The 122,260-nt window shown below is 33.2% G+C and overlaps 3 protein-coding genes across 6 annotated transcripts; 1 reads left to right on the forward strand and 2 right to left on the reverse strand.

The window, feature by feature from the left end:
* The first annotated feature begins 9,815 nt into the window (after positions 1 to 9,815).
* Positions 9,816 to 16,249, forward strand: LOC132728879 (uncharacterized). 2 transcript variants are annotated; one of them, XM_060714575.1, is made up of 4 exons: positions 9,816 to 11,501; positions 11,700 to 11,729; positions 14,211 to 14,504; positions 14,707 to 16,249. In XM_060714575.1, the coding sequence occupies exons 1-4, from the start codon at positions 10,280 to 10,282 to the stop codon at positions 15,036 to 15,038; spliced, it is 1,878 nt and encodes a 625-aa protein (XP_060570558.1). In that variant the 5' UTR covers positions 9,816 to 10,279; the 3' UTR covers positions 15,039 to 16,249. The 2 variants fall into 2 exon arrangements, with proteins under 2 accessions (XP_060570558.1, XP_060570566.1); XM_060714583.1 differs by lacking the exon at positions 11,700 to 11,729.
* A 4,434-nt stretch (positions 16,250 to 20,683) lies between these two features.
* On the reverse strand, positions 20,684 to 64,878 carry LOC132728892 (galactocerebrosidase-like). 3 transcript variants are annotated; one of them, XM_060714594.1, is made up of 19 exons: positions 64,783 to 64,878; positions 60,215 to 60,340; positions 59,463 to 59,531; positions 55,321 to 55,384; positions 53,269 to 53,357; positions 52,381 to 52,545; positions 51,892 to 51,930; positions 46,550 to 46,701; positions 45,186 to 45,303; positions 44,862 to 44,899; positions 43,156 to 43,280; positions 41,376 to 41,515; positions 39,234 to 39,323; positions 33,298 to 33,393; positions 27,519 to 27,663; positions 26,222 to 26,393; positions 25,236 to 25,405; positions 21,688 to 21,767; positions 20,684 to 20,912 (listed from the first exon to the last, which is right to left on the reverse strand). In XM_060714594.1, exons 2-19 carry the CDS (start codon positions 60,335 to 60,337, stop codon positions 20,769 to 20,771), a joined length of 2,019 nt encoding a protein of 672 aa, XP_060570577.1. In that variant the 5' UTR covers positions 60,338 to 60,340; positions 64,783 to 64,878; the 3' UTR covers positions 20,684 to 20,768. The 3 variants fall into 3 exon arrangements, with proteins under 3 accessions (XP_060570577.1, XP_060570595.1, XP_060570586.1); XM_060714612.1 differs by lacking the exon at positions 46,550 to 46,701 and adding an exon at positions 50,501 to 50,643; XM_060714603.1 differs by lacking the exon at positions 46,550 to 46,701 and adding an exon at positions 47,859 to 48,001 and having other exon boundaries at positions 64,783 to 64,877.
* A 17,553-nt stretch (positions 64,879 to 82,431) lies between these two features.
* Positions 82,432 to 83,597, reverse strand: LOC132728852 (sushi, von Willebrand factor type A, EGF and pentraxin domain-containing protein 1-like). The gene has a single exon (XM_060714539.1). It carries the CDS (start codon positions 83,557 to 83,559, stop codon positions 82,432 to 82,434), a length of 1,128 nt encoding a protein of 375 aa, XP_060570522.1. The 5' UTR covers positions 83,560 to 83,597.
* Between the last annotated feature and the right edge of the window lie 38,663 nt (positions 83,598 to 122,260).

Genomic DNA, 122,260 nt, shown 5'->3' on the forward strand with positions numbered 1-122,260 from the left:
TATATCGTAAACATTTGCTCTGTAACCATAACTACCTGTTTTCTCACTGAGTTCCAATTCTCTGTATTTAAGGGTAAGCAACTCATAGCAGTCTATACAGGTATAACAATCATACATTTTATACAGTTTAAGCATAGATCTATATATTGTTGCACATGCCGCATTAATAACTTTTCTATCTTGAGAAAATATTAGAAAAGATAGTTTAACGTCTCCAATTCCGACTAAAAGGACGCAAAGAATAGAGGAATTGATAAAAGATCGACCTTGATTTTCTGTCAGAATGTAAGCCACTTTCATGGTATTTCTGCCATTGGCGGCAGAATTTATAATAAGTATCTGCCTACAATGGCAGCATTTCTCCTTCGACCGGACAAGATTGAACGTCTGTAAAACTTTCAAGAAAAGAGATATTTGGCTTGCGTTACACCAATGGATGAACGTGAAAGCTTCGCTCGGTTATACAACGGAGGTCCTGGTGGGTGTAGCAGTTCAACAAATCGTTACTGGGATATGATACAAAGGAAAGTTTGTAGCAGTTATTTTTAGAGCTGCGATTGAGAACCGCACATTCTAAACAGCATGATTTGTTTTCATCTTCGCTACTTTATTCTTTCATCGGGATAATAAAGAACACTGACGCACTTATATTACAACTATGTATTTTGCAAATCTCCCAGCAAACACAAGACGTCATACTGACGTCAGATTTAAGTCAGGTTCTGACGTCGGATGACGGTCGGAAAAACGGTTGGATTTGAAAGTTTTTTTGACGTAATAATCTGACGTCAGGTAGACGTCAGAATCTAACCATTATTTAACCTTTTTCTGACCAAAATCTGACCATTATGTAACCATTTTCCGACCTCAATCTGACCATTTTCCGACCTAAATCTTACAATTTTCCGACCTCAATCTGACCATTTTCCGACCTAAATTTTAACCCTTTTCTGCCCTAAATCTGATCATTTTCTGACCTTCATCTTATCATTCCCCTAATCCTTTTTGTTTCACCACGTCATAAATATTTTCTGGCTAATCCTGATTTGATCTAATTTAATGTAACTCATTCTATTAAGTAACTTTCCCCCAAATGAAATGTATAACAGAAAACTAAAAGCAAAAATATGTTTCATACTTTTTTAATTTAAGATAAAAGTTGCAATTTTAAGCTGATACATACAATTTTAGTAAATTCTGCAAGGTTAAATAATTTCCTTAAATTAAACAAAATAAAACATAAAATAAGTTAATTACAAAACAAAAAGTATTACAAAAACAATGACATAAATGAAACTAAGAAAACATGTACAAATATTAAAGAACAAAACAATGTATGCACATTTCTATCAAAGTTTGCCTTATCAAATAAAACCATGAAAATATTATAATTTTAAGAAAAGTTAAAAGATTCTGATAATAATGTTCCAAGCAATTAATGACAGATTTTCAGTACTTGAACTATATTTCTACAGCATTTCTAAAACATTTGGTGCCATTTTGCATATTTTGACCTCCTTTGATAATTTTCAGTCATGTATAAATTGCTGCCTTTTAGTTACTTCACAAAGTTATACTTTTAGATATCCATGAGAATTAGCACGAATTTTGAGGTGTGATGCTTTAAGATATGACCTTCTTTCAGCACCCCTCGTCTGTCCGGAGGATATGTAGCGTTTGTAGCGCCCAATAGCGTGTGTGACATCATTTTCACTGAAAAAAAAAGAAATTTATGAAACATGTAAAAATAACAAGCAAAAATGTTTTCATGGTTATCTTAACTTAATGAACAATTTTGCCAACTTTTTATAAGAGAGCTTTAACAAAAATTAAAAGTAAACATAAATACTGAACATTTAAAAAGCCGCTTTTAAACTCCAGTTTAGTATGGATTAAAGTATGTAATAGAATTTACAAAAATCTTACTTTCATATGTTTCTTTTTACATATTCACGTGTTTCCGTCCCTCCGACCTTTGAGAGCATGTCCAACACTTTAACTACCTGAAAAGAAAATTATATTCTAACTTATGTATATATTCTACGTTTGAAATAGAACAGTTACGCAAGTCTTAAATATTTCATAGTTTTAAATTAAAGATTTAATGCCGAAATGTCTGGAACCAAAACGTCTTGCGTTATTTGGGACCGGAACGTTTTGGGTTATTTGGGACCGAAACGTCTTGGTCCGAAATGCTCGAAATCGTACAAATTCATTCTCAATTCTCAGATTTTAACTGACAAAAACATCACAGTTTAAGAAAAATATGAAAACTAAGCATTCTCTTTGGTAGTACTGAAAGGCATATTATAAACTCTTCACAAGCAGAGTTAAAACATGTCAATTTTAAAAAGATTTATTATTAGACATTATCGCGAATTTGTGTGACATTTTACTTCAGCTGTTCAAATAATGATAATTAAATTTAAGAGTGCTTGCGATCATGCAATTATTTATCAAATACAAAGTAAAAATAAATCTAAATAAATTGAACTGACCTTTCTGTTCAAGAAAACCTATAATATTCAATTATCAATGCATCCCGATTCCTGACCGACAGCCAAAACGTAACGCCTACGAATTTGAATTTCCATCCACGTGACTTTAGATTCGAATTAAAGGTTTATTATGTTTTCTTTCCCTTTTCTGTCACTATGATGAAATGTTAAAGCACTATTAAAAACTCGTCATTTTGATACATATAATGTACCACAAATGATAATATTACAACGTTAAATGATTGGAACTTGTAAACAGATCTGTAGCTATAAATAGATTTCATAACAATAACACATGTAACTTGCGTATATACATCGCCACCTTGATGTTGTATTAGGTTGCAGCGCCGCGATCATGGTCTGTATTTATATAAGAACACTTCATTTGTAATCCAAATAACATTTGAAAAAAAGTTTAAATGATTACAACAGCGAATAAGGATTATTTTTTGTTATTTTTTTACCTACCGTCAGGACACCGACCATAACCTGACGTTAGTACGACGTCAAAAAGAAACGTCTATTAGACATCGGTATTTTAACGTCAGATTTACGTCGTATTTTGGTCGCCGACGTCGTGACCAAAATCTAACATTAATCCGACGTTATTTTAACGTCATGTGTTTGCTGGGCTATAAACTAAAAGAGAAATATATTTTAAATACAAATTGAATAACAAATATATACAAATAAACATCATTTTGTTTGTACAATGTAACAATTTATCATCAAAGCTAAATTTACAATTTACTCCTGTACAAGCATGAATTAGTTTAGGACTATTTTACGCCTAGCACCTTGACAGATACGTTTACAACATTTTCTACTTTAATAAAAAAGCAACAAAGCAAAAAACGTCTTATGCATTGCCATTGCTGTTGTTGTTTTCATCGTATTTTCTCGACTTTTCGAAGAATAGAGAGGGCCTATTGTTCTCACCCAAGCGTCAACCCTCGCTTCAGTTTTTGCGTGCAAGTTGAAATCTCCAAAATTACTAAAGGAAAAGTGCTGAAGCTTTGATATAATAATAGCCCTTTCTGAATTGAAACAATTTTATACGAACCAGATCATACACCAGGTCAATAATCTAACGTGGATTTTGATAGAGTTATGGCCCTTTTTGAACTTAGCTTTTGTTTTACTATCAAGCACTGAGAAAAGTCGGGCACACTGTCTGATCGTCAGCTCTTGTTTTATTGATATAAAAAAATCACTTTGACTTCATAAAGAGGTATTGCTTAATGGATGTTTTGCAGGTTAGTAAGTTTAAGGTCAGTGTCTGGTTGAATAACTTTACCATCATTTCGTCTATATAAGTCAAATTCAACCGTGCCTGTTTCAACCATCAGCTACAACTTTTTCATCTAATGCCTTCATTTGTATCTTTCTCTTATTTCAAGACTATAGTATTTTGTGAAGGCAAATGGAACCTTATTTCCCCATTAACGTGAACAAATTTGCTCGGTTGTGAGCTTGAACAATTTAAAGCCTTTAAGAATGCATAAAGACGAAGTAAGATAAAGTCCTATCCCATATAAGCCAAGTTCAAGCAAAAGCCAAAACAAAAACACAGTATTTTTCTTCACAATCCCATATAAAACATTTTCTTTAGAATATGGTCCTAAACTTAACAAATACAGTCAAATGAAATAGCCTCAATTTATCTGTGAAGTATGATATATAATAGTCACGCCCTTGTATGATTTCGGCTTCCTTTAATGAAAAGGCAAAACAAACAAAATGATCTATGTATTCAATATTCCTGACTCTTACTATGTATTATAATGTAATTCATCTTTCTCCAGGTTGCAAAACCGTATCAGCTAGTGAAGCCAGTTCGAAAGATATGATCATATATTTTGGCAGCAACACCTTATTTTTCTTCATGATGCATCATTTGCCTCCAAATAGTAAACATGCCAAAACGTATATAGTAAGTTTCATTCAGAAAATGAATGAATTCAAAATTAATAGGTTACATTTTGAAATAAATAGTATAATCTTTAAGGACATTCAAGGACATTCAAGGGTTTTAGCAATGATTTTGTGCATTCCCCATTTACTTTCATTGCAATATATTACTATATTTCTTCTATACATGCATTTTGGAAGTATCCTTTTTTGAAATTCAAACAATATCTTTTTTTGCAGAAAATATATAGCATCGTACATTTTAAATTAATATGTCAGGCAAGAAAGATCCAAACAAGTTGCCACTACATTACAACCTGACTCCTCCGTTATCTGTGTATGTTCAAAAATGAGGCAAAAAATCCAGTTATTCTAATTTATGATTTTCGAACCGTTTACGTGTTCTTCGATCAAAAACACTTATTCTTGTCAGAAGGTGAGGCTATATTAATGATGACCATTATTCAACTTTGTGGCATGACATGATTATCAAACAAAATTATGAGATGTAAATTTACACTATTATTCAGACGGATGGTTGATGTTTTTAGCTATGAAATAAATTTTAGATAATGGCACAGTGTATCTTAATTCCATAACGGACAGATAGCATTGACGTTATTAATAACCTGGGATTTATAGACTTCTGCTTTGATACTGCAATATTAAGAATAAATTATCGTACTTCGATGTCTGTGTGGCTGAAAATACTTGATAATTATTGGAGCAGGGATAATGTTAAAATTTTATGTATTTAAAAACAGTCAAAAAGGCACTGGAATTTTTCATTATGATTCTTTTGCAAACCAGTATGTCAGAATGTTATAAAAAAAACAACGTAGGTACAATCAGTATGTTACTAAACAACATAGGTACCTTTAGTATGTTAGTAAACAACGTAGGTACCTTCAGTATGTAAGTAAACAACGTAGGTACCTTTAATATGTTACTAAACAACGTAGGTACCTTCATTATGTTAGTAAACAACGTAGGTACATTTAGTATGTTAGTAAACAAGGTATGTACCTTCAGTATGTTAGTAAACAAGGTAGGTACCTTCAGTATGTTAGTAAACAACGTAGGTACCTTCAGTATGTTAGTAAACAGCGTAGGTACCTTCAGTATGTTACTAAACAACGTATGTATTTTCAGTATGTTAGGAAACAACGTATGTACCTTTAGTATGTTAGTAAACAACGTAGGTACCTTTAGTATGTTAGTTAACAACGTAGGTACCTTCAGTATGTTATAAAGGTTAAAATTCATTTGATACATATTCTACATTTTAAGCTACGCAAACAAGGAAAATTTAATCTAATTGGCAGATTTTTTTTAAAAACTGTGAAACAAATTGATGAAAACATTGGGGTGCTGTCCTCTTTTTATTTTGATTTTTGCACCATTAAGCCCATTTTTGTTTACTCTTTTATGTCATTTTCATTTATTCAGCTAGTTTAGAAAGAGTTTATCTATCTGTCTGTGTCTGAAATACAACAAGATGAGATTCCTTTTCCTATGTAAATTGTCAGATTGTCACTTTATGACTCTGACAGTGATGGTTAAAATTAAAAAAAACATACTTGATTGTACCTAAATAAAACATAATATAATATATAAATAGTCAAAACTTTATAAACTTAAATTGATATGTTCCAGTAATACATTCGTTTAAATACCCCCCCCCCTACTGACTGACCATTGCATGTTATATGAGAATTAATATGTATGTTGCACAACGACTTAAATAACGCTTTAAAGCCGCATGCCTCCAGGGGAGCCAAAATATTTAAAGAATATCAAACATGAGAAAAATGTACTGAGATTTCAAGAAAAGTAAAAAGATTCAAGATAAAAACAATAGTTTCCTGCTATTAGCGATAAATGGCAGATTTTGTCATATATTTCACCATACTTCTACTGCGTTACAAGAGCAGAGAGGGCTATTTTGCATATTTAGACATCATTTTGGTAATTAACATGAGTTGTAGGTGCAGTTTGCAATGTGTAAATTATTTTCTTTGTTCACTTCACAATATTTAACTTTTTAATACATTTTCAAAATTTTATGAAAATTAGCAGGAATGTAGAGGTGTGCTCCTTGAAACAAATGTCTTTGCTGTCATTCATTGTATCTACATTCTTTATTACGTAAATGATTTATTGATATATATTTTTAAATTATTTCAAATTAGTATAATCTGCTTTCCCATTTATAATTACATGTATAAGTATTCCCAATTATAATAATCTGTTTTCCAATTTATAAATATCTGTATTCCCAAATACAAAGTTTACCACAAACCCAGAACCTTGTGTGAAACGTTAGTTTCATCTGTTCACATGTATAATTTGACATATTATATAGCATTCATCTTTTCCGTCTTATGTATACTGAATTTTAATAATGTACGACTTAAAGCTATTGAGTTAAATAGTGTAAGACAGACCCCTGATATCAATGGTGATTTAGTGATATAATTTGATTGACATATACACATGTATAGGTGTATCAATGATAGATTATATGATATATATCTGATTGTCTTTTAGTGATATGTCATACATCTGTGACCACCATAAATGTCTGACCTTCTTTGTAATAAATCACTATACTGTTGATAGATTTTTCTTAAAATCAAAATGCTATTTAAATTATTGAAGGGACTCCACGGGGCTTTTTTACATGATCTGAATGGAAATATTTTTTTCGAGATTAATGTTTCATTTGATGTACGTCTATACCAATAACTCATGTGCAAACTTTCAGAGCATTCGCTCTTTTGATTGTAAAAAAGTGCCCCAACTTTGTGAAGTTTTTCTACGCTTTCTTCTCAATTTGGCTAAGAATCGCACAAAAATACGAGTTCTTATTTATCTCTGAGTATATGTCTTCATTATCTTTTGCATAAATTTCTGTTTGAAATGCCCCAGTTTTTAAATGCAGTAAATTGAAATTTTATGTTTTTAGACTTTTGAACCACAGTCGAGTTCCTTAAAACGTTTTCGAATCCTTTTAGAATTTTCATAATACATGTAATAAACATTTCTCCACTAAACAATCGAGCTGATTTGTTCTGTATATTAAATTTTGAATTTTCCTTAACAATGTTGTTAGCCTACACGCACATACAATATACCTGTGTTATTTGCCTACTAGGTCTACCGCTTGCGATCGTATAATCCTAATAGCAAATGAAAACAAAAACGAAATGCTGTTGCGTAAATATTGTCTTTCCGATTTAAGGAGAACGTTACTCTTTGGTAGTGTTTAACTAGCCGCATTCTTTCATTACAAATACTGAAATATCCCTACATATAAAAATACATTTGTTAGACACATCATTTACATTTAGATCAATTCAAAATGTACGCGATCACCCCCCCCCCCCCAAATATTTTCTGATTATCGATTATCGTTCTCATGGAAAACATACACCAGTCACAATTTGCATAAAATGCTGTCTCATTAGTATCAACTAATATTTCATAATTAGTTTATCTAATTAAAAAAAAGATATTCATTTTGAATGAATAGCAAATTCTTATCTTGACCTCTTCACTGTCTGGCATAATGAAATTATTTCATAAAACAATATTGGCATGCTATTAGTCATTGGTCTACTGATAAGCCTTTTAACTATAATTATCCTGCTAAATATGTTGATTGTTTATGTCCAACATTAACACAACGTATTCCTATATAAATGAAAAAAGCTACAATTTTAGAGCCAACAGACTGCCCTGCCTGAATGGATGTGCATACTACCCTGTCTCCATACTGAAGCTATAACCCTGTTATTGTCGCCGCTAGGATTTAAACTTTTCTTTCTTTGTGGGTTTGTCTACTGTAACAGGGGTCATATATTCATTGATCCCGAAGCTAAACTTGTAGCTGGACGATCTTATGCCATTATTTATGTTAATGTCACAGAACTGCAACGCCATTCATTGTGTTTTTGAGTCACCCCCCTGGGGTCATGTCATAACAATGAGGGGGTCGAGACCTTAGTTCGTTTTTGTATAATGCCATTGTGATTCCTTGCCTTCAGTCAGACTGTCAAAATACAGCTGACTGTGGGAACTAGTTTTTTCTACTTATATCCGTATTAGAATATCAAATGTGTCCTCAATGTATAAAATTACATCAGTCAATGTAGAACATCTTGATACAGATTAAGTGTAAAATTATACCCTAGATGTCAAGGGTATATCAGTGATAAATAATGGAATATCAGTGTTTATTTTGATTAAGATATGATATATACAGGTGAATCATAGATAAACAAATATTGATTGATTGCCTGTAAATATTATAAAAACATCCCGCCTTCAAATGGGGTCTTCTGAAGTCATTCAAATACATATTTTGGTGCGTCATTTTTGAAGTTTACAAGCATAAAAATATTTTGACATCCTTTGATTCTTATTTCAAGCATAACTTTATACTTACAAAATATTTGTCCTTTTCTGAATTTAAAAACAACCTTAACACACGGAATATTAATACGATCATGTTTACATTATGACGAGTGAACAATTTTCACTATCAGATACTTTCTCAAAATTAAAAAAAATCCTCTCATATATGCATGTTAATTATGACGTTAAGAAAACCTCGTTAAAATGTTTGATCTTTAATTTCATTGCATAATTGACACATTATCTGGGTTATTACATGATTTACAAACTCTCAGGGTTAATGAATGAATGAATGAATGAATGAATGAATGAATGAATGAATTTATTTATTTATTTATTTATTTATTTATTTATTTATTTATTCCTAAATCATTCTGTTCTTTAAAATGACGAGTGCACTACCAAAATTACATTTTACACCTTTTACAACCAATATTAAGGCGTGTTAATATGGTTGTTAACTTTTCAAAAAGCGCGGGAAAAGATTAAAATACGCGCAAATTGTACTGAATCAAGTTGGAACCTGAACGTTATAGCTACGTCTATCCCATAAAGAGCTGGTACAGTTAAATCGACGTGGTTATCAATAAAGTATGATAAGGGTTTTACATTAACGGACCAATATAACTTGTCAATATCATACCTTTACATTTTAACATTGCAGTGCTAAATTTATATCGAACGCTTAGAGATACCTTTAACAGTATTATTTATGGAAGTATTCGCGCATCTTGTGCTAAGTGTTGTGAAGTTTAAAAGGCGTTTGGTAATTTAATGAGATCAGTAAAGTGTGAAGAACAGTACAGTAAATGAAACTGTTGGGAATTCTAATGTGAAATATTAATACAGCGGGTATATAAGTATGTAGAATTCTACATTATGTGTAATGAAACAGATAAATAAAACATTAACATTTTCGTTCAATAAAATATTTCATATTAAGTGTGAGTAGAAAAGTGAAACAGTCTCGTTAATATTTGTGAAACTGTATGGATTATATGATGTCCTTTTTTCCAGATAACATTCTCTTAATGTTATTCTGTGCTTGGCCGATAAATTGAAGTTTGGAATGTAAATAAAAATCGATCTGATTATTAAGTCTACCGCCGTTAATGTTTACAATCCAAGGTCTTGTTGACAAAGGAGAGAAATAGAATCTTATATCGACTGGTGGAGAAACGTTAAATCTCGTAAAGAAGGATATTTAAACATTTTGAAACATTTACATTGGACTAGTGGTTTGAAGGACACAATTTGTATGCCATTTTTAGAAAAAGAAAAAGTTAATGAGATTATTTTTCAAAAGTTTTGAAATGTGAAAAGAGAATTGGAATTATAATGTGATCAGTAAAAAGAAAAACTAACAAAGTCGAAATAGTTTATGTATGAACTATCGCGTATAGGACATAATTTTAGTTTAGGAGAGGGTATACGATAAAAATATATAAAAAATGAATTTTTCAAAATTTCGACAGACCGGGGAGTTGTCAGATATAACGGTCGTTGTCGACAACACAGAGTTTAAACTACATAAATTTCCGCTATATGCCAAGTCAGACTTCTTCTGTGCTTTGGCTAAAAGTCCGGGAACAGACTGTAACAGGGTGGAATTAAAGGAGTTTCCCGGAGGACCGGAAGCTTTTGGTGTCGTTGCTGACTTTTGTTACAATATGAAAGTGGATTTAACAAAGACAAATGTCGTACATATTAGATGTGCCTCAGAAGTTCTACAAATGACTGGCTCTGGGAACTTGGCTGAAGTCTCGGAAAAGTTTTTACAAGATACAATTACTTCTGCTAAAATGAGTAGATCTACGTCTGCTATTGTGTCATTGTTACTTTCCTGTATAACGGCGTCTGCTGTTGCGGAAAAAGCGGAAATCGTTTCACAATGTAGCGACGCTCTTGTTGATTGTTGGCTGAAACCACCTACTAAGTTCAGTAGCCCTACTTTCTCAAAGAAAGGATCTGACCGTGGTGATGAAAGCATAAGACTTTTATTAGGATTGCCAGTTGCTTGGCTAGTAAAACTATTAGTTCTTGCACGAAATAAAGGTGTCAAACACAACGTGATGGCAGAGGTTGTCACGAAATACGTCATGGCTTTCATCGATAAAAATGACGCTGAAGAAAAAGGGGTCGACCAAAAGAAGGCTGATACAGTCGACTCAAAGCCAGGCCTTAAAGGATCAAGATCCTCTCACCACGATCACGATGTGAAAGAAAGTAAAGCTGGGATAAAGTCGAAGAAAAAGTCTGATACGGGGAAAGTTTTCGATGCCATTTTGTGTGAGTTACCAGAAGAGGCGTTTAGTGAGGAGTGTGTAACAACAGACTGGGTTACAAAAGCTTTGAAATTTGCAACCTTACATGGATGCAAATGTAGAAGAACTCTTGTTAGAGTTGCAGGTGATCGTTTAAATAGTCTGTCAGCAGACGATCTCTGTATTATATCACCATCTGTTTTGAAAGACATTGTGTCAGAATCGTGTAATGGCGATGCCAACCAGGGACAAAAAGCTTGCCAATTAGTCGAAAATTACATGAATGAAATGGCGCGAAAAGGTGTGCTTACAGCAGAGACATACAAGACACTTGTGACTTCCGGTCCACCTGATTGTAGAAAGTCACATGATTCGCTGTATGGTATACTTGAATACGTTCTAACAGCTGGTAAGTTCCATATAAGTAATATATGCAAAATCTTAATATTGAATATTTGAATACGCTTGATTAACTATATAAAAATTTCAATCCTGCAAATATCTAGTAATAAAACACTAACTTTATAGTAAATTGGTCTGTATCCGGTAAAACATACAGTCATTAAGTGTTAGAATCAGTTTACGATGACTTTTCTTTTCATTGTAGGAGAATATTTTATCTTAGTATGGGTGAACGGTATGTACGGTATTCAAAACAACTGTTCAATTTCTTTCTTTTACGCTATAAACAATTTGTTAGATTAGTTTTAACTACCGTGGATTACAGAAAAGTATGTGTGAAAGACACTAAAATATTGAATTTGGTTTGGTCTATTCGTGCAGTTTTCTTCAAAAATGAAAAAACTATTTTCAAACTTTACAACACCTCTTTACTTTGATTAATAAATGTTACAATCGTGTGATAATAGTTTTATTTATAACTCAAAAATGTTAATTCTATATCTCCCTAATATCCTATTATATCTTTGGTTTTATTTTCTCAAAATGTATCTTTTTCCTCCTTTTGTGACATTAAGCCCAGTGTAAAAGCACTGGGCAATACATGTATTTTTTAATCTTTTCGAAGAGGTTTACCTAATCTTGACTTATTAATAACAAAATTATATTATATGTACTAATATTACATGTATACTGTTTTAATCCATGAATTATTTGTAAGCTTTTAATTCCCTTCATTCATAAGATTTAATTTCTTTCCCACGGAAAATACTATCATTAACGCTTTAAATATAATACTGACAAATATAATTTAGCAGAAATAATAATGTATTTTTTAGAAAAGAATATGATTTTTGTTTTGTATATTTTATAAAAATATAAGTCTTCAATAATAACAGACCAAATTAAGCATGTATAAATATGAATATTTCAATCTGTCAATTAAGCAACAGTTAAAGGTGTTTGTAAAGTTAATTATCAGAGTTCACAATTAGATTGCTAATAGTATTACTGCATGTATGCGTGCCGCGGATTTTATCCTATAAAATTTGTCAACAATAAAACAAGTCTTAGTTAAACTTGATTAAAGTAGGTGATTTAAAAAAAAAGGCATTACTGTTATTGAACAATTTAAACGAGTAAAAAGCGGAAGGAGATGTAGTAAAAAGTAAAATCGCCAGAAAGGATCAAAATGCAATGCGTACACGTATACATATTTTAGTTAGAAGCTATTAAAGCCAGCATTGCACAATAACATTAGATTAACATATTCATACCACGTACATTGTTGATGTTGTTTTTTCATTTAGAATTCATGAAATGTCATATTTAAAATACTGTACGTAAAAAAAGAATGGAGCTTCATAATCATAAATACAAAACTAAGATAAAAGGCAAATATCCTGGAACGGTCACAAAATGTAGGCTAATTGAATCTTAATGACATTACACTATTGCGTGTTGACTTGATATATAACATTTATTTTACTAAGGTGACACATTAATCGACTTTGAGAAAAGTCATAGACATGAAAAAAAAATCATTCTTTTTTATTATTCCTATTGGCATTCATATAAGCTCACACGAATTTACAGTTTCGGATCCCCTTCAACATACTTGAAAGTCTCAAATACTGATGAGCCGCGTCACGACAAAACCAACATAATGGGTTTGCGACTAGCATTGATCCAGACCAGCCTGCGCATCCGCACAGTCTGATCAGGATCCATGCTGTTCGCTTTCAAACCCTATTACAAGTAGAGAAATTGATAGCGAACAGCATGGATCCTGATCAGACTGCGCGGATGCGCAGGCTGGTCTGGATCCATGCTGGTCGCAAACGCATTATGTTGGTTTTGTCGTGACACGGCTCATATATACTATACGTAAACAGCTGAATTTGCCGACAAGGGACCGAACATTTTCGACGATCATGATAAATGTACGACCTTAATTACTTCTACAAATAAAAGCCAAGTCACATTCCGCCGACAGCAAGATATGATCTCTTTTATGAAAACACAATAAAACAATAAAATTTGTCGATATCAGCATTAAACCATTTTTATCTTATATCTTGGACGTCTTTCAACGGGATTATTAAATCAAATTCCACACTTGTAACAGACAGGGCCAATAATACATGAATGACATCTGAATAGTGGAATTTGAGACTATGCTACAATATACATAGAACTGTAACAAAAGTTATAACAAAAGTTATTATAATTTTGCTTAAAATCGTGTATAAAGTCCGGATCATAATGAGTTAGCTATTTTATATACAGGTCATTATGATTATAATTATGAACATTTTTAATAGTTTCTGTATCTAATTTTATACTAATAAGACCTATATACCATGGTATACATGTGTATACATCATAACTTTAAGCATGCCAGTCGTTATTTATAGTTTATCATCATTTTAAGTATTTACTGATGCAACTTTTAGGTGCATCTGTATTTGTTTTATTAATGGGCATCTGACAAACAAGTTTTTTTAAATGCTATTTTCAAGCATGCGTAAAACAGATAGATGCTCAACGATAAGTAACTGAGACAAAACTAAAGTATGTTTCTTTTTTTTGCCAGTTGTTTTTTATGATGGTGTTTATGATGATGTTTATGCTAGTATAATTATAATGGTGTTTATGATGATGTTTATGCTAGTATAATTATAATGGTGTTTATGATGGTAATTTTCTTTCCTTACAGAAAAAGATAAACTGAATGAGGATCAACGTACTGAGTTAATGGAGACAGTGAACTTTAACCTCCTGGGAGAAGCCACATTGAAGCGTGCGTTCGATACCCAGGTTGTCCCTGCCACCTTCGTTGCTAAGGGAGCTCTTGCATTATGTGCTAAGTTGAAGACAGAGCTGGAATCTGCCAAGAATACTGTTTGCAGGCAGGAAGATGAACTTCAGCGCTTGCGCAGAACAAAAACTGTAACGCCACAAATGACGTCATCATCATCTCCAAAGAAAGAAGTTGACTCAAGTCATTCTAGTAAGTCGACTCAAGCCATTCTAGTATGTGAAATTCTATCATTTCTCCTTTTTCTTTTCGTATCGACAAATTGCTTTGATAATCATGATACGTGTGCACTTGTAAATAGTTTGTGCGGTTTGAAGTACAGCAAAGTTATGGCACGTATAAAATATTAAGGTAATACATATACTTCATATACTTATTTAATTTTCTATTTAAGGTTTTACAGAATTGCCAGTTCGAGACACTGCCATGAACGGAAATAGCTTAAATACAGACCTGCCAACAGATCTGCTAAGCTCTCATAGCCCTACGCCACCAACGACAGAAGATGTGCTTCTAGCTGCCCGGAACAAACTTGCAACATCCGTCGCTGCGTACAACACATTTCGACCTCTGTCCGCCGACCGTGACAGCGATTATTCCTACGAAGAAGACATGGACTATAAGTATGACAGACATATTCGTTCCTATGACAACGCAAGAAATAAAGCAGGGCGTGGCTCCAGTTTCCGGTCTTCGTATTTGTCCTCCTATCCTCACAGGATATAGAAATATATATAATAATGTACTTACTTTTAGAAAAAAAGAAGCTTAAACGGTTATAGATTTCATTTCATGAGTAAAAAAAAACTGCAGTCTGATCTTAAAATTAGTATAAAAAACAATACTACATCAGTTAAATATTAGAACATATATTGTTACATGTAGTACGTTAAGTTGACAAACTGATTTAATTAAACATATTATCAGTAATACAATATCATGATTTTCATCAAAATTAAATGCACATGTATCGGCATTAAATCATTTAATTTTACCAGTAAAAGTGAATTGCTTAATACAGATGATGGGTATAGTTTATTGTTTAGCCAAGAACTTTCTTACTACTAACTTGTAATCCATAAAAAGCGATCTAGTTTGGTACACTAAACTTTGGATAAGTAATTATTGATAATAGCCGAGCTGTCCCGATTTTATGTTTCATTATTGCACATCTCTTTATGATTTTAGGCTTATTTCTTCGATCCTCTTTGTTTCCTTTACTGATATAGTCAAGTCGTTACTGTTACGCTCACGAATGGCGACATTATAATTGAAACTTTTATAAAAAGACCTGAAATTAATCGCCTTTATTTGATCTCCAGTTGTTAAGATAGATTATAGTCCTGTATGAATTCATGTTATTTCATTAGACTAATATTATTTAAAATACAACCACATTTTCTATATTTAACGATTATTTTATCGTAACATTAGGAAATAACTGTTAAGTTTATGACATTATAATTCTGTGCCCTATAAATTTCGTCATGTATTGATTGACAGACACATCAAGTGAAAATAAACCAAGTTTGATTATAAACCTGCGATATTTATTTAAAATGTTGTGATTTATTGGTATACACAGAAACACCGTTTGTATTTGTGCCCCTTGTAGGTATGGTTGATTGTTATATTATTTAAAGTCGGTTACGTTACGCTTGCTACCAGGGAAGTAACCGCTGCAGGAGTTAATACATTTTAGCTAAATACTATCAATTATCTACACATGTGAAAAAAAACCCGAAACATTTGCTTGATTATTGATCAAATAAAATCATATTATATACAATGTATATATACGGAACGAAATATTGATAAACCTACATTATCAAATTTTTTGGACATTTTAAAGTTTGTTACTAAGTTGTAGTTATTAGTTATGCATTTATAAATTAAATAAACAAAATAAACCAAAGTTAAACATTTTGTGCGCTTTTTGTTTGTGTTTTTCTTCCATAGTTAATGTCTCACTTTACTTCATTCACGGACTGCACAAAGCACTAAAAACTGCACAGATACACATATTGATCAGGCTCTTTACTGTATCACTGACAGTAAATATACCGACCACCGGCTCTTTAATAGAATGGTACTTCACTTCCATTTTCAACGCAGCGACCAAACTGTAAAGTTTGATAAAATTCATGAAGAAACATAAGAAAGAGGAACGCTGGTAATTTATAAATATAGATAATTTTATTACACTATCAGGTATTCCAGCAACATTCTTAACTTATAGCACCTTGTGAGAAAACATTACAACATTACACCAAACTTCAAGTACACTATTTTAAAGCTTCAAACCTACATCTGTGAACTCCTCAGCAATATTAAATACCAAAATCTGACCTTAAGTTCTTGATTACATTACATTGCATCAAATATAAAACCACAAATAAATAAATATTACTTTTATGCAAAGTGCATGTATATCATTTCAAATAGGGCAAGTACAATGTATGTCCTATATACAAAGTCAAGTTATTAACAATAAAAGCCAGATTATGTTATCAGGATGATCCTTTAACATTTTATTTAAAATGTGCCTCCTTCAGCTTAAACAAGAAAAGTGTTAAAGACATACTGTGCTCAAATTTGATATTAGAAAATAGTGATAAATGCTACACAGTATCTTTTTAAACATGAAATAAAAAACATGTTTTAACTTCACACACAGTATATTTGTCATGTTTAAAATTCTACACACAATAGGTGGTCAAAATATGAATATATAGTGTCCTTAAAAAAACTGGCTGTACACAATTTATTCATTATTTTATTCAAATTAGACATATTCAATAAGAATTTCACAGATTTCAATAAATTTATGTGATTAAAATATTTTACTCAAGGATGAACATAGTATAATCTTTAAAACACATATAATTCAACATTTTTCATTTGGTTATATATACTTCAAAATTACACCATTCAGGTAACATAGAGAGTTGGAGACTATAAACATTTTACTCATGACACATCTTCGACCTCGTGACTTGTCTAATTTAATTAGAGGTGGAAGATGCTTTGTATACTGAACATCATTTCAGACTAGGGGCAAGTCCTTCTGTATGCTAGCTGGATAATTCTTTTGACATGAAAGTAATCAGCTTCCCAATTAGAATTAACTCCAACAGGTGTAAAGGGTAATTATAACATAAATTACCTCACCATTCAGGTCTTTCAAATTAATATATGGCATAATGTAATCAAAAATAAAAAAATGGCCAAAGAATAACTTAAAAGTGATTTTAATTTATTACTATGTTACAAGTCGTTTATCACAGTAAAACATTTGGAATGTGATATGTTTGTTAATATAAATCTCCCAGCAATTCACTTCAAATATTCCTACCATTAGATTCTTAAAAACAAGTGTGAAAGTATTTAGTCAAAATGGGACGGGAACAAAAATATGGCACCATCAGGATGTCAATACAGTTTGATACATTCTATCTCACAACAGAATTGGACTGTATTTTATATCAGTTTAAATATGATTTACCAAGTTTTAACCTATATTGAGTTGCATTCTACATCAACAAGGTAAATTCTGCTATTCGTTTCACTCCTGATCAAAAGGTATGACCTACGCCTTTTGACAAATATTACTATAAAGATGCACACTTTCTGAGCATCTATATTTTTACCTTTTAATAGTCATCTTTTATCAAAGGTGTTGCTGTTGGCAGATTTTACACTTAATATCATGCGATGTTTTAATATTGCATTTTTAATGTGAAATGTATTTGCATATAATATATTATATGTGTATGTATTTTATATATACTCATATATATGCTTGTAATATAACAGACTAGAGTATGTAAAATACCTTAAGTCTCTTGTAATTCTACTCAAAGAATGGCTATGTACAAAGTAATTTTTATCACTTATGCTGAAATGTATGTAATTGTGCATAGATAAGACTATAAATAATAAATAATGATCTATATTTAAAGTTTTAAAACTTTGGCACAATTCATATATATCCTTATTAAACAATCACTGTTGGTTTGTTTGTTTATCACAAACATCTTGTCTTATCAATAATTGGTTACTTTAAGAGACAGATTCATACAAAGTTTGACAGAATACACATATGAATTTAGAATAATAAACAGTTACTAACATAAACATTATTAATACTCCCGATTGCTCTAACAACTGCCTCAGCTTCATGAAACATTGCAAAATATATAAGACAAAACTGAAATAAAACAGTTTTAACTAGAGTATATGACTAGATATCGTATCATATGGAATGAGATAATTAAATTATACTGCACAATCCAAGGCACACTTTGGATTACGTAATTTTACCGTTATGAATGAAGTTGTAATGTCAAACACTGTTGTAAATAAACAGTTACTGGTGTAATGATATAACTTTCCATGACAAATTGTTTTATAAAGGTAAAGAGTTTAAAATCTAATGGAATATGGTAATATACATGTATACAAGAAAAAATATCTCACATATGTTTGCAGTTCGATCAGAATATCCGTCCCTCAGGAACACACCCCTGGGTGGGTCCCCTCCGGATGGATATTCCGATCCGAAACAAAACATATTACATATATCATTAATCTCAAACTTTCTGTATGAACTTTTCCAGTTTCTATTTTTTGTAACTGTCTTATCAATTTTGGGAATATAAATGAAAATTTAAAGTAAGTCACCCGAACGTATAGAGCCTGGTCCGACCTCACAGAAGGGCAAGCTGGCCTGGCTCAATACTGGTGGTAAAGATTATATATTTCCAGTTCCGGCAGGTTAAGGGCTAGCGTGTATATGTAAATAACAGGCTGTCCAGCACCTTCTGACAAAATATTAGGGCAAATTTTAGGGCAATTTTTACAAAAATTTAGGGCTTAAATTAGGAATTTTTGGGTAAAGAAAAGAAATTTTAGGGCTAAAATTTGGAATTTCATAACTAAATTATGGCCTCAAAAGACCATGATATGGTCTCAACTTTGCATATTTGACACAAAAGTAACTCACAAATAATGCTCTAGTTCGGTTATAGCAAAGTTGTTACCAGTGTTCCATAGTCACCAGTGAAGAAATGGTTTCACTGGTCAACTGCCTTTAAAAAGAGCTGAAAAACTACATTAAAACATAACTAGAATGAAAACATTTTTAAACTTAAAAGTATCCCGGAACAACCAATATTCAATTAGTTCAATTAGCTATGATTAGCCAATAATAAATGGAAGGGGAAATTATACTTTAGATTTCTTTTAGCTACAAATGCATTTATTATCAACATTTATTCATTTTAAGGTTGGTACATTTTCAACAAGTCTTGATCTTTCTTAACAATTTGACCCACTCAAGTCATTCCCAGGAATATTAAAACTTAAATTCAAACAGCAGGGTATACACCTCTGAAGAATTTGTTCAAGATAAATCAGGCTACTAAAAATTGTAGAAATTTCACCACAGTGTCAGTTTTTTCAATGATTTTCAACAGTTTTTTTCCAGATTTTAAAAAACTTACACTATATGTTATAACATATGTTCAGTACATGTTAATGTGTACAAAAAGGGCAGCTGAAGGTGTCACTTCTTAGTACCCTAATTGGGTAGCAAAATGGTTAAAGCATCCAATCATTACTGCCAGTTTACCTTACCCACTTTATAATTAGCAATGGAAACTTGTCTAGATCTGCCAGCTGGTATCACTTACAAAAGATCTGTTCTACAGTCATCACTTGAAAATAACTTGATTTAAAATTAAGATTTTATTAATAAGGACCCCTACATAAAGTTTGCTGAAATTTAGTGGTTCATCATGTAAATAGTTGCTTTAAATACACCTACGACTGAGGTAAATGGTAAAACTCTGTAGCCAATAAAAATGTAACTTCCTCCGAAATATATTTATCACAATTTTAAACAGGTGACTACTTTGATATAGCCAAAGTAGGACAATTTTCATTGTTCAATTTAAAACAAACAGTTTTTTATTATTTTTCTGATAACATCTGGTAATTAATCAATTATGGCATTTCTGCAGGAGTTGAAGTAAATACAACATGTGACTTTATGCAATTTAGTCAGACATGACTTCAGCTCCACTGTCACTGTGTTCGAATTTAAGTTGTGATTGAAACATGGTTGTTTCGCGATATGTTTATATCAAAAGATAAAAAGAATAGGAATTTAAGTGAAAAAATAGGGCTTTTTTAGGAATTCCCTTTGAATTTTTCATTTTTTTAGGAATTTTAGCCAAACTGAAAAAAATTAGGATTTTTTAGGAATTTTAGGGACGCTGGACAGCCTGAAATAAATGTATATACATTTTCCAATCAAAACCAGAAAAAGATACTAACATCATTAGAAAAAATGACCAATAAAATTACTATAAAATTACATTAAAAATCTATAACAGAAATCTATATATGAATGTATAATAATATGCTACTATGAGACTATAAAGTCAACTAGTATCAAGATTCTGATATCATGATGTAGTCAAAGTCAGCATGTCCGAAACCCGCTGTACCAAATGCTGGAAACCCACTGGCTGGACTATCTGGCATCCTCACACCAAACACCAACTGATCATTAACATAGCCCTCAGCAAAACCATCCTGTAATAGTCAAGTAAAGTCAAATATTTTATTGGCCAAAAAAAAATAATGTTCATAGCCAATTTACCGTGGCGGATATAAAGTAATTACATTACATAAGTATGGTAACTACTACAGAAAATATCAAAATTTCAATATGAGTCAGAATGTAATAATATAGAAACAAATACCTACGTAGATATAAAATTAACCATTTGAGCTTCTCTTATACATAGCACAATAAAAATATACTATACAGTTGTATAAAATGATGTTGTTTTATTTGTTTTTTTAGAAAATTCTAATATAACGTGAACAACATTTAATCATTTAAAGGCCATTATGTTGAAAATACTTTATAACACAAAGCTAAAATTGACTAAAGTTTTCTACCCATCTTACTTGAATAACAGATAAAACATAATTATTATATACAAAATAAAAAAAACAACAACATATTTTTGACATACACATATATCTCACTTCATATTGTACATTTTACAGATAGATTAAAAAGAAAATGTGATGCTTGAAGAATAAAGTGCATGTATGAAAGTTTTAACTACCATATGAAGTCTGACATTTCAATCCCAGTGAGAAGGAATGTGAAAACTGAAATCTGAATATTAAAGTGTAGAGTTGATTTACATAATTTATTACGCAATTTTTCTTAATCAAACACTTTACACTCAGCCTTTCAAATTAGACTTTATCATCACTATTCAAACTCTAAGCTTCACAAACTGGAAGTTACAGTAGACTTTCTTATTAATAATTTAGTGTCTGATAAACTTACCTTCACTTTAAGTCCTAGTTTGTTGTAACCAGTAGGTTTTAAGCTTGGTGCAGGGCCATAACCTAAGAGAGTAGCTCTCCCTACAAAATGAAAAAATATAACATCTTTATGACTTCTGAAAATCAATCATGCTTTGATTGGAGACCTATATTAAGAAATGCTGGACTTATGTGAAATACACATAAAAAGAATATACAAAAGGGCCATAATGGCCCTGAAGTCGCTCACCTGTATATAGGCCCCAAGAGCGGGGCCAGTTTAAACCCCAGGGCTTTTATTTGAACAAACTTGGTAGACACCCATTAGAAGATGTTTCATGCTAAACATCTAAGGTCTAGCTTGTTGAGTTTTTTAAAAGAAGATCTTTTAAGTTTTTACTATACACATATAGTTAAAAGCAATGACACCCCTGGGGCGGGGCCAGTTTTGACCACAAGGCTTTTATTTGAACAAACTTTGTAGACACTCACTAGAAAATGTTTCATGCTTAATATCTAAACTCTAGCTATTTGGGTTTTCTCAAACAAGATTTTGCAAGTTTTTGCTATACACATATAAGAAAAATCAATGACCCCCGGGGCGGGGCCAGTTTTGACCACAGGGCTTTTATTTGAACAAACTTTGTAGACACTCACTAGAAGATATTTCATACTTAATATCTAAACTCTAGCTATTTGGGCTTTTTCAAAGAAGATTTTTTTAAGTTTTTGCTATATACACATAAATAAAATCAATGACCCCGGGGCGGAGCCAATTTTGACCCCAGGGCTTTTATTTGAACAAACTTTGCAGACACTCACTAGAATATATTTCGTACTTAATATCTAAACTCTAGCTATTTGGGTTTTTTTAAAGAAGATTTTTTAAGTTTTTGCTATACACATAAATAAAATCAATGACCCCAGGGGCGGAGCCAATTTTGACCCCAGGGCTTTTATTTGAACAAATTTTGTAGAAGCTCACTAGAAGATGTTTCATGCTTAGTATCTAAACTCTAGCTATTTGGGTTTTTTCAAAGCAGATTTTATAAGTTTTGCTTTACACATATAAGGAAAATCAATGACCCCCAGGACAGGGCCAATTTTGACCCCAGGGCTCTTATTTGAACAAATTTGGTAGACACCCATTAGAACATGTTTCATGCTAAATATCTTAGCTCTAGCTCCTTGGGTTCTTTAAAAGAAGATTTTTTAAGTTTTTACTATATGCATATAGGGAAAATCAATGACCCCCTGGGGCAGGGCCAACTTTGACCCCAGGGCTTTTATTTGAACAAATTTGGTAGACACCCAATAGAAGATGTTTCATGCTAAATATCTTAGCTCTAGCTCTTTGGGTTCTTCAAAAGAAGATTATAAGTTTTTATTATATGCATTTAGGGAAAATCAATGACCCCCGGGGCGGGGCCAATTTTGACCCCAGGGCTTTTATTTGAACAAACTTGATAGACACTCACTAGAAGATGTTTCATGCCAAATATCTAAGCTCTACCTCTTTGGGTTTTTTAAAAGAAGATATTTAAGTTTTTTCTATCGGTTGCCATGGCAACCAGAGTTCTGCATGGAATCAAATTCTTTGAACAATTTTTAAAGGTGACCACCAAAGGAACATTCCTGTGAAGTTTGAATGAAATTGGCTTAGTGGTTTATGAGGAGATGTCATTTAAAGTAAAAGTTTACAGACGGACAGAAGATGGATGGACGGACGCCGGACGAAAAGCGATCAATAAAGCTCACCCAGTCACTTTGTGACAGGTAAGCTAAACAAGAGGGCCATGATGGCCCTGAGGTCGCTCACCTGTATATAGGCCCCCCCACCCCCGGGCCAATTTTTACCCAAGGGCTTTTATTTGTTTATTTGAACAGACTTGGTAGACACCCATAAGAAGATGTTTCATGCTAAACATCTAAGTTCTAGCTCATTGGCTTTTTTAAAAGAAGATTTTTAATGTTTTTACTATACACATATAGTTAAAAGCAATGACACCCCTGGGGCAGGGCCAGTTTTGACCCCCGGGGGTTTATTTTAACAAACTTTGTAGATATTTACTTAAAGATGTTTCATGCTTAATATCTAAACTCTAGCTATTTGAGTTTTTCCAAAGAAGATTTTTAAGTTTTTGCTATACACATATAAGGAAAATCAATCACCCCCCCCCCCCCGGGCGGGGCCAGTTTGGACCCCAGGGCTTTTATTTGAACAAACTTGGTAGACACTCATTAGAAGATGTTTCATGCTAAATATCTTAGCTCTAGCTCTTTGGGTCCTTTAAAAGAAGATTTTTTAAATTTTTACTACATGTACTATATGCATATAGGGAAAATCTATGACGCCCTGGGGCGGGGTCAATTTTGACCCCAGGGCGGTTATTTGAACAAACTTGGTAGACATTCACTAGAAGATGTTTTATGCCAAATATCTAAGCTCTAGCTCTTATGGTTCTTTAAAAGAAGTTTTTTAAGTTTTTACTATACGCATATAGGGAAAATCAATGACCCCAGGGGCGGGGCCAATTTTGACCCCAGGGCTTTTATTTGAACAAACTTGGTAGACATTCACTAGAACATGTTTCATGCCAAATATCTAAGCTCTAGCTCTTACGGTTCTTTAAAAGAAGATTTTTTAAGTTTTTACTATATGCATATAGAGAAAATCAATGACCCCCAGGGGCCGGGCCAATTTTGACCCCAGGGCTTTTATTTGATCAAACTTGGTAGACACCCATTAGAACATGTTTCATGCTAATTATCTTAGCTCTAGCTCTTTGGGTTCTTTAAAAGAAGATTTTTTAAGTTTTTACTATATGCATATAGGGAAAATCAATGACCCCCCCCCCCCCGGGCGGGGCCAATTTTGACCCCAGGGCTTTTATTTGAACAAACTTGGTAGACACTCACTAGAAGATGTTTCATGCCAAATATCTAAGCTCTAGCTCTTATGGTTTTTTAAAAGAAGATATTTAAAGTTTTTTCTTTTGGTTGCCATGGCAACCAGAGTTCTGCATGGAATTAAATTCTTTGAACAATTTTTAAAGGTGACCACCAAAGGAACATTCCTGTGAAGTTTGGATGAAATTGGCTCAGTGGTTTATGAGGAGATGTCATTTAAAGCAAAAGTTTACGGACGGACGACGGACGAAAAGCGATCACAAAAGCTCACCCTGTCACTTTGTGACAGGTGAGCTAAAAAGTATTCAAATTTACATGTTTTGTCTGTTTTACAGTGTATAAAAAGATAATGTACATTTGGCTGTGATATGCTAGCCACCTAAATCTTATATAAATCCATTATCATTGTTGATAGTACTTAATTAAGAAAAATAGTATGCAACATTAACATTATCCATGTGGTTACTAAAGGTGTCTCCTTTCAACCTAGCAGTCATAAGTTTGAGCCCTGCTTGTGTCATGATGTGCATTTCCCCATTACAACACCCATACTGGTTTCTTCCTAGGAGTAATCTTGAAAGAGACTGATATAAGTTGCATCAACTGGTTTCACAGCTAAGCTCTAAACTATGGCATAAAAAGCAAAGTGTCATGACTTACTGGAATCTCCCCAGAATTCATAGGTGGCATTCTTAGGGAAGACATAGAAGAGAAAGCCTTGCCCACCAACAGTATAACAACCACCACTGTTGATTCTCTGTGCTACAAATACACCAGTAGTGGCATTTTCCATATCAATAGAGAATGATGTCTCCACATAGATATTGGTCCTGAAAAAAACATAAAATAAGGAAACTGAATAAATCAAGGTCCAGTGTTAAGAATCTTACATGGTTGTAGGACAACATGCATGTTTCAGGCATTCTAGCATATTTTATGAAGGAAACTGAAAAATCAATAGTTGTTTACTTACCACACACCTGTTACATTTCATTTATTACATGTCGTTTCTTCTAATGAAAGTTAATCCTAGATAACAAAATTTAGCCTAACATGATATATTGGAAATTAAAGACTAACTAACCATGATTTATTGGCAACTGAAATAGGTCAACTTACCATGATGTATTTTTGCCAATTAATGACCAAATTATCATCATATATTGCCAATGAAAGACCAACTTACCATGATGTATTGGTAATTAAAAACCAACTTACCATTAAAAGACCAACTTACCATCACATATTTGCAATTAATGACCAACTTACCATGACACATTGCTAATGAAAGACCAATCTACCATCACATATTTGCAGTTAAAGACTAAGTTTTTGAAATTAAAGACAAATTTTCCATGATAAATTGGCAATTAAAGACCAACTTATCATGATTTACTTTCAGTATGAATCCACCTTTCCATGATATATTGGTAATTAAAGACCAACTTACCATCATATGTTGAGAATTAAAGAGCAACTTATCATGATGCATAGATTATTAAAGACCAACTTACCACATTATATTGCTAAGTAAAGACCAACTTATCATGATGTATAGATAATTAAAGACTAACTTACCACCATGAATTGCCAAGTAAAGACCAACCTATCATGATATATAGGTAATTACATAATTATCTACTTACCATGATATATTTCCAATAAGAGCCAATGTGAAGTTTTCAGTCTCACACCAGTCAACTGGATTTAATATTGCCATCTGACGTAGTACTTTGTTGTTGGTACCGGGTACTGTAATCACTTCAAATGAACCAGACATAGGAGCAACAAAATAAGGCTCTTGGTGTTCAACAACAGCTGTAAAATATCCATTCATCAAAGATGTATTTCATATTCAATCTAATCTTATATCATATATAAATTTAACAACAAGAAACAAATTGGCAACATTTAGACTATATTATTTTACTTTTGATCAACAGGTATGGCTTAAAGTGATAAAATGCTCCATTTTTTCAGTGTATAGCTGAGATAAATTAGCAGTGTTGCATCTAGAATTTCAAAATTATGGGGGATTGTCCCCCACTCAATCGAAAAATGTGGGGGATTTGAAAAAAATTTGGGGGACATACATTTACCTTACAATATGACATACCGAATAGAATTCATTTATTTTACATTCAGGCATTTTTGACAGCTATCATCCGCTCAAAAACGGAAGTAGAAAAAATAAAATATTGACGAATACTACAAAACACACCCGAGATGACTTAGTCGGCTGCTACACGCGATTTAGTACGTATTTTATTCATAACCACGAGTGAAAACAAACATGGCTGAAGCGTTTAAGATACAATGAAGATAAACTGAATTAAGTTGAAAAGATAGTTAGATGTGCGACTTGGCGCAAATCGGGCAATCGCGCGGCCTAGATGCAACACTGAATTAGTTGTGTATTTCAAATAATTGACATTTATAATGGCAATTGAACAATAATTGATAATCACAAATGTTAAGGATGAAATGTAAAAAACGAATTAAATATAAAAAGATTCACTTCTTTTTTTAAATTGAACATTACCAATATTATGTGAAGGATACTTATAGATATTTTTACACATCACAGGTTTCTTGATAACTTGGGTGAATTAAAACCATATGACAAAATGTAAGGTTATATTAATTTTACCTCAGCACTAATTATTTACTTTTAAATGAGCATAATGTCAATTTAAATTTGACACTATCAGAGATACAACTTTTTAACAAAGTTAGCAATATTGCAAGTATTATGAATGACAGATATATTATCTACTGTCAGTATTGGAAAAACCACACAGGGAGCTTCAAACCAAAAGGTTCATCATTAGTGTTACTATATTCTGATAAATCCATCTAAGTCATGAAAACAGTCACATCTAACTTATTTTTAGTACAATACCATGCACAATACTCTATAGAATTTGCTAGGTCATTTCATACCATTAAAATTGTCCATATATGGTAAAGGGAAATCAGTAGGTACGGGAGGATCTGGGTACTCTCCCTTGGCAGCTGTATTAACAGTACTCAATGTAAATATCTGGTTTAAACCAGCTTCAAGTGTGAACATTCCCTCCTCATCTGCCTACACAATACACAAACAAAAAACTGAATATAACTAAATGTATTAACAAAATGTGTCTATCAAAGCATAATAAATGTTTGTTTATTTATTTCAATATAATGTTGTTTTTATTGCTTCTAGGGAATCACCACTTTTCAACAGCTTTTACAATTGATTTTCAACAAATATAAACTCTTTAACTACAACAGTTAACCTATCCCCTTAAAAAAAAATTTTGTGCCCAAAAGACAATTTCTATACACCAATCTATTCAATACATGATGGAAAGCACATTTTCTAAAAATATGTTCTGTGGTACAAAACAGGCTCAGCCAAAAAGTGAAAAACATACATCAGGTCTGGGACTTTAGAGATCCATGCATCTGCTGATATATTATATACTGTAAAATCATTATCATTCGTGGGGCACAAATTTTCGTGGTTTTCGTGGGTAGGTCAATCCACGAATTTAAGATCCGACGAAATTTTATCCCAACAAATACTTTTTACCCTGTTTCTGTCCTATATATTACAAACATGCGTCGGCTCTTTTCTGGTCGATTTTCGTGAAATAAATGTATATACATACTTACATGTCCAGATAATCAGGTAGTGACAGATTAAATCCGTTTGCAATATTTAAGAAACTTGATAAAAAACTCGATTATAATTATGTCCTCAATTTAATGTCACAAATGTCGGTCACATATACACACTTGATCGTTGTTAGAATACTTGACATAATCGAGTAAATATGGGAACCCAGGCAATCCAATTAATTGGCGCTTATAAAACATGTCAGTTTGCTCTTCTTAATTAAAAAAAAGTCTTTGATATTAATGTCTTAAGTACACAAAACGATAAAAAAATACAATCGCTAAAACAGATGAATTGCACTTTCTTTTGTCGTTTTTAAATGATCCAGTTTTACTAGATCCACACATATTTGTGTTATTTACTCAGATTAATTTATATGCATGTAAATCTACACAGTCTCTATGACATTGCGTGTAGTTACTGACAAATATGGTAAGACCAATTCAGGGTGTAAACTTTTTAAACTTGCTGGTTAAAACGTGTTAGGTGTCGTATAAATTATGCGATGTTTACATCGGCGAATTAAAGGGGCAGTGTGTGTAATGGAGGTGCATATCATGTCACATAAATGTGTTAATTGCAGCCAATTATCGGCAGTAACTGTGCTATATTAGAGTTATGCCCAGAGGCAAGGATTAAATTTATTGACAAGCGCTGTGTGACACATAAAGATATGTACATGTTGTAAGTAAAAATGTTCGGCGATTAAGTTAAAGATTACTATGCATTAGGTTACTTAATTTTTTACAAGAAAATGAAAATCCACGAATTTAAGAACCCACGAAAATGCCCATTTTGATAAAACCACGAAATTTCATGCCCACGAATATAAGTGAATTCGCAGTAGTGAATATATAGTGTTTCTGTTGTAGAGAAAAGTCAAATAGATGACAAAGATTGTAAGATTGCCATTAGGTACCATTACCGGATTAAATACATAAAATGATGTTCTAATAAACATCTAAATATGGCATCACATTTTCAGTAAAGATTTATTCATATGATTTTAAAACAACAGAATATTATGTGGTCGATATTCGTGTCTATTATACCTGATTACTTACTGTACCTATCTTTATTATTATTATTTATTAATAAATACGCTCAGGTTACTGGCAGGTCCCAGTCAAAGAATCTGATAAGCAAAAGACTGCCTTTAGTGTTGGACCTCTCGGATTCTATGAGTGCAACAGAATGGCTTTTGGTCTTACCAATGCCCCTGCAACGTTTCAGCGTCTGATGGAGCGTTGTATGGGCGAACTTCACCTTCGTGACTGTTTGATTTATCTTGATGACATTATCATCTTTTCTGATTCTATTGATTCTCATTTCCGTCGCCTTCAGTCTGTCTTTCAACGTCTTGAGATGCACAATCTTAAACTTAAAGGGTCCAAGTGTGAATTCTTTAAGCCGCAAGTCCAGTATTTGGGTCACATTGTTAGTGCTAATGGTGTGAAGACAGATCCTGAGAAGATTGAAGCACTCAAGACATATCCTGTACCTACTTGCCTTAAGGAGTTGCGTAGCTTTTTAGGTTTTTCAGGTTATTACAGGAGGTTCATTAAAGACTACGCACAGATCGCCAAACCTTTGAATGACCTTCTTACTGGTATTCCCACCTGCAAAAGTTCTTCTAAGAAATCTAAAGTTCCTTTCAATTGGGGTCCAGATCAGCAGAATGCCTTTTGTTCTTTGATAGATAAACTTTCTTCTCCTCCAGTCTTAGCTTTTGCTGACTACAATAAACCATTCATTCTTAATGTTGATGCCAGTACTAGCGGTTTGGGAGCGGTTCTTTACCAGGTTGGTGCTGATGGTAAGGAGCATGTTATTTCCTATGCCAGTAGGGGTTTGAGAGCAGGAGAAAGACATTATCCTGCTCACAAACTAGAGTTCTTGGCTCTTAAGTGGTCTGTCTGTGATAAGTTCCATGATTATCTCTATGGTAATTCTGTGGAAGTTAGAACAGACAATAACCCACTTACCTATGTGTTTTCATCTGCCAAGCTTGATGCTACCAGTCACAGGTGGTTATCCTCCTTGTCTGCGTATGACATCAACTTGCGGTACAGAGCTGGTAAAGAGAACATCGACGCCGATACCCTTTCTAGAATTCCTTCAGCTTCTTCTCTTCCTGATTCTAACATTCTCCTTTCAGATGCTGTCAAGGCTCTTTTGTTTTCTCAATCTGAAGGTCCAGGTCAACTTCCAGCCGTAGAATGTATTTCTTTTAACCAAACTGTTCTTTCTCTTAATCCCAGAGACGAGATCGAAGTCGGAAGCAGCCTTAAGTCTATTGATTGGAAGAAGGAGCAGCAAGATGATCCAACACTTTCCCGTTTAGTTCATCTCTTTGAAATTGGTCATAGGTTAACTGAACGCCAAAAGTCACATGAAACGCCCAAGGTTCGATCGTTTCTGAAGGAATGGAGCAACCTTTACTTTAAGGATTCAATTCTTTACCGTAAAGGTACTTCAAATGGTTATCCTGTTACTCAGCTTGTTCTCCCTGAACATATGCTTGATTTAGCTTTCCAGGGTTTGCATGATGAGGCAGGACATCAAGGTTGTACAAGAACGATTTCCTTGTTCCGTTCACGTTTCTTTTGGCCTCAGTTAGAGCAGTATATCGAACACAGGGTTCGAAACTGCCCCAGATGTATCCGGAGAAAGTCATTGGATAAAACGACTGCTAAGTTAAATCCTATTCAGTCGAGTTATCCAATGGAAATTGTCTGTATGGATTTTCTTTCTCTGGAGATGTCTCGGGGTGGTTATGAAAACATCTTGATCATTACTGATCACTTCACTCGTTTTGCTCAGGCTATCCCTGCCAAGAACCAAACTGCACATACTACCGCTAAACTTCTCTTTGAAAATTTTGTTTGTCACTATGGTTTTCCTAGTCGGTTCCATAGTGATCAAGGGCGAAATTTTGAAAGTGAAGTTATCCGGGAGTTGTGCAAGTTGGCCAATATTGACAAGACCAGGACTACTCCGTATCATCCACAGGGAAATGGGATGCCTGAGCGCTTTAACGAAACCCTCTTGAATATGTTGGGGACCCTAGAAGATGACAAAAAGGTCAATTGGAAGTCTCATGTTCCCGCTCTTGTCCATGCCTATAACTCTACTCCCCATTCTTCTACTGGTTATTATCCCCACTTCCTCATGTTTGGTCGCCACCCTAGGCTTGCCATCGATGCGTTTCTTGGCATCGAACCAGACAAATCTCCTGTCAAGGACCATTCTTACGTCTCCGGTCTCCAGAACAGACTAAAATTTGCATATTCTGTTGCACTCCGAGAGGCCAAGAAACAAGGCAAGAAGCATAAACGGTATTATGACCTCCGTGTGAGAGAAGCGGAATTGAAGCCCGGGGATCGAGTACTGGTCCGAAATGTAGGTGTTCGGGGAAAATCCAAACTTGCCGATAGATGGGAAAAAGATGTTTACACCATTCTCAGCCAGCCCACCTCTGGAATTCCCATCTATGAGGTGAAGAAGGAAAACAGCAAGGACAGGTCCAGAGTTTTGCACAGGAACCTTTTACTTCCCTTTATGGGGATGCCTTTGTGCAAAACAACTGAGTCCTTATACAAGCCAGCTTCCTCTGACTTACATTCGGATCAGAACTCGTTCTCCAATCCCTCCTCTGATGTTTCCATTACAGCTCCGTTAGATTCCAATACCTCACTTACATCAAGTTCATCAAATATTTCACAAAGCAATTCTGCCACAATACATGATTCTAACAATTGTATGTCAACTTCTTTTACAGGAACATCAAACAGCAAACAAGATGTCACGTCAACAACTCAAACTTCTTATTCTGTTCCAAATAAAACATCTCATTCTATTACAGGTTCTAAATATGTAATTCCTGCACTGAGAAATCTATCTAAGGACAACAACAACAATTTACAGAGGCAGAAACGTACAAGAAAGAAACCCGGATGGATGCTTAATGATAACTGGAAATTAGATTAATGCTTTTCTTTTGATTTATAGTCTAGGTGTGTTTCAACTTTGAAGTTAGGCGTTGTTCAGTACCTGATGTGTTTCGTTTTATGTTTTAAACCATGTACCATATATTTTACCTTGATAATTTATAAATGTACTTTACAGTACTTTAAAAATAAAGGATTTATTGTTGAGAGTGCACCTCTTCAATGAATTCACAGTTCTACTGATAAATTAAAATTTTGTTTCCGCGTGACATATATTTTTCGCGATTCGCGGCATACGGTATTTTTGTGGAACATGCTTGAGTTTAAGGTATTTTGCCCGGGTATTATATATTTACTCACAGGTTGTAATTGCCTTCAGTATTTAGATTTAGTTATGTAGTACCTAGTAGTTTAGTTACTTTATGGTCTAAGCTTACTACTTGCAATGTCTTGATTCAAGCTCTTCCTCTTTAATATTTTATGAATGTCGGGGCGACATTCCCCAAAGTGGGGAAGTATGTCATGTGGTCGATATTCGTGTTTTTGAATATCGTTTTTATGTATCATTTTGTCCTTGTATTTGTATATATATATCTCTTGTATTTGTCTGTTTACAGTCCGCTATACAATCCATTATCCCATATCATTCCTATATCATTCCATTTCATCATCTTATTATAACAACTAATTTCTCATATTTCATTCTGACATAATTTGCATGCCGGGCCTCAGTTTTTACAAACTTCCCGGAAAATCCACCTCACGCATGCGCACTTTGGTATAAATATTTCTCTTGGTTTGCGCCAGAAATTGTTTATCTTGTTTATTTATTTATCAAGGCGTATGTTTTATGTCCTTACAGGTAATTGTTGTTATTCATTATGTTTCATTATCATGCATATTTCCATTGATCGTTTATGTATTTCGGATCTGTATTTATGCACTTTGGTATAAATATTTCTCTTGGTTTGCGCCAGAAATTGTTTATCTTGTTTATTTATTTATCAAGGCGTATGTTTTATGTCCTTACAGGCATAAACGACCATTCATACATTGAAAAAGGACCATACGACATTGAGTAAAGGTTTTTTTTTTAAATAATAGTTACCTCTATGGGCCCCATATAGTCAAAAAGCACTGTGACATTTTTCTGTGCAGCATTTCCTAGCATACTAAACCAGTAGTGTAATTTTGTTATACTTTTCTGTAAAAATAAACAATGGAAACTAGCATCAATACAAAGAGGTAATAAATAGAGAATATTCAAGTTTTTTTCTCTTTAAATACAGGTTTTATTTTCATGGAGTGGTATGAAATATGATAATTTTTCTCAATTTTTCATTTATAAGTATATAATATAACTGTAAATTTAGCAGAATAGAACATATGTTATTGCAAACAACATACACGGTACATAAATCAAGAACATAAGCTGAAATAAAACAAGAGGGCCAAGATGGCCCTGAATCGCTCACCAGAAACAACTGCTTTTCAGTGTTGGAAATTATCCATTGTCAATATTTTCCCAGAGATCTGCCAAGAATTTGAAAGTACTGGGCCCTGGGCCCACTTGGTCTGAAAATGATGGGCCATTTTTACCAAAGTATGGGCCTTGGGAAAATAAGTAAACATTGACCAAAATAACTGTTAAAAAGTTTGTAGATAATTGAATTTCCCCGGTAATAAAACTTAAATCATATTTTATGACAAGTGGTTCACTTATAATTCAGTACTTTACCAATAATTAAAAATTATGCCTACATGGTAACTTTCTAACTAATATTAATTGCAGGCAAAAATGAAAATATTTTTTAAATGGCTGCTCAAAAATTTGATATGCAAATTTATTCACATAATTGCTGTTTCTTACTTGTAATGTCTTATATTGTGCATTATCCATTTAATTGTTCCTACTTTGCACCAAATGTCCCTTACCACTGTATATTGACGAATTTTATTGCCCCTTGTATGCCTCTGTGTAGACAGCATACATCAAAGACATTTGCCGACAGACCTTTTGATCATGAAAAAAGTCATACACAATGTTTCTCTGATTGGTTAATCACCCTGTCAAACATTCTGATGACGAAATATACATCTTTTTTTACACTTCATCAGCCAAAACTTGCGTGAACTTGAGTGACCTTAGGGTACATACAAACATGTATCAGTGCTATACACTGGGCATGTAAAAAGAACCAAGGGATCTAGATTCAATAAGAGCTAGGGACTTGTTCCCGGATTCACTTGTATCTCATAGTCATAGCTGTTTCTCAATTCAATGTATACAATGTATACCTGCTTAGTGTAATCGTTAAATGGTTTTGAAGCAATAGGCCTAATATGTAGATGAGATCAGGGATTGATAATTCAACTTGCCATCATGTATTTAGAAATTGAGTATGCTTATTGTCTTATCGGATGAGTTTGAAATCAGTGAAGCAGAAGACCGCTGGCATTTATCCACTGGTGGCCATGATTCTTTGGCAATCTCCTGGATTAGACCCCTATGCAGAGATCTGCCAAGAATTTGAAAGTACTGGGCCCTGGGCCCACTTGGTCTGAAAATGATGGGCCATTTTTACCAAAGTATGGGCCTTGGGAAAATAAGTAAACATTGACCAAAATAACTGTTAAAAAGTTTGTAGATAATTGAATTTCCCTGGTAATAAAACTTAAATCATATTTTATGACAAGTGGTTCACTTATAATTCAGTACTTTACCAATAATTAAAAATTATGCCTACATGGTTACTTTCTAACTAATATTAATTGCAGGCAAAAATGAAAATATTTTTTAAATGGCTGCTCAAAAATTTGATATGCAAATTTATTCACATAATTTTGCTGTTTCTTACTTGTAATGTCTTATATTGTGCATTATCCATTTAATTGTTCCTACTTTGCACCAAATGTCCCTTACCACTGTATATTGACGAATTTTATTGCCCCTTGTATGCCTCTGTGTAGACAGCATACATCAAAGACATTTGCCGACAGACCTTTTGATCATGAAAAAAGTCATGCACAATGTTTCTCTGATTGGTTAATCACCCTGTCAAACATTCTGATGACAAAATATACATCTTTTTTTACACTTCATCAGCCAAAACTTGCGTGAACTTGAGTGACCTTAGGGTTGATCAAGTTGAACACCTGTCAGATTATACTGTAACTTACAGCATTTCTTAAAATAGCAACACTTTTTTTTTCAGTTACCGATAATCATTTTAAATATTAAGTAGTTGTATAATTTGTTTGTTTGTTTTATTGGATTAAATTTACGGTAGTAGAAATGAGTATCTGTGTTGGAAAGGGATTATGAGAAGAAATGCGGTAAGTAGATAACATGGACAAAAGCTATAGGTGAATGGATAAACTCAAGAATATGTGTAATTACAGGAGCATGGGTAACATGTTGCTGTTGGTACCAGTTTTGACTGGATGACTAAATAACCCAGCAGACAGTTTTGTTTTCTTATAATCTGGCACAGATTTTAGATGCGCCCATGGCCCTTTGCTGCCGATTTTCCTGCGCCATTCTAATTTTTTTAGCGCCAATGGCGCAAAATCGCGTCCTCGGCAGATCTCTGTTTTCCGATATTTATTTTGAGCCAATCAAATTAATATGAGCAAACTTGATAAAAGACTACCTAATAATGCTACAGACAAAGTTTTGCGATCATCTATCAATTATTTCAGTAGGAAATGATGTTCAAAGGTTTTTCTATTTTTGGCTTTAGTGGCCCCTAAAAGGGGCCAATCAAATTAATATGAGCAAACTTGATAAAAGCGCACCTAAGAATGCTGCAGACAAAGTTTGGTGATCATCCATAAATTAGTTCTGTAGATATAGACGTCAAAAGGTATTTCTGTTTTTACCTTTCGTGGCCCCTAAAAGGGGCCAATTAAATTAATATGATCAAACTTGATAAAAGACTACCCAAGAATGCTAAAGACAAAATTTGGTGATCTTTCATCAATTAGTTCTATAGAAGACTTTAAAAGTTTTTTTTTTTATTTTTAGCTCTAGAGACCCCTAAAAGGGGCCAATCAAATTAATATGAGCAAACTTGATAAAAGACTACCCAAGAATGCTAGAGACAAAGTTTGGTGATCATCCATCAATTAGGTCTATAGAAGAAGAGGTTTAAAGATTTTTCTATTTTTAGCTTTAGCGGCTCCTAAAAGGGGCCAATCATGCTAATATGAGCAAATTTGATAAAAGACTTACCAAGAATGCTACAGACAAAGTTTGGTGATCATCCATCAATTAGGTATCTAGATGTTTAAAGGTATTTCTATTTTTAACTTAAGCGGCCCCTAAAAGGGGCCAATCAAATTAATATGAGCAAACTTGATAAAAGACTACCTAAGAATAATACAGACAAAGTTTGGTGATCATCCATCAATTAGTTCTATAGGGTATTTCTATTTTTACCTTTCGCGGCCCCTAAAAAGGGCCAATTAAATTAATATGATCAAACTTGATAAAAGACTACCCAAGAATGCTACAGACAAAATTTGGTGATCTTTCATCAATTAGTTCTATAGAAGACTTTAAAAAGTTTTTCTATTTTAAGCCCTAGAGACCCCTAAAAGGGTCCAATCAAATTTGATAAAAGACTACCCAAGAATGCTACCGATCATCCATCAATTAGTTCTCTAGATATAGATGTTTAAAGATTTTTCTATTTTTAGCTTTAGCGGCCCCTAAAAGGGGCCAATCAATTTAATATGAGCAAATTTGATAAAAGACTACCCAAGAATGATAGAGACATAGTTTGGTGATCATCCATCCATTGGTTTTGTAGAAGAAGATGTGTAAAGGTTTTTCTATTTTTAGCCCTAGAGATCCCTAAAAGGGGCCAATCAAATTAATATGAGCAAACTTGATAAAAGACTACCCAAGAATGCTACAGGCAAAGTTTGGTGATCATCCATCAATTAGTTCTGTAGTAGAAGATGTTTAAAGGTTTTTCTATTTTTTTAGCTCTGCTGACCCCTAAAAGGGGCCAATTGAAATGACATGAGCAAATTCAAGTGTGACTTTCATAAGGATGCTACAGACCAAATTTGAAGTAAATCTGTCCAGTGGTTTCAGAGAAGAAGACGATTGTTGATGTATGACGACGGACGACGGACGTTGGAGTATCCCCCTTTGATACTAATAGCTCACCCTGAGCCTTCGGCTCTAGTGAGCTAATGAAAATGTTAGTAAACAAGAGCTGTCGGTAGGACAGCAACGCTTGACTATTCTTAGTGCTTGATAGTAAAAGAGCCTTGATAATGTAAAATTTTCTAAGTTAACAAAAGGGTCAAATTTTCCTTCAAATCCATGTTACTGTTATAGGCTATTATGCTCTAAAAGAAAAGTATAAAATTTCAACTTGTTTCAAAGCCAGATGTCAATAGTATAAGAAAATATCTGAGGTGGTATGCAAACTTTAACGTAAATTTTAAGTCTGAAAAGGGGTACAATTCTGTCAAAATGCTTGATACAGTTATCTCCTCCTGTCTACAGGTTGGGGTCATGATGGTGAACAAGTGTGCAATTTTAGTTTCAAAGCCATATGTCAATGGACTTTGAAAATATTTGAGGTATTACAAAAACTTTAACAAGAAGCGCCGCAATGCGACGAAAACCAGGTTTTCAACGACCAAGTTTTGATGTGACAGCAATCAATAGGTCAAAAAGCACTGAAGTTATTGAGTAGAAGCTGAAAATTCTATTGTAAGCAAATGACCTTGAACTTGCTCCCAGATATCTTAGTGGCAATCAAAAGCTGCAACTCAGCAAGTTTGGTGTCAAAAGGTCAAAGCAAACTCAAGTTATAACATGAAAACTAAATACATTAACCTTGATCACAGACACCTGGGTAGCAATCCCAAGCTGCCTCTTGTCAAAGCTACCCATTCATCAAGTTTGGTGTCAATAGGCCAAAGCAAACTCAAGTTATTGAGCAGAAACTGAATTTCTATTTTTAGTAACAGTGACCTTGACCTTGACAACAGACACCTGGGTAGCAATCCCAAGCTGCCTCTTGATATAAGCTATCCATACACCAAGTTAGGTGTCAATAGGCCAAAGCAAAGTCAAGGTCTTGAGCAGAAACTGAATTTCTATTTTTAGTAACAGTGACCTTAAACTTGATCACAGACACCTGGATAGCAATCCCAAGCTGCCTCTTGATATGAGCTATCTATACACCAAGTTTGGTGTCAATAGGCCAAAGCAAACTCAAGGTTATTTAACAGAAACTGAATTTCTATATTTAGTAACAGTGACCTTGACCTTAATCACAGACACCTGGGTAGCAATCCCAAGCTGCCTCTTGATATAAGCTATCCATACACCAAGTTTGGTGTCAATAGGCCAAAGCAAACTCAAGTTATTGAGCGGAAACTGAATTTCTATTTTTAGTAACAGTGACCTTGACCTTGATCACAGACACCAGGGTAGCAATCCCAAGCTGCCTCTTGATATAAGCTATCTATACACCAAGTTTGGTGTCAATAGGTCAAAGCAAACTCAAGTTATTGAGCGGAAACTGAATTTCTATTTTTAGTAACAGTGACCTTGACCTTAATCACAGACACGTGGGTAGCAATCCCAAGCTGCCTCTTGATATAAGCTATCCATACAACAAGTTTGGTGTCAATAGGTCAAAGCAAACTCAAGTTATTGAGCAGAAACTGAATTTCTATTTTTAGTAACACTGACCTTGACCTTGATCACAGACACCTGGCTAGCAATCCCAAGCTGCCTCTTGATATAAGCTACCTACACACCAAGTTTGGTGTCAATAGGCCAAAGCAAACTAAAGTTATTGAGCGGAAACCAAAAGTTGACGCCCGCCCGCCTACCCGCCCGCCGACTTCGGCATTACAATAACCCGGTTTTCGTTGAAAAACTGGTTAACAAAAGTGGTTACGCTGACGCAGATGCTCGGGTGACTACAATAGCTCTACTTATTCTTATCGAATAGTCGAGCTAAAAAGAAAGTTATCATAAATATATATTATTGAATGCATTATACTTACAAAACTGCCTTCCAGATTAAATTTAATAGTTTGATTGACAACAGTGTATTGTGGTAGAGCTTCATGTAGACACTTAGAATCTGCATAATCCTGTAAAATTACCAATATACTAGTATAAGATCAGTTTTCATTAGGGATTACAAACTATTTTATGTCAATGACAAAGCAGGGCTATAAATCTGATATATTTTACTTAAATAAAATAGTTTGATACTGTCGAAATTTGACAGTATATAAATAACATATAGATTTGTGAGTAACAGTTAATATTTCATCCCTAGGGAAATAATGGTACCCTAGGCTAACACCTTGGATAACAGTATTTTTACGAGAGATGATATTTTTATTGTTACTCACAAACCCAAGTGTTATTAATATTATTACCCCAAACAAATACTTCATTGAGACACAGTTTCTTTAGGTTTTTATTATAAGATTTTTACTGTGAAAAAGTACTGTTACCTATGTAACAGTACAGATTTTCAGTCACATGGTACGCTTAAATTAACAGTATGAATAACTCCCAGTGGCCTATGGGAAATTAACATTACAACAAAATGTGAGGGGTATTAAAATTGTATAACAAGATTACAAGAGGCTCAAATTATATGATTCTATTTAACTCATTCAATAGATTTAGTATTAACTCTACACTCATTCAATATTCTCTATGTAAATAGCAGTGGTAAGAGATTTTAACACATTTTTATATTTTTTTAAATACAGTCCAACCCCGTTTATTCAAAGTGCCTGGGACTGAGTATTTACTTCGAATAATCGATGGGTTCGAATAATCGAAATCGGAATATTTTGATAGACGAAAACTACTCCACTTTGACCAATCATAGCAAAACTACCGTTTACAACACACTTACTTCCTGTAATCAATTGAGGAAAATAAATATTAAAGAAAAGATGCGTAAAAATTATTGTATTGACATTGAAGACATAAATACTTGCATTTTATTCTACATGATGTATCGTTTCGCTTCGCGCAAAGCCTTGATAATGGCCGTGTTGTCACTACGGTATTTACAGCTAAACTCTGGTATTTTCGATTAGGAAAAAGGCTCTCATGTAGCGTTACAATTAATGAAAAAAATGTGTTGGATGTTTTGACAAATTTACATATACGGTATGTATGAAAATAATTGCCGTCATCTTCAAGCAATAACAGTAACAAAATCGGACACGGTATAATCTTAATTTAGATAAAATTTGGTGATATTTGTTTAATGATTTTCCTTATTTCATAAACATCTCAATAGCCAGTACATTATACACATGAAATACTTTACACATAAGCAGGGTATTTGAAACAGTGAAGGGAAATCACTTTAATAATTCAATCATTATATATTTCCAATGGAATTGTCACCCTTTTATATATCTTTATCTAATTGACAGGATTCTTTAATATCAGATTGGTGTTTCTGTTAGTTTTATCAATTTTTTTTTCGAGGGAAATTTTGTATAGCTAGATCAGTCGCATGCTTTACATGACTTCATTTCAGCACATTTTATGAATAAACTGCATTAAATTGACTTCATTCCAGTGCATCTTAGAATTAAACTGTGTATCAATGATGACATCATTTTGCCGTTATGAATGTAGTTGTAAATAAATGGGTATAAACCATTTAAAATATGATAGAATATGATAGAATATGGTAGAATATGCAAGAATATATATCCGACATGTGTTTGTGATTCAGATCAAAATATCTATCCTTCGGTACCCGCCCGTGGGCAACCTTGGAACCGATATTCAAATCTGAACATATGACAGATATAATTAATCTTCATTATACCTTTTTTTCAACTTTTTCTTGCTTGGTTGGTTTTTAAGTCATACCAAAATATGATGACTATCCAGTTTTACTGGTTGACAAAATCCTTAGGGTGCACCTCAATGCATTATTTCCGGTGAAAGTCAGCACTTGAGTAGAACCATTGACCTTTCATTAACTAGCTATGAGGTTCCCATAATGAAAGAATCCAAAGGGATTTAAACCCAAGTTAGGAGAAGGAAGTGCTTTGAAGTCAGTGATCTTACCACTCAGCCACGGAGGGCCCCTCTACAAGATGTGAGAAGAGATACATGTATATTGAAATTGTAAAATAATAGCATGCAGTACTTACTATAGTCTCTATAACAATTGTAAGTTGTGTTTTATCAGGACTAGTGAGGGCAACATAGCTTCCTCCACCAACAAGATGACCAACACCTGAATGATGACTCAGATAAATCCATCCTGGCTCCGTAAACTGTGCTGTGTGAGCTGAAAGTAATACATGTACATATAACACATTACTATGAATTAATGTAATTTCGAGGGCATAAAACTTTGTCACAAAGAAGACTTTCATGGGTAATTAAATTCATGGACTGCATATTTTTCCAAACGGTAAAATGTAAATAATGCAATGCAAAATAAGACAAAAATCACAAACAAGAGGGCCATGATGGCCCTGAGGTCGCTCACCTGTATATGGGCCCCCGGAGCGGGGCCAGTTTAAACCCCAGGGCTTTTATTTGAACAAACTTGGAAGACACCCATTATAGAAGATGTTTCATGATGTTAAGTTTTTACTACACACATATAATGAAAAACAATGACCCCCCCCCCCCCCCCCCGGGCAGGGCCAATTTTAACCCAAGGCTTTTTATTTGAACAAACTTGGTAGACACCCATAAGAAGATGTTTCATGCTAAACATCTAAACTCAAGCTCATTGGGTTTTTTGAAAGAAGATTTATTAAGTTTTTATAATACACATATAGTAAAAAACAATGACACCCCTGGGGCCGGGCCAGTTTTGACCCCGGGACTTTTGAACAAACTTTGTAGACACTTACTAAATTACTAAAAGATGTTTCATGCTTAATATCTAAACTCTAGCTATTTGGGTTTTTTCAAAGAAGATTGTTTAAGTTTTTGCTATACACATATAAGGGAAATCAATGACCCCCGGGCAGGGCCAATTTTGACCCCAGGGCTTTTATTTGAACAAACTTTGTAGACACTCACTAGAATATGTTTCATGCTAAATATCTAAACTCTAGCTATTTGGGTTTTTTTAAAGAAGATTGTTTAAGTTTTTGCTATACACATATAAGGAAAATCAAGGACCCCCGGGGCGGGGCCAATTTTGACCCCAGGGCTTTTATTTGAACAAACTTGGCAGACACCCATAAGAACATGTTTCATGATAAATATCTTAGCTCCATCTCTTTGAGTTCTTTAAAAGAAAATTTTTAAGTTTTTACTATATGCATATAGGAAAAATCAATGACCCCCTGGGCCAGTGGGACGGGGCCAATTTTGACCCCAGGGCTTTTATTTGAAAAACTTGGTAGACACTCACTAGAAGATGTTTCATCCAAAATATTTAAGCTCTAGCTCTTTGGGTTTTTTTAAAAGTTTTTCTCTCTGTTGCCACGGCAACCAGAGTTCTGCAAGGAATTAAATTCTTTGAACAATTTTTAAAGGTGACCACCAAAGGAACATTCCTGTGAAGTTTGGATGAAATTGGCTTAGTGGTTTATGAGTAGATGTCATTTAAAGTAAAAGTTTACGGACAGATGACGGCCGGACGCCGGACGAAAAGCGATCACAAAAGCTCACCCTGTCAGTTTGTGACAGGTGAGCTAAAAATAGTTCCCAACGAATAACAGATTTTACAGTACTACAGATAAAACTTGTTGAAAGACAAGAACATTAAATCAACAAGGGTAATACACACTTAAGTGTCAAAAGTCACTTATGTATTTCAACCTATTGTGAATTATCATTGTTTACTTTAAACTTTAGGCTTCAAAGCAACCAATCAAATGTAAGCATTTATAGTCTTCATTTTATTATTGTAATAAAAATATTGCTATATTTTTTTGTTGTCATATAAGTAAGAAATGTTGTTACCGGTCATCCAAATGGTAGAATCAACACTGTAATGTCCACTCCATGGACTGTTAGCAGTCATCAGACCACATCTCTGATAAGGCATACCCTCATAGTATGCTGCTATCAAGTTCCAAGATATTGTACTGAAATATTATACTTATAATATAATCTTGTGTTAGTTTTTACTAATTTATTTTAGTTAATGTTGGAAGCTGTAAGCTTATTGAAACACTCTTGAATCTGTTCGTACTAAGCAATGAGTGTAAAGTTTCTTGCTCAAGGAAACAACAGCTTGCCCCGGCCAGGATTTGAACACAAATGGCCAGCAATCCTTAGATTAACTAGTCCTTCTGGTTAACTTCTAGGCCAAGCTGCTGTTTAAAGTGACATTAAGCACATCTCGGTGTAAATGGTGAGTGTACAGATTAAAGAAAAAAAATATCCATTTTGCCATAATTATTTTTTAAATTTAGTTTTGTATTTTACTACACAGATATCATTAGAAACTCAGGTGACTTATAAATAATAATTCTAGAGACATCCTTCAAAATATATCAGTAGTGTTCAGTTTTTTAAAGAATATAGCAGCCTTGTTTTACTCTTATTGTAGGTAAATTTTATATTTTATCTTAAACATTCTTAATAATCAATTATTGGTCAATCAGCATTATGGTGGTCAACTTTTTATTCTGGTCTTTCGGGATCATTGATGCCAGCACTATTAAGTGTTGAGAATTGAGTACCGCTCAAGCCGGTGCTAAAGGGCATGAGGGATGTTGCACTTTACATTATCCCTCATGTACAGACTCAATCAAATTGAGTCTGCAATTCTCTTGTAATTTTGTCGTGATTAATGCTTCCGAGGGATCACTTTGTTTCCAGACTTTATTAAAATATTTTACTAATTCAACACAATTTGACAGCAATAAAAAGGAGCATAATGTCACTTTAACAAATTGTCCTTTTCTTGTGGTAATTCTCGAGTTTACAAAGACTAACTTATTTGAACAATTATTTAACCCATTAATTAATATAGAAGTGTTCTGAGGGTCAGTCACCAACCCCCCCCCCTTTTGTGGCATCAAATAGTGAAAATAAAATGCCCTTTTTAGACCCAAACACTGGTTTTCCTTTGAGAAATGGTGTTAAAAAAACTGATTACTTTTTTGGCACCATCCCTTATCAAATAGATACATCAAGGGGGTGCCAGAGGGGGAATGTGCCCCCTTCTGTTTGGGGGTTTGAAGGGGGGCAGCAGACCCCCTCATCTCCAAGAAAACTTTGGGCTTGTGAGAGGCTAAAAAGGCCTCAGGTTGACGTTAATGTAACATGTAACCAATGCTGAAAAGCCTTTAACTCTATCCATTGAGAAGTTGCAGCACTTTGAAATCAGTTTTGATAGAAAAATCAACGCAACATTGTGATTTTTGGCAATTTTGAAATGTCCCTTGTTGCCATGGTAACAGCACATTTGCAATTGAGCATGCTGTTACAAAGGCTCTGGTCCAGTCAACATTTGTGCCAAGTTTGAACAGTATTGAAGCCTTTGTTTATAGTTTCATAGCAATTTGAACTTGTAACAGGAGGCTATTCAAAGAAAACAGCCATTTTTCACAATATGCTAATACAGTAATGGGTTAAACATTAAAATCATAGTGTAGATATATAACAAAATTATCTATTTTCTGATTTGAAAAGACATGCCAAATAACACAAAAACATACCTTGTCATCAGTCCATTCACATAGTTCTGATTCAAAATCTAAAAATAGAAGTGATTTATGCATTTAACATTTCAGTTTTGTTACAGCCGAAGTATATACATGCATATAATATATCATGGTAATACAAACTAATATGGTAAATGAAAATACAAGCACTTTTTAACAGTTGGTTTTGCAATGACCCTTCATATAAGTCTATTTTTGTGATTATAATTTTTGTTAAGTTATATTTTTTTCTATCATTAAAATTATTTTAAATTATTTGAAATAAATACAGCAATACTGGGCTTGTTTATGCTATTTACATAAGAAAGCCAAACATACCCGAGCCCAGCACCTTGCTCCATGTACATCATTAAATGTACTATAGTCCTCTGATGCCCACAGTTGTTTGCCCCACATTATAGACCCCAGATTACTCTGGGTACTTGAATAATGAACACTAAAATGAAGAAAAATTGTATTCTTTTACAAGCAATGTATATCATGGAATTATGATAAAAGTATTAATTTTAAATTTAATTTATTAAATTATTATTCCACTTAGGTGGTAAAAAAAGCCTAAATATATAAAATTACAAATTCTTACATTGAAGCCCTTAAAGTGGAAAATTTGTGAAATACACTCAGAATTAAATTGAATATCAAATATTTTGTGCGATTAAAATTTTGTGCATTTCAACATTTTTTGGTCATTTTGCACCAAAAAAAATGTTTATTCTGAAAAAAAAAATGATATGCATAGAGAATATTTACCAACAAGATTTAAACAGAACATCTTCAAACCTTTTGTTCTCTAGTGGGACCAATGGACTGTTCAACTATTACAAATACCTTGGTACCAATTATATTTTACTGGTGTACGAAAAAATACTTTATATGAATGGTCAACTGATGCAAAGTGGACTGGTGAATGGTTAAATATAACAGGAAAAGAATTTTACAATGCACACTGTATAAAAGAGGACATAGTTATATACTACTGTATAAGCAGTTAAGTCAGCGATGTGGAAATATCGGCAAATTAAGCAAATTGACGGAAATCGCTAAAATTTCCTCTAGCGTAAATATCAACCAACCTGTAATTAAATTCTACACATGCATGATTCGCTAATATTTCATCACGCGAAATTTCTGGAATTTTTAATCTGCTAACTTTTCAACATGCAGGAATATCCACTTATACAGTATTTTAATGGTTTATACTGGTAAAAGTTTAATCGGTCATATAATATAGTGGAAGAAGATGCAGTGTGGATATAAGGTAATTGAATAAATACAAAGATGGTGCATAAGCTACATGCCTCTCTACAATAAAACAGGTATAGTATATCAATTTAAAATGTTTATATCTAGCTGTTATTGTTATACTTTCTTCATAGCCTCAAAGATTTAAATGTCAAAAGACATTTTCCCAAAAATTACTCAAACACTATTTTGTGGTCTTTTTTGCGTATAATAGAAACAGCTTGGATTAGCTACTCTGAAAATAGTTCTCTAACTTTTCTCCTATTTGCATATATTTTTCAAGTTTTGAGACAATGAAGGTCCTTATATTATCCTAAACTAAATCTTCAACTTTAAATGTTTTAAATTATGACACTTACAATTGAAACCCTATGTATTTTGCACTATTATGGTATCAAAGCACAGGAGAGCTAAGGGATATAAAATAAGATTGACCGAACCCATAATAATCTACAGCAGATGATAAGAGTGGATCCAGACCCATGTCTCGTACAAGATTGCTTTGTTTAGATGCATAGTCTGCTCCAAAATCATCAGCAGCTACTATCTTAATATGCTGCATACCATTAGAATCTAAGGACGCTCTTAGCATCTAAAATTAACCAAAATTGCATGCATTAATTCTTTAAAAAAAAAAAATTCCTCTTCGCATTGAAATTTGTGAACTGACAATTAATGCCTGTTCATCCATTTTCCTGTACTGAAGTCATTTTACATTAAGAAAATGGCAGCAATTATAACCTGTACAAAATAGGTCTGCATCATTTGTATTTATACAAATTAAGCCAGATCAAAGTAACTGCACTCCCAACACAGCCAAAGAGTAAGCTTGAGATATATGTAGAAGAAAAACTGGAAATACTAAAAGGTAGCACTATTTTGCCTTTAACAATTTGTTATAACATGAACGAGCTTCTTTACTAATTCTTGCATGACATGTACCTTAAAATATTCAAAAGCTATAAAGCCATGATATTACAAAATAATATTTCCTGAAGTTGCTCTCCAATTTTATTTATAAAATCTATTTTCACTTACATCCCTTGACAATTTTTGTGCTTTAACTTGTGCAATAAAGTGCAATAAAATCATGCTTGACTGTTTGTGCTTCAATTTTCATCTTTGATGATGATCCGTAACTTTAATCAAGTCTTAATTAAGATTTAACCAAGGAAGCATTGTACAAAACTTATTGATGATTTAAAGATTGGTACATTAGATAACGCTACATTAATATTGAGTAGCTCCAGTAAAATGTTCAACTAGAAACTAACTCTTGATGAGTAACAACTATGGATAAATTAATAAAGATTTCTTAACATGCTATTCAAAAGACTTTCTTATGCATGCAGTGTTCAAAGCAATCGCCCACCTTCTTCATGCTCAAAATTTCTATCTTGTCTTATAAAGGCTAAAATTAAGTTGCTTGCTCATGCAGATAGTTGCTTAATGAAAGATAAGGTATAAAGGTACATGCAACAGTATCATGCAAAGTTTCTTATTACTAGTATTATTATTATCTTGTTTTAGTTTTCAATTTGTAATCAAGTCTCATTTTGTAAACATTTTGTACAAAAAAAATATATCCTTCATTCAAAAATCCAATCAAGTCATTTCTGAATTTATTTGAAATCAGTACAGAAGTGGATCAACCAGTCAGTTTAATATATGTTAGACTGGTTTATATAACTAGCTTTCAAGGCATATCTCTAAATTTTACAGCAGGAGAAGGGAAGTAACCAAGCTTACCCAAAGAAATTAATGGCAGAGGAGAGTTCTTGATCTAGTAACATGTCTCGTGCAAGATTAGTTTCAAATTCAGCTTGGAAATCATCAGCTGCCACAATTTGAATATGTTCAAAACTGTTCTTGTCTAAAGCTTTCCGTAACATCTACATTAAAAAACAAAGAAAATCAATGGAAGACCAAATGGTCTAATTAAGGGGCTCACCAATAATTCAGTCATGAAAATTATCATTGAAATGTACCAGCAAGTCAGGCTAGAAACTAAGAAATTTTAACTGTAAGCTTAGAGTTTTTTTCCCTGAAAATCAATCTGCTAGTTTTTTTTGCTGTAGGGTTAGTGCTTATTTCTACCTCTGCAATATGCTGCTTGAACGTTGAATTTCTTAAGCAATTAAATTTGCAATTTATAGTCAAAATTTCATTTTTTAGCTTGCAGGTTAACATATGGTAAAACAATCAGGAGAGATAAGTACCCAAAATACTGAAAACAAACATGTACAAAGAAAGTGTACAGTTTATTTTTAATTTTAGACAGTTTACATGACTAAAATAAATCTAATTTTAAAACTAGAAATGTGTCATCACGCCACAGATGCCCCAGCATGCAGCCAAAATTTCAGATGTTATAATATTTAGTGCCAAATTTGTTTGCACAGATTATTTTTTTTCATTTTAAGTTCAAAGCCCTTAAAACAATTCAATATTTACACAAACCATTTTTATACAAAGTTCAAGGCACTGAAACTATTCAGTGTTAACCTATTGTAAATTGCATATTGCATATTTGTAGCCAAAATAATGGCTACATACATTTCAACAAAAGTATGAGTGCTGAAACTGAAAATTCTAAATTTTTCCAACACTCAAGAGAGATAACTTTGTCCAAAATCATTGAACCATGACCAAATTCAAACTTGAACTGCTTATTCCTAAGATATATCTATATGTCAAATTTGAGTTGAATGTGTACAACCATTGGGGAGATAATGAACGGAAACTTAAAATTTCTGATTTTTTCAAAGTTCAAGAGGGATAACTCTGTCAGCTATCATTAAACCATGACCAATTTCGAAATTGACCAATGCATCCTTATGACATATCCATATCTTTAATTTGAGTTGAATATGTACAACTGTTGGGGTGATAATGTCAATGGGAACTGAAAATTTCCTCTTTTTTTTTCAAAGTTAAAGGGGCATTACTCTGCCAAAAATCATCAAACCATGACCAAATTCTAACTTGACCTGTATTTTCTCGTGACATATGTGTAATACCCTAGAGGAGATAATGAACAGAAACTGAAAATTTCATATTATTTTCTAAGTGAAAGTGAAATAATTCTGCCAAAAATCATCAAAACACGACCAAATTCAAACTTGACCTGCACATTCTTTTGACATATCCATATGTCAAATTTGAGTTGAATGTGTAACACTGTTGGGGAGATCATGTACAGAAACAGAAAATTTCATATTATTTTCAAAAAGAAAGGGGCATTACTCTGCAAAAAATCATCAAACCATGACCAAATTCTAACTTGACCTGTATTTTCTCATGACATATCCATATGTCAAATTTGAGTTGAATTTGTGCAACCGTTAATAAGATAATGAACAGAAACTGATGATGACGGAATGACAGAATGACGGAACAGGGTAACACTATAATTGCCCCAGCCATTATATGGCGGGGGCATAAAAGTATTCTAGAAAATTTACTTTTGAAACTTAGTTACATCTTTTTCCCTTTCTTTTCTGTACAAAACTTGCATAAAAATATTACTATTTGTATGCCATTGAAAATATGGTTTGAATAATTTCTTGATTAACACAGACAAATCATGATCACATATCAAATGGACTTTAAATGTACATCCATATGAACTTGGTAAATTAGGAAAAGAAGTATAATAACAACATTTTCCACTTTTTTGTTTCAGGTACATCAGATACCGAATAAGCTGGCTATACACTAAATATTCAAAGATTACGTAATTGAAGGTACTAGAAAGCTGATTCATGTTTAACAAAATCGCTCCCTTAATACAGTTTTGAGATTTCCCACAATTTAGTTTCAAAATAATTAGTTTAGTTTAATTCAAAAGAAATCTTGAAGGATATTTGAAGCAATTTCATTTCCTGAAACTTACATGAGTAGTGTACTCATATAAAGAAACAATTGACTCTTATTGTAGTTTTTGTTTCGTTTTATGGCCAACCAACAGTTTGGTCATATGTAGCCGAAAGCAGAAAAACAGGAAAGACAAATTTGGCTAACGTCTTGTGTTACAACCTTAAAGCAACACCAGGGGTCAAGACCAGCTGACATAGTGGAGCTAAGAAATGCATAGACTCCAGTAATTTGAACTCATTTAGTCATCGAGGGTTAAAAAGTTGCCGCAATTCTGATGCCTCCATAAAGGCTACAGGGGGCTGATATTCCAATAGGGCTGGATGAAACTACCTCTAGATTGAAAGGCAGACAGCAAAACTTCTATGCCCCCTCTCACAAAAAAATAAATGTTCCATATGGAAATCTGAGAGGCATGTACAGGGTAAGTTTTTGGGGAATTGGTAAATGGAGTATGATAGGCGAAGACAGGATTTAATTATAGAGCAAATGTTGTCTACACACTTTACGCTTACCCAAACACATCAACAGCTGATGATAACTCGGGATCTATTAACATTTCCTCCGCAAGATTGGTCTCAAATTCAGCTTCATAGTCGTCAGCTGCGACAATTTGTGTAAACACAAAACCAGCCTTGTCTAAAGCTTGACGTAACATCTACATGTGAGAATAATATTGCTACCAGACTTATAGCCATACACTTTAAAATGCTCTATATCAAATATAATTATTTGACAACATTTCTCCCTGTCATGATTGAAGGTCAACAGAAAGTGATATTGACCGTGTCAGTCGTGATATTGATATAAAAAACTGTCTATCTAAGAAACCAATCGCTAATGGATTTACAATTGGGGTACTAGCCAACCAATCAAAAACAATGTTACATATCACAGCCACCCTGTTTAAATAACAGATTCAAACAGCATTTTCTGTCAAAAATAAATTAATAGATGCAGCACTTAAATTCTTCAAGCAGAGATCTAATAATGAAGAAAATAAAAAAACAATTTTTATTTGAGCAATGAGTGTAATGTTCCTTGCTCAAGGAAACAACAGTTTTCCCCTAACACGGTTTGAAACCATGTGGCTTAAGCGATCATTAGATTACTAGTCCAGGGTACTGACCACTCCAATAAGAACAAGAAGTGCTTCTGTAGTATAAACGCTCACCTGGTAATCAGCAATGTGTATACATATAAGACTATCAGCAATTTTACTGTAATGACCACCTAGATCATATTTTGTGCAATATGACCCTGTTTTTATCTTACAAGAATGCAAGAAAGTATAATATGTAAAATATAAATGCTTATCAAATACTCAAAAAAAGAAGGAGTAAAAATGACCTATTACTCAAGTACAGTTCTGATGACAGTGTTTCCTACTAGTGTTTGAGACTTGGGTTTAAAAACATGGGTTAAAACAGAACCCAGAGCCTTCTTGATATTTTGATTTCAGATCAAGATATGAATATACAACAAAATTCTTCAAATTTCCAGGGGATACATTAAACATATTTTGGGCTGAATAACATCCTATCTGTTTGGTGGGGGGGGGGGAGTAGTTGGGAGAACTTTATGACCTTGACTTCCAGACATTAGAACAGCATACACATGCTGTATCTTACAATCAGAATAAGATTGACCTTGACCTATAAAACTATAATGATATACCACTGATATTAAATCAGCTTCAAGATTAATATCCCCTGAATAGCATTTTCAAATCATTCCACAATGCTGTTATGCAAACACAATAACAATAATAGTCAATTAGTAAATTCTTCAGGAAAATTGAAAAACTTCAAATTTTGCAACCAAACTGTTAATAGACTTTTGAACTTTTTAGAAAGTAAGAATTGTGATCAAGTTTAAAAAAGTTTTTAAAAAGTCTTATATCTACCTTTAAATATGTTGTATTGTAGTTTTGTTCATTCCATTCCTGAAATAAAAATACTGTCAGTCATGCTTGATTACTACAACTATTTTATTTAAATTTAACTGCTGGCATAACAAATATAATGAAGAATGCATAAATATTAACTAAATCCTATATAAAGGCAAGATTATTTTAAAACTATAGCATCTATATAGAATATATAAGAAAGGAATCAATGTTGATCCAACAACAAATACATTGTTGGTGTGTTACATCACTTGCAATATAATTTAAAATACAGTTACCAGTTAAAATATATTTACTTTCTTTATATCATATTATGAACATGCAAAGTATTTCCTCTAAAGTATCAGATCATGAAATTTACAAAGCTTAAATTCATAAATTTGTCAAAGAATTTATATAAAAAAACTTCGACCGAATTCTGTTGTTAATGTAGGTGTTGTCAACACACTGACCCAACAACTAAAATATTTTTTTCTAAATTCTTACCCCAATATAATCTATATCAAGATTATGATACTGCTTAGCTCCCTTGATCCATTTAATGATGTATTCCACTGTTCTCTCAGGGTAGGTGTATGGTGAATTTGTACCGTTACCAACCCAGCCAGAAAACACCCATGGTAACCCATACAGTTTTATCTTTGGATTTCTCTATAAACAATACAAACCATGGCTTCAATCATTCTATATAGGTTATTCTATTCTGCTACAAGCTTTAAACTTTATCAGGCAGAAAAAAACTACAGGTTATAATAAAACTTTTACTGATAAGGTACATAATTATATTTAAAAATAATCTGTGAAAATTACAATCAACAATGCTGTACCATTACTTCAAAAGGCTTTGCCACTAGCATAAAGTCATTCCAAGCTGCAAAATGTCTTTACTTTAGGCTCAGACAAACTACCCTTACACCATTGTGATATCCCTAAAAGTTGGGATGTACTGTTTCAAATACTAAGCTAAACATACCTATTGAGATAATTCAGCAAAAGGTTCACATGCAGCTTGTATATAATACTGCATGTTTGTAACGTCATTTTTCATTGGATAATCATGATGTTAATATAGTTAAATATACACAGCTTCAGTAAATTTATGAAGAAACCTAACTTTTTTCTCTAACGAAGGAAGTTTGCTGTATTATAAATAAGTTATAAATATTCCTGACAGGTTATATGACCATAATATAAACAGGTGTTTGCAATATAACCCTCGCATAGTGGTTTGGGTTATATTAACAGTTTATATAATGCCATAAAATCTGTCAAAAAATCTTTATATTTAATAATATACACAGGTTTTGTCTGCATTTACTTAAAAAAGTTACAATGAAATTTTCCTCTTTAAAAAAAACAAACTTAGTCAAATACCTTTTTAGCTTCTTTCATCATCCACCATTCATAACCTCTATCATAATTCTCATCACCATCATGATATATATGAGTAGCTTCACTACCAACTGTAAAACATGAACTGTATACTACACCATACATTTTAAACCTAATGAACCATACACTTCACCATACATTCTATTAAACATTAACTATTTATTCTAACACAACCCACATTTTTCCCTACTGAACATATAAGAACCGTAAGTGTGAGTAAATATGCAATAAAATCACTGGTGACGATGTATATTTAGACAAAACTGTTAAAAATGCAATGTACTAAAAATAAGTAACTATGCACAATTTAGACAGATAGGTTACGGCAGCATTTATTTGTTGATCATGTGAGAATCAAAATAGTATATCCCAAGCAGTGATTATTTTGAGTGTCATTCAATGTGCAGCATTTTATCACACATGCTAAACCCTCATGATATTATTACTCGCATCCTAATTCCAAACAATAATTTGCAATAAAATCACTGTTGGGGATACATGTATATTATTTTTTAAGTATACATATACCATAAATTCTATAAAAAGAGGGCTATGATGGCCCTGAAACTGCTCACCTGTATTTAGGCCCCCGGGGCAGGGCCAATTTTAACCCTGGGGCTTTTATTTGAATAAACTTGGTAGACACAAATTTGAAGATGTTTCATGATAGATATCTAAGATCTAGTTTTAAGAAGATTTTTAAAGTTTTTACTATACACATATAGGGAAAAACAATGACCTCCCCCCCCTCTGGGAGGGGCCAATTTTGTCTCCAGGGCTTTTATTTGAACAAACTTGGTAGACACTCATTAGAAGATAATTCATGCTTAATATCTAAACCTTAGCTCTTTGGGTTTTTTAAGAGAAGATTTTTTAAGTTTTTACTATATACATATAAGGAAAATCAATGATCCCCGGGGCGGGGCCAATTTTAACCCCAGGGCCCTTATTTGAACAAAAATGGTAGACACCCATTGGAAGATGTTTCATGCTTAATATCTTAGCTCTAAAGGTTTTTTAAAAGAAGATTTTTAGGTTTTTACAAACACATAAAAACAATGACCCCCTTGGGTGGGGCCAATTTTGACCCCAGGGCTTTTATTTCAACTTAGTAGACACCCACTAGAAGATGTTTTATGCTTAATAGCTAAGCTCTAGCTATTTGGGTTTTTTAAGAGAAGATTTTTCAAGTTTTTACTATGTACAAATAAGGAAAATCAATGACCACCCGGGCGGGGCCAATTTTGACCCCTGGGCATTTATTTGAACAAACTTGGTAGACACTGACTAGATGATGTTTCATGCCAAATATTTAAGCTCTAGCTCTTACGGTTTTCTAAAAGAAGATATTTTAAGTTTTTTCTTTCCGTTACCATGGCAACCAGAGTTCAGCTTGGAATTAAATTCTTTGAACAATTTTTAAAGTTGACTACCAAAGGAACATTCCTGTGAAGTTTGGATGAATTGGCTTAGTGGTGTATGAGGAAATGTCATTTAGAGTAAAAGTTTACGGGCGAACGCCAGACGGACGCTGGACGAAAAGTGATCACAAAAGCTCACCATGTCACTTTGTGAAAGGTGAGCTAAAAATTGAACTATACATGTATATCTTAATTAAGCTCATTACTAAAATTAACTACAATTACATAAACAGTACACCATACATTTTATATCACATGAACTATACAGTACACCATACACTATATCACATGAACTATACAGTACACCATACACTATATCACATGAACTATACAGTACATCATATAATTTATATCACATGTCATGAAGTATATAATGCAATATACACTTTATATCAAATGAACTAGATTGTCCAATATACATTCTATAATTAATGAACCATTATTGTTGATGAACTTTAATAATAAATTTATACATACAAAATTTTCGAGAAGTAAAATTATCTTATTTCTGTACTAACCAAAGTTCCAAATTATACACTTAGAAAAATTTGCTTTACAACCAAAACTGGCAAAATGTGAGGGTAATTTTTTATAATGACAGTTGTAACCTTACCTCCACTCATTGATCCACCCCCTATCTCAACTTTCAAAATATGAAGAGATGCTCCAAAATTAGGCTGAAACAAAAAACACAAATCCAAATACACAAATAACATGAGAACTGCAAAGGCGGGATAATATACCCTCAAATGTAAATTTGTTCTAGTAATAAAAAAAAATCTTTCAATTTATGGAAGAGATGCAATCAAGAAACTTTACTAAAGATATTCATCTTGATTATACTTATGGTACTAGTAAATGACCTCAAGGTGGAGGCATGTTTTACCCTAAGTGCATGATTTATAAAACTTTTATAGAGGTCTACTAGGCAGTGCTATGTGCCAAATATGGAAAATCCTGGCATAGTAGTTATCCATAAAAAGGTAAGATGTGCATATAAAACTTCCTATAGAAGTCTTTATAAATAAAGTGACCTCCAGGATGACCCAAATATTGACCCAAGGGGCATGATTTATATCAAATATGTAGAGTTCAACAAGGCAATGCTATATGACAAATATTCAAGATCTAGGCATTCTGGTTCACAATATAAGACTTAACTGTGCTTTCTTATACAAGGCTATATCAACCAAGTGACCACCAGGGTGGGCTAATATTGACACAAGAGGAATGATCAATACCAATTTTGTAGAGGCCAACAAGGCAATGCAACATGACAATATCAAAGCTCTAGGCATTTTTTTTAGCTTCACAAAATGTGACTTCTCCTATACAAGACTATATGAATTAAGTAATCCTCGGGGCGGAGCCAATTTAGATCCCAGGAATCCTGAACCTGTGTTCTGAGCATTGTCGTATTATAAGTAATATTTCTTCCAAATAGTTCTAAATTCTTTTTATTGGTTCAAAAGATACAGAGCTTGCACAGTATTCAATAGACAGAAAGATTTACCAAAATCATTGTTTTTTATATCTGAGCCTGCTGGATTTGGTCATAAGGGCCATAACTCAAACAAGAGCCGGTTGAACCGGGTGATGCTCCCCGAATAGGTTTTGGACACAGGAAGGTATGTTTCTTGTGTCAGAGTTATGTCACAGACAAAGTTCAAAGTGTAAAAACAACCCAAATATTGTGCACGACACAATGTCTCAATATGGTGATCATTTTTGTGAAATAGTTGTAAAATCTGACTTCAAATAACGAAGTTATGCGCCTGACATTATTTTGCTGCAAGGTCATGCTGTGACCTTGACCTTCAAGGTAGTGACCCAAATGTTGCATGTGACACGTCGATTCAATATGGTGATCATCTCTGTTAAATAGATGTTAAATCCGACTTCCAGTAACAAAGTTATGGGCCGGACACGATTTTGCTGCAAGGTCCTACTTGACCTTCAAAGTAGCGACCCAATTGTTGGGGGCGACACAATGTCTCATTGTGGTGATCATTTCTGTGAAACAGTTGTAAAATCCGACTTTAAATAATGAAGCTATGTGCCGGACACGATTTTGCTGCAAGGTCATGCTGTGACCTTGACCTTCAAGGTAGCGAGCCAAATGTTGCGCACGACACGCCATTTTAATATGGTGATCATTTCTGTGAAATAGTTTAAAAATCTGACTTCAAATAAGGAAGTTATGGGCCGGACACGATTTTGCTGCAAGGTCATGCTGTGACCTTGACCTTCAAGGTAGCGACTTAAATGTTGTGCATGACACGTCATCTTAATATGATGATCATTTCTGTGAAATACTTTTTAAATCCAACTTCAACTAGCAAAGTTATGGGCCGGACACGATTTTGCTGCAAGGTCATGCTGTGACCTTGACCTTCAAGGAAGCAACCCACATGTTGCGCACGACAAATCGTCTCAATATGGTGATCATTTCTGTGAAATATTTTTTAAATCCAACTTCAAATAACAAAGTTATGGACCGGACACAATTTTGCTGCAAGGTCATGCTGTGACCTTGACCTTCAAGAAAGCGACCCAAATGTTGCGCGCGACACGTCGTCTCAATATGGTGATCATTTCTGTGCAATATTTTTAAAATCCAACTTCAAATAACAAAGATATGGACCGGACACAATTTTGCTGCAAGGTCATGCTGTGACCTTGACCTTCAAGGTAGCGATCCAAATGTTGCGCGCGACACGTCGTCTCAATATGGTGATCATTTCTGTGAAATAATTTTAAAATTCGACTTCAAATAATGAAGTTATGGACCGGACACGATTTTGCTGCAAGGTCATGCTGTGACCTTGACCTTCAAGGTAGCGACCCAAATGTTGCGCGCGACACGTCGTCTCAATATGGTGATTATTTCTGTGAAATATTTTTAAAATCCGACTTCAAATAACAAAGTTATGGGCCGGACACGAATTCGGTACGTACGGACGGACAACCCGACGACTATATGCTCCCCCGACCTTCAAGGTAGCGACTTAAATGTTGTGCATGACACGTCATATTAATATGATGATCATTTCTGTGAAATACTTTTTAAATCCAACTTCAACTAGCGAAGTTATGGGCTGGACACGATTTTGCTGCAAGGTCATGCTGTGACTGACCTTCAAGGAAGCCACCCACATGTTGTGCACGACAAATCCTCTCAATATGGTGATCATTTCTGTGGAATATTTTTTAAATCCGACTTCAAATAACAAAGTTATGGACCGGACACGATTTTGCTGCAAGGTCATGCTGTGACCTTGACCTTCAAGGTAGCGACCCAAATGTTGCACGCGACACATCGTCTCAATATGGTGATCATTTCTGTGGAATATTTTTTAAATCCGACTTCAAATAACAAAGTTATGGACCGGACACGATTTTGCTGCAAGGTCATGCTGTGACCTTGACCTTCAAGGTAGTGACCCAAATGTTGCGCAAGACACGTCATTTCAATATGGTGATCATTTCTGTGAAATAGTTGTAAAATCCGATTTCAAATAACGAAGTTATGGACCGGACACGATTTTGCTGCAAGGTCATGCTGTGACCTTGACCTTCAAGGTAGCGACCCAAATGTCGCGCTCAATATGGTGATCATTTCTGTGAAATATTTTTAAAATCCAACTTCAAATAACAAAGTTATGGACCGGACACGATTTTGCTGCAAGGTCATGCTGTGACCTTGACCTTCAAGGTAGCGACCCAAATGTTGCGCGCGACACGTCGTCTCAATATGGTGATCATTTCTGTGAAATATTTTTAAAATCCAACTTCAAATAATGAAGTTATGGACCGGACACGATTTTGCTGCAAGGTCATGCTGTGACCTTGACCTTCAAGGTAGCGACCCAAATGTTGCGCGCGACACGTCGTCTCAATATGGTGATCATTTCTGTGAAATAATTTTAAAATCCAACTTCAAATAACAAAGTTATTGGCCGGACACGAATTTGGTATGTACGTACGGACAGACGGACGGACAGACGGACGGACGGACAACCCGACGACTATATGCTCCCCCGAAATTTTTCGGGGAGCATAAAAATAAGAAATGCAGAGTATCGATTCTTGTGCACTGCACTTCTTCTTAATGAGATCTATCATCCTATGAAATTTCAAGTCTATGGCTTTTATACATTAGGAGAAATGGCCCGGACAAAAATAAAGTATGAAAATTAAAAAGGGCAATAACTCAAAAATTAGGAAGTGCTGAGTACCTGTTCTTGTGCACTGCACTTCTTCTTAATAAGAAATATCATCCTATGAAGTTTCAAGTCCATGGCTTTTATACATTAGGAGAAATGGCCCGGACAAAAAATAAAGTATGAAAATTGACAAAGGGCAATAACTCAAAAATTAGGAAGTGCAGAGTACCGGTTCTTGTGCACTGTACTTCTTCTTAATGAGATCTATCATCATATGAAGTTTCAAGTCCATAGCTTTTTTAGTTGAAGAGAAATGCCCGGACAAAATTAAAGTATGAATATTAACAAAGGGCAATAACTCAAAAATTAAGACCTGCAGCGTACCGGTCCTTGTGCACTGCACTTCGGGTTATTGAAAGAAGCAAGCATACCAAGTTTGAAGTCAATCAGACTTATAGTGACTGAGTTATGCTCCGGACAAGCTTTAGGGGATGCAGACACCGACGCGGACGACAAAAGTAACCCCTATATGTCGCCTTTTCAAGGCGACACAAAAACCCTGGCTTTCAAAACAACTAGAAAAACTTACCTTAAAGAGGTAGTCTAAAATTTGATTCCTGAGATCTTCTGGATATCCTGGTAACAGTTTTGATGTTGCCTGTAATACAATAAGGTACAAATGAATTTATGTGAGTGTTTCAGTACATTAAATTAAAGTGACATGGTTAGAGATAACGTACAATGAATAAACAAAAAAACATAATTTTTCGTCCAAGGCATTTATAAATAATTCAAAAGATTGAAACCATAATCAAAGTTACAAAAAAATCATTTATACCGTTTTTTAACTTCAATTTTTATAAGAAGTAACTTCCAAATCAGTTTTCCAAAAACCCTTTCTATTAAAAAAGCTATGTAAATAATTAGCTGCACATACAAATGTTTATTTATGTTTGCACATTCAATTGCATTCACAAGTGCAGTGCTCCTTTCATGATTAACTGTTAGAATTTCTATACTTTTAACCAGAACTTACTGCACTTTCCACGTATTTTTGCTAAATCTCAAATTAACAAATTTGCATATAACTTGATATTTTTAGCTGAAACTTAAAACTGTTCTTTCCTATTTATAAATTTACAAACTGGTAACTAATTGTCACTCTGTCATTTGGATGCAAATATCTTAGTTTGTAAGTTGAATTTTTGGAAACAAACCTTATTTCACTCTAAATGAAACTAACCATAAAACAACTTGATTTTTTTATAAAACACCTACATAAAGCAGCAACATATAAATAATGTTAATTTGGAAGCTTTAAGACAAATCACTATGACTTACCCCTCCACCACTGAGGCCTCCAAGACCATCAAATCTTCTCCCCAAACCATTAGAATCATCAAATGTATACTGGCCTATTGAACAGCTCACAAAACAACAACAGATTATAGCTAACACCCTCATCCTCTGTAAAATAAAATATACAAAATTTTATATTATACAAAAGTCTTACATAATGCACCTTTCCAGTGTGTTTAATGCATATTGGCAGACTGGTTAATACAAAAGGACATTTAATGCCAGTTTTGTTTGTAATACTGTGTGTGACATAAGTTGGTAAGTTGCCCTAGCAATGAATAGAAAAGGCAGGGCTTTTTTTTCACTTCTAAAAAACTGAAGAGGTTTATTGTATAGTAACTGTTACTGTAGTTTATTAAAAAAAAAACAGAAGAGGGTCATCATGGCCCAAGGTAACTTACTTAAGAACCACTGATAACAAGAGTGTGAGTTTGGCACAAAATAGGACCATCAGCATTATGGTTCAGAACATTTATAATAAAATCCCACAATTCATGATGACTACATGATCAATACGCGCATCAAACTGAAGCCATTCATATATTATTTTTGTAGAGAGCCAACTAAAGATAATATTCCTGTGAAGTTTGGTCAAAAATCTACCATATGGTTCAGGCAGGAGATGTTTAAATATTTTGTTGATAACAATGCATGGAAAACATCATAAAAGCTCACCAGTCTGAGCACTGTGAGTATATATAAATTATGCAGAGTAAAAAGCTAAATTATATTGTATCAAGTTGAATTACAGGGATTTTTTTTGGCTTATTTTATAGCCGTTATTCGGTCATATTCCCAATTAAAAATAGTATATTATTTTCCCAATCCACAGTAAAAAAATTCCCAATTGAAAGTTACAAAATAAAAATATTGAATAAAAATTCTAAAATCTTTGAAAGTTTAAGGGCTCCTTCACTGTAATAGTGCTTAAATGTTTGTAGATGCCATCCTAGACAGTATTTGTTTGCATCCATTAAATAATTGTAAAATTTCAGTCATGCATTTTTTCCCAATTTTTAACAAAACACCGCTGAAATTCCCAATACCATGGGTATGGGTCATGTTCCCAAAATCCTTAAAAAAATCCCTGAATTATTTGTATACCTATAAATTGTAATATGTCAGAAAATATAAAATTAATCATCATTAAATATCAAAATATTTTTCATAAAATAATAAATACCACTTTATGGCAGCATATTTCACTTACATGACTACATTAACAATTAATTGACTGCATGAAATGTAAAGCCTACCAGTATGCTAATAACAAGAGGGCCATGATGGCCCTGAAGTCGCTCACCTGTATATAGGCCCCCAGAGCGGGGCCAGTTTAAACCCCAGGGCTTTTATTTGAACAAACTTGGTAGACACCCATTAGAAGATATTTCATGCTTAACATCTAAGGTCTAGCTGGTCAAGTTTTTTTCTTTACACATATAGTTAAAAACAATGACACACCTGGGGCAGGGCCAGTTTTGACCCAAGGGCTTTTATTTGAACAATCTTTGTAGACACTTACTAGACAAGAGCGATCAGTAATCACATGTATCGCCTCATGATGGCCAATTTCATGTTGGGACAAATTTTGTGACAGACGGACAGACAGACAGACAGTGCACAACTAGACTTGGTACTGATCATTCCTGTAAAGTTTGGATAAAATTGCACCAGTAGTTTATGAGGAGTAGTCCGGACAAGTTTTTGCATATCTGGCAACACACAGAAAAAAACACCTTTTTATCAAAGGGCCAAAACTCGGCCAAAAATCATTCAACCGGAAAACCCGTGCCATATGCGCAAGGACTTGAGCTACAGATCAATCCTGTAAAGTTTCATTGAAATTGCATTAGTGGTATAAGAGAAGTAGTCCGGACAAACTTTAAAATTAAAAATTATTAAAGGGCCATAACTCTGACAAAAATCATTGAACCGGAAAATGCTGACAATATGCACAACTAGACTTGGTACTGATCATTCCTGTAAAGTTTGGATGAAATTGCACCAGTAGTTTATGAGGAGTAGTCCGGACAAGTTTTGTGACGGACGGACAGACGGACAGACAGACGACGGAGAAGTGATCCCTATATGTCGCCACTACTCCTTAGAGGCGACAAAAAAATGTTTCATGCTTAATATCTAAACTCTAGCTATTCGGGTTTTTTCAAAGAAGACTTTTAAGTTTTTGCTATACACATCTAAGGAAAATCAATGTCAGCCTAGGCGGGGCAAATTTTGACCCCAGGGCTTTTATTTGAACAAACTTGGTAGACATCCATTAGAACATGTTTCATGCCAAATATCTAAGCTCTAGCTCTTTGGGTTTTTTGAAGAAGATTTTTTAAGTTTTTACTATATGCATATAGGGAAAATCAATGACCCCCTGGGGCGGGGCCCATTTTGACCTCAGGGCTTTTATTTGAACAATCTTGGTAGACACTCATTAGAAGATGTTTCATGCTTAATATCTTAGCTCTAACTCTTTGGGTTCTTTAAAAGAATTTTTTTTTAAGTTTTTACTATATGCATATAGGGAAAATCAAAGACCCCCTGGGGCAGGGCCAATTTTGACCCCAGGGCTTTTATTTGAACAAACTTGGTAGACACCAATTAGAACATGTTTCATGCCAAATATCTAAGCTCTAGCTCTTTGGGTTTTTTAGAAGTTTTTAAGTTTTTACTATATGCATATAGGGAAAATCAATGAACCCCTGGAGTGGGGCCAATTTTGACCCCAGGACTTTTATTTGAACAATCTTGGTAGACACTTATTAGAAGATGTTTCATGCCAAATTTCTTAGCTCTAGCTCTTTGGGTTCTTTAAAAGAAGATTTTTTTTAAGTTTTTACTATATGCATATAGGGAAAATCAATGACCCCCTGGGGCGGGGCCAATTTTGACCCCAGGGCTTTTATTTGAACAAACTTGGTAGACACCCATTAGAAGATGTTTCATGCTAAATATCTTAGCTCTAGCTTTTTTGGTTGTTTAAAAGAAGATTTTTTAAAGTTTTTACTATATGCATATAGGGAAAATGAATGACCCCCGGGGCGGGGCCAATTTTGACCCCAGGGCTTTTATTTGAACAAACTTGGTAGACACCGATTAGAACATGTTTCATGCTAAATATCTTAGCTCTCACTCTTTGGGTTCTTTAAAAGAATTTTTTTAAAGTTTTTACTATATGCATATAGGGAAAATCAATGACCCCCTGGGGCGGGGCCAATTTTGACCCCAGGGCTTTTATTTGAACAAACTTGGTAGACATCAACTAGAACATGTTTCATGCCAAATATCTAAGCTCTAGCTCTTTGGGTTCTTTAAAAGAAGATTTTTAAGTTTTTACTATATGCATCTCGGGAAAATCAATGACCCCCTGGGGCGGGCCAATTTTGACCCCAGGGCTTCAATTTGAACAATCTTGGTAGACACTCATTAGAAGATGTTTCATGCTTAATATCTTAGCTCTAGCTCTTTGGGTTCTTTAAAAGAAGATTTTTTAAAGTTTTTACTGTATGCATATAGGGAAAATCAATGACCCCCTGGGGCAGGGCCAATTTTGACCCCAGGGATTTTATTTGAACAATCTTGGTAGACACTCACTAGAAGATGTTTCATGCCAAATATCTAAGCTCTAGCTCTTTGGGTTTTTTAGAAGAAGATGTTTAAAGTTTTTTCTTTTGGATGCCATGGCAACCAGAGTTCTGCATGGAATGGAATTCTTTGAACAACTTTGTTAAGGCTTCACACAAGGAACATCCCTGTGAAGTTTCATTATGATCTGCCTTATGGTTTCAGAGGAGATGTCGTTTGAAAAGTGTGAACAGACAACTGACGACGGACGACGTACGACGGACGAAAGACGACGGACGAAGAGTGATCCTAATAGCTCACCCTGAGCATATGCTCAGGTGAGCTAAAAACATGTAAAAGGAATGTACACAATGCCATTATTAATCTGAATGTTAAATAGTGAGGGCAGGTCAAATAACTTATACAGTATTGCTTGCTTTTAAAGACACTAGTCAAGGCAGCATGGCCCTGTGGTTAAACTGTCGGAAAATCTAACGATTGCGTGTGTTCAAACAGCGTCAGAGACGAGCTGTTGTGAAGTTTTTGACCAAAAGAAATTTCTTTGAGCAAGAAACTTTACACTCATTACTCTGAGTACTGGTTGGTTCCAGGGACAGATTGGAGAGACTGAGTGTAAGCTTTAATCTTCCTGCACAAACTAAAACAAGTTCTGTGTAAACCAATGACAATAGATTATAGCAAAACACACATACATAATCATCCTTGGTACCCAATTTTTTTTCACTGACCAAGTTTTAATGAATCCTGTTATACCTGATTGCTGTCAATAGACACATCATTGTTATTAACTGACCTCCCATAACTGATATATTATACCAACCAGTCCTGATGAGTGTTATTCAATCACATTGCTTCAACATGATGCAGTATTGTACTTAATCAAGTAAAAAAAAAATGTTATCTTTTTAACCTATATTTTATTAAATAGCCTCTACATAAATTTAATTAAATTTTACCAGTAAATTTATAATCCTTCCTGATAGATGGTAAATGTAATTATTTTGATAATATTTCGAACATGTGACATGTATTTATTTCACATGACAGTATGGCAAGATGTTCTATTCGAGCCGCGTCACGACAAAACCAACATAATGGATTTGCGACCAGCATGGATCCAGACCAGCCTGCGCATCTGCGCAGTATGATCAGGATCCATGCTGTTGGCTTACAAACCCTATAACAAGCAGAGAAACTGATAGCGAACAGCATGGATCCTGATCAGACTGCGCGGATGCGCAGGCTGGTCTGGATCCATGCTGGTCGCAAATCCATTATGTTGGTTTTGTCGTGACGCGGCTCATTTATAAACACTTCAAATATTTGGAGAGAGACAGATCTGTTTGTTTCCTGTCACCTGCTCAGTAAAACTTTCACAACTTTATCCTACAAATTAATTTAAACTAAATAATCAGTATATCTTAAGTATCAATATATATATATAAGGGAGAATGAAATGATAAGTCTGCTAGCTTAAGGATAATTAATTTTACTATAAGAAATCATGAGGACAATAAAGAAATAAACTGTTTGATTTGGCCTAACCTTTTCTTATCAGCAGTATGGTTTATACAACTAAATCTAGACAAATAAGATAATGTAACCTAGTGGCAAACTTGGGTCAAAAATTAATGATCAATACATAATCACTTAAATGTTTTTTGGTTGGATTTTATGGCACACCAACACAGTATAGGTCATATGGCGATTTTCATGGAGGAAGACCCGAGACATTTGCTCTTCCATGCATTATTAAATTCAGGCACCTGAGTAAAGAACCACCATTCTGCAAGCTATTGCTTCATACACTTTATTGTTTTTTGGTTCATTTTTTTTTCATATTTTTGTTGTTGCTGATGATGATTTTGTTTGGTTTTAATTTGAATTTTAAATCACATAAACTGATTGTTAGTTCATATGGTGACTTTTTAGTGTTTTGTATGATTGAAAGACTATAAACTTCTGGTAACCTTGCATACATTTTTTCAGGCATTATATTTATAGCATGCACTGAAAATGACCACCTTACCCCCAATATAAGCTAGCTTGATAGTTTTCTAACAAAAACAAGAATAAAGTCCCATTTAGGCCTTGAACCCACAGTGACAAGAGGTCAGAGATTTGAAGTCATCTACCTAAGCCTTTAAGCTGTTTGATTTGACTTGGTTTGAATTTGAAACAGTCTATGCAAAGTTTAAAGGATCCAAAAACTTCTAAAGGTCAGTATCAGCTAGGAGCTTAGCAAGACGGCACAGATTATCAGGCTGGCCTGGTTCTGTACTGGGTACGAAGGTTTTTCACTTTCAGTCCCAGCAAGTTCAGGTTTAAATACTTGACCTTTAAACTAAACTTGTAATGCCCGCTTCACATCACACCATAATGCTTACCAAAGTATCCATGATGAGATTGTTCACCCAGGTCATGAGAAACCCCCTATGACTTGCATGCCAGCATTTCTATTTGCCAGGAATGGTAGCAGACTTCAGATAACGTGTGTCCTTGCACAAGTCATGTGTCTGTGGGAAAAACCCTTAGAGAATTGCAGCAGAGTTGTGCCCATACAGACTTCAAGGTCAGTGCAACTTGGACTATACATGGACTTTTTCAAGTTACAGATGTCCAGGAGTGGTTTAGAGGATGTCTTAGTCAGAACTGATTATTTTACTTGTTATGTTATGGCTATTTCCTGTTCAGAGGGCAACTACCAATTGGCATGCACCTTATATGAGCAATTTATCATCCATTACTCAGAGTAGCTGCTACATTCCATCATGGGGTCATGATCGCAGATTTACTTTAAGGTTTCAATTATATCGCTAACCATAAGAAATTCAAGGATGAATTGCAATACAGTGGGGATTTGTATATATCACAGTTCTGAACTGTTCACTATATATGAGAGAAGATGAGTAAGCAGACAGATAGCTCAGTCAGTTTAGCAGCTGAACAGTATTCTAAGTGTCCTGGGTTCCAGTCTCGGTCAGGCAGCACATTTTTCTTACCCTTTGACATGTGTGTAAGTTGGATGCAGGCCTCGTACATCTATCTTTCTGTTTAGGAAAAACCTAGTCACAAATTTCATGAAACACCTCAAGATCATTGCGCTCTCAGTGACACGTGAAATTTGTGAATTTCCTACACAGGAAGACACTGTACTTAGTAGATATCTTTTACATAATACTGCTAATTTGTATAATTTCACAAATAAAAGAAGTTTCCTGTTTTATTTATTGATTTTTTAAGATTCTTGACAGGTTACTATTATTATGGCCCTATAATACATGTATAAACGGTTGTTTTCAATAAGCAGGGTTATATAAAATTTATGTTAGTAAGGCCTATATATATCCAGTCAGTACTTGTATATTAAACCTATAATAATGCAACTTTTTACTGACATCAAGTTTATAAGAAACCCAGCTTTCAAAGAAGCGCCAGAAAAAGGCACACTTACAAAATTAAGATGACATCATATGTTTCACTACTATGCTTATGCTTCACAATAAAAAGCCATCATACTGGTTTAACTTTTCACTATTCATTTGAAATAAGTATATTTGAAAGGAGAAATATAGCACAAAATATACAAGAGCTGTCCGTAAGACAGCGCGCTCGACTTTTTTATTGCTTGCCAATAAAAAAAGTTTTTGCAGTAAAAGGCAATACAAGAATCTCTGTATTTTTAAAGTGAACAATGGCCATGAGCATTAAGATATTTAGTGAAGAATTATTTTACTGAATTGTGTGATACCCTTGAACACTGCAGGTTCAGTGGATAGGAATGAATTTTTTTAGATTTTTTAAGTTTTTTAGTGCTTGCCTATAATACAAAACATTGACAGTTAAGGGCCATAATTCAAATAAAATCTTTGACAGAATTACCTTCTCCTGGACATGTTTGGGAATCATGATTGTAAACAAGTATTCCAACTTTCAAATTAATATCTCAAACAGTTCAGTCAAAAAGTGGACTGGTACTAAAAACTTAACCAAGATTCTAAGTCGATAAAAGGCCTTAATTTTTAAAACAAATCCTTGACAGAGTTACCTTCTCTTGCGTACAGATGGGGGTAATGATGTGAAATAGCATTAAAAGTTTCAAAGCAATATCTCAAAGGGTTAAGGCAATAAGTGGATTTTACCCATATTCAATGTATTTTCTAAGTCAAAAAGGGGCATAATTCTGTCAAAAACCTTGACAGAGTTATGTCCTCTTGTCTGTTGATGAAGGTCGTGATGGTAAACAAGTATGGTCAGTTTCAAAGCAATACCTCCAATGGTTTTGAAATAAAGTGAGGTGGTACAAAAAACTTAACCAAGCTCAATACACTTTCTAAGTCAAAAAAGGGCCATAATTCTGTCAAAAACCTTGACAGAGTTATGTACTCTTGTCTGTAGATGGAGGTTATGATGGTGAACAAGTATGGTAAGTTTCAAAGCCATACTTGTAATACTTCTGAAATAAAGTGGGGTGGTACGAAAAACTTAACCAAGGTGTGACGCCGACGCCGACGCCGGGGCGAGTAGGATAGCTCCCCTTTTCATAGAAAAGTCGAGCTAAAAATGCAATAATAAATTTTATGCACACACACACATTGATAACAGTCTACATTATGTTCATTATTTTAAGTGTATGCTTCAGTTCTAAAAGGTATATACATGTATGGCATAGTATACAAAGTATTTAACCCTTTCACTGCCATAGGGACGGCTTATGCCGTCCCTGTTATTTTCGGCGTATTTGCCATATGGACGGCTTTAGCTGTTTCTATAATAATAATAATAATAATAAATTAATAATAATAATAATAAAAATAATAAAAAATATAAAGAAAATTATCACATCGACAATAATTATCATTATACTAACAGATTTGGAAACATATATAATTATTATAATACTAATAACAAAAAATTATAATTATATTAATTAATAATGTAGTGATTTCTTAGAAAGCCCTCTGGCAAATAGGTGATCAATTAAACAATAACCCTCTGGCAGCAAAAGGGTTAAGCCAAAATCAGAATTTGAGACATTTATTTGCATTATTATATGATATATATTATAATACTCTCCTAATTCTACATTAGTATTAAATCTATAAAGTCAAAATTGCATGCTATAGATTGCAGCACGCCTGAGCACAGACACATTTTTTTTTAGAATTCTGCTGGGTAATCAGGGGCATAACCGTATTGCCCAGGTTGTCTCTCAGCCTGCATGGACAAGCAGAAATTTTCAATGAATAATACCATTATGGACATGTAAAGAAATACTCCACATAAAAATGGAAAAGTGAGTCAAAGCCTTGGACTGTTTGATTTGTTAGTTTACAACTTTCTATAATATTTGTTTTATTCTGAACTGGAATGGGAACTTCATCCAGATCAATATGATGCATTTAAATAAAAGTAAAATAATACTGTTAACTAATCAGTTTGTTCAAATGTAATTGTTTCTTCTTTTGTTCCATATCCTTTGTTGCGTTCTGACACTATAGAAGTTATACACCCAGCAGTAACAGGCTTCTAATGAAACTGACTGATTTATGTTCTAGAATTTCTATTATTTTACTGTTTTAGAATTTTGAAATATTGTTCAACTCATTATAAATTCATATTTGTGTAAAATAAATGGTTTCAGTGTCTCATCCATATTGATTGTGCAAATGTATTTTACTTTCCTACCCTTGTATTGTAAACCAATCATGTTTAACATTGTAAATAATAAAATAGCAGTTTGCATGAACTGAACAAAGCTGAAACATAATCTTGTATCTTGTATAACATTAACCATTTTAATTTACTGTTAGGTCAGCATTAAATATTTAACAGACATTATAAGCAACAGTTCCGCAATATTATGCCTAATGGCAAATTTACAAGAAGGTATCATGATCAACAAGGGTGATATTGTCACAAAATACGCCCATCATAAAAGCTTTATATAGGTGACGATGTGGCTGATACGAAGTGTGGCAAGCAAGTTGGACCCTATACATATTTTCGTATTTTTATCTGAAATTTCACCTCTATGTGTGACCTTGGCTGCAGGGACGGGAGTTTTATTGCCGACACTGACAGCCTCACAATGGTTCATTGTGGTGAACATTTCTATGAAGTTTCATTATAATCCCCTATGCGTGTAGGAGATACATGTATGCTTAAGACAAAATTGGTCAGGCATATAAAAATGTGTCTTAAAGATAGATAGCAAATTCTCTGTTGTAATAAGCTCAAATGATAATTTTTTGTTGAATGTAAAAGAAAATTACCTAGTCTAATTTTTGGGGGGTAAAAAGGTAATACATTACATATTAGTGATATTTAAAAGAATTGAACAAAATCAATCAAAACAAATTTGCAAGAGTTAATAGGCAGAAAAAAATCAAACTCGACCAGTTTTGATATTACAAACTTGCATACCAGATATAAATGCATGCATTGAAGTCCTTCCACAAGACCTGTCCGTGGGCAGTGCTGTATCGTAAATAAAGCAACACAGAAAAAGGGGCATAATTCTGCAAACATACTTAGCAGGCTAACTGGCCTTTGATAGTAAACAAATATTTTATGTTTGAAGTGAATACCTTTTGACAGTTTTTAAGCAAAAAGAAAATATTTAAAGTTTAAAAAGGAAAAAAATTTAAGCAACAAGGAAAACATTGTCGCAAAATATGCTTGTAATAAAAGCTTTTGATGGACATGTGGGTATTATAGATATGCATTGCAATTAGCACAAAGTTTGACCTTAACCTGTGAACTGAATTATGAATGAAGCAATACATGGTGATGAACATTTCTATAAAGTATCATAAGAATTCTTCTATGAATGTAGGAGATATGCTCCAGACAAATCCAGATGTTACAAAATGGCATGTTTTTGCCCCTTAAAACCTTTAAGTCCCGGGGCCCTTTAAATTTTTGGAAACCTTACCCCCTTTCTTCCCCACAAGGTTTAAACCCATCGGTCCCCAAAGCAAATTGAATCCCTTTTTTGAAATGCAAAAATTTTTTGTTTTTGGAAAAGCATTTTTTGAATGACCTCTAATTTGTGACCTTGACTTTTAAAGGGTTAGAAAAAACCTGGTTCATGCGGGGTAAAAACAGTTTTCTCATAGAATTTTTTAAAACTTTTCTTTTTGAATTTTTCAAAAAAAATTTTTCTCCATATGTGGGGAACATATGCGTTGGCCCCAAAAATCAAATTTAATTTCCCTTTCCTTTTGAGTGACCCTGACCTTGCTTTAAAAAATGAAATTGACCTAAATTACAAGTGCCCCACAGATTTTTTTTCCTGATAATGACCATTTGTTTTAAAATTTCTATCAATAAAAAATGGATTTAAAAAGGGCCCCCGATAAAAATTTTTCCAAATTTTATTTAAACTTTGCCCCTTTTTAATATGCCCCCTTGACCTTAGCAGTGGGGAACCTGAATCTTGTGCCGACACTCCCCCTTTTAAAGGGGGAAAAACATTTGGGGAAAAAGTAATATTGGAATCCCCCCTAGGGGAAATAGGGAAAATTTTTTAAAAAAGCATTTTTTAATTTAAAACCCTCATGTGGGGACCGGGGCCTTTTGACCTTGAAAAACCTTTTAAAAGTCCGCCCCCACAGCTTCCCCATAGTGTAAAACCATTTTATAAGTTTCAAAAATCCCTTAAAAAAATTTTAGGGACTTTTGCTCTAAACCCAAAAATTGTGGACCCCAAACCCACCCACCGAAAGGCCGGGGGCGTTCCTAATAATAAAAACCCGTTCGGGGGGGACTTTTGTATAAAAAGCTTCCAGGGTAATTCTCAGTGTAAAAAAATTAAAGGATTTGAATTTTAATGGGGTGGGGGCTACCAGTTTGGAAAAATTCACTGGCCCAAAAAGGACATTTTTTTGGGCAGGATTCTTTTGGGTTAAAAAACATTTTTATTTCCCCTCTAAAATACATTTAAGCCTCGGGTTTTTTGGGGGTTTGGAAAACTGTAAAAAAGTTTGGAAAGCCGGGGAAAAATTTTGGCCCGGGGCTATAGGACTACTGCTAATTTCGAACACTGTAATCTGCCAATTAGAAATGCATTTCAAATTTGATAGTTATTCTTTGAAAGTTTTCGAGGTTTAAAGTGAATATCTTTGATATTTTTGAGAAATGTACCTTACCAAAAAAGTTAACCAAGAAATTCAAAGTGAAAAAATGGGGAATAAGTGTGATATTTTTTTTAAATAATATTACCTCATATTTACAACTGCACTTCAATTTAAAAATTGAGGAAGTATTAATTCCTTTACACCGTGTAAAACCAGTAACGCCAGAATGTGAAAATAATGCGAGACTCATGCAATAAGTAAATGCAAAATTTGTGCAATAAATGGCAGATATCTGACAGGATTTCCAATATATTTTTTATTTAACCGAACTAAAAAAAGGATAAGCCACATATGGCTGCCAAGACATTACTCTCTATCCATCATCAAGATTAATTCCAAAAAAAATGCTTACTTTTCAAGATTATTCGTAAAAAGAAAAAGCTTTTCTCATCATAATAATTCTTTTATCAGTTTTAAGATAATCATTTCTACAGTCAGTAATGCTTATATAACGACAAAACGGTGTTTCAAACCTTTTTTACAAAAATTTTAAAAGGTTCCAGGTCCAAAACCTTTAAAAAAGGTACGAAAAAGGGAAAAATGTCAAAAATCATTTAAGAGTTTTTTAAAAGAAATGCCCAAGATTTCAAAAAAAAAAAAAGGGTCTATTTTTTATATAAGTAATTTCCATGTTTAATGAAATTAAAACATTTATTCTTTTCCCAAAAGTTTTTTTTACAAGGGGCCCTTTTTTTTATATATTTTTTTAAATTTTTACTTTTACCCCTTTTTTTTCCCCATTTTTTACCGGGCTTCCCGTTTTTTAGAAAATTTAAAAAAACCCAAAAAGGGAACAAAATTTTTCCGTTTTTCCCGGTATCGGGAATATTTTTCTTTTCCGGAAGTAGAGGTTTGGGAAATTCAAAGGTCTAAAACCCGGGTTAGGGGAATTAGACCAAACCCTTTGTAGTCTAGAAAGTGTTCTTTAAAAATTTTTTAAAAAAGGGGCTCAATTTAATTTTCATTTTCTAGTTAGATTGGTTTAGTTTAAAAGGGGTATTTATTGCATGTTTTGTAGTTGTTTGTTATATGAAAGACCCTTTAAAAAATTTGGGTTTTTTTTGTATTCTCCAGGAAAATCATTTGTTGGTGAAGGATTAAAGGGTGTACTAACCCCCCCAGCGTCAGGATTTTAAAAGGGGTGTGACTAAAAAAAAAGGGAAATTTGGGGGGAAACCCCACTAAATACCGTTTTTCCCCGGGATATACCCGGGAAAAAAGGGGCTTAATTATAAAAACCCAAAAAACCCTTTTTTTTTAAAACCAACGGACTTTTAAATTTAACAGGTTTTAAATTTATTTTTTTTCACACCAATTTAAGTACAAAAATCCAAAAGGAAAAAAAAGTAAAAATTCGGCGAAAAAAAAACGATATTTGTTCTATTTTGTGATCATGAATTTCTGCAAGCGTCTAGAGGTACTGCTCCCCAATGCCTGTATTGAGCTAAATCCTTTTTTAAAAAAGTGGTGAAAATTTAAACAAAGTGTTACATACAGAATGAAGATTTCTGAAAAAAGTAGATTGGCTAACCATTATATTTTGGGCCTCATATGGACTTTGATAGTGGTTAATGTTTAAAAGTTGAAGACAGTATTATAATTCATCAAGAACAGTGGAATCCAGAATTAAGCCTCAAATTTTGCCTGATTTAACTATAGAACAAATAGTAAGAAAAATTCACCGGGGGCCCGCGTCCAAAAAAAGGTTCAATCGCATCGTGTCACACTCCGAATAAAGGATTTTTTTATTTTTATGTAATCCCTTGAGTATGGGGGGGGGGGGGCGGAGGGGCAATAGGTCGAAATAAATCAAATTACAAATAAATTTAAAAGGGGGGGAACAAAACCCGTTTTTTCATGGGTGGAAAAAATCATTTAAAAACCCGCCAAAATTTTAAACAGGTTTTATGTTTCACATTTTTATTATGGGTCTTTAAAAGGGTACAACACTATTTTCGACAAACCCTAATTAAATTTTTTAATTTTATTTTGTAAATGGGATTAAAAAAGTAAACAGCTTTAAAAAGTTTTTAAGGGGACCCAAAACACTTCTAAGTGTCCCCAAAAGGGTTTAAAAAAATTTTTAGTATACATTTCATGTTTTTAAAATTTCAAAAAATTTCCCAATTTCAGATAATAAAAAAAATTAAGATTTTTTACATATCGTATACAGTATGGGAAAAATTTTTCCTATGAAAATTATTTAGCTAAAAAACCCGACAAAGTATATAAAAAAAAAAGGGAAAAATGCAAGGGGGCTATCACCCTTTTCAAAAAAAAGTAACACCCTTTGCATTTCATAGGCAATAATTAAAAAAACGTGCAGGGAAACTAAAAAATATATAAAATATTTAATATTTAAAGCAATTTCCCAAAAAATTTCAAAAAACTTTGGTAAAAACCCCTACAAGGGGAAAAAAAGTTTAAAAAAACCCCCCCCGTGTTTCACAAAAAACTACAAACGACATATTGGGTTTCTTACCCCTTTTGGGGCCTGTTTCCCGGGGGGCCCCCCCCTCCCCAAATTTTTTTTTGGAAATTTTAAAATTTCTTCTTTCTGATTTTCAAATAGTTAGGGAGGCTGTTTTTCCCCACCCGGGGCAGGGCCCCAAAAAGATTTTTTGTCCATACCGGGGGTTTCGTTTCTGGGAGGGACTTCTTTGTTTTTATGGGTCATTAACCCCCAGTTTTAAAAAAGGGGTTATTAAAACTTTGAAGTTTTTTTTAAAATACATGGGGATTTAGGGTGAAAATATTGTGTGAGGGATTTTAAAAATCTGTTTAAAAATTTGGGCATCTTTTAAATCTCTATTTAAAAAAAAAACGTTTTTATTTTTCCCCGACCCCTTCAAAATGGGGAAAAATAGGTGGTTGAAAAAATCTGTTAACAAACCCTTTTGACTCGGGAAAAAGCATTTCAAGTTTCTAAAAAACGCTTTTTTATTTTTTTAAATTTTTTATCAAGGGGGAAAAATCTCAAAAATATGAATTTTACTTTTCTTACAAAAATTCTTTTTTTTTCCCTTTTATTTCCCGGGGCTACATTTTTTTTTCTCAAATATCTTTTTGTATTCGTTTGTTTTTTTGCTATATTTTTGGGCAATTATTGTTTTCATGTTTTCTTAGTTTATTGAAAATATAAAAAATTTTATAAAAATCAAAACAAAAATTTTTCAATTTTAAAATTTATTAAATAGAAAAGATATACAACCAACTTTTTTTTTTAATAAAATCATTTTTTACAAGGACACTGCGACACAGCCGTAGTGGACAGCTTTACTTAGTGCTTGGGCAAACAAAATAGAATATGCGCGCTTTATTTCCACTTTTATTCCAGAATTATACCATACAGCATACAGCGTATAGCGTTAGGAGTATCGTAAAGCGGTCATTTATGCTTTAAATAAAAAACATTCAAAAAATATTAGCAATATACATACTTACACCATTAAGAATTATAATAGAAAAGTATTGTGGGAATCACACTGTAAGTAATGTTAACAAACAGAAATACAGATTATCAAATATAACTATGATACAGTTCATTTATCTTAACATGAAAAATAAATGTATTTACCTTAACAATAATAAATATAATTATTTTAGAAAATAATTAGTTTAACAATAATTTTTCCGTACCAAGGTAAATAAAACAAAAATAAACTTACTGTAAATTGAAATATACAAGATTGTTTTTTATCCATTCCGAAATCTAAACTTAAACTGCGCCTCGGGAAGGCGGAAAATCTTGTTTTATTTCATTTTCTATATTTGGAGATCAATAATTACTAGGGAACGCTAAGTACTGACACTAAACTAACACTGTGCTGGACAGTTGGCATGCTTTATTGGATCAAAACAAAGTAAATTGGTTTCTGATAAGTAAAATCACCAAACAACATTCGGAGTCTGGAACAAATGAAAATACCTTAAACCGGTGAAGTGAAATAAAAATTACATTATAAAACATAATATATAATCCGTTCAATAAAAAAAAACGCTTTTCTTAAGCTTTCAACGTTAAGTTTTCATTTTTTTATATTCTTTTTATTATTATAAAACATAGTAAGATTCAGCAAATGATATTGAACATTAATTATGAAAAAATAAGGTATGTATTTGTTTTTAATTTCCTAAGCTTGTCTAACTTTTAATGAAGTTGGCTTATACGGGATATTGATTTATTTAGTTTTGTCTATAAGCATACTTAAAGGCCTTAAATCGTCCATCCTCATATTATCCGGTAGCTTCAAGTTGATACACTTTAAAATACAAAAACAACAACAAAAACAAAAACATGTACTCTTGGTTGGTTGGTTGTTTTGAGATGTTTTCATCATTAGAGTAAATTACATGTTAAAACAAGTGATAAACAAGGCTGACGGAGAATCATGTTAAAGAACAATGTACTGTTCAAAACTCATGATCCCTTGTCAGTCTTTATATCCATTTTGGGACATTGTTTTCACTTTTAAAAGTACTAAGTATGTAAAGTATGTTTTTGTTCTAATTTCTATTGAAATATACTAACAATCTCCAAAGCATTTTAAGATACAATATAAAATGATTTACAAGACAATAAAAAGAGATATAAAACATGAAAACATCATTTTTTAAAATCTTTTTTTTTAATTAATTAACCCAGAGGACCGGAGAACACCAGATAACGTTCCCGATTATGAAATCAGTTCTTATTATGTTTTATACTAGATTTTTTCCTTTATATAAACTCCCTTGTAAGGTTTTATGTCAATTTTATGCTTATTAAAATATATGTTATGTTTAAAAAAAATAACAAAAACAACACTTTACACCACACAATCTGTATGACAATAAATTGTATGTATACAATTTTATGTTGAATAGAATATATATATTATGTTTGAAAAAATAACAACAACAACAAAAACATACACATCTATGACTATAAATTGTATTATACAATTTTATGTTGAATAAAATATATGTTATGTTATTAACGTTTCAAAATCGAAAGTATTAAGAAATACTATGTCACAAATATATATTTTTACTGCTTTGTTCTGTAAATTCGTTTTCACATATTTTTTCTGTTTTACATTATATCGAATGAACTCATTTCATAACCGTGTAACTGCATTGTATTATAATTATAAAAATATTTTAACAGGACATTAATTTCAATAACCATAAAACAAAAAGCAATATAACTAATTGATTATAATTCTCCACACCCCATGAAATTACACTCAATAAGAAATATGTACAGACATTCACGTTTATGTATTTACAACACATCATGCCTTAAGAACAAGTACATTTTTCGTGTTAGGTCAGTCATGAGCTTTATAATACTCAAATAAGCCGCGTCGGGACAAAACCAACGTAATGCGTTTACGACCAGCATGGATCCAGACCAGCCTGCTCATCCGCGCAATCTGATCAGGGCTATCAGTTTCTCTACTTGTTATAGGGTTTGTAAACGAACAGCATGGATCCTGATCAGACTGCGCGGATGCGCAGACTGGTCTGGATCTATGCTGGTCGCAAACCCATTACGTTAGTTTTGTCGTGACGCGGCTCAAATATTGGCTTAAGAACATATTACACGTCCACCCCCAGAAGAAAAAAAGCACTGAATAAAATAATTGTTTGTCATAAAAGCAAAAATTAAAAAATAAAATAAAATAACGAAATCATAATATTATATTGACTTTCATACACAATATTAAATGAATGTTACTTTATCAATTGCCAAAAAGAAACAGAATCAAAATATGGCTCAGGGAATTTGTAAATTAGTAACTTTTTGAAAACTATAACGGGGCGCCGAGAAAAAAAAAGCTTTTGAGAAACAAAAATCATTTCTAAGGCATAACGGGCCTTTAACGTTCAGAAAACTATTATTGATGGTTTACAACTCCAGACAAGAATGAGTATTATAAAGGAATGTAAGGCATGATAATTCTTACTTCCTTGTATTTTTGCAATGTCTAGGGTCTAAATACGTATAATTAGATACAATGATTACAACCTGGATATGTTCTACATATGTTTTGGTCTGATATACCATTTTTTTACTCTGGTGCACTTTCGAAATTCCAGCCTTTTGCGATACTAAACTTTATGTTTGGTTATGGATGATGTCTAATATTGAATGGTATCATTTCTTTGATTTTTTTGACTGATTAAAAAAATTGACTTAATTGACAACTTAGTGCTTAACAAATTAAATGTGACTATAGCCAGTGTTTTAACTATTCTTTAATATGTCGCAAGCAAAAATATTTTAGAAATAGTCTTTCTAACTTGTAAAAATAATTTATTGCTAACGAAAAAGAATGTTCGCATTGTTTATTTGTTGTTTATTTATTTATGTGCTATGAAAACAGAGCGGGATACTTTAATGGATTTGTAACTTAAAACTTTTTTTATGAAATAAACAAAGTACCCTCCACCTATTTAACTACGAACTATTTTTATGACAATAACAATAACAGTTCTATAACTACTATAACTCATGAACAAGCATGCACTACTATCATGAAACTATATCATGAGTTAAATATTAAAATTTTACTATGTTATTTTAGATTCACTCAGAATTAGTCGATGTTTTGCGACATCTTGCAGTAGGATAGTTTGTATCTCTTGATAGCATAAATAAATGCAGTGGGATTGTTTACAATTTTTAAAAAGAAAGATGACTATTCCGAAGTACCAGTAAATGCATAATTATGTGCAAGTAACGCCATACAAATACAAGTATAGACTGTTACAAACAATCAATCAAACATGCAAGAGCAAACGACAAACATCTGTGCAGTAATGAAATCAGCTTACATATATTGATTAACCTCAAAAACTTAAGATTTTACATTATACATGTCAAAACATACATATTTTAAAGAATATCTTATTAACAAAAAATTAATCTTGCGAAGTTGCGATAGGCTATTCAATAATCAATATATAAGAAATAAACATATGCCTAAATTTGATGTCCTTTTAAATATCTTCATACGATAGATTTATATATCACATTTTCAAAATGAATTTTGCTCATTATCTGAAAATGAAACATGTGAAGAGTTTAGGAATCGAAGATCCTTAATACGACAAGAGGAAATAACAAGATAATCAACTTAAAGTTACACCTGACATATCTATGTTCGATAAGTATCAGGAAAACTTTCATAAAATATTTATTTAACTGATTTCTTTGTATTTAATAACAGTAAAAAAACCTACTCACTATCGCGATTATATTTATAATTTGACGTTTGTTCTACAGAACCACGGCTTTAATTGAAATTACGGCCATCGTTTATGTATCAAATTCTGTATATTAAACATCGAACAGCGTTCTTCTTATATGGACATGTATATATCTTTGTATTTTTTATTTGCTATAAATATTGTATAATGTTCCAGGCAATGAAATTGGAAATTGGATATCATTCTTTAAATATAGATGAAGAAGAAGCTTTATTATGCAATACATCATATATACATCATCCATAAGCATTACATCAATAAAAACATACGATCTATCAATTCATAATACATGGTGAGATGGCAAATTATTGTATATACATATACGCACAAGTATAAAATTTCTTCAAATAAACAGGCATTATGATAATACGAGGGGCGTTCAATATATTCGTAGACTAATGTCCTCATTTTTTCCATTTCAGGAACAATTTTAATTAAAATTGGATCAATTGATAGCGTTGTTATTCCTGTTCAAAACAATGAGCATTCAAATTGAATGAAAGTCATTTTCATAGCCATGGTAACGCGCCAGCGCCCCAGTCCAAATTCTTGTTTTGAGTTATTATTAAGCGTGAAAATATACTACTTTTTTTAATAAGATAAACACTTTTTAAACACTGGAAAAGTAAATATGGCGTTTGGACGCCGTTTCCTGAAAATATGACGTTATTTGGACGTTGTAGTTTGAATAAACAATATTTTCGCTGTCAGACCACCAACAGAATTGACGTCAGAAATGATGTCACAAGAAAAGCTGGAAACCAGGGCAATTATAAAATTGTGCACGGATTTTGTGAAAACACCGACTGACATGCAAACAGTCGAGGGAAGACATCTGTTAGCCGTGCGTTGTTTTTTAATGACATAAACGTTTCTCTGAAGGACGAGAATTTATTCAGCAAGACACAAGTTTTAATGAATAATTGTCATGTACTTGAAAAAAATATCAATACTTTGAGGTGGAGCTTTTTGTCTTCAGTCAGATGGCGGTTTTTTTTTTAAAGTTTTTACAGAAAATCAACATGTTTTTTCTTTTCGCCCCCACCAAGATTAATTTTTAAGACTAATGTTTTATAAAATGACACTTTCTGATTTATATATACTAATTTTGGTGGTAATAACAACATGTTTGAGTAAGAAATGACACTTTTACCTACCATAAAGGTAAAACAAAACTAGAAAAGTTCCAAAATACTAGGGATGATAAAAAATTATAAATATTTTTTTTATTTACATGCATGGAAAGTTGGTCTTAAAATTTGAAGATAAGTCAGTTAAACTGTATAGATTAGGAAAATAATATGCAAAATCAAGTTTGAAATGATGTCCATTAGAGGTGTACTACCTTAAGGAAGCGTTAGAATTTGATCGCCGTGTAACATTTATAGGAAGTTATCTTGAGTATAGGCACCGTACATTATAGTTGAAGATGCGAAAGGTAAAATTTATATCTGTACATAAATTAATGTCTTTGTATTACAGAGAAACGATTAAAATTGTAATAAACGGCTGGTTGGCTTATAAAAAGATAAAGTTTTATGTACCCAAAATTAAAAAAAAATAATGTATTTAATTTCCTGTTTTTTTTTCTAGATTTTTTGTTTTATTTTAATACGATTATTTTATTATATTGCAGTTTTTAAAACAATTACAATAATCAAAATATGTTGTTTTACACTCCCGAATTATAAATTGTAATATTTTGATTTTTCAGTAGGATTTAATTATATATTTTTAATATTTTCTTTCCATTAAAATAAATAATAAACAAATTATCAAAATGCATCTGCAATAGTGGTACGAAAACATACTTAATCAATATAATAGCCCAGGTGCCTCCAAAATATTTTCAGATATATGATTTCCTTAATTCTAGAAAAATCTAGATATTCAATAACAAAGTGAAATTCATCTTCTAGCTCGTGACAGCTAAGGCATATTCTATATTCACTTGACGACCCGATCTACCAGTCTCGACAGCTATCCTATGCGATGACAATCTTAAACGTATTATTGTTACTTTTTTATGACTGATAAGTAGTTACTGAATCTGTAATCAAATACATGTTTATAAAATATAGCCCGATTTGATTCATTTATAGATATACATAGTTATCCTAAAATAAGACGTTGTTCAACAATACTAAGAAAAGCTTTTTTATTCCCACACCCCCTGCAAAAGCCGAACATGAGTACAACCTAATTTTGATAGTAAAAGTGTCACCATGATAAAGACACAATGTATCCTTAGAGGATTCTGATCTGTATTATTTTGCAGACAATTATACACTTGTTTGATCTATTTAGCAGAATTAGACTACACATTTTCAACCAGAATTTTATGATATTACAATATTAAACTATTTCTCAGCTGTATTCCCATGTTTCAGCGTCAACAAATCATTTTGTGTTGAATTTTTTACGCCAAGTTATCTTTTACAAAAACCTAAATGTGTGCGTTCTACCATTTAGCCTTTATATACCCCGTACATATAATATGTTTAACATGTTTTATGTTATTCTTCTCGAATTATTTCAGCGACAACACTAGCTTGTAGAGAGTTTCTACTTCCGACACTTGAAGATCGTTCAGCACGACATTATAGTCATGTTTCTCCTTCCATTTGACATTTTTCCAGTTTCAAGAATTATGTTTAATCAGCCTTATGATCTGTTTCGTTTTAAGAGTGGTCTTAGGACTGCTTGTTTGTGATTTGTAGGCTTCATAACTTCTGATTCATTTATCTTTTGCCCATTGTTCTCACAGTGAAGGTTCATTAAAGGAACCCAACTGCGGATGCGCCTAAATTCGCCATTTCATTTTTCAATGTACACTGAGTTTACTTAAGCCGGAAGCTTGCATTTCACACTTATAAGATTTTCTTCTTTATTTCATTTTGTTATGATTGAAAACCATCAACGTTTAATATAGTGAGAATTTTCAATACACTTATAAATGAATTTGACTTAAAAACAGTGTCTTCAAATGTTTATAAACATAAAGTTGTTATGGCGACAAGGAGATTAGAAAGTTATTGTCCCCTCAATAAGTGATTTTAATCTAATAAAGACAACTTCTATATAAATTTGCCTTTCAATTAATTAAATTCCAAATTGTTATTAAAGAAGTACATACAGTATACCTGGTACATCTGTATACGTATGCAGGAAAATGCACAGTATCTTATACTGCCTTTTGTTAAAGCTTTACTTGCAGTTACGTTGATAGTATGTCCATGCAAGTCCGTCTATATATGAAATGACTTCATGGCCTGTCAATTTCTGGATATAGCAGACTATTTGATATGGACAAAGCAAACCCATGTAACAATAATCAAATGAATTACACTGTGGATCGGACAGACATAGGTTTTGACAGTCATTTACCGAAATGGATTTGACAATTTTAGAATCGTGATCCTGTGCTATTATGTGTCTGTATATCTGAAAGTTGTCGGCATAGCCATTTTGACAAGAAGCTAATGTTACACATTGATACATACTGTAGCTATAGCTTAGATATGGCGGGCATAGAGGTATACAAGAGGTTGAAATTGGTGACCAAACTCCAAACTCACAAGAGCGTACAGGTCTACCAATAGCATATTGCCCATGCATGCATTTGTATGTTACGTTTGAGCCCTGCATTATATACAAGTCTTGTAAAATACTCCAGTTTGATTGTGTAAGATATGTTGTTCCCTCTGGTGTTGTAAGGTATGCGTTATCAATTTCAAAGTTTGTCAGCTCATCTGGGACAGAGCAAAGTAGTAAACATTTTGTTTTATTTCGATAATTCCACTCTCCTGTTTCGTTACATGTAATTGTTTTAATACCAATCAACGTGTAACCAGTATTACACTCAAAACTTATCCTTGACCCGACATCGTTCATATTTCCAAAAATCCTTCCCTTATTTAGCCAAGGCTTATCTCTACATTCTTCTACTTGGCAACGAAACGTTGCTCCTTCTTCAACGCATGTCCCATTGTCCTTGCACGGATTATCGCTACAGGGACTGTTTCTTCTTGATTGCCAGCCATTTCTGTCAACATAGACCCATCCAGCAGCTTTTGTAAGTTCAACTGAAACATTTTCAGATATGGAATTCAGTTCACAAAGTTTTTTCAAGCGGCTATAATTTACAGAAGCACACACATCCTTTGCTTGACAGGTTTGCACGCAAGATTCGAGTGATAAATTTATAATTGTCCTAAAACTATATCCAGTAAGTTTTCTAGATGGCCGTATTTTGCCAACATGGATTGCAAAACCGAATTCAAAAAGTAAGCAAAATGCATAAACTGAAAATTTTAAAGCACGATTGAAAGCCATCTTTGTTATATATTACGAAATCCTCGAAGATTGTGTTATCTTCCGCTGAAAATCAAACAGTAAAATGAAACAAAATGCAAAACAACTAAACAAATATTGCGTTGTCATGTGCGTTTAATATCATGTGAATAATTTAGCAGTAACTATGACAGCAGTCAACATACAGGTTTCCGCCGTTATAAAACTATATTTTATTTAATAAAATATAACATTGCATGAGTTTGACGTTATATATGTATTTAAATTCTACGGCGCATAGCATCAACATTACAGAGGCAAGTTAATCGCTGTTCTATTAGATTTAAAAACCTTGATTAATTTCTGGTAACAATAATATTAATTAATTTTCCCATAGAATTACACCATGAGCCTGCTTCAAAATGATAAAGATGTGATTTTTTAGAAGGATGAAATGTCTGACAAATAAAAATGACAATATTTTATACAGTATAGGGGTAGCCAACTATAAGTATTTTTTATTTATTTTTTTTTTGGGCCAAAGGCCATATAAAACCAGTTTAACAGCCTTTAAAATTAATAGGGAAGAATTGAATATAAGAAGAATTTTCATTGGTCATTGAAAAATTATAAAATGAAATCTTGGATTTTCATCTGCGTTCGGAAAGAAACTATAAAGGATAGTGTTTGCTATTTTAAAATATTGTTTTAAGGATAACTTAAATGTGTGATTTTCCTACACAAAAAGACACTGTACTCAGTGATATCCTATACATAATACTGTTCATTTGTATAAGGTTGCTATTTCTTGGATAATCGTGATGTTTATGAGAACTACCATTTTCTACATACACGGCAGCTGTCAATTATAAATTTATTTCTTTTCCCCCAAATAAATGAAGTTTGTTGTTTTATATATTAATTTTTAAGATTCTTGACAGGTTGCTAGCATTATGGCCCTATAAATTCACGGTTCCTTTCAATAAGCAGGGTTGTGCAAATTTATGTCAGCAAGGCTATATACTTTCATATATCCAATCAGTGCTTATAATTATCAAAATTTATAATAATGCAACTTTTTACCAAAAACCAAGTTTATAAGGATCCCAGCTTTCAAAGAAGTGGAGGAAAAGCTGCACTTACATAAGATGACATCAGATGTTCAGCTACTTATAGAATTTACGCCGCAGAATAAAAATCCATTCAATTATATAGCCATCATTCTGGTTTAAGTTTTAAATTTTTTTAAATAAGATATTTGAATCGAGAAACATGGCACCATTAAAGTACAAAACACAAAAATAAAGTTTATGCACACACACTGATAACCTTCTACAATGTACATTTTTATTTGTGTGTGCTTCAGTCTAAAAAGTATATACCGCCTCCGTGGGCGAGGGGTTAGAGTCGATGGCTTCTAATCCAGTTACCTCTCTGGCGTGGGTTCGATCCCCGGGAGATGCTTTGGTAGTTTAGCACGGAGAAAGGTAGTCTAGTTCTGGTGTAACTCTCCATGGACGATGGTTAGGAAACTACCCACCTATATGACTGAAATACTGTTGGCAAAAGCCGTAAAATGAAACAAACAAAAAACAAAACAAAAATAAACAGTATATACATGTATGGCATAGTATTATTATAATCTATATTATAATTCTCTCCTACTGTCCTAGGATGATAACTTGAGCCTTTGTTTACATAACAAAGACCAATAACAATGCGAAAAATAGGTTAGGCAGATCAATGCCACAACCTATAAAATTGAAAATAAAACTACATGTTATCATATGTCTTGTTAGCGCAGTAAGTAGAGCAAACGTGTCAGTAATGTGTTTTACCCGTACATGCAGAAGTTCGACTACTGGTAAGACACATTTTTTTACCTCAGAACAATCAATTGATCAGAAAACAAGTTTGACCGGTTTTTTCATATACATACATGAATATGAGATCGAATATTTTATTACACTGCGATCAAAAAAAAATACAAAAAGAAAATAGAATGGAAATAAAAAAATAAATATATACAATAAAATATATATTATAAGAAGAAAAGGAAAACAAAAAATAATAAATAATAATGATAAAAAACAGAGTAAGAAGAAAAAACTGTGGTTATAAAATGGCACTAAGTAGGGTTCGAACCTATGAGTACAAAACACTAAAAGTTACAATTTCTTCGATCTACCGGCAAAGCCATAGCGGTAATACACAAACGATTCTGTAAGAATAATGCTATATAGTATAATGTAAGTGTTCACTTTTACGATATCGGATAATGATTCAGATAACCCCGTTTTTGGACTTTCCCATGTACCGTTAAGACCAAATTATCATCCTAGGACAGTAATTCTACAAGGATTAAATCTATTAAGATTTAGTCAAAATATTTATATTATAGATACGTACGTGTAGGCAGATGTTTTATATGTGGTATTACAAAATTGCACAGCCTGAGGGTTTATATGAACCTATTTGATTTGTATGTTATTCAACTTTCTAAATAGTTATTCAACTTTCTATAGATCTTTATTCTGAACTGGAATGGCAACTTCATCCAGGTCAAAATGTGGTGCATTCAAATAAAAGTAAAATGATATGGTTGACTTATCAATTTGTTCAAGCAGTCACACGCTCGTTTTGTTTACAATTTTGAAATATTGTTTGACTCATCATAAATTTATATTTATGTAAAATTGTTAACCAGTAATGTTTAACAATGTAAATAATAGAACATGTCATGTCAATTGAACAAAGCTGAAACAGCCTGTGATTAACTATGTTATTTTACTGTTAGGTCAGTATTAAATATTTAAAACATTTTATTCAGCAAGAGTTCCGCAATATACACCTGATTGCAAATTTACAAAAATGTATCATGGACAAAAATTTGATCTTAAAGATAGATAGCAAATTCACTGTTGTAAATTGCTCAGATAATGATTTATTTTATTAAATGTAAAAGAACAACAGCTGTCACGCGAGTGACAAATGCCCCCCCCCCCGAAAAGGTTTCTAAAGCATACAATATTATGAAAAGAAAAAGAGATTGAAAGAACTACATGAATAATTTATTGGTATTGTTCTTTTGAAATGAAGTGCTTAACACCTTGGCACAAGGGCGGACTTTTATGTGGTAGACTTTAATGCCAAGTTATTTTAAAATCCTTCAATGCATGATAATATTACAGTTTGGAAACTAATATGTACCTTCAAACTCTTCTTATAAGCATAAGAACCTTCAAACTATTAGTGTGACCTTGACCTTGAAGGTAGGAACACGGGTCTTACACAGAACACGTTATTCTGATGTGGTAGACATTTGTGCCACGTTATTTTAAAACTCTTAAATGTGTACCTAAAAACTCGAATTAAGATAAAGTGAACTTCAAAATGTTAGTGTGACCTTGACCTCTAAGGTATGGATGTAATTCTTAGAAGAGACACGTCGTCTTTATATGGTAGATATTTATGCCTAGTTATTTTAAAATCCTTTGATGCATGACAAAGTAACAGACCGGACACGAATGTGTGTACATATTAACTCTAATAGTGATAATGTGAAACTTCAAAATGTTAGTGCGACCTTGACCTATGATGTAGGGACGTGATTCTTGGACGCATCATCTTGATGAGGTAGGCATTAGTGCCAAGCTATTTCAAAACTTTTCAATGTATGACAAAGTTACAGTCTGGACACGAATGAAGTGGGGACGCACAGACAGACAGATCATGCGATTTTAATATACCGTCCTTGGGGGCATAAAAATTCTTAGTCTAATTTTCTGTCGGTTAACAAAATTATCCATATATGTGATAAAAAATTGAACAAAATAAATCAAATCAAATTTGCAGGAGGTAATTGCATAAAAAATAAAACTTGACTAGAATTGATATTACAAACTTGCATGCCAGATATAAATACATTCGTTGAAGTCCCTCATCAAGACCTGTCTGTGGACAGTGCACAGAAAATGGGGCATAATACTGCATACATGCTTAGCAAGCTTACCGGCTCTTGATAGTGAAAAAATATTTTTAGTTTGAAGTGGTTACCTTTGACAGTTTTAGAGCAAAAAGCAAATATTCTAAGTCAAAAAGGGAAATAATTAAGCAAACATAGGTTTTCAGGATTATCTACCACTTAGAAATGCATTTCAAATTTGATAATGTACAAAACAGGGTATTATCTGAAGACGAATAATTTATTATACCTGGAATACACATAAAAAGAGTTGCTGCAGGGATTTAAAAGATCTAAAGGGGTTAGCTGATATACAACATCAGATAAGACGGGTTAGTTGAACTAAGGGGGTTAGTAGTTAGAAGTGATTAATATGAATTTTTGAGAAATCGACCTTAGAAGAAAACAAGGGTGACATTGTCACAAAATGTCCATCACAAAAGTTTTAGGTGGAGATGTGGGCCATAAGAAGTGTGGCAAGCAAGTTGGTCCCTATACACATTGTGTGACCTCGACCTTTGTTGCAGGGACCTCAATTTAATATACGACACTCGGCTTCACAATGGTGAAAATGTGTGGCAAATTACATTAAAATCTCACAATGCAAAAATTATAGAAGTTTTGCTCAGAACAATCGTTCTAAAAAGAGATCTAAGTGTGTCCTTGACCTTTGACCTACAGACCTGGTTCATGAGCAGTGCACTATGTCTCATAGTGGTAAAATTCTGTAAAGTAACATAAAAATTCCTCCATGCAAGTAGGAGATATGCTCGGGACAATATCTGGATATTTGGTCATCTCTAGTGATCTTGACCTTGAAAATATATTAACTCAAATTACATGTGTCACACCTGTAGTCATGACTTATACAATTTGTATTACAATCAAACAATAAATGATGACTTAATGGTCCCTATAGTAGATATATCTTCATATTATTACATAAACTTTGACCTCTATGTGTGATCATGACTTTGGTTGCAGGAACCTGAATTTTGCGTGCGACAACCCGCCTCACAAAGGTAAACATTTGTTCCAAGTTATATTAAAACTCCTTTATGAATGGAGAACTTTTGCTATGGACAAATGTTTTTCAGTTACCTTTAAATGTGACCTTGATCTTTGACCTAGAGACCTGCTATATGCGTGCAACACAGCTTGTCTTAGTGGTGACTCTTTCTATCAAGTTTCATTAAAATTATGATTGAAAATATGTTTGACAACCATTTTTGAAGTTACATTTAAAACAAACCTGACTTAATGTCAACAGGTTGGCATTTTTTACCTTCAGTTTCTACTACCATCAAAGTACCGTATAAGTGTTTTTTTCTGCGGTGACTTTATTTCTGCGTTTTCTGCGGTCAGTTTCATGACCGCAGAAATAAAAACCGCAGAATATTTCACTCACCTGCTACAATATGTGTCCTGCATTATGACCTGTTTCGTCTACAGTAATAACGACTAACGTATTATAACGGTAAGGGGTTTTTCAAATTGTATTAAATTGCTGTATGCTTATTATGTAATCTGTGTTTTTAAAGGACGTACTAATTGTTAATGATGCTAATTTAAGAATAAAGCTAAGTATAAAATAATGTATTGCTTACTTTTATATCTTTGAATTTATTTATTTTAGATGGATTTTACTTGATATATTAGAGAAAAAAAACTTGTCAACAACTCCCTGCATGAAATTTCATTTGTTTACATGTTTAGTTTATAGGCTTAAATTAGACCAAAATACTGTATCCATTCTGTGTATTCATATTACTATGTTTGAGGTTGTTTTCCGAAGACTGACGGAAAGGGCCGAACAGTTGTGATACACTCTTTGAATCAGTTATAACAAAATGTATACTTTTGACACCCAAGCCTTGAAGGAAAAAATTAAGTCATGACAGAATGTCTGACAATCTAGTCCAACTAACACGTTGAGATAGTATGAGCAGTATTTTCCATTGTAGAACAAATATATATCAGAATCTAGCTTTGGCATGACAATATATTATGACTAGCTGTAATTTATAATTAAACAAAATAAATATCTGTTTAATTCAAATTATAGAAACGCAAAATGCATGTATGTGATATTAATTTTTCTAACCATGCATTATTAACTTTAATAGATCAACAAAAACTGGAACTTAAAGACGTTTATCGCAGTTTTCACGGGGGAGAATCACGCCGTTCGTTACCCAAACAAACAAGATGGCGGATGCAGCCAAAAAGTAGGGTTTTCCCTTTTTTCTTTGAAATTCGTGATGTTCTGATGTTAAAGTACATATGACAACCTTCTCCACAATTTTTCTTGCACAGAGGATTATATTTCATGATGTTTCGTCCCGTACTTTATCTGAAATGCGCGTCACCAGATTCGAAGCGAGAGAATTTTCCATCGGTTTGATCGTGGTAACGTACGGCTTTTTCTCTAAAATTCACTGTTTCGTTTACATATATGTATATTAACTGAAACCACTGACTTTAAAAAGTTATAATTTGTCGTCATCTTAGCATTCATGCCCATTCTGTCTAGAATAACCGCTGTAAATATTAATATCGGGGCATTTTCTGGAAATGGTAACGTATGGCGCACAAAATATCAATGATAACGTACGGCGCATTTTTTTCTGATTAATTGATTTTATACATAATAGAAAAGTTATGTTTAGAAGACAAAAGAAGATGTGTAGAACCAAACTAATTAACTGAAATAAATAATATTAGTGTCAAGCTTTATTTGTCATCCAATAAAAGCGTTGTATTTCTTAAAATTCTTTGTGTAAATTTTCATAGAAGAACAAAAGTCGAGGATATATCAAAGTCCGTTCATAGCATCCTTTTATTTTTCATAGTGCTTCATAGAACCGCGTTTGTGCAAATGGACAGGTATAGTGACGAAATAAAGTTTATATTTATGAAGCCAAATAAAGCTTGACATTAAGTATGTTTGTATTCATCCGTAGCTGTTCTACAGAAATAAGAAATACTCTCAGGTCGCTATCGCTCCCGTCGAAGTTTCTTATTTCTGTAGAACAACACGGATGGACACTTACATATACTTCGTAAACACTTGTTTAAGAGTAGCGTAATAATCTTTCATAAAGATAATGACGTCATCTAAGCGCATGAGCGGTCTGGCATTAAATGTTTCAGACGGGTTTTCCGGCATGGATAAAAACATCGAAATCCAAATCCGATTTGAAACTTTATAATTAACACTAGAAATTAGTAAGCAAATTCCAATGTCATTCTTTTATTGCTGATACCTGCAATACTTTTTTTAAACGAAATTATTATTTTTGTTGGGGCGTTTGTGGAAAAAACGCCAGAATATGATAGGCAAATTCTTACATGTAATTGTTTTGATCAAATTATAGCGTTCCTTTCATTTATAATTATGAAATCCGCAATTTATGCGAAGGGACCTTCATTTTATGTTTATATGAACTGTTCGTTATTGTGCATGTTTTATGTCCTGATCGGCTTTAAAGCCTATTGGAATAAAATAAATTGTCTACTGTCTACTATAATAAAAATACTTTAAGGCTATGTCGCGTAAATATATCTAACGTCATAGTGGCACAACGTCACGCTAAATGGTAGCGTTTCAATATAAACCGCCCGTCAAATACACAGCAAATTTCTTATTTACTAAATTCATTGAATTTTTTTGCATAACATTATTTTCTAACTCATTCAATAGACCTTTTTACAATACGATTTTCCATAGCAACGAATGTTGCATTTCGCGCAAGCGCATTCTGCGTAGGGCAAAAAGCAATAACGATGTCTACAGTTTATCATACTTTAAGGCTTTAATAGATGCGATTTCATGTTATGTCACCCAAAAAATATTAATTTTGGGATGACTTAAGGCGGTAAGTACTGAAAACGTGAATTTATTTTTTAAAGATAGATAGCAAATTCACTGTTGTAAATTGCTCAGATAATGATTTATTTTATTAAATGTAAAAGAACAACAGCTGTCACGCGAGTGACAAATGCCCCCCCCCCCCCCCGAAAAGGTTTCTAAAGCATACAATATTATGAAAAGAAAAAGAGATTGAAAGAACTACATGAATAATTTATTGGTATTGTTCTTTTGAAATGAAGTGCTTAACACCTTGGCACAAGGGCGGACTTTTATGTGGAAGACTTTAATGCCAAGCTATTTTAAAATCCTTCAATGCATGATAATATTACAGTTTGGAAACTAATATGTACCTTCAAACTCTTCTTATAAGCATAAGAACCTTCAAACTATTAGTGTGACCTTGACCTTGAAGGTAGGAACACGGGTCTTACACAGAACACGTTATTCTGATGTGGTAGACATTTGTGCCACGTTATTTTAAAACTCTTAAATGTGTACCTAAAAACTCGAATTAAGATAAAGTGAACTTCAAAATGTTAGTGTGACCTTGAACCTCTAAGGTATGGATGTAATTCTTAGAAGAGACACGTCGTCTTTATGTGGTAGATATTTATGCCTAGTTATTTTGAAAATCCTTTGATGCATGACAAAGTAACAGACCGGACACGAATGTGTGTACATATTAACTCTAATAGTGATAATGTGAAACTTCAAAATGTTAGTGCGACCTTGACCTATGATGTAGGGACGTGATTCTTGGACGCATCATCTTGATGAGGTAGGCATTAGTGCCAAGCTATTTCAAAACTTTTCAATGTATGACAAAGTTACAGTCTGGACACGAATGAAGTGGGGACGCACAGACAGACAGATCATGCGATTTTTAATATACCGTCCTTGGGGGCATAAAAATTCTTAGTCTAATTTTCTGTCGGTTAACAAAATTATCCATATATGTGATAAAAAATTGAACAAAATAAATCAAATCAAATTTGCAGGAGGTAATTGCATAAAAAATAAAACTTGACTAGAATTGATATTACAAACTTGCATGCCAGATATAAATACATTCGTTGAAGTCCCTCATCAAGACCTGTCTGTGGACAGTGCACAGAAAATGGGGCATAATACTGCATACATGCTTTGCAAGCTTACCGGCTCTTGATAGTGAAAAAATATTTTTAGTTTGAAGTGGTTACCTTTGACAGTTTTAGAGCAAAAAGCAAATATTCTAAGTCAAAAAGGGAAATAATTAAGCAAACATAGGTTTTCAGGATTATCTACCACTTAGAAATGCATTTCAAATTTGATAATGTACAAAACAGGGTATTATCTGAAGACGAATAATTTATTATACCTGGAATACACATAAAAAGAGTTGCTGCAGGGATTTAAAAGATCTAAAGGGGTTAGCTGATATACAACATCAGATAAGACGGGTTAGTTGAACTAAGGGGGTTAGTAGTTAGAAGTGATTAATATGAATTTTTGAGAAATCGACCTTAGAAGAAAACAAGGGTGACATTGTCACAAAATGTCCATCACAAAAGTTTTAGGTGGAGATGTGGGCCATAAGAAGTGTGGCAAGCAAGTTGGTCCCTATACACATTGTGTGACCTCGACCTTTGTTGCAGGGACCTCAATTTAATATACGACACTCGGCTTCACAATGGTGAAAATGTGTGGCAAATTACATTAAAATCTCACAATGCAAAAATTATAGAAGTTTTGCTCAGAACAATCGTTCTAAAAAGAGATCTAAGTGTGTCCTTGACCTTTGACCTACAGACCTGGTTCATGAGCAATGCACTATGTCTCATAGTGGTAAAATTCTGTAAAGTAACATAAAAATTCCTCCATGCAAGTAGGAGATATGCTCGGGACAATATCTGGATATTTGGTCATCTCTAGTGATCTTGACCTTGAAAATATATTAACTCAAATTACATTGTGTCACACCTGTAGTCATGACTTATACACATTTGTATTACAATCAAACAATAAATGATTGACTTAATGGTCCCTATAGTAGATATATCTTCATATTATTACATAAACTTTTGACCTCTATGTGTGATCATGACTTTGGTTGCAGGAACCTGAATTTTGCGTTGCGACAACCCCCCTCACAAAGGTAAACATTTGTTCCAAGTTATATTAAAACTCCTTTATGAATGGAGAACTTTTGCTTATGGACAAATGTTTTTCAGTTACCTTTAAATGTGACCTTGATCTTTGACCTAGAGACCTGCTATTATGCGTGCAACCACAGCTTGTCTTAGTGGTGACTCTTTCTATCAAGTTTTCATTAAAATTATGATTGAAAAATATGTTTGACAACCATTTTTGAAGTTACATTTAAAACAAACCTGACTTAATGTCAACAGGTTGGCATTTTTTAACCTTCAGTTTCTACTACCATCAAAGTACCGTATAAGTGTTTTTTTTTCTGCGGTGACTTTATTTCTGCGTTTCTGCGGTCAGTTTTCATTGACCGCCAAGAAATAAAAAAACCGCAGATATTTCACTCACCTGCTACAAATATGTGTCCTGCATTATGACCTGTTTCGTCTACAGTAATAACGACATAACGTATTATAACGGGTAAGGGGTTTTCAAATTGTATTAAATTGCTGTATGCTTATTATGTTAATCTGTGTTTTTTAAAGGACGTACTAATTGTTAATGATGCTAATTTAAGAATAAAGCTAAGTATAAAATAATGTATTGCTTACTTTTATATCTTTGAATTTATTTATTTTTAGATGGATTTACTTGATATATTAGAGAGAAAAAACTTGTTCAACAACTCCCTGCATGAAATTTCATTTGTTACATGTTTAGTTTATAGGCTTAAATTAGACCAAAATACTGTATCCGATTCTGTGTATTCATATTACTTATGTTTGAGGTTGTTTTCCGAAGACTGACGGAAAGGGCCGAACAGTTGTGATACAACTCTTTGAATCAGTTATAACAAAATGTATACTTTTGACACCCAAGCCTTGAAGGAAAAAAATTAAGTCATGACAGAATGTCTGACAATCTAGTCCAACTAACACGTTGAGATGTAATGAGCAGTATTTTCCATTTGTAGAACAAATATATATCAGAATCTAGCTTTTGGCAATGACAATAATTTTATGACTAGCTGTACATTTATAATTAAAACAAAATAAATATCTGTTTAAATTCAAATTATAGTGAAAACGCAAAGCATGTATGTGATATTAATTTTTCTACATGCATTATTAACTTTAAATAGATCAAACAAAACTGGAAAACTTAAAGACGTTTTTATTCGCAAGTTTTCACGGGGGAGAATCACAGCCGTTCGTTACCCAAACAAAAAAAGAATGGCGGATGCAGCCAAAAAAAGTAGGGTTTTCCTTTTTTCCTTTTGAAATCGTGATGGTTCTGATGTTAAAGTACATTGACAAACCTTCTCCACATTTTTTCTTCACACGGGATTATATTTCATGATGTTTCGTCCCGTACTTTATCTGAAAATGCGCCACCGAGATTCAACGAGAGAATTTTTCCATCGTTTGATCGTGGGTAACGTACGGCTTTTTCTCATAAAAATTCACTGTTTCGTTTACATATATGTATATTAACTGAAACCACATGACTTTAAAAAGTATAATTTGGGGCATTTTCTGGAAATGGTAACGCATTTTCTATGGTAACGTATGGCGCACAAAAATATCAATGATAACGTACGGCGCATTTTTTTTTCTGATTAATTGATTTTATACATAATAGAAAAGTTATGTTTAGAAGACAAAAGAAGATGTGTAGAACCAAACTAATTAACTGAAATAAATAATATTAGTGTCAAGCTTTATTTGTCATCCAATAAAAAAGCGTTGTATTTCTTAAAATTCTTTGTGTAAATTTTCATAGAAGAACAAAAGTCGAGGATATATCAAAGTCCGTTCATAGCATCCTTTTATTTTTCATAGTGCTTCATAGAACCGCGTTTGTGCAAATGGACAGGTATAGTGACGAAATAAAGTTTATATTTATGAAGCCAAATAAAGCTTGACATTAAGTATGTTTGTATTCATCCGTAGCTGTTCTACAGAAATAAGAAAATACTCTCAGGTCGCTATCGCTCCCGTCGAAGTTTCTTTATTTCTGTAGAACAACACGGATGGACACTTACATATACTTCGTAAACACTTGTTTAAGAGTAGCGTAATAATCTTTCATAAAGATAATGACGTCATCTAAGCGCATGAGCGGTCTGGCATTAAATGTTTCAGACGGGTTTTCCGGCATGGATAAAAACATCGAAATCCAAAATCCGATTTGAAACTTTATAATTAACACTAGAAATTAGTAAGCAAATTCCAATGTCATTCTTTTATTGCTGATACCTGCAATACTTTTTTTTAAACGAAATTATTATTTTTGTTGGGGCGTTTGTGGAAAAAAACGCCAGAATATGATAGGCAAATTCTTACATGTAATTGTTTTGGATCAAATTATAGCGTTCCTTTCATTTATAATTATGAAAAATCCGCAATTTATGCGAAGGGACCTTCATTTATGTTTATATGAACTGTTTGCGTTATTGTGCATGTTTTATGTCCTGATCGGCTTTAAAGCCTATTGGAATAAAATAAATTGTCTACTGTCTACTATAATAAAAATACTTTAAGGCTATGTCGCGTAAATATATCTAACGTCATAGTGGCACAACGTCACGCTAAATGGTAGCGTTTCAATATAAAACGCCCGTCAAATACACAGCAAATTTCTTATTTACTAAATTCATTGAATTTTTTTGCATAACATTATTTTCTAACTCATTCAATAGACCTTTTTACAATATCGATTTTCCATAGCAACGAATGTTGCATTTCGCGCAAATGCGCATTCTCGCGTAGGGCAAAAAGCAATAACGATGTCTACAGTTTATCATACTTTAAGGCTTTAATAGATGCGATTTCATGTTATGTCACCCAAAAAATATTAATTTTGGGATGACTTAAGGCGGTAAGTACTGAAAACGTGAATTTATTTTTTTAACAGAGATCAACGAAAATGTGCGGGAATAATAATTCAATGGTCAAACGGGCACACACATGTCTTTTTTTAAGGTATCATTAGACGACTTTTCCAATCAGTAATTTAAATTGAAACAGCAGGGTGTGAAAGATAAAATTTTAATACCCCTGTATTACATAATATTACACAATTTGTATTGTACACTTCCTTTGAATAACTGGATTGGTCAGGCGGCAAGTGTCAAACAGAAATTGGCACATTTTCCACAACCGGGACTTTTTAAATAATCATGATTAGTTAATCAGTTAAACGCCTTATTAAAGGCCCGGTCACACCCGCCTCCACGGGGGGTATCCGGCCCCAAATAAGGCCAAAAAATTTTTGCCCCTGAAGCCCGAGCGCTGTTTGGGGCGCTTTGAGGGGCGATAAAAACCTATAACCCGCCCTACTTTTACCCGGGCGTTAAAAACGCAAAAGGAAGAAATTTACACGCGGGGTTTGGGCCCCGGGGAAAAAAATTTTGGGGTGCCCAAAAAATTTTTTCCCGGGTAATCGGGGGCGGTTAAAACGTGGGTACACCCCGCGGTTTAAAAACGCGGTACAGACGCCGGGAAAGAACGTTTCTTTGGGCGTGCTACGGCCCCGGTTTTAAGGGCGTGGTTTTCACGCGGTAGGAAAAGCGAAAATTTTTTGCAGGTAATCGCGGGTGGAGCACGGTCATAGCACGTTTGTTCCGCGTCTGTACCGCGATGTTATCACGTGCATTAGCGTGTGTACCGCGTGTAAGCACGGACAAACGCCTTTCTCCGCGTAAACAGCGCGCCCCAATACCGGCCTAATCACGTTCAATTGCGTCTTGTACATGTCCGAAATACGATTGTCCACGGCCTAATTGCGTCCGTAACAACGTCTGATTTTTAGGAATATAAAAAGCGCTATTTGCCGAGCATATGTCAGTTGTGCTCCAGACGTCAAGGGGTGAACATGGATCCCCGTCACCGTAATGACCTCGTCTTGCTGCTCCAGCAGCATCAGAACCAAGTGGTTACAGGTCCATCAGCTCCACATTGACAGAAGAAGACGAAGGAGGAGGAGGAGGGTGGTTCCGGAACATCTGGGTGCGCGACTGGATTGGCAGGAGACCTGAGCTGGGGCTGTACGATCGTCTCATGGTGGAAGCTCCGTAATGAAGATCCAAGGGCCTTCCAGAACTTTCATGAGAATGCCACCTGCCATGTTCGATTGAAATTGTGCAGAAAAAACTGACACCAGCCCTTACCAAGGAGACCACAAACAGGCGAGCACCCCTTGATCCAGGCCTGAAGGTTGGCCTCACCCTGAGAGGCACCTTGCTTCTGGTGCCAAGTAACCGTGATATGCAGTATAGCTGGAGGGTCCCTCACAACACCATCAGTCTGGTGTTGCGCGAAGTGTGTGCGACCATCGTCGAGGAGTTCCGTGATGAGCTGCTTCGCGCCACCACAGACTGCTGCAGAGTGGCGTCAGATTAGTGACAATTGGATGAAACAGTTGGAACTTTCCGCACGCACGTCATTGGTGCAATAGGACGGCAAGCACATTGCCTGTAAATCTCCTGCCAACACTGGAGTCCGACTACTTCAACTACAAGTTTCTTCAGTGTCATCCTCCTGGCAGTCGTCGCATCTGACTACAAGTTCCTCTGGATAGACGTCAGCGGCAAGGGGTCTTCGTCTGATGCCCACATCTACAATGCAAGTGCTTTCAGAGAGGGTCTCCAGAACAGCTCGGGTTCGACTGCTTTAATTATACCCGTGGTAGGCCGCGGTACCGCCGCGCTTCACCCGCAATAAGGACGCGGAAAATCGCCGGCGTCTGTTCTGCGGGCATACCACGGGTAAACCGCGGGTAAGCCAAAATTTTGCACATTTTTTACCACGGGCAACGCGGGCAAAAAAGAAATCGCGAAATTTTTACCCGCGATACAGACGCGAAAGGCTGTGTGAACCGGGCCTTTAAATGGTAATTTATGTAACTTTTAAATATACCGATCAATGTTTATGGATTTTGAGAAGAGAAAAAAATTGTGTGACGTGCATTATTAAAAATAACATGTATTAACGAAGAAGCGGATAAAATGTGTGTTATATCTTTATGCAAACAACCCATCTTAACTTCTCAAGATTTTGAAAAAAAAATTAATTATTTAAAATCTATTATGTGACTAAATTTTTTCTGTTTGCATCACAGGCAAATCGGATAAAGGATATAATATATATATATATATATATATATATATATATATATATATATATATATATATATATATATATAATATATATATATATAATATATATATATATATATATATATATATAATATAATGATTTATACAAATTAATCTTAAATTTTATTATTTTTTAACAGAGTGAACATAATTAATTGTAAAGTATTTTCTTAACAATATTTTTCATCATTATTACCATTTATCTGTTGTGTTATATTTCTATAGTAAAAAACATATTACAAAGAATATTTTTTCTTGTTACGGAGCAACATTTTATGTTTATTGAATACATTTTTGTTAAAACAATTCAAATATGGAGATCCATTTCATTGTGTTTACATTAACTTAAAATACTTACAAAAGAGAAAAGAAAACAAAGCAGTGAACGTCAGGTTATGATAAATGAAATTCGTTTTGGAATAAAGAAAAAATTATTGCATATGGAAAGCTTTGTATATAAATTTGCTGACATTCAAAATACTTTAAACAGAGTCTAAAATTCATAGTGAGATAAATTTTTGCTTAGTAGGCCAATGGCAAAAATATGGATATAAAGTAGGTTTTTCTTAAGTTAGTATAGTTTTGGGCATACTAAAAAGAAAGTGGTACTCGTTTTCTATAACATTCATATTACAATTTGAACTATATTCTTTCATTCTGGGGAATATTTAAAAATGTCTACCTTTTTTCAATCATTAAATCATGAGATGATAGTCGGAATCTTGTCAGTAGCTATTTTAAATTTACTATTTAGGTATTACATCTAAATATCGTTCTACTTTTAATTTTTTTCTTATAACCAGCTATATGACTGTAATCTATTTGAAGTTCTAATTTCAGCATCCCCATGATTGGTTTATATATATCAATTATTCTTTGTTTAATAGTTTTAGGTAAAGATACGATGTCAGCATTTGGGATAAGCCAAATGTTTGACATACCTAAATTTCATCGAAAATTTGTTGAAACCATGTCCGACCCAAATTAAGACCAATTATAGTTATATAGACCATCATTAAAATCATTTTAAGCATATTGTTATGTCATTTTAAAGTATTATAATTCATCATGGAGGGTGATTTTACTATATTCGTATCCAAAATCTAAATTAAATTTATTTTAACGACTGTATCATCATAGGATACCTTACCTAGTTCACCATTAATTAATGGCAACAAGGTTTGTACTTTATACGAACGTGTAAATACGTTTTTCGCATAAATTTATTTATGAATCAATTCTAATATCCATTTGCACCATGGTAATTCACAAATAAAGGGATTGGTCTGAAGCCATAATTCAAAAAATTGATCCTACAAGACTATCAGAATAAGTTACATTTTTCTTTTTGCATTAGAGATTTTAATTGGTTTATTAAATATATATAAATTTATTGAAGGTCAATATTGAGTTTGTGTTTTGCATATGTGATTTTTGTGATTCATGTTCCAGTTGCCGTGTTTTAAAAGAGATTATCTCCTAAATATTTGAACGAAATCCACGATTTCTAACACTGACGTTAATATAAAAATAAAGACTGCAGTTGTTTTTCGTCTAATCACACGAATTATTATATTTATTATTTGTTTTCAGAATTGAATTTACATCTTAACATAGCACACAGGGCCAGAGTATAATTGATAAGTCATTAAGTATTGACTGTAAATGCAATGTGTTGTATTCTGCAAAAACAGTGAAGTAACAAAAAATCATCAAATAGCAATAAATATAAATTTAGACCGTCATCTATAGGAGCAAGATGCCCGTCGTATGTTACTATTTATAAATATCAAAAAGGTGTCATATTTACGAAAATAAGAAACATCAGACTGGAGAGAACTGGAGATCTACCTGTAATTACACTCGCAAATGTATGACCGTAAAGATATGAAGATCTTTATGATATAGGTATCTTACGCATGCTTTCACTGTATTTAATACATAGCTCTTATAGAACTATAACAAATCGGGAGCATATACATTTTCTGTTTATGGTAGTTTAAGAGAGATAAAGAGAATCTCGTTAATTTAATATGCCAGCACATTTATTAGATCATAATAAAAATAATCATCATCTTATATCATATATTTACGATAAAAGTTTAGCTAATAATTGGAATTGTATATATAGACGCATCACATAAAATTTTGATTGATTTCTTCCTGCTCATGACACAGCCAATTGATTGTTCAAAATGATTTGTTTCGTTTGTTGAGTCTCAGTTGGGTCAAAGACAGTTAACACAGAACATTTGAGAGTAGATCTTTGATATAATTTAAATTAGAGTTAATATATTATATTGGTGGGTTCTTCTATGTCACTCTTTGTATAAAGGTATTATTTATACCTTCGCCAAACGATTCAGAGATATGTGATCCGGTAGTAAATATATGGTTGAAATAGTAATGGAGCATAAAAGGTGCAATATGTAGTAAAACGTAATGTTCATTTAAAGAAGCTTCGGCTGGCAGAGTATCAAAAGACCAACTGCTATTTATTATTTTTGTGAGAAAACAGCAATTCTTATAAGTTCCATATAAGAAAATCATTTTGGTCTAAGATATTCATCATTTACAGAATTCATTTTAAATATTATCGAGTTTTCATTTTATACTTTCGGTAACTGTATAATGAATTTAAAATGTTCATGTATGTCACTGAATATCAAGATTATTTACGGGGCAGTTCGGGCTTTAATTTTTCCTGTATATATTGATTATATTTTATGATATTATCTCCAGAAATTCTCTTTGGGTATACGTTTACTATAGTGAGAAAATTTTGCCAGCCTTTATGTTTATATCATCGTTATTCATATTTCAATTTTATTGGAAGACGTTTAGCCTGGTGAGTTTACTGACTGTTTTGGCCTAGAAATATATTCTTGCCGTGAATTAGCACAGTGTATTGGTTACGTATCGGGAAATATTAATTTTATTTTTCTATATGAACACTAGCACTTTTTTGAACAATCAATAAACTCACCGATTAACAAGGTTATATATGATATTATTTTAAAAAATTTTGGTCGGCTTATTTTTTGTTAATTGACAATTTAATCATACCAAGATGACGACTTTATTAGAATGTTTAATAGAAGCGTTCACTGATTACTAGATCATTTATAATTTATTTGTGTGTTAATCCATATCTAAGATCGATATATTGTATTTCACATTAAGCTACGTTTAATGAATAAAAATATAATAAAGATTCATCAATACTTGAGTTAATCCAGCAAATAACGAAATATTCTTGTTGTTTGTCGTTATATTATTTAAATGTAGTTAGTAATTACATATTTATGAAACTTATAAAGAAATATATCCAGAGTGATCACACAAGAAAGTTGTACTAGGGGCTTAAGTAATATTCAAAGTTTTTACATGACAAATATCGTAATATGGTTTTAATTTAAAAATTACATCTATACAAACTAGACGCATTCTAGAAGAATGAAATGTAAAACTCTCCTATGCTTGATCTATTACTAGAGGCAATATGCCTATTATATAAGAAGATCAGACTGAATAAATTCTATAGAGACCGTTTACGAAGTATTCGAGCACAGTGATCTTTTGATACACATGGCGAGAATAGAAGGGAGATAGAAAAACTGGTATCAATACACTATATACATAGTCAGACATACGGATAATCACAAGCTTCGTTTGAATTCTACTGTTTAGATCCCATAATTTAAGAAACAAAAAAAAATTCCCATTTTCCACCAATTGAATGAGTATTATAAAACAAATTTCAAACCCTGTCTCTATTCTTCAAAAAAATCAAAATTATATTGTATTAACAAGCTTTGAGGTAATTGGTAGGTATAAATAAGTCAAGACAAATGTATAACATCTTCCTTAAAAAATCAAATACATTTAGATAGATAGTTTATAGCCATAACATCTACATTTTGTAATTCTTTCAAGTAATTTCTATATGATTACCTAGATTTTGTCCGATAGTAATATTGGATAGACCACCGATTATATCATGAACCTTTTCTTCGTGTTAATAGTCTTTGGATTGCCATATACGGTGTTCACTACAAATATCCAATTAAATCTAGTTCTAAATATGCTTTAGCACCTTAAGAACCCATGTTTCGGAACAAGAACTATATCATTTACACAATGAATAATTTCCTAAAAAAGTCTTATCTGAAAGTTTTTTACATAAACCATTAATATTCCATGTTAATAATCTGATGTCCGAATTCTCGTGACAATCCTAATCACGTTTTGTGCGGTGGTTCACATATCTTTGCCATCACAAAACACTTCACTAATTTTTTGTTAATGAAAAAGTTTATTCCCGATTATGCGCGTAGTCTGGTTGTGTTTTTCTGCCTCGTCTATCAATGGTTTGAAGGCTTTACGTGCGTCACGATATTCTTGGGGCGATTGAATTCCCACTCCGTGTCCATTGTTTTTTAATGATTGTTTAATGTCAGTTTGTAAGGACTTAAGGCGTACCATTTCTCGTGAGTTATAGTCGTGAAATTTCACCACTATGGGACGAACTTTCCCACCACTTTTTGGACCTAGTCGATGAGCACGATCGAATGTGATGCTTTTGGCATTGTCTATTTTCAATTCAGATTCTAATAGATTCTTTACAAAGCTCGGAGCAGTTTTCATTTATGCCGTGTATGCTTTCTGGAATTCCATAGAATAGGAGATTTTCTCTCATAGATCGTGCCTTCAAAAATCAGTATGTCCTCTTTGAATTTGTTTGCCTCTTGTTGATGTGTTTTAATGCTGGATTCGGCTTCTTTGTACATTTCATTGAGCTCATGCATTTGTTTGTTTTATTGTGACATATTCTGTTTTTTCGTTCGTCATTCTCATCACTTATAAATTGACAGGACCTTTCTACATCGCTAACTTTGCCTTCTGCTGTTGATAGCCTTTTATCGAATTCTGATAAAGTTACATTTATATTTCCTAATGTATGCTCCATTTGTCCTATTCGGTGCTCTATTTTGTCTATTTTCGGGATAAGTGCCTTTATAGATTTACATCTTTAATTAAGTCTGACGCCCATGGCGGCGGGGTATTATCGTCCATCAGTATGTACGTGTGCGTTTTTGAAGTCGCTTTTTCGTGCGCCATGTTTGGTGTCGGATACTGTGGTTACTGGTGAAGCCTGGTGTCCCGGGTGGAGGAATCCATAATATTGGTATAGTGGCTGACCTGCGGTGAAGGAATTGTAAGTGTGGTGGTATGTAGGATCACTAGTTCGACAGACATATTTGGCGATACGTCTGGGTTGTATCATCGATGTGGGGTAGAGTAAGCCATTTTTGTGTAATTTATCTGGTTGTTCACTATTGGCTCCCGGGATGATTCCTCTTTTTGTACGTTTTTTGCTTTGTAGTCATGACGAATAATCTTTTTCAAATTGTAATAATTTAGCGTTGCAAGTTTATATATCCATCATAACAGTAACAACTAAATTATCGCTCACAGCAATATATTAGGGCATAATAGAATATCAGTTAAATAGGATTAGGTCACTTACAATTATATCCTTTTGTATCCTATAAGTTCATAGAGATGTGTTCACTAAAAGGTAAATGTAAAGATAAAATCCACGAAATCACATTGCATTTTATCAAAATATCCAGAAAATGGTCATCAAAAAGCACTTTTTTAGTGAAATATTCCAAACACAAAACATATATTCTTGTAAATAAATCCAAGAGCTTTTCACTTTGATATAAAACTTGTCAATTTTTTTGTTGATATTTATTACAGATTTACAATAAATATGCGAGAGAAAAATAACACGTCTAACCATATCTTCGAGCTGGGTTAACAGATTAAGTGCTTTTGTCAAAAGCCTTGTCAAAAGGTTAAAAAAGCTGCCTGGTTTAATGTGAATTGCAGAAATGCTAAAGCAGATTTTCTGAATAAAAAAGAGCCTTTAATGTAAAATAAGTTTAATGATAATAAGTTGTTATTCTTGTCAAGTAGACGGAATATATAAAGGTTAAGAGACGAGCTAAAGCGATATTTTACTCTAAAGAAAAAATTAATATGTCACAAATGTCAAAAACCTCATTGCGTAAGTTTTGGAAATACATAAATAAATTCAAAACGTAGCCCGTCTGATAGAAACAACTTAGATTCAGATACTTTTGTTAACCATTTTTTCAAATATTTCTAATATTGCAGCACAGTAATTTTAATGCAGACGATTTTATTCAGTCACGTGATGCACCGTTATATATTGAACAGTTAGATTGTCCGATCAGTGTGGAGGAAGCATGTCGAAACTATATCTTCGTTGAATAGAAATAAGAGTGCTGATTATTTAAATATTGTTGCTGACTTTTTCATTGATGCTAATATATATTTATAAGCCCATAATTTGTGTACTATTTTCAATAAAATCTTTGAGACTGGCATTTACCCAGAAGCATGAGATGTAGGGGTAGATTGTACTATTTATAAGAAAGGTGATCCGAACAATCCTTCAATATTACAGTGGATAGCGTTAGATTAATTGATATGGCCAAAAATATTTTCCTTAGTACTACGATATAAGGTTAGAGATATAATATAGAGTGTGATATCAGAACAAATTGTTTAACGATAGTAACAGTTGGGTTTTAGAGAATTTTTTTTCTAGATCTACAGCTGACGGCTATTTTTTATTCTAGACATTTCCTTATCAGAAGATACTTGAACAAAAATCAATAACTATATTGTGTATTTATCACTAGATTATGAAGCGTTTGATACTGTAATAATAAGATGCATTGTGGATTAACATTGATTGAAATGGCGTTAGCTGTAAAATGGTTTACTATGTTAAAATCCATTTACTCTTCATGTAATTATATCTATGATCGTCAAAATCTCGGATTCTATAATCAAATTATTTCTGATTTTTTTTTAGGTAACTCTAGGCTTAAAAACAAGGCGAGCCATTATCTCCCTTGCTGTTTATTTTATTCCTTAATGATATTGATCAGTGTATAGATCTTAATAAAATGTCTAACAACGACCTAAACCTTTTATCTAAATATTTGTTACTTTTTGCGGATGATATTGTGTTGTTTACAACTGACCCTGCAAGCTTGCAGGCACAAGTTGATAATGTTTTTGAATATTCAAGTAAATGGGGTTTGAAGATAAATGTTAATAAAACTAAAATATGTGTATTTGAAAAACGTAAAGTCAGTCCATAATTTTAATTTATTTATAAATGGTCAATTGGTTTGAAAAAAGTAGATAGTTTTACATATTTAGGAGTGAAATTTTCTTACACAGGTAGTTTTGTTGAAGCTGTGAAAGCACTATCAGATCAAGGTCTAAGAGCTTACCACAATCTTCTCGCACTCTTTGATAGAGTTAAATTCGATGTTAAAACAAAATTATACTTATTTGAAAGAATGGTAGCTCCAATTTTATTATACGGGTCAGAGGTTTGGGGTATATATAAGCTGAAAGATATTGATAAACTACAGATAAGATTTTATAAATATGTTTTAGGTGTCAAAAGACAGACCCCAAATTGTGCTATCTATGGGGAACTAGGTAAATTTCCTTTGTCTGTTCTATGTAAGGAAAGAGCTTTACAATTTTGGAATAAAAATCGTTAAGCGCCAGCAGGCGCCTATATACCATATTTATTTAGACCAATGTATTAATGGGAATGATAAATGCTGGGCTAAACGCGTTCACTCTGTTATTACTGATATGGGCTTCCCGTACATTATTTATGACTATGCAGTTAATGTCAATTATAATATGTTATTTAAGCAGAGAATAAGAGATCAATTTTTACAACAGTGGCATGACTGTATAGATAGTATGCCAAAGCTGGACTACTATAAGAAATATAAAACACAGTTTTGTTTCGAGGAATATCTTAATTTTGTAAAAAATGACAATTTACGTAAACAATTATCATGTTTTAGATTATGTTCTCATTCCTTAGAAATAGAAACAGGTAGATATATGAGAACAGATAGAAATAACAGATTGTGTAAATTATGCCCGTATAAAATGTTGAATCAGAATACCACTTCTTATTATGTTGTCCCTTATATTCAGAACTGAGAAAATCTTTTATAAAACATGTATCTTTTCCAACTTTAAATAAGTTCTATTCTATTATGTCATCAGGAAATAAAAGTAGAATATTGCAACTATGTCAATATTTAGATAAAGCATTCGCATTAAGATCTAGTGTTTTAGAAACAATGCAAGAATTGTAAATTTGATATGTTTCTGCATTTTATGTGAACATTGTGTATTTGTATGGAATGTATTGAATGTATGTCATATTTCAAGTGAATTTATGTATGTTTTGTATGTATTGCCAAAGGCAAAGTTTTGCCGAAGAATGCAATAAAATTTGAATTGAATTGAATTGTTCAAAGTTACCCCATTTACATGGTTGTTTGTTTCGAAATATTCATGTAGATCATTCAGGAAAAATGAAAATAATAGAGGAGACAAGTTTTCTCCCTGTCTTACACCAATTGAACATGAAAAATAATCTGACTTCTTACCATTTACACATACACATGTCTGATACACTATTCCGAAGTACCAGTAAATGCATATACGCAAATCACGCAATACAAATACAAGTATAGACTGTAATAAACAATCAATCAAACATGAAAGCAAACGACAAAACAATTAACTGTACAGTAATGAAATCAGCTGACATACATTGATTAACCTTAACAACCTAAGATTTTACATTATACATGTAAATACGTACATATCTTAAAGCATATCTTATTAACAAAAAATGAATCTTGCAAAGTTGCGATAGGCTATTCAATAATCAATATATACGAAATAAACCTATGCCTAAATTTGATGTCCTTTTAAATATCTTCATAAGATAGATTTACATCACATTTTCAAGATGGATTTTGCACATAATTATGTGAAAATGAAACACGTAAAGAGTGACACTATATATTCTTAGGAATCGAAGAACCTTAATACGAAAAGAGAAATTAACAAGACAATCATCTTAAAGTTACACCTGACATGTCTATGTTCGATAAGTTATGTTAAAGGCAGTGGATATTCTTCATTGAATATAGATGTAGAAGAAGCTTTATTATGCAATACATCATATACTCGTATACATCATCCATGAGCATAACATCAATAAAAACATACGATCTATCAATTCATAATACATGGTGAGATGGCAAATTATTGAATATACATATATGCACAAATATCATTTTCTTTAAATAAATGGGCATACTGATAATACTAGAACATTTCAATATTTTAATCATTTTGGGAGAGATATCATACTTAAAATGTCCAAACGCTATGTACTTATGCAGATGAAAAATTTAAAATTTACAAAATATCTAGTTTTATGTGTCTTTTTATTTCAAAACTTTATATACATAAGTTGCAAGATTTCGGATATCATTGCTTTTTGCTTTCGCTATTTAATAATTGCAAAAATATAATAGCCCAGATGCCTCCAAAAATAATTTCAGATATATGGTTTCCTTAATTTAAATCAAGAAAAATCTAGATATTCAATAACAAAGTGAAATTCATCTTCTAGCTCATGACAGCTAAGGCATATTCTATCTTCATATGGAATTATATTTTGACAACACACAACTACCAGTCTCGGCAGCTAACCTATGCGATGATAATCTTAAACGTGTTATTGTTCCTTTTTTATGACTGATAAGTAGTTACTGAATCTGTAATCAAATACGTGTTTATAAAATATAGCCCGACTTGATTCATTTATAGATATACATAGTTATCCTAAAATAAGACGTTGTTAAACAATACTAAGAAAAGCATTTCTTAATCCCACACCCCTGCAAAAGCCAAACATGATTACAACATGATTTTGTTAATAAAAGTTTCACCACAGAGACCCAATTTATCCTTCGAGGGTTCTGATCTACATGTTTATCATTTTTCAGACAATAATACACTTGTTTTATATATTTGCAGAATTAGAGTTACAAATTTGCAAACAGAATTTTATGATATTATAATATTTCTGAACTGTATCTCCATGTTTCAGCGTCAACAAATCATTTTGTGTTGAATTTTTTACGCCAAGTTATCTTTTACAAAACCTTAACGTGCGCGTTCTACCAGTTAGCCTTTATAAATCCCGTACAGATAATATGTTTAATATTTTATTCTTCTCGAATTATTTCAGCGACAACACTAGCTTTTAGAGAGTTTCTACTTCTTACAATTGAAGATCGTATAGCACGACATAATAGTCATGTTTCTCCTTCCATTTGAGATTTTTCCAGTTTCAAGAATTATGTTTAATCATCCTATCTGTTTCGTTTTTTAGAAATGTCTTAGGACTGTTTGTTTGCGATTTGTAGGCTTCATTACTTCTGACCCCCTTTCAACATTCCATTTTATTTCTCTTTTGTCCATCGTTCTCACAGTGCAGGTTAATTAAAGAAACCCATCTGCGGATGCTCCTAAATTCGCCATTTCATTTTTAAATGTACACTGAGTTTAATAAAGCCGGTGCTAAGGGGGTCGTGGCCGGAAGCTTGCATTTAACACTTATAAGATTTTCTTCTTTATTTCATTTTGTTATGATTGAAAACCATCAACGTTTAATATAGAGAGAATTTTCAATACACTTATAAATGAATTTGACTTAAAAACAGTGTCTTCAAATGTTTATAAACATAAAGTTGTTATGGCGACAAGGAGATTAGAATTTAGATTCACATATCTTGCCATCAACAAAACACTTCACTAATTTTTTGTTAATGAAAAGTTTATTCCCGATTATGCGCGTAGTCTGGTTGTGTTTTTCTGCCTCGTCTATCAATGGTTTGAAGGCTTTACGTGCGTCACGATATTCTTGGGGCGATTGAATTCCCACTCCGTGTCCATTGTTTTTTAATGATTGTTTAATGTCAGTTTGTAAGGACTTAAGGCGTACCATTTCTCGTGAGTTATAGTCGTGAAATTTCACCACTATGGGACGAACTTTCCCACCACTTTTTGGACCTAGTCGATGAGCACGATCGAATGTGATGCTTTTGGCATTGTCTATTTTCAATTCAGATTCTAATAGATTCTTTACAAGCTCGGAGCAGTTTTCATTTATGCCGTGTATGCTTTCTGGAATTCCATAGAATAGGAGATTTTCTCTCATAGATCGTGCCTTCAAATCAAGTATGTCCTCTTTGAATTTGTTTGCCTCTTGTTGATGTGTTTTAATGCTGGATTCGGCTTCTTTGTACATTTCATTGAGCTCATGCATTTGTTGTTTTATTGTGACATATTCTGTTTTTCGTTCGTCATTCTCATCACTTATAAATTGACAGGACCTTTCTACATCGCTAACTTTGCCTTCTGCTGTTGATAGCCTTTTATCGAATTCTGATAAAGTTACATTTATATTTCCTAATGTATGCTCCATTTGTCCTATTCGGTGCTCTATTTTGTCTATTTTCGGGATAAGTGCCTTTATAGATTTTACATCTTTAATTAAGTCTGACGCCCATGGCGGCGGGGTATTATCGTCATCAGTATGTACGTGTGCGTTTGAAGTCGCTTTTTCGTGCGCCATGTTTGGTGTCGGATACTGTGTTACTGGTGAGCCTGGTGTCCCGGGTGGAGGAATCATATATTGGTATAGTGGCTGACCTTGCGGTGAAAGGAATTGTAAGTGTGGTGGTATGTAGGATCCACTAGTTCCAGACATATTTGGCGATACGTTGGGTTGTATCATCGATGGTGGGGTAGAGTCAGCCATTTTGTGTACTTTATCTGGTTGTTCACTATTGGCTCCCGGGGATGATTCCTCTTTTGTACGTTTTTTGCTTTTAGTCATGACGATTAATCTTTCAATTGTATAATTTAGCGTTGCAAGTCATTATATCCATCATAACAGTAACAACTAAATTATCGCTCACAGCAATATATTAGGGCATAATAGAATATCAGTTAAATAGGATTAGGTCACTTACAATTATATCCTTTTGTATCCTATAAGTTCATAGAGATGTGTTCACTAAAGGTAAATGTAAAGATAAAATCCACGAAATCACATTGCATTTTATCAAAATATCCAGAAAATGGTCATCAAAAGCACTTTTTAGTGAAATATTCCAAACACAAAACATATATTCTTGTAAATAAATCCAAGAGCTTTCACTTGATATAAAACTTGTCAAGTTTTGTTGATATTTATTACAGATTTACAAATAAATATGCGAGAGAAAAATAACACGTCTAACCATATCTTCGAGCTGGGTTAACAGATTAAGTGCTTTTGTCAAAAGCCTTGTCAAAAGGTTAAAAAAGCTGCCTGGTTTAATGTGAATTGCAGAAATGCTAAAGCAGATTTTCTGAATAAAAAAGAGCCTTTAATGTAAATAAGTTTAATGATAATAAGTTGTTATTCTTGTCAAGTAGACGGGAATATATAAAGGTTAAGAGACGAGCTAAAGCGATATTTTACTCTAAAGAAAAAATTAATATGTCACAAATGTCAAAAACCTCATTGCGTAAGTTTTGGAAATACATAAATAAATTCAAACGTAGCCCGTCTGATAGAAACAACTTAGATTCAGATACTTTTGTTAACCATTTTTCAAATATTTCTAATTTGCAGCACAGTAATTTTAATGCAGACGATTTTATTCAGTCACGTGATGCACCGTTATATATTGAACAGTTAGATTGTCCGATCAGTGTGGAGGAAGTGTCGAAAACTATATCTTCGTTGAATAGAAATAAGAGTGCTGATTATTTAAATATTGTTGCTGACTTTTTCATTGATGCTAATATATTTATAAGCCCATATTTGTGTACTATTTTCAATAAAATCTTTGAGACTGGCATTTACCCAGAAGCATGGTGTAAAGGGGTAATTGTACCTATTTATAAGAAAGGTGATCCCGAAAATCCTTCAAATTACCGTGGCATCACGTTAGTAAATTGTATGGCAAAAATATTTTCCTTAGTACTACGTAATAGGTTAAATAAATGGTGTGAATCAGAACAAATTTTTAACGATGTACAGTTGGGTTTTAGAGATTCTAGATCTACAGCTGACGCTATTTTTATTCTACATTCCCTTATCCAGAAGATACTTGACAAAAAATCAAAACTATATTGTATTTTCATAGATTATGAAAAAGCGTTTGATACTGTAATAAAAGATGCATTGTGGATTAAATTGATTGAAAATGGCGTTAGCTGTAAAATGGTTACTATGTTAAAATCCATTTACTCTTCTGTATTATCTTGTGTCAAAATTGATTCTAAATCAAATTTTTCTGATTTTTTTTAGGTAACTCTAGGCTTAAAACAAGGCGAGCCATTATCTCCCTTGCTGTTTATTTTATTCCTTAATGATATTGATCAGTGTATAGATCTTAATAAAATGTCTAACAACGACCTAAACCTTTTATCTAAATATTTGTTACTTTTTGCGGATGATATTGTGTTGTTTACAACTGACCCTGCAAGCTTGCAGGCACAAGTTGATAATGTTTTTGAATATTCAAGTAAATGGGGTTTGAAGATAAATGTTAATAAAACTAAAATATGTGTATTTGAAAAACGTAAGTCAGTCCATAATTTTAATTTATTTATAAATGGTCAATTGGTTGAAAAAGTAGATAGTTTTACATATTTAGGAGTGAAATTTTCTTACACAGGTAGTTTTGTTGAAGCTGTGAAAGCACTATCAGATCAAGGTCTAAGAGCTTACCACAATCTTCTCGCACTCTTTGATAGAGTTAAATTCGATGTTAAAACAAAATTATACTTATTTGAAAGAATGGTAGCTCCAATTTTATTATACGGGTCAGAGGTTTGGGGTATATATAAGCTGAAAGATATTGATAAACTACAGATAAGATTTTATAAATATGTTTTAGGTGTCAAAAGACAGACCCCAAATTGTGCTATCTATGGGGAACTAGGTAAATTTCCTTTGTCTGTTCTATGTAAGGAAAGAGCTTTACAATTTTGGAATAAAATCGTTAAGCGCCAGCAGGCGCCTATATACCATATTTATTTAGACCAATGTATTAATGGGAATGATAAATGCTGGGCTAAACGCGTTCACTCTGTTATTACTGATATGGGCTTCCCGTACATTATTTATGACTATGCAGTTAATGTCAATTATAATATGTTATTTAAGCAGAGAATAAGAGATCAATTTTTACAACAGTGGCATGACTGTATAGATAGTATGCCAAAGCTGGACTACTATAAGAAATATAAAACACAGTTTTGTTTCGAGGAATATCTTAATTTTGTAAAAAATGACAATTTACGTAAACAATTATCATGTTTTAGATTATGTTCTCATTCCTTAGAAATAGAAACAGGTAGATATATGAGAACAGATAGAAATAACAGATTGTGTAAATTATGCCCGTATAAAAATGTTGAATCAGAATACCACTTCTTATTATGTTGTCCCTTATATTCAGAACTGAGAAAATCTTTTATAAAACATGTATCTTTTCCAACTTTAAATAAGTTCTATTCTATTATGTCATCAGGAAATAAAAGTAGAATATTGCAACTATGTCAATATTTAGATAAAGCATTCGCATTAAGATCTAGTGTTTTAGAAACAATGCAAGAATTGTAAATTTGATATGTTTCTGCATTTTATGTGAACATTGTGTATTTGTATGGAATGTATTGAATGTATGTCATATTTCAAGTGATTTATGTATGTTTTGTATGTATTGCCAAAGGCAAAGTTTTGCCGAAGAATGCAATAAAATTTGAATTGAATTGAATTGTTCAAAGTTACCCCATTTACATGGTTGTTTGTTTCGAAATATTCATGTAGATCATTCAGGAAAAATGAAAATAATAGAGGAGACAAGTTTTCTCCCTGTCTTACACCAATTGAACATGAAAAATAATCTGACTTCTTACCATTTACACATACACATGTCTGATACACTATTCCGAAGTACCAGTAAATGCATATACGCAAATCACGCAATACAAATACAAGTATAGACTGTAATAAACAATCAATCAAACATGAAAGCAAACGACAAACAATTAACTGTACAGTAATGAAATCAGCTGACATACATTGATTAACCTTAACAACCTAAGATTTTACATTATACATGTAAATACGTACATATCTTAAAGCATATCTTATTAACAAAAAATGAATCTTGCAAAGTTGCGATAGGCTATTCAATAATCAATATATACGAAATAAACCTATGCCTAAATTTGATGTCCTTTTAAATATCTTCATAAGATAGATTTACATCACATTTTCAAGATGGATTTTGCACATAATTATGTGAAAATGAAACACGTAAAGAGTGACACTATATATTCTTAGGAATCGAAGAACCTTAATACGAAAAGAGAAATTAACAAGACAATCATCTTAAAGTTACACCTGACATGTCTATGTTCGATAAGTTATGTTAAAGGCAGTGGATATTCTTCATTGAATATAGATGTAGAAGAAGCTTTATTATGCAATACATCATATACTCGTATACATCATCCATGAGCATAACATCAATAAAAACATACGATCTATCAATTCATAATACATGGTGAGATGGCAAATTATTGAATATACATATATGCACAAATATCATTTTCTTTAAATAAATGGGCATACTGATAATACTAGAACATTTCAATATTTTAATCATTTTGGGAGAGATATCATACTTAAAATGTCCAAACGCTATGTACTTATGCAGATGAAAAATTTAAAATTTACAAAATATCTAGTTTTATGTGTCTTTTTATTTCAAAACTTTATATACATAAGTTGCAAGATTTCGGATATCATTGCTTTTTGCTTTCGCTATTTAATAATTGCAAAAATATAATAGCCCAGATGCCTCCAAAAATAATTTCAGATATATGGTTTCCTTAATTTAAATCAAGAAAAATCTAGATATTCAATAACAAAGTGAAATTCATCTTCTAGCTCTTGACAGCTAAGGCATATTCTATCTTCATATGGAATTATATTTTGACAACACACAACTACCAGTCTCGGCAGCTAACCTATGCGATGATAATCTTAAACGTGTTATTGTTCCTTTTTTATGACTGATAAGTAGTTACTGAATCTGTAATCAAATACGTGTTTATAAAATATAGCCCGACTTGATTCATTTATAGATATACATAGTTATCCTAAAATAAGACGTTGTTAAACAATACTAAGAAAAGCATTTCTTAATCCCACACCCCTGCAAAAGCCAAACATGATTACAACATGATTTTGTTAATAAAAGTTTCACCACAGAGACCCAATTTATCCTTCGAGGGTTCTGATCTACATGTTTATCATTTTTCAGACAATAATACACTTGTTTTATATATTTGCAGAATTAGAGTTACAAATTTGCAAACAGAATTTTATGATATTATAATATTTCTGAACTGTATCTCCATGTTTCAGCGTCAACAAATCATTTTGTGTTGAATTTTTTACGCCAAGTTATCTTTTACAAAACCTTAACGTGCGCGTTCTACCAGTTAGCCTTTATAAATCCCGTACAGATAATATGTTTAATATTTTATTCTTCTCGAATTATTTCAGCGACAACACTAGCTTTTAGAGAGTTTCTACTTCTTACAATTGAAGATCGTATAGCACGACATAATAGTCATGTTTCTCCTTCCATTTGAGATTTTTCCAGTTTCAAGAATTATGTTTAATCATCCTATCTGTTTCGTTTTTTAGAAATGTCTTAGGACTGTTTGTTTGCGATTTGTAGGCTTCATTACTTCTGACCCCCTTTCAACATTCCATTTTATTTCTCTTTTGTCCATCGTTCTCACAGTGCAGGTTAATTAAAGAAACCCATCTGCGGATGCTCCTAAATTCGCCATTTCATTTTTAAATGTACACTGAGTTTAATAAAGCCGGTGCTAAGGGGGTCGTGGCCGGAAGCTTGCATTTAACACTTATAAGATTTTCTTCTTTATTTCATTTTGTTATGATTGAAAACCATCAACGTTTAATATAGAGAGAATTTTCAATACACTTATAAATGAATTTGACTTAAAAACAGTGTCTTCAAATGTTTATAAACATAAAGTTGTTATGGCGACAAGGAGATTAGAAAGTTATTGTCCCCTCAATAAGTGATTTTAATCTAATAAAGACAACTTCTATATAAATTTGCCTTTCAATCAATTAAATTCCAAATTGTTATTAAAGAAGTACATACAGTATATCTGGTACATCTGTATACGTATGCAGGAAAATGCACAGTATCTTATACTGCCTTTTGTTAAAGCTTTACTTGCAGTTACGTTGATAGTATGTCCATGCAAGTCCGCCTATATATGAAATGACTTCATGGCCTGTCAATCTCTGGATATAGCAGACTCTTTGATATGGACAAAGCAAACCCATGTAACAATAATCAAATGAATTACACTGTGGATCGGACAGACATAGGTTTTGACAGTCATTTACCGAAATGGATTTGACAATTTTAGAATCGTGATTCTGTGCTATTATGTGTCTGTATATCTGAAAGTTGTCGGCATAGCCATTTTGACAAGAAGCTAATCTTACACATTGATGCGTACTGTAGCTATAGCTTTGATATGGTGGACATAGACGTATACAAGAGGTTGAAATGGGTGATGACCAGACTCCAAACTCACAAAAGCGTACAGGTCTATTATTAGCATATTGTCCATGTATGCATTTGTATGTTACGTTTGAGCCCTGCATTAAATTCAAGTCTTGTAAAATACTCCAGTTTGATTGTGTAAGATATGTTGTTCCCTCTGGTGTTGAAATGTATGCGTTATCAAGTTCAAAGTTTGCCAGCTCATCTGGGACAGAGCAAAGCAGGAAACATTTTGTTTCATTTCGTTAATTCCACTCTCCTGTTTCGTAACAAGAACTTGTTTTAATACCAATCAACGTGTAACCAGTATTACACTCAAAACTTATCCTTGACCCGACATCGTTCATATTTCCAAAAATCCTTCCCTTTTTTAGCCAAGGCTTATCTCTACATTCTTCTACTTGGCAACGAAACGTTGCTCCTTCTTCAACGCATGTCCCATTGTCCTTGCACGGATTATCGCTACAGGGGCTATTTCTTCTTGATTGCCAGCCATTTCTATCAACATAAACCCACCCAGCAGCTTTTGTAAGTTCAACTGAAACATTTTCAGGTATGGAATTCAGTTCACAAAGTTTTTTTCAAGCGGCTATAATTTACAGAAGCACACACATCCTTTGCGTGACAGGTTTGCACGCAAGATTCGAGTGATAAATTTATAATTGTCCTAAAATTATATCCAGTAAGTTTTCTCGATGGCCGTATTTTGCCAACATGAATTGCAAAACTGAATTCAAAAAATAAGCAAAAGGCATAAACTGTTAATCTTAAAGCTCTATTTAGTGTCATCTTTATCTTTTATATGTTTCGAAATTCTCGAAAATGCTCCGTGAAAAAATCTAGTAGTTAAGTGAAACAAAATGATATAGAAAAGACAAATCAATTTGTTCCCCGTTGCTTTGCAAAATGAATAATTTAGCAGCAGTAATGAGAGAAGCCGCCATACACTGTCCCGCCGTTATAAAATCCTTTTTGTATTTAGTTAACCTAATACTGAATTTGACGTACAATACAATTGCATAGCATCAACATTACAAAGGGAAGTAATGCATACAAGCCAATCACCGTTCTAATCTGGATTAATGACCGTGTTTAATGGAAAGTCAGACGGTCATATTAATTTTCTCATAGACTTACATTATGAGAAATAGTCCCTAATCCTACATCAAAATTGAGTTTTCATTTTAAAGCTGTGGTGTTGAGGGGAAAGAAATGCTCGACACATGAAAATGACCTTGTTATATGTTTGGGTAGTCACTAGTCAACTATGTTTTATCCCACCCGCCCTTTGATGCTAGTTTATTTGTATTTTTATTTTATGTTTTATATATGAGCCGCGTCACGACAAAACCAACATAGTGGGTATGGGACCAGCATGGATCCAGACCAGCCTGTGCATCCGCGCAATCTGATCAGGATCCATGCTGTTCGCTTACCAACTCTATTGCAAGTGGAGAAACTGACAGCGAACAGCATGGATCCTGATCAGACTGCTCGGATGCGCAGGCTGGTCTGGATCCATGCTGGTCGCAAACCCACTATGTTGGTTTTGTCGTGACGCGGCTCATATAATGTTTATGCTGCTTATTGTCGTGAATGTTTTGTCTATATCTTGGAATAACAATTTAAACTTTATATTTCTACATTCATATGCTTATATTATGGTTCTGAGTATCTATACTTTGGTACAGATTTGTATACGGCTTGTGTTGTATGGTATAGTTATGGTATATGTAGTGACTTATAGTGCTAATTGATATCTTGATTAATTTACTTGACAATGTGTGATGTATAAATGTCATTAATTCTGTACATTTTAGTTATTTTCTTGACTTTGTCAATAGCGTGTCTGTAAGATCTAATAAATGATGTTATCACTATTGATAGATTGTGTTTCTGGCTATGACATAATCTAAGAACATTTGATGGTCGTTCCTTGAAGCATTGACAAGACCTAAGCTGAAAAAAAGAAAACTTGAGACTTTCACTCTTAGGAAGAGGTAGGAAGACTCTAGATACCCCCTCATCCCCAGACACATACGAATACTGTCATCACAATCATTGCGTACTTCATGTAAGTGAACCATTCTAGAGATCTTTTTCTTACAATTTCTTTAGAATTAAAATTTATATAAAAGTTACATTTGCTGTTAACGTGTTTTTTCTTTCTCAACTTCTGTTTTGTCAAAATCTGTGACTCCTTTTTGAACCCCCCACCTCCAATTCTATTTAGCTGGCATTACTACTTACGCGGACTCATATAAAATGAAGACATCAAAAGTATGCTTTTTAGATATATCACGTGACCTTGACTACGTGTAAGAACAAAATAGTTGAGTCTAACGTCAAGTATAACTTTTCATTAACATATACACACCATGTCGGACAACTCAAATATCAGCATAACATGCATTGAAGGTTAAGAGTAACGACTTTGTACACAGTTTTGACATGTTCTTTAGATCCAGTTATCTAGTATCTCAAACGAAAACCTTTGTATTATTAAATTATACTACTGGTGCATAACAATTAACTAATTTGCATCTTTGCATTGTCGGGTTTTCTAACATCTTCTGAGACTGATTTTATTGCCATTTTGTTTTAAATAACATAAAAATATAGAATATTATTCTGTTTCTTTAAAATACATTTTTTACATTTGATAAGTAAGTCATTAAGATTAACTGCTTTTGACTTTTCAGTAATGTAATGCGAGAACACCCTCGAGAGTAAAATGTGTCGTGATGATCATATTACATGTTAATTATGTTTATATAGCTAACACATATATGAATTTATATTACACGCCTCGAGAGCTTAAGTTACTGCGACTTTATCATGAAGAGAGAAAAAAAAAAGAAAAAAAAAAAAGAATGAAAAATACAGCTTTATATCAACCGCGACACATCCACTCATGTACTATTTGACATCCATGTGTTACCTTCACCTTTCTAGTTGTAGATCTAGCGACATAATTGCGTGTTCTCCTCATATGCCATAAAAATAAAACAAATTATTTGAAAGTACATTTACGATTGACAGATTTGATGACTGGATATTACGATTATTACCATCAATGTACTTTTACGAAACTATGTCTTAAGCTGACCTTGACCTTTAAGCTACAAACTTGTTCTCATTCATCACAAATTGTTTAGAAATACCATGTATTTAAGACAAATAATGACAAAATTGGTCACTGAATGACAAAGGTAATTATGAACTGTGTACGACTATCATTTCAACGTCATGTTATGGCTTTTAACGTATAAGTATGAACCTGGCCTTTTGGATACTGAACTAAATTTTGCTCATATCAATAAGCAGCATATCTATGCATATTTATTTCATAGTCCAGGCATGGATAACAAACTATGCACTATATATAATGACGTCTTTTTTCAAACTTGTGACTAAACTCCTATGCGCTACACGTCATCACCATGTTTAACATATTCATGGGAAGTTACTTTAAAATTCACTCAGGAATGGCAGAATTGTTGACAACTCACTTAAAAAATCATATCATGACTTTGGACTACAAATGTGACCTTGACCTTTGACCTGATTCCATCGCGCAACGCGTTGTGAGCATGTGCAATACACTTATGGTAAGCTCTTTTAAAATCCATCCAGGAATGAAGAACAGCAGCAAACTTGTATATGAACCGTGTACAAATACGCCCCGTTTTGAAGTATGGGAGCCAACATATTACGAATGGCTCCGCCCATAGCCGACTGGTTTCCATCTTCAAAGCGCAGCATATTCTGCACACGGTAAAGCTGGGGCCACGTTAGAATTTATCGAAAGATTTTGTAAATGGAGTAAAACGGCGGTAACCTTGATGTTTATTTCGGCCGTTGCGTTGTTTATATTACCGTTGAAGTTTAAAAATGACCATCATCGTGAAGAATTATATCTTATGTGTCTATGGACCAAAGGATTATGTGAAAATATTGGAAATGGAAAAAATACATGGTGATGTTGACAGTAGGTGTGCGGATTTTTTTCAGGCGAACAGTTTTATCTTGTGTATTATTATAGACGTTGAAATATGATTTTTTTTTCAAAACGGCTTATTTTAAGTTTTTTATATATATATTATGATCAGTACATGTGCTGGGATTGACAAATATAAATTTTATTTGGATTTTAAAGGCGTTTTAAGCTCCACACCCCAAGTGTCTTTGTTCAGCTAGGGACATGATTCATGCGCGCGACACACCGTCATAATGTTCAACATGTGTATGCTTAACACTTTTTAAATTCATCAAGGAATTACATAATGATTGTTTAGACACAAACATCAGTGCATTTTTATGAAAACGTTATTTTGTCCTTGACCTTTGAGATATGAACTTTGATCTTACACGCGACACATCGTCCCAACGTGATATACATTTTACACAAAGTTATTTTAAAATCCACCCATAAATCACGCAGCTGTAGACTGGACACAAAGTCGAAAGGATGGACAGACGGGCGCTGCAGAATCTACATGCCCTTCCACACTTTGGTGGGGGCATAAAATCTCGAAATCAAGTTTATAGAATCTTGGGAGATTCAACAGAAACATGCTACAGAAAACGTGAAAGACAATATTTCGCATGTTAACAGTGGACAATTTAACTACCGTATGATTTCACAGCTTGTGACGTATACAACGTTAAATAACAATTAATGCCAACTGTATTTAAAGATTTTAAAAAAGAGCTTTAAAAGATTAAAAAAAACTATAAATACACTCTCCTATTTACTTAGACGATTGTTATTTTTTCATATATGTTGTTATTGTTTATTTGGGTCAGATATAACTATGTACCACTTTAATAATCAATCACACATAAAGTTTGCTACGTTGTTCCTCACATACAAATAAACAACACTAATTTATTCACTGTTGACATTATCTTAACGAATGTAGATTGACGTTCATTGTCTAAAATTATGTTAATGGGCAAAATGGTACGTTAACTATGAAGTTTACTTGAAAATGAAGGATGTATTAATACGCGTTAAAATAAACGTAAACAATAGTAGTTCAGTAAGTTGACGGCATTTCAATCTTAATTAATTCAGATATATCATATTGTTTGGGAAAACTAGCCCGAGACATTTGAATATCCAATGACCTTTAGTCGGTTTTTGTAACTCAAACGGGTTTTAAAGTTTGGCACACCGGTATATTTATCAACATAGCACTTGCATTGCTGGCCTTACAGTCAATATTATGTTAAATAAAAAAAGGAAATCTCTTAAAAGGCCGCCTTCGGGGCACGCCGTCTACCATGACTTATCGGGTTACCTATATTTCTATATAGAATTGAAATACATGCACACTCTTCATGTAATAACCTCAAAACCAGTATGTAAGCTCCTAATGGGTAATCGATATTCGGAATAAGAAACATCAGCTCCGTTGTTCCGAAAGGAGTCTATTTCACGATTTTTTAAAAAAAATATCTGACTGTTCGGAGATTTCAAGGATTTTTGAAAATGCTAAAAAATTGTGAATATCTAAAATGGCCGTTTCCAGCTTACATTGTGGAACTATCAAATTCGGTGATACCAAGATTCAATGTTACAATTTGTGGCTTGCGAGACTGTTGAGGTTGTCCTGACTATAATTATACTGGTTGCAAAGTTCAAATAGGGTTATGTTTTGAATGCAGTTAAAGGGGCGTATAAAAGATAAAGCTGAAAAAGTTTAACGTTTCGTCCACAAGTTTTGTGAAACTGATGAAAGCGCCAAGATGGTTCATTCCGGTAATGAGGGAAAATATTCCAAATATACCGGTACATAACGGCGGATCTAAACGCGATTAATGACTTGACAAAATAACTCGTTTCAAAAAATAACCTTCAACATCATTACATGAGTATCAATTACTGAAAAATATATATCCAGGTACACTGTACAGGAATCAGAGTCTTTCCGAAAAAGGTGCGCGCATGTGTGTGTGTTTTTGTTTTGGGGGTGGGTATG

The sequence above is a fragment of the Ruditapes philippinarum genome, unplaced genomic scaffold, assembly GCF_026571515.1.
Source record: "Ruditapes philippinarum isolate M1 unplaced genomic scaffold, ASM2657151v2 ctg989_1_1_1_1, whole genome shotgun sequence".
NCBI classification, from domain to species: Eukaryota; Metazoa; Mollusca; class Bivalvia; order Venerida; family Veneridae; genus Ruditapes; species Ruditapes philippinarum.

Excerpts from the sequence above, each read along its gene's own strand:
- LOC132728892 (XM_060714594.1), bottom strand. The coding sequence starts at position 60,337 with ATGAGGGTGTTAGCTATAATCTGTTGTTGTTTTGTGAGCTGTTCAATA. Across the intron at positions 41,516-43,155 it reads TTCTACCATTTGGATGACCG|CTCACACAGCACAGTTTACG; the intron begins GTAACAACATTT and ends TATTACTTTCAG. Across the intron at positions 25,406-26,221 it reads CTTATTGGAAATATATCATG|GACCAATATCTATGTGGAGA; the intron begins GTAAGTAGATAA and ends TGTTTTTTTCAG.
- LOC132728852 (XM_060714539.1), bottom strand. The coding sequence starts at position 83,559 with ATGGCTTTCAATCGTGCTTTAAAATTTTCAGTTTATGCATTTTGCTTA.
- LOC132728879 (XM_060714575.1), top strand. The coding sequence starts at position 10,280 with ATGAATTTTTCAAAATTTCGACAGACCGGGGAGTTGTCAGATATAACG. Across the intron at positions 11,502-11,699 it reads TGAATACGTTCTAACAGCTG|GAGAATATTTTATCTTAGTA; the intron begins GTAAGTTCCATA and ends TTTTCATTGTAG. Across the intron at positions 14,505-14,706 it reads AGTTGACTCAAGTCATTCTA|GTTTTACAGAATTGCCAGTT; the intron begins GTAAGTCGACTC and ends TTTCTATTTAAG.